This window comes from Theropithecus gelada, chromosome 14 (assembly GCF_003255815.1).
Source record: "Theropithecus gelada isolate Dixy chromosome 14, Tgel_1.0, whole genome shotgun sequence".
In the NCBI taxonomy this organism is placed as follows: Eukaryota; Metazoa; Chordata; class Mammalia; order Primates; family Cercopithecidae; genus Theropithecus; species Theropithecus gelada.
In genome coordinates, this window is record NC_037682.1 from 13,589,587 (window position 1) to 13,727,371 (window position 137,785).

Below are 137,785 nucleotides of genomic sequence, written 5' to 3' on the forward strand. Positions count from 1 at the left end.
GAGGCTGAGGTTTCTGATTATGTCTAAGTAGGAATTGCTAGGGGAGAAAGGAATCATTATAGCATTTTCTTTGTGTTCTTTAAGGTCTGGAAAGAAAATGTAAACCTAAGGAGATAAGCTCCTGAGTAGAAGAAGGGGTCAGAGAAATGAGCCAGCTTCATAATGAATTTTTCTATTAACATGCTAGCCAGATTTTGATGCCTTTCTGGTCAGTAGGATAAGGAATTAAGAAGAAAGCAGCTGAGAAACAGAAGAGAGTTTTTGGCCATGTAATTGTGCTGAGAAAACATGGTTCAGGACTGCAAGAAGGAAGTCACTTGAAGACATACCATGTCTCAGTTGAAAACCTTGGAAGGTTATATGCTATAATTAGAAGATAAATTAGAAGTACATGAACCAACTGCCATTCAGCCTTGGTTCTGGTTTATCAATCTTGAGGAGAGAAGAGTGAGCTCAGTCTGGAAGAACTAAGCATCAGCTAATATAGCTGTACTTTTTGATACATATTTTTGAGCACTTAATAAAAAATTACTAGACATGTTAAAAGACATGGCCATATTTAAAAGAAACACTAGAGAAACAAAAATAATAGAAACAGTGTCGCAAGTGATCCAGTTCATAGACTTAAAACTGATAAGGACTTTAAAATAACTCCTATTTATATGTTCAAGAACATAGAAAAAATGGATAAAATAGATGAACAGATAGAAAGTTTCATAGAAGAATTAGAAACTAAAAATGGAATCAAATGGAAGTTCTAGAATTAAAAAATACATTCACTGAAATGGAGAACTCTATAATTGAGTTTAACAGCATATTAGACACAATAGCAAACAGCATTAATGACCTGGAGCAAAGGGAAAGAGAAAATGTTGAAGTAAAGAGAAGAAGAATAAAAGAAAAAGGAGAAAAGTGTGGGAGATATATAATATACAGTGAAAATATCTAACATACATATAATTGGAATCCTGGAGGTTGAGGGAATAGAAAGGCAATTTTGAAAAAGCAGTATTTGAAGAGAAAATGGGTGACAATATTCATAAATTGATGAAAACTATCAACCCAGTCAACCCATGTAGATACATGTATTTGGCAAATTCCAAATGAGATAAATATAAAGCAAACCGTATTGAAGTACATCATAGTAAATCTTTTAAAAACTAAAAGAGAAAATTGTAAAAGTAGTCTGAGAAGCTAAGACAAACAGAAACTTCACAATGGCAACGAGGTAAGCCAGAACACAATAGAATGACATCAGTAAAGTGCTGAAGTAAAACAAAATAATTGCCAACCTAGAATGCTACATACAGCTAAAGAATCTTTCAAAACAAAGACAATATAAGGTGGTTTTCAAACTACCAAAAGCTAAGAGAATTTATTGCCAGGATTTTTGTGCAAAAACAAGTTGAAGGGAATATCTCAGCCATAGAGAAAGTATTGCCAACTTGTAATGCTGAAATACAGAAATAAATGAAGAGAAACAAAATATAGATATGTGAATAAATACTATGTGTCACTTTGTTTTGCTGAGTTCACAGAGAACTTGGATCCTATCTTATTCTCAACCAAGACTTTCTGTTTAGCCCTCTCTGATTCTTCCCACCCAATGCCTTCTTAGTCTAAACATTTGTTCCTTCTGCCATATTCCCTAAGCAATGATTAAGTGTTTGAATTCTTAACCTAAGGTTACTTGATTCAAAGCTCAGCTCCATCCCTTACAAAATCTAGATCTATTAATTAATATACATCTAGGGATAGTTGCATATGCTCTTGGTATCTCAGTTTCCTTATCTATAAAATATGTATATAATATTATCAACCTGATAGGATTTGCTGTGCTGTGAGCTATTGTGCAAAAACTTTGTAAGGCATCTGGTGCTTAGAAGCCATCCAATAAATCTTAACATTATTATTCTAATCATATTTTTCTCTCCTACTGTTTCAGTGTATCTATATACATTTGTTCTGTCATACTTGATATCTTAATTTGAAATGAATACTGTATTTTATTTAAATTTCCATATCTGACTTTCTGGTTTGCTTCATGCATCCTGTATTATTTTGGTGTTTTATAAAATTAGCAAATAATTCTGTTGTAGTATACCCATTTAAAAATATCATAAAGTATTGTGAAGCAATATTTTTACATTTTAGTACTTTGGACAGACTTGCACTGCTTAAGAAACAATGACATGTGCTCCATACCGATATCGTTGTTTCTGACAAATTAAATTTTTTTTTTTCCTCAAATGAGGAGGGTGAAGACCACCTGGTGACCATCAAACAGGTCATCTGAGACAAAAAATTCCTTATTTGAGTAATTTAGAAGTAATTAGATTTCCCTGTTATCTAAAGTCAGCACCTAGTTCCAGGCCTCTTTTCAACTTAAAATTTATAAGTCACTGGAATTTCTGTATATCTCTGGAACGCATGCATGTCTAAACTCATGCTACCCTTCCTGACATTAAGACACCAAAATGTCTACAAATGTAATCATGTAACATGCATATTACCCTTAAGCTCCCGCTTTAAGGTCCATAAATATCCCTAAGGAAAAATCCACTGTGGCCTGCTCAGTCCTCACCTGCTGAGATGCCCCGCTGCACTCTTCTGCAGCGTTCTTTCATTCTGATAAAACTTTATTTTTAAAAACCTATACTATTGTTGCTAAATTTTTCTAACCAACCCATGAGCTGACCACTTTCTGAGGCCAGGGCTCTGACGCCTAACACAGCATGAAATTGTTTTAATCATTTTGACTTACCAACCTTGGGGAAGGTTTCCTCTCTGCTGCTATTGCAAAACTTCCTGATATAACATACTGAGAACAAAAAGAGGCATACATAAGAATAGTTTCCTTATCATACAAGACATTCTCAGAACTTTAATATCATGAAGCCCATGCAAAGAGCAGTTGAAGTTGAAGAAGAATTTGGCTGAAATACCAAAATTCCTGTTGTAGTTCTGTGGTAGCCCCTGGAAAAATCACCCAGCTATAAATCCAATGGTTCTTTAGTATATAGAGAATCATTACTGGATTACTGTGATGCTTGTATTTGGCATAAAATACAGGGATATTTTAAACATGATTTTATAGCTTGGAGGGTAAATAAAAACTTACGTGTTTTTATTTAATAACTTCTTACTGAATATATGAGTTTTATTGCTAGAAAATATATGTTGTTAAAATTTGGTGAGTTCATATTCACAGATGTTCAATATAATGTTATTGAAAAATATTTTACTAACCAGAAACAGCATTGAAAATAGTTCATCTGCAGTTTAAGTTTTGAAATGCAAGTGTCATGTATTAGCTTCCAGATGTAGCTTATAGTGAATATTCTATTGTTTTTCTGGCACTGATTGGAAGGACAATAGTTTTCAGTGCATCAATAATTGATTTTTTTTCCATTGGTGTAAACTGCATGTGTGTATGCAGTTTTTTAATGACATTATATGATTATCTAATCTGTAACAAGTGGAGCAGAGAATGTTCCTTTCTCAGAAAATGGGGCCTCTGAAAAATCACAGTAAATAGTGTTAGAGACAGATAAACAAATGAACAACATATAGAGAAGAGATTTTCATGTCATATTAAAATATGAAGTAAATAAAACAGAATGATATGATAAAGGCTATGCTGAGGGTGAAATTCAAGAGGTTTTTCAAAAAGGTTTCTCAGAAAAGGTGACATTTAAACTGTGATTTGCATGACAGTAAGACTTGAGGGTGCAGCATCTTAAGGTGAGAAAACAGCTACTACAAAGGACCTAAGCCTCTGTGCTAGAGTATCTGCCTCTGGGAAGCCTCCCTCCTTTCTTCCAGTTGTGGTGACCATCTGCGTCAAGCATCTATGATCTGTGTTTCTATAATAACACTCAAATATGTTGAAAAAATTATACATACATTTGTTTGCCTCTTTATATCCTTAGTTCAAAATGGAATTTAGATGACTTGCATAAGTACATACACTAGGTTTAAAAATTTGTGAATAGAAGTAATTAATATGTAAAGACACTAGGGATGATCACTGGCTGAGGTTGGGGGTAATTTTAACCAGTGAAATTGTACTGTGGGTCCCTGAATAATGAATAAGGCTAGATAAAACTAATCTTCACTTTTGACTCTGTGATGACTGGTGGCTTCCTTACTGCATGGTCACCTAATAATAATATGACATATAAATGTATTTAACCCATGTGTGACTTATCCACACTGGGTAACCAATGCTCTCAATGTACTAGATTCCCATCATAACTTGGAGGCCAGACCCAGTTAATCACTGTCAGAATGAAAACACACACTGCATTTGCTCTACCAGCTACTGCCATATTGTTATTATTCTTTATGCAGGAAAATTCAGTGAAGAGTTATCTAAACTTACTATCTTGTCTTCCAATTATTTCTTAAGCCCACTCCAATCAGGTTTTCAATTCTACCTTGCCAATGAACCTCTTTTTGTCAAGATCATTCATTACCTCAATGTTATAAAATCTAATGACAATTTTAGATCTTGTCTTATCTAACTTGGCCTAATCTGTAGTCTTCAAGAGTTAATTGCTCCTTTTTTCTTGACTCTGCTTTCCTCAGTTGACTTCCAATGTAGCATACTCTCTTATTTTTCTCTTTTTCAATTGTCTTTGCCCTTCCCTCCTCTTCAATCTGAATTCCTGATGCTGTAGGTACACCAGGTCTCAAGCCTTGGTCTTTTACTCTATCCCATCTACACAATTGAGATCCCTTCTTAATAATTTATTGTTTTCTTACAGTACTAAATACCATCAATATGACAATAATCTCACACTTATATTTCTCTCTCAAACTCCAGACTCAACTACAGATAGGTACTTGACATCTCTACCTGGTATCTAAAAAAGATTTCAAACCCAATGTGTCCCAAATTGAACACCCAAAATTCTACCCTCTTCAAACCACCTCTACTCATAGTCTTACTCATTTTAGTCAATGTCAAATCCATTCTTCTAATTACTTGAGGAAATATTTTGGAGTCTTCTTTATTTCTTTTTCCCCTTTCACATCTCACATACAATCCATTAGGAAGTTTTATGGTCTCTATTGTCAAAGTATATCCTAAACAAACTACTTTTTGTTTTGCTACCTCCCTGGTTTGAGCCACTATCATCTCTTATGGATAACTGTAATCAGATTTTAGGAGGTCTCCTTGCTTTGACCTTTGCTCCATTATAATTTCTTAATGATCTTTAAACTTAATTCAGATCATGTCATTCCTCTGTTCAGCATGCTGCAATGACTGTCAATGATATTCATCCATGCAATGATCACAGATCCTTAGATTATCATGTCTTCTGTCATACAGCTGACCTCCTTTTCTACCAATTTTCCCTTAGCTGAATTTGCTCCATCCAAACTCGCCTCTTCTTTAGTAAACACTCTAGGCTTGTTCTTAGCCTAAGACCTGTTCTCCTTCTTACTCTTCCTTCAGATATCCAGTGGCTTATTACTTCACTCCTTCAAGTCTTAGCTCTAATGTTTTCTTTTCAATGAGGCTTGGACATTCTATAAAAATTGTAACCTGCCAGGCGTGGTGGCTCACACCTGTAATCCCAGCACTTTGGGAGGCTGAGGCAGGTGGATCACTTGAGACCAGGAGTTTGAGACCAACCTGGCCACCATGATGAAGCCCCATCTCTACTAAAAATATAAAAATTAGCTGGGCCTAGTGGTGGACACCTGTAATCCCAGCTACTTGGGAGGCTGAGGCAGGAGAATCACTTGAACCTGGGAGGTGGAGTTTGCAGTGAGTTGAGATCAGGCCACTGCACTCCAGACTGGATGACAGAGCAAGACTCCGTCTCAAAAAAAAAAAAAAAAAAAAAAATTGTAACCTGCACTAACCTCATGTTTCTTTACCCTCCTCTATATTTTATTGTTTTCCCACAGTACTTTTAAATATTTATGATGTATAACATGATGTTTTGATATATGTATATTTTGTGAAATGATTACCATAATCAAACCAACATATACATCAACATAGTATTTTTTTGGGGGGGGTGAGAACATTTAAGATCTACTCTCTTAGCATTTTTCAGGTATATAATACCTTATTAACTGTAGTCATAATGGTGTACAATAGATGTCCAGAGCTTATTCTTCCTGTTAACTGAAACTTCTTACTTTTTGACCAATATGTCCCCTAAGTGCCAGACCCTGACAACCACCATTCTACTTTATGCTTTTATGAATGTGACTTTTTAAGATTCCATATATAAGTCAGACCATACAATGATATAGTTTCGCTGTGTCCCCACCCGAATCTCATCTTGAATTGTAGTTCCCATGATCCCCATATATGATAGGTAATGGAACAATGGGGCAGTTACCCTCATGCTGTTCTCATGATAGTGAGTTCTCCCAAGATCTGATGGTTTTATAAGGGACATCCCCCTTTGCTCAGCACTCACTTCTCTCACCTGCTGCCATGTAAGATGTGCCAGTTTTGCCTTCTGTCATAGTTGTAAGTTTCCTGTGGCCTCCTTAGCCATGAGGAACTCTGTCAATTAAACCTCTTTTCTCTATAAATTACTCAGTTTTTGGTATTGTACTAGTTCATTTTCTTGCTGCTGATAAAGACATACCTGAGACTGGGCAATTTACAAAAATTTACAAATTGTGCTACTATAAACATGCATATTCAAGTACCTTTTATGTATAATGACTTATTTTCTTCTGGGTAGATACCCAGTAGTGGGATTTCTGGATCAAATGGTAGATCACTTTTAGTTCTTTAAGGAATCTCCACACTGTTTTCCATAGTGGTTGTACTATTTTATATTCCCACCAACAGTGTAAAAGTGCTCCCTTTTCACCACATCCAGGCCACCATCTATTATTTTTTTATTATGGTCATTCTTACAGGAGTGAGGTGGTATCACATTGTGGTTTTGATTTGCGTTTCCCTGATAATATTGAGCATTTTTCCATATGCTTGTTGGCCATTTGTGTATCTTCTTTTGAGAATTGTCTATTCATGTCCTTAGCCTACTTTTTGATGGGACTGTTTGTTTTTTTCTTGCTGATTTGTTTGTGTTATTTGTAGATTCTAGATATTAGTCCTTCATTGGATATATAGATTGTGAAGATTTTCTCCCACTCTGTATGTTGTCTGTTAACTCTGCTGATTATTTCTTTTGGTGTGCAGAAACTTTTTAGTTTAATTAAGTCCCATCTAGTTTTCTTTGTTTTGGTTGCATTTGCTTTGGGGTTCTTGGTCATGAAGTCTTTGCCCAAGCCAGTGTCTAGAAGGGTTTTACGATGTTATTTTCTAGAATCTTTAGGGTTTCTGTCTTATATTTTGAGTCTTTGATTCATCTTGAGTTGATTTTTGTAGGAGATGAGAGACAAAGATCCAGTTTAATTCTTCTACACGTGGCTTGCCAATTATCCCAGCATTTGTTGAATATGGTGTCCTTTCCCCACTTTATGTTTTTGTTTGCTTCGTGGAAGATCAACTGGCTATAAGTATTTAGGTTTATTTCTGGGTTCTCTGTTCTGCTCAATCAGTCTATGTGCCTATTTTTATACTAGTACTGTGCTGTTTTGTACCAGTACTATGCTGTTTTGGTAACTATGGCCTTACGGTTTAGTTTGAAGTTGGGTAATGTGATGCCTCCAGATTTGTTCTTTTTGTTTGGTCTTGCATTGGCTATGCAGGTTCTTTTTGGTTCCATACAAATTTTAGGATTGTTTTTCCTAGTTCTGTGAAGAATGATTGTGGTACTTTGATGGTAATTGCTTTGAATTTTTAGATTACTTTTGGCAGTATGAACGTTTTTCCCAATATTGATTCTACTTATCCCTGAGCATGGGATGTGTTTCCATTTGTCTGTGTCATCTACGATTTCTTTCAGCAGTGTTTTGTAGTATTCCTGTAGAGGCCTTTCACCTCCTTGGTTAGGTACATTCCTAAGCGTTTTGTTTTTATTTTTTGCAGCTATTGTAAAAGGGGTGGAGTTTTTGATTTGATTCTCAGCTTGGTAACTGTTGGTGTATAGCAGAGCTACTCATTTGTGTACATTAATTTTATATCATGAAACTTTGCTGAATTCATTTACCAGTTCTAGGAGCTTTTTGGAAGAGTCTTTAGAGTTCTCTAGGTATACATTCATGTCATCAGCAAACAGCAACAGTTTGACTTCCTCTTTACTGATTTGGATGCCCTTTATTTCTCTCTCTTGTCTGATTGCTCTGGCTAGGACTTCCAGTACTATATTGAATACAAGTAGTAAAAGTGGGCATGCCTGTCTTGTTCCAGTTCTCAGGGGGAAGAATTTCGAGTTTTACACTTTCAGTGTAATGTTGACTGTGGTTTTGTTGTAGATAGCTTTATTACCTTTATATCCCTTCTATGCCAATTTTGCTGAGGGTTTTAATCATAAACAGATGCGGAATTTTGTCAAATTCTTCTTATGAATCTATTGAGATTATTATGTGACTTTTGTTTTTAATTCTGTTTATGTGATGTATTCCATTTATTGACTTGTGCATGTTAAACTATCCCTGCCTCCCTGATATAAAACCCACTTGATTATGGTGGATTATCTTTTTGATATGCTGTTGGATTCTAGTTTGTTAGTATTTTTTGCTAGTATTTTTTTGAGCATTTTTAAATCTATGTTCATTAAGGATATTGGTCTGTAGCTTTCTTTTTTTGTTATATTCTTCTCTGGTTTTGATATTAGGGTGATACTGGCTTAATAAAATAATTTAGGGCGGATTCCTTCTTTCTCTGTCTTTTGGAATAGTGTCAATAGGATTGGTACCAATTCTTCTTTGAATGTCTGCCAGAATTAAGCTGTGAATTCGTCTGGTCCTGGACTTTATTTTGTTGGCAGTTTTTACAAATTATCATTTCCAATCTTGTTGCTTGTTATTGGTATGTTCAAAGATTCTATATCTTCCTGGTTTAATCTAGGAGGGTTCTATGTTTCCAGGAATTTATCCATCTCCTTTAGGTTTTCTAGTTTATGCATGTAAAGGTAGGTGTTCATAGTAGCCTTGACTAATCTTTTACATTTTTGTGGTATCAGTTGTAATTTCTCCCTTTTTGTTTCTAATTGAGCTTATTTGGATCTTCTGTCTTCTTTTGTTGGTTAATTTGGCTAATGTTCTATCAATTTTATTATTCTTTTCAAAGAATCAACTTTTTTATGGTATTTTTTTTTTGTTTCAATTTCATTTAGTTCTGCTCTGATCTTTATTATTTTTTTCTTCTGCTGGGTTTGGGTTTGGATTGTTCTTCTTTCTCTAGTTCCCTGAAGTGTGACCTTAGGTTGTCTATATGTGCTCTTTCAGACTTTTTAATGTAGGTATTTAAGGCTATGAATTTTTTTTTAGCACTGTCTTTGCTGTATTCCAGAGGTTTTGATAGGTTGTGTCACTATTATTGTTCAGTTTAAAGAATTTTTACATTTCAATCTTGATTTCATTGTTGACTCAATGATCATTCAGAAGCAGGTTATTTAACTTCCAGGGATTTGCGTGGCTTTGAGGGTTCCTTTTGGAGTTGATTTCCAGTTTTATTCTACTGTGGTCTGAGAGAGTACTTGATATTATTTCAATTTTCTTTTTCTTTTTTTGAGATGGAGTCTTGCTCTGTCACCCAGGCTGGAGTGCAGTGGCATGATCTCGGCTCACTGCAAGCTCTGCCTCCCAGATTCACACCATTATCCTGCCTCAGCCTCCCAAGTAGCTGGAACTACAGGTGTGCGCCACCGTGCCCGGCTAATTTTTTGTATTTTTAGTAGAGATGGGGTTTCACCGTGTTAGCCAAGATGGTCTTGATCTCCTGACCTTGTGATCTGCCTGCCTCAGCCTCTCAAAGTGCTGGGATTACAGGTGTGAGCCACCGCACCTGGCCTCAATTTTCTTAAATTTATTGAGACTGGTTTAGTGGCCTATCATATGGTCTATCTTGGAGAAAGTTCTGTAAGCTGATGAGTAGAATGCATATTTTGCAATTGTTGGGTAGAATTGCTCTGCAAATATCTGTTAAACCCCTTTGTCCAGGGTATAGTTTAAATCTATCGTTTTTTGTCGACTTTCTGTCTTGATGACCTGTCGAGTGCTGTCAATGGAGTATTGAAGTACCCCACTCCTATTGTGTTGCTGTCTATCTCATTTCTTAGGTCTAGTAGTAATTGTTTTTTAAGTCCATTGTTAGGTGCCTATATATTTAGGATTGTGATATTTTCCCATTGGACTGGTTCTTTTATCATTGTATAATGTCCTTCTTTGTCTTTGTTAACTGCTGTTGCCTTAAAGTCTGTTTTGTCTGCTAAAAGAATAACTACTCCTACTCACTTTTGGTGTCCATTTGCATGGAATATCTTATTGTACCCCTTTACCTTAAGCTTATATGAGTCCTATGTGTCAGATGGGTCTCCTGAACATGACAGAAACTTGGTTGGTGAATTCTTATACATATTGCCATCCTATATCTTTTAAGTGGACCATTTAGACCATTTACATTCAATGTTAGTATTGAGGTGTGAGGTACTATTCCATTCATGTTGCTATTAGTTGCCTGAAAACCTTGTTTTTTTCATTGTGTTACTGTTATGTAGGTCCTGTAAGATTCATGCTTCAAGGAGGTTCTATTTTTGTGATTTTGAAGATTTGTTTCAATATTTAGAGCTCCTCTTAGCTGTTCTTGTAGTGCTGGCTTGGTAGCGGTGAATTCTCTCTGCATTTGTTTGTCTGGAAAAGGCTATATCTTTCCCTCATTTATGAAACTTAGCTTTGCTGGATACAAAATTCTTGGCTAATAATTGTTTTGTTTAAGGAAGCTAAAAATAGGACCCCAATCCCTTCTAGCTGGTAGAGTTTCTGCTGAAAAATCTGCTATCAATCTGATAGGTTTTCCTTTATAGGTTATCTGATGCATTTTCCTCATAGTTCTTAAAATTATTTCCTTTTTCTTGACTTTAGATAACCTGATGACTATGTGCCTAGGCAATGATCTTTTTGCAATGAATTTCTTAGGTGTTCTTTGAGGTTCTTGTACTGGATGTCTAGATCTCTAGCAAGGCTGGGGAAGTTTTCCTTGATTATTCTCTCAAATATGTTTTCCAAACCTTTAGATTTCTCTTCTTCCTTAAGAACACCAATTATTCTTAGGTTTGAAGATTTAACATAGTTCCAAACTTCTTAGAGGCTTTGTTCATTTTTTAAAATTCTTTTTCTTGTCTTTGATTGATTGAGTTAATTTGAAAACCTGTGTTTAAGCTCTGAAGTTCTTTCTTCTGCTTTTTCAATTCTGTTGCAGAGACTTTCCAGTGCATGTTGCATTTCTCTAAGTGTGTCCTTGATTTCCAGAAGTTGTGATTGTTTTTTATTTATGCTCTCCATTTCACTGAAGAAATTTCCTTTCATATTCTGTATCATGTTTTTGACTTCCTTAAGTTGAACTTCACCTTTCTCTGGTGCCTCCTTGATTAGCTTAATAGCTGACCTTCTGAATTATTTTTCTGGCAATTTGGATCTTTCATCTTGGTTTGGATCCATTGTTGGTGAACTGGTATGATCTTCTGGGGATGTTAAAGAACTTTGTTTCGTCATATTACCAGAATTGTTTTTCTGGTTCCTTCTCATTTGGGTAGACTATGTCAGAGGGAAGATCTGGGATTCAAGTGCTGCTGTTCAGATTCTTGTGTCTCACGGGGTGCTCCCTCGATGTGGTTTCCTCTAGATATGGGGCTTCCTAAGAGCCAAACTTTAGTGATTGTTTTTGCTCTTCTGGGTCTAGCCATCCAGCAGAACTACTGGGCTCCAGGCTGGTACTGGGGAGTGTCTGCAAAGAGTCCTGTGATGTGATGTGTCTTCAGGTCCTGCAGCCATGGGTACCAGCACCTGCTCTGGTGGAGGTAGCAGGGGAGTGAAGTGGACTCCGTGAGGGTCCTTGGTTGTGTTTTTGTTTAGTGCGCTGGTTTTGTTTTGGTTGGTCTCCAGCCAGGAGGTGATTCTTTCAAGAGTGTATCAACGGTGGTCTTATAGGGAGGATGCAAACTTGCCCTAGGAACATCTGATAAAGTACTCAGTTTTTTCAGGCAGTGGGCAGGGTCATAGAGCTCCTAAGAGATTATGACCTTTATCTTTGGCTACCATGGCAGGTAGAGAAAGACCATCAGGTGGGAGCAGGCATAAGAGTGTCTGAGTTCAGCCTCTTTTTGGGCAGGGTTTGCTGTGGCTGCTATGTGGGCTGGGGGCATGGTTCCCAGTCTAATGGAGTTATATTCCCAGGGGGATTATGGCTGCCTCTGCTGAGTCATATAGGTCACCAGAGAAGTAGGGGAAAGCTGGGAGTCACAGGCCTCACCTTGCTCCCATGCAGCCCACAGTCCTAAAGGCCAGTCTCACTTGGGAGGGTTTTGATTATTGATTCAATCTTCACTAATATTGTTCTGTTCAGATTTTCTATTTCTTCAAGAATCAGTGTTGGTAGGTTATATGTTTCTAATCTTGGTCTATTGATTCCACTGCTGTAAGTGAAGCACTTAGAAGAAAGCCTGGTCTATAGTAGGTATTTAGTAAATTTTTGCTGAGTGAATGAACTAAAATATTTTTGGGAGATAGATATTACTGAGAAGTGTGTGGGAAAATGGAAGGAGGAATATTTTACTCTGTGCTATAAGACATAATATAAATTCCTTAGAAATCTCTGTTGAGTCCGGGTGTGGTGGCTCATGCCTGTAATCCCAGCACTTTGGGAGGCCGAGGCGAGCGGATCACAAGGTCAGGAGTTTGAGACCAGCCTGACCAACATGGTGAAACCCGGTCTGTACTAAAAATAGAAACAATTAGCCAGGTGTGGTGGCATGCGCCTGTAATCCCAGCTACTCGAGAGGCTAGGGAGGAGAATTGCTTGAACCCGGGAAGCAGATGTTGCAGCGAGCTGAGATTGCGCCATTGCACTCCAGCCTGTGCAACAAAGTGAGACTCCATCTCAAAAACAAAAAACAAAAACAAAAAACAAACAAACAAAGGAAATCCCTGTTGAATTCTTTCAAATTTCTCTTGGGCCAGTAATGCCCTGATCTCTCTTCTTCTTTGTGAAACTACTTTTAATAGTTCCTTCTATTGCCCCAGAAATGAAGTTCTGGCTCTCAGATTGCCTATATTATTGGGAAACCTGAGCTTTATAAGTAAGCTGAGCACTCATTAACCACTTACTATTTGTCGTTTGGAGCCTTACCATTCTTTGACCCCCAATGTTTGCTCAACTAAATAAACTCTTTGTATGAAACAATTTTATAAGTAAATTTACCACTTTAAAATATCTTCAAAGATACAAGACTGAATTCTTCGACAGCAAGGATTATACATTTTCACAGATGGCATCTCTAGCACATTGCTTGGCCACAGAAGCAGTCATTAAATATATTGAATGAATAAATAAATGCTCATCAGAAAAATAATTTACTCACAATTAAGAATGACAAAAGTGGAAATCCTGATATCAAGGCTATAGGCAAGTAGCTTGCTGAAAATGAAGCAGATTGATTAAGACATAAATATATCCAGATTTTTCCCAGAGCACAGTGGATCAGACCAATAATTATTTGAGCAGCCTATAAGAAAAGAATGTCAGAATCAATTATATGATACATACGTTTTAAGAGAGTTACAAATTAGGTGATGGAAAGGGAAAGGAGGGAGTATAGCTTCCATGTTTCTGAATCTCAGAAGTCTTTGCTACTATTCTTGTTCAGCCCTCAAAATTATCCAAAAACTGGGGAGAAGCCAAGGTGACAGAAGAAGGTAGCAGCCATAAAAGTGCTTAGAATTGCTACATGTAGTTCACACAGGAATTATGCATGAGGGTTTTTAGTAACTGGTAGATGTATGGTTGCTTTCAGGCAAATGAAGGTGTTCTAGTGGCTTGTTTATGGGCCAGGTCAGCAAAATACATGGATCCAGCTCCTTTCCCTGATGTGTTTTTTTTACCATACCTATCAATCAGTTAATACAAAAATGGTTTTCTTGTGATAGCAATTTTGATTTTTAACACCATGGGGTGGGAGGAACACTTGCAATCAGTCCTGCTGAATCCTAAGATTCTGGCCCCTGTGATCTTAGGCACTTTCTTGAGCCATACAATCTCATAGTTTGGTTTTTGAGCTCACTCAAGTCCCCAATAATTAGGCTGTATTATGAAAAAATACGTAGCATACTAGGTTTGGTTGGGGAAAAAGAGTAGATAGTGGTCCAAAATATCAACTTCCTTGAGATAAATGTAGAGAAAGAGCATCGAGAGCATCGTGCTATGAGATGATCAATGTCCACAAAGCCCTATGATCTAGATTATCTCTTGACTATGACCCCGACCTTGTCATCTCCTTTAGGACCCAGTCTCAGCTTTATTTCAAACTCTTTATAGATATACACAGACAAAGGGAAAATCACAGCAGTAGGATTGCTGGGACTCAGTTTATCAACTCTTTCCCATTGGGTAACTGAGATAGAGGAATTGATGTCTCTTTCCTTAAATATTTGGGATCTGCAACACCAAAATCATTTATCCACTCAAGTAGCACTGAATCTTACCCCCAACATTCTGATTTCTTCTTTCAACACAATGTGAGATGATGGCATGTTATCCAAAATATGGTGTAGACATTAGAAAGGATGAATGGAATCTATCTCTAAAGGCAACATAGAAAAAATAAACATAGTGATTTTAAAAACAGTGATCTCAGATAAGCACTTAAAAGTCATTGAGAAACCTATCATTGTTGTCTTTAATTTTTAAATAATGAAACAGTTCCCTGAAATAGGTATTTAAAAATTAATCAATTGATAAGCTCTCTTGGACATAGCTAACCTCTTGGCAATTCTAATTGTCCTGTTAGATTTTATACAGTTTTACCAATTTTAAATGACACCCTGTGGGTCCTTAGGATTCTAAGATGCAGACATCATAATTTAATATGGCTTGTTTAAGCAAAATAGAACATGAGTGAGCTCACATAATCACTGGGAAGGGCAGGCTTTTCAAACAGTGCCCTGAGACATCTCGCTGATCTAAACTGAGGAGGAAGTGCTCTTGCCATTTCCTGCCCCAGAACTCTGTTGTAGAACTGGCATCATGAGAAAACCTTCCCTGTCTCCTGGGCCATCGTCTGTCCAATTGATGACTACTGTAGGGTCTCTTTTGTTGTTCTCCCCTAAATCAAACTTCAGTGCAAGAATATGTAATTGGCAGAACCTAGATCAAATGCCTGCACTTTGATTTCAAGGGAGGCAAGGGAATATCGTTTTTTGGATTCTATTTTGGCAAAGGTAGCTTTTACAACTTAGTGACCAACAAAAGGTAGGGAAGATGTTTGACACATGGCAGCCATGAATGTTTAAAAGATGGCCGCCATACATTATCTCTATGACTTTGCTATTGTGGACACCATTCTGGGTATGTGGCCAACTCACCTCAGTTTCATGCTTGTCATCTGTAGGAATTATTCCCTTATTGTACTAACTGGAAGAGAGGTGGGGAGTCTGTCTCAGGTTGGATCCATCAGTGTCACTTTCCCAGGAATTGTGTATTTAGAACTTAGATATTATAATGTTAGTCTGGGTTTGCCTCTAGATAAGATTATATAAACTCTTGAAATGAAGAACATTAATGTGTTCTACCATATGAGCTGAGAAGACATCCAGAAAAATCGAAAATAAAAAATAGACCAAGAGAACTACTGGAGTTCCTAATAACTTTCAATTTCCTAGTTATAGTCCTTTTCTGAAACTGAGATGTCTTCCTGCCCTTGGAAAATACATGTGTCTTTGTTTTGCTTAAGCTAGCAAGAGCTGTTTTCTGTTACTCGCAGCCAAAGTATTTTTAAATTATTGCTTTGTCTTTCTTATAACTCTTGCCCTACAGCTTTGAGAATTTACTCTTTAGATTTTACAATATCTGATGGATCTTCGTTCTTTACCTAGTTTAGATTTTTTCTCAATATTTTGCCAATAGCCAACTCTGAAGTCTAAGATCTTGGTTTCAAAATCTTTGCTTACGTTATTTTTCTTTCTGATTTACATCAACCATTAATTCTTAAGGATCAGTTACCAAATAGATGTACCAATGACACATGAAACTGAGAAAATGGAGCATAGTATTGTGAAACAAGCGGATATAGACTTGAGTTCAAATCTTGTCTAGATTGACTGCTAATTGTATAATTGGTACAACTACTTTTAGACTAATAACAGTTGTCTATATTAATTACTAATGTTAAGTTCTACATAATATTTCAGAGAATTAGTTTTCTATTCCCACAGAGTTGTTTTGGGAAGCAAATAATAGGAACTGGCACAAAGTCAAATGCCAATAATGCTTTTTTCCTGTTTCCCTTCAACCTCTCTCCAGTTACTTGTATCAGATTCCTGATTCCCCTATAGTTTTGGACACTGCTTTTGGTTTCTTTTCCAGATTGTATTAGAAACAACCTCACTGGTTATTTGTGAGTGGCAAGCCACCCAGGTGCCGAGGCAAGAGACTGAAGGCACAAGCTGTTTCAGTATAATAAACAAAATACTTAAAATAAGAATAGTTGTATTAGACATAGAATATAGATATGATTATCTATGAATATTCCTAATCATTAGTTTATAGCATTATTCTTTATTCTAATATCGTAATAATATTTGTTCTACAATTATAACCTAGGGAAAACCAGGCTATACAGTGACGGGAGCTGAAGGCACACGGTGAGAAGTGACCAGCAGTGTGAGCCCTCTGTCATGTCCGAATAGGGCCACTAGAGGGCTCCCTGGTCTAGCGGTAATGCCAGTGCCTGGGCAGGCACCCATTACTTAGCAGACCTTGGTCTAGAGGTAGCGCCAGTGCCTCTGAAAGCACCCGTTACTTAGCAGACCAGGAAAGGGAGTCTCCCTTTCCCGGGGGGAGTTAGAGAAGACTCTGCTCCGCCACCTCTTGTGGAAGGCCCGCCCGCATCGTCAGTCAGGCCCGCCCGCAGCCATGCGGAGGCCTAACCGTCTCCCTGTGATGCTGTGCTTTAGCCGTCACGCTCCTGGTCCACTTTCATGTTCCGCCCTGTACACCTGGCTCCGCCTTCTAGATAGCAGTAGCAGAATTAGTGTAAGTATTAAAGTCTTTGATCTTTCTAAGAAGAGCATAGAAGAAATAATGACGTAAGCTGTGCCCTCTTTCTCTGCCTTGGCTGCCTAAAAGGGAAAGGCCCCCTGTCTGGTGGACACGTGACTCACGTGACCTTGTCAATCACTGGAGATGACTCACACTCCTTACCCTGCCCCTTTTGCCTTGTATACAGTAACTAGCAGCGCGGTCACGCATTCCGGGCCACTACCAATCTCCGCACCTTGGTCGTAGTGGTCCCCGGGGCCCAGCTGTGTTTTCTTCTCTCTGTCTTGTGTCTTTATTTCTACAACCTCTTGTCTCCGCACACGAAGAGAAAAACCCACAGGCCCTGTAGGGCTGGACCCTACTGTTATTTCACACCATTCCTTTGAATTCCCTTGAGTTACAATTTGCTACAAAGTAGCAGAATATGAAACAACTCAATCACCACGGCAAAGCAACCTAAAAGCTTAAATCCAGCCTCTATAACATGACCACAGTGGCATTTCCAAAACAGAAATCACGTGTAGAAATCACTTGTTTAAATCATTCTACCACAAAGATACATGTACTTGTATGTTCATTGCCATATGTGCTATTCACAACGGCAAAGACATGGAATCAACCTAAATACCCATCAAAGCGGACTAGATAAAGAAAATGTGACACATATGCACTGTGGAATACTATATGGCCGTAAAAAAGAACAAAATCATGTCCTTTGCAGCAACATGAATGGAGCTGGAAGTCATTATCCTAAGTAAATTAATGCAGGAACAGAAAACCAAACACTGCATGTTCTTACTTATGTGAGCTAAACATTGAGTACACATGAACATGATGAAGGGAACAGTAGACACTAGGCCCTATGTGATGGTGGATGGCGGGAGGAGGTGAGGATAGGAAATCTACCTATTACGCTGGGGGCGGTGGGTCACTCCTGTAATCCCAGCACTTTGGGTGACCGAGGCAGGCAAATCACGAGGACAGGAGTTCAAGACCAGCTTAACCAACAAGGTGAAACCGTGTCTCCACTAAAAATACAAAAAATTAGTTGGGCATGGTGACAGGCACCTATAATCCCAGCACTTGGGAGGCTGAGGCTGGAGAATCATTTGAACCTGGGAGGCGAAGGTTGTAGTGAGTTGAGATTGCACCACTGCACTCCAGCTGGGATGACATGTCTCGAAAAAAAAAAAAAAAAAAAAGAAAAAAAGAAAAAGAAATCTACCTTTCAAGTACTACAAGTACTATGCTTATTAGCTGGGTAATAAAATTATCTGTACACTAAACCCCTATGACATGCAGTTTATCCATGTAACAAACCTGGACATGTACCCCTTGAACTTAAAACAAAAGTTGGAAAGGAAAAAAAAAATCTTTCAATGACTCCTCGTTCTCTTCAGGTCACAGTACACATTTCTTTGTGTGGCACATTGGAGCCAGGTATATTTGGCCTACACTTCTTTTTCCCACACAGCACTCCATCCATTCCTGACTGCTGACATTTCCACTACTGTGTGATATTTAAGCACCTTATGGTTTTTAAGTGCCTTCCCATATACATCATCGCTGCTGCTAAATCTCACAGTGTCATAGTATCTGGCTCTAGCAATGAGTTTGCACATTGTTGGAATACAATAATTGTTGGGAGAATCCTTTCTACCCGTTTTGGGTATCTTGTGCCTTGAGTTTTGCACTAGAGATTATATAAACAGAAACTCACATTTTGGATGATAAGAAAGGTTGATTTCCAAGAACAGCGATTTAAGAGTTTCCCTGATTGTGTATTCCCTTTCCTGGCTGATGCGTTACCAGGAAATGCATGACGCGTTACCACATTAGGTATAGATGGGTAGATTTGTTTATGCCAGTTGTGCAACATGTTTGGGAAGTTCGGCCTTAGAGCGTAGGTTCTCTGGCATTTATTGAATTAGTTTTGCGCAGCCTTGGAAGGTTACCCCAAAGACACATACTGTCTTTCTCCATAGCAGATGAACCCAAGGAGATAGAACAGACTGGACTGAGACATGTGGCAGGTACTAAAAAGTCTTGAGAAGGCAAACTTCAGTTTCAATGTTAAGGATCACATTGAATTTATACGTGCAGACAATATGAATTTCAGGAGGTGATTCTCAAAAGAGCCACTTTTCACACGAGGACTCTGTGGCCTGCTCCAGAGAAGCAGCAGTGGAATCTCTTATATAATCCTGGTTGAGGGTTCTCCCTCCTAAAGCTTTGTAGGCCGGTCGGGAAAGGGAATACAAAATCAGGGAAACTCTTGAGTCACTGTTCTTGGAAATCCACCATTCCTATCATCCAAAATATGAGTTTCTGTTTATATAATCTCTAGTGCAAAACCCAAGGCACATCTCCTAAGCTAAAAAGGATATAGAAATACGGTAAAAGATGGAAAGTAAGAGTCATTCTTGCCACAACCATGACCCTGGGATCCCCAGTTCACTACACTATCTCCATATTCTCCTCCTGTCAATTAGCCAATTTATTTTTACATGAGAGGATGCTGGGTGTGTCAACCAGGTCACTTACTGAAAACACACATTGGAAGAAAAAATATTGAAAGAACTACGTGAAAAGTGCCACAATGTATTAATTGAGGCTCTTTCCAACTGGAAGTGATTTGGAAAACACTATGACTATGGGGTGGTGGGGAACACCTGACCCTCAGCAGGTGCTAGTTTTATTCCCAGCGCCAGTGAAAATCCAACCAGGGATCCCTCCACTCACGCCTGGGCCCAGAGAGTGTGATCTGGCATTCAGCTTCCTCAATGCGGGGCCTGGCAGCCCCGGGAGCCCGGTGGGTGCTTCCTCGGTGGCGCCCCTCACCTCGCCTCGCGGGGTTCTAACGTCCAAGAGCGCGGCTGTGCGAGAGACCCGCGCGGACACATGAGGCGCGGTGGGGCTCCCGTGGCTCTGCGGAGCCTGCAGGTTCCCAAGACGAGGGTGGGGTAGGGGCTGACCACGATGCCGCCCTCTCCTGGCTGTGTGGGCTTTATCCTCTGTCCTTGGGCCTGGCACGCCCAGGGTGAAGAGGCTGTGCTTGATGTGTCGGCGGGCTGATCACGTGGCGGTCCCACTGCTAACCCCAGACACACCCCCGCTTAGAAGCAGTAACATTGTCAGAAGCTCCTTGCCGCTAAGAATCCTCTGCAAGATGTGGTGGATACAGCACTGCACTTAACTCCTTCGGTCCTCAGCTTATTCTTTGGTAAAGTGGAGATGATACCCGCTCCGGTACCTCATATGCTCATGCTGCAGAACTTTGAAAACCAAAGATGTTTTACAAACATATTCCACTGCGATAAGCAGGGTGCATATATGTCCTTCAAGCTGAACCTGACAGTTTAAGTTGTATTCTCAGTGTTTAACAACTATCCTCAACACATAGTAGGAACAGATGAATGATTGCAAGGTTTTGTCTAACTTATTAAAGTGTTAGCATCGCTGGCTAATTATGAGTAATAGATGACAGTCATGTTTGTTGAACTCTTTTATGTTTGGCGTTTTTATGATAAATTAATTCAGCAAATTTCCACTTGGTGCCAGTATGTGCTAGGCATTGTTCACAAGGCTGGGGATACAGTAGTGAATAAAACAGATGAAATTCTAATAAGAGTAAGGAAGCTAATAATAAATAAGATTCATAAGGAAAATTTATAGCATGTTAAGAATGAGAGCTAAGGAGAATGATAAAGTATGAAAGGGAGGTGGGGTCAATGGAAATGTAAATGAGGGGAGTCAGGAAAGTCCTCATTACAAAAAGCTTGCATACAAATGTTCATAGGAGCATTCCTATATATTCCTAATAGCCAAAAGTGAAAACAACCCAAATCCCTATCAACTAATGAATGAACAAATAATATTTGCTATATCCATATAATGTATTATTTGACAATGAAACACAACAAAGTTCTAGTTTATGCTACAGCATGAGTAAGCCTTGAAATCATTATGGTAAGTGAAAGAAGCAAGTCACAAAAGACATTCATATAAAATAGCCCCAGTAGGCAAATCCACAGAGACAAAAAGTAGACCAGTGGTTTGCTAACACTGAGGTAAGTGGTGGAGAATAAGAATTACTCTTAATGGGTTTGGGTCCAAAATTAGGTGGTGTTATTTACACAACTCTGTGAATATACTAAAAGCCACTAAACTATACACTTTAAATGGGCAAATTTTATAATATTTGAATTATATCTCAATGAAACTGTTATAAAAATGAAAGGCAAGATGTATGTTTTATCTCTTTACTTACGAAATTTTGAAATAATGAACACCCTACAAGGGTGTTTTCTTTTTTTATGGGGGAGGGAGAGATTGGCCTTTTCAATTTTTATGTATTTGCTTTGTTGACCAGTGCGTGATCCATATAGTGTCACTGACTTCCTTTCCCTAGAATATAAGCTCCCTGAAGGCAGGATCTTGTCTCTTTTGTTTAAATCTGTTCCCAGAAGCAAGCATTATGCCTGGTGCAAAGTAGATTGTCAAAAAGTAGTTTATGATGAATGTATGGATGAATGGAGGAGCTACCCTATATTTACATTAACAGCTCATTCTTTCCAGTATCTCAATGGTGATATCCTGCTCTGTGATAAAAAACAAATATCTTTCAGATCTGACATGGCATCCCTATCTAGAGCTATTCTTTGTGTTAAACTAGCTCAGGCTCTAAAGCTGGGACCTTGTTCAAGGATGCATGTGAATGGAGTTAAAGATTGGCGCTGCAATGGCACCTGATCTCCACTTGCAGGGCAGACTTCCTTGGTGCTGGGTTGATCAGTTAGGAGGAAGGAGCCTCAATTTCTAATTGTACTGTTCAGAGGGGACTCATCATCTATTTCATTTTCCCAGAGGAGCTGTTATTGAGCAGTCTGTCCTTTTGAACAGGGTACTCCTGTCTAGTTTGCACAACGGCATCTTATGTGTTAGTAGCCCCTTTTCAGATTATTGGCCCCCAATCTCTACATTTCTTTCAAAATTTCTGGCATCATATCCTTCCTCATTCAGCCTGGATCCCACAGAACCAACTAATTATCTTATTAAACCCCACAAATGCAAGTTTACCACCTTGTAATGCTACCTTTTCTGTGTAGGATATTTTAGGGAAACTCACAATGGCATGGATAGACACCCAACAAAGATGTCATTTGAAAGTCCAGTGTCTTCATCTGTGCTTCTAATTAAATCGTTGAGTATAATTTGGCCAATTTTTCCTCTGATTCCTGGCAACTCTTAATGCAAACAAGGACTTTATTCATTATCACCCCTCACTCCTAAATGACTTCCTTGTCAATATTTTCAAAGGAAAGACAAAGGCTCTCATGTTCTTTCTTATCCTCCTCATATGGAGGAATGGATAAAAAACATTTACATTAAAGCTATTGATTCACTATTTTCTTACTTGATCAGAATTAGGTATCTTTCCTGGGTTCTAAAGTGTAATCTGTTCCTGTGCTACTAATCTCATTTCCTTCAAAGGGCTTATAAACCTTAATCCATCAATTATCTCTTTCTCCCCAGTATATTCAAATATTACTCCCTGCTTCGTATTTCTTCTCAACCCATACATTTATACAAGTCTCTCTCACAGTTGTGGTTTCTAGTTCATGAAGGTAGACCAAACAGATGCTACTTATGCTTCATATGAACTCCAATTCCAAGGAGCACCCCTACAAAAAAAAATTCCATTGCCACACTGAAAAATAAGAAGCAACTCTCTTGGTGAGCCAGAATCTGTGAATTCCGGAGAGACCAAAAGTATGCAGACTAGACTGAAGAAAAAGTACACAATAATAAAGGACCTGCAACAGAAGACAGTTCTAAATGGTGGGAATTTTTGCATTTCATAAACAAATGGCATATACATAAATAACACAGATACTCTAATCTTGAATTTATATCCCCGCAAATTACTTAAGGGGCAAGATAGGGGGACCCAGTTGCCCATTCCTGGGACAGCAAATGTATAAATGTGCTGGGTGCATGGCACAGACTTTTAGGCAGCATTTAAAATCAACTGATAGAGGTACTGATAGCAACATGGATAGATCTTTAAAACTTACTGTTGGGAGGAGCAAAATTTGTGCATGTAATTTATCAGTGTGTATGATCTTCATGGATTCCAAATACATTCCCACAATAGAATGGCATACATTTTTGGGGAGATACTGACAAATAAAATATCCATGTTTTATAAAGTGGAACAATTGCTCATGGAGGGAGGGAAGGGGGAGTGGAGTATGGACATCAAAGAAAATTTTAAAAGTAGGAAGCATCCTTATAGACACAACAAAACATTTCTAAGATAATTTACTTAAAATTTAAGTGTGATAAGCCACAGTGTAAAATTATAGGCAAAAATACATAACGTTTTGGGAGCTGGACTTTCTAGACAAAATAAATCCAGTAGCTATTAATTCATGTAGTCTCAATAACATAAAGATATGGCTAATTGTAATATACCTTCTTCACTATATGTGAGCTATGCCTGTTTTAATAATATCCAGTGAGAAAGAAATAATTAGAAGTAGTATTTAGAGCTAATCAGCAAAGAAGCCTTCACAAGTAATGGGATTATTTGTCATTTATGTGAAGTCTCCTTCTCACCATGAAATAATTTTCTCGAGTTAGCATTTATGACATCATTATCAATTTTAGGTATAGATTCTACTCTAGAAACAAGTGCCCATTCATAGAATTTCTCTTACATGGAAGAATCTCTTAATTCAGGCTGACCATATTCAAACTGAGATAAATTCATGCATAGTTCCCCCACATAGACAAAAATAACCACATTCATCAATTTTAATTTTTATTAACGAAATAGGGGAAAGAGAATACTGAGATGGATTTAATGAAATTACATTTTCCAAGGAGCCTCTTGAACAGAATGAAGTTCTTCATTTGTCACTAAACTTTCGTCCTTGACTGAGCTCACCGATGGTTTCTTTAATATGTAGAAAAAGGATCTCCTTCTGCCATGAACCTGAGGTTAAGTTAGATATCAGTACATTGATCACTAATACACTCTAAAATAAAGAACTATAAAATCTGGGGTAGAATTTTGGAAATAATTCTAATAGAAGTATTCTCATCATTGAGATTTTTATTTTATTTATTTATTTTTTAGAGATGACGTCTCTATCTGTCACCCAGCCTGGAGTGCAGTGGCACTATCATCGCTCACTGTAACCCTGAATTCCTGGGCTCAAGCCCTCCTTCCACCTTCCCCTCCGAACTAGCTATAGGACTGCAGGTATGTGCCACCACTCCTGGGTAATTTTTTCTATTTTATTTTATTTTATTTTATTTGAAATGGGGTCTCACTGTGTTGCCCAGGCTGGTCTCAAAATCCTGAGCTCAAGCAATTCCCCTGCCTTAGCCTCTCAAAGTGCTGGAATTATGGGTGTGAACCACCCCACCAGGCGAGATTTTTAAATTAAACCACGTGCTTTTGATACTTTTTAGTTTCTTTCTTTGTCCTCTCTCCCTTTCTCCCTGGTTTCCATCCTCCCTTCCCTTTTGTTTCTATAGATTGAAAGCCAAAGACAATGCCATATGGCAAGACAGTCCCCAAGACAATGACTCATCATAAAGGACATACTGTTTTCTACTCAAACTTGATTGCATTATTAAGTATAGCATTGAATACCTATCAGTTTAAATTCTATTTGGTTATAGTAGAAATCTATATGTTCTTATATACCCAATCCATGTTTGCTCTCTTTTCACTTTATTCAGAGAAGAATTAAGAATAAGACCTGTGTGTGTGTGTGTGTGTGTGTGTGTGTGTGTGTGTGGGGAGGGGGGGGGTGTTTTTGTTTACTTTGCTTTTAGGTAGAGCCATATTTTTTTGAGATTTTGAGTTTGGATACCTTTAGATGGAACTTCAGCTCCCCATTTTAATACCTTACTTAAAGAAAATTCATTGAAAAGCAATCAGTGATCCAGATAACAGGTTTTCAATACCCTAATTCATCTGGAATTATAGCTAATTCACATGTTTTGAAAAGCAAATGACTTTTGCAGTACAAATGAAGATGTAGCCTCTGAGTGTCAAGAGAAAGTGGGAAATACGAGAAAAGAAATCTATATGATAAATTCCTCTCCCTCCTAATTCATTTTATCAAGTTAATTCAAAATAAAGATTCCTAAACAAAGCTATTTGTAAATTAAGATGGTAAACTTAACAAGGCATCTATATAGAATGATAAGTAAATTGGTGAGGCTGGAGCACAGCGTTTATGGGAGTGAGTGGTAGGAAATGAAGTCAAGAAGGTAGATTGGGCTAATTTATTGCAGAAATGAATGTTGTGCTAGAATATCAGGCTTTCATGTGGTGAGTGCTGTCTGTTTAAACTTTCATTTGGGGAGATGAAGAAACAGAGGACAGAACTGAAGTACATTTAAGGGATCATATAAAAAGGATTATCAGCTAGTTTCAATTTGAGAGTATTTCTCAGCTCCCTGGCCAGGACAGCCAAGTAGATGGTGGTGCTCTTAAATGAAAAAGACAAGGTAATCACTTTGTGGGTGAGATGATTAGTTCAGTTTTAGATGTGTTTTATTTGAGGTGCTTTGGAATCATTTGAAGTTGGCAATATGAGCCTAGAGCTCAGTAGAAAGGTCTAGGGTGGAGATTCAACATTTGGATTATTATCAATTTATAGATGGTATACATCTACCAAGCTGTAGGTATATACGGTGTTGCCTATACAAAAGCTATAGAGGTACAGTTGGAAAAGTCAAGGCACAGAATAGCAACCTGAAGAGATTAAGACCTAGGTAAGAAGGCAGGTCAAAGGGTCAAACAGATGAGATTAGAAAGTGGTAAAATGGGGAGGAAGCTTAAATTTCCTAAACCTTTCTACACATGTGGTCTAGGATATATGGACAACTCATTTTCTTCTTTGTGTTAACTTTGGTCTCCTTCTCAGTTGTTTCTATGATCTCACAGATCCCTAAGCCTCAGCCTGTTGATTGGGTACTGGGGAAAAAGGGTGGGAGTATCTTTCACTGAAGTTCTCTGATTTAATGAGATTGAGGTCAAATGGAGGTTAAGTTTTCCTTTAGACATGAAGTAGTTGGAATGGAGAAAGTAGGAAAATAGCTTTATTGAAAAAAGATTTTTACCATCTTTTTCAACTTCTCCATTACTCCCACATCTTGGTTTCTGAAGACACTAAATTTCTACACTTAGATAGTCGACTTGTTCTCCCAAATTTTGAGAAACAAAGGCTTCAGACTTCAGTAGTCCCATATCCCCGTGCCTGGTAACAACTTTTACAAAGCTTTTTGTTTCCAGGGTAATATCTGTTGAATTAAACAGACCTGAGCCAGAAAATCACATGTCTTCTATCTTATTCTCTCATATGGCGTGGACATAAAAGTATCCTGTAATGCAAAACATTTTTATAAAAGGGAAGATTATTCAGCTGTGGAGGGACCCATGTAAGTGCACGACAGTTAGTGCCGAGTGTTCTCAGTTATCTACAATCAGAGCTTAGTGGTGGCATTATTTAGACTTAATTCATATCAAAACCTTAGTTATTCAAATAGTGTTCATAACAGAAGACAATATCCTCTGATTTACTAAGGGAGAAATGGGATACTTACTGCATCTTTATCTTCCTGTATATTTTGCTTGGAATGCCCAGTGGATGACTATACTTGCGACAGACAACTCCAAGATGGTTAATATGAACAGGTATTCCGAAAGGAGTTTACCAGTTTTCTGTATCCAAAAAGAAAATGTACATTCCTTACAGATCTTTCTATGTGAGTGCTTTAGAATTGATAAAGGTATCTTAAAATTGAAGAAGAAAAACAGAAGAGAAAAATGACCCACCATATCCTGCACCCTCAACAAGAGAATTTTAAATATTTTTTAATCGTAATTACAACTGATAATTATTGAGGATGATGATAAACTGATACATTTCTCCCAAGTGGATGATGAGAATCATTGATTGTGTTTTCTTGTTTATTGTTGTGGATAATGACAGGAAATTTTCACTGAGGCCAATAAATCTCTGGGGAAGATGGAATTGTGACACCCTTGAGGTTTAGTGTTGTAGAACTTATTTAATAGAGAAACATATACAAATCTGCCCTGTTGAAAGGAAAGGATGCTAAAGAGAAACAATGAAAGAAAAGAATGTTTGGACTTGTAACCTGGACTCAACACAAGGGCTTATGTGGCCTGGGGGTAGGAATTTCCTCCTGGGATTGTGCCTCTGTCTATAAGCCCCAATAGATCCATATCCTGACAGGATAGCTGGGTTGGAAACAATAATACAGAATCTGTAATATTGGAAGCCCAAGCCTCTTCAGTACTCAATGCACTTTTATGACAAGGTCACCACGGGGTACTCAGATCAGTGTTAAATAATGACATCATTTAGTAGTGAATGAACCATGGCAGTGGAAATTAAGGGCACGCTGGTGGACTGATGAGATACTCCATGACTCTGTTAACTAAGGGTTTGGAGTCAATATTGAACCTTTGGATCCCAGTGGTTTTGAGTAACTTGAGAGGGTCAACAGGGAGGGGACCTCAGAAGGAAGATTCTGGATTTCCTACTAATATGAATATTGATAGTTTAAGAGATAAATTAGAGAAATGAAAGAGTTAAGATCATAATTAAAGATCAATCCAATAAAATGAGACATTCTTGTTATACAAATATAATCTTAAGCAACATCTTTATGTTTCTATTTATTTAAGATACCACTTTAAGGTATCCATCAGGGTATGTGTCATAAAATATTAACATTCTCTGTAGCAGCAAAATGATTCTTTGATGTGCCACTGAATTGATTTTTGTAAAAGCTCAATTCTGTGGGGTAAGATAATTTAGAATTTAAAACCATTCTGCATTAGAAAAAATGATCTGTAAGTGACTAGCCATGTGACTCTGAGCAAGTAGTTTAAAATTTCTAAACTCATTTCTTTATTGAATCAGAGACATAAATGGTCCCCTAAGGAGGTTTACAGTTGTACTCACGGTAAAATCACTTTCAAAGCTACATAGAAATAAGAAAAATCCAGCAAAATGCAAACTGGTGTATTCTTTGCAACTAGATAATTAACCAAGAGTTTTGGATGTTGAAGTAAGGAGAGTTTACTTAATGAGTTAGGAATTTAAATATAGGCAATATCTAATGGGTTCAATTCAGAAAAGTTGATTTCTAAGTATTGGTAAAAGTCCCCTCTGTTTTGCCCATCATCAAGCCCTGGACAGATGGGATAGAGCAGAAGGACAGAAATCCTAGAGAAGACTTTGGCCCTTACGCTTCAATTTCTATACAACTTGCTTAGCACTGACTTCCACCTTCTTGCCCTCCTAGCCCCTTCTCTATACACCAACAAACGTGTACAGATAAATGCACATATGTCTACAGTTCCACATGAATGGGAACATAGATATACACAGATACTGAAATGCAAATGTGAACACACTTAGACTCCCACAGACCTGCTAAACAACTGACAGACTCCAAGCAGGCAGTGCAAAAATGTCCACATAATCATGAACGATATAGAACTGAGTACTCATGCATTCAAAATTACATACGTGTACAGAGTTCAGCTTTATTCTTTTTATAAACTACAGCCCTGACATTGAACATAAACCCCTGGGTATCACAGGTACATGAATATGCCCGTTCCTTCTTGGAAGACCAAGTCTTGCTATAACAAACTTGATCTTTTAAGGCCTGGGAGAACTGACCTCAGAGATGCAGGAACCTGGAATGAACTGGGCTGCCCATCATAAAAATATCATGGCTATCAGGTGGGTCCAGAATTGAATATAATGCTTAGTCACTCAAAAGGCATCTATTAATATTTATAATACCTTTCATTTGTTTACTTGAGGTTTTGGGTGGTCTTGGGTTTAGAAATATAACTCGTAGTTTGAGTCACGTTTTTAATAGATGCATATACCATGAGGTAAACTAATGGTGAGGGTTACCTCCATGACTTGCATTGTACTTAAGTGCTCTGATCACTTAGTAAATATTTAACAATAATTCTAAAATTGTGACGAGATTCTCACAGACACCTGGTACTTACTTGTGGCCAAAGAGGATTTTTTGAACTTTTACTATATTTTATAAACTCAATTGATAGTAAAAGCAGACCAATCACTGAAATACAGGCACTTAGGATGTTTACTACTAAAGCGTAAGACACCTGCAATAGAGAAAAATAATCATTTGGTCATTGGCAATTATCCATATGCATCATTGACAAGTATATTAAAGTAAAAGATTTTTTTAAAAGTAAAAGGTTTATATAAATGCTGATCTTTTCAGCAGTGTAGGATCATTACAAAGACGGTCAGAAATGCAGATGTGTCAGGATCCCAATAGGAATAAACCATTCTGGAGATGATACAATTTTTGATATAATAAACAAGTTTATTTCTTCACTGACAATTTATTGAATACCTATTCTATACTCTGTAATCTATGCTCTGCATTCGTAGATAAAAAGACAGAAAAGAAATGGTCTCTGCACTCAAGGAATTTTCAGGCTATTGAGGAAGACAAACAAGTGCATGTTAAATGTGAATAGAATGTAAAAAAATTGTTAATAATGTAGGCAAATTCATAGTGCCATACAGTTTCAGAATATCAGAGACCTAACATTTCAGGAGTTCGTTATGGTTCATTTTGGAGTGGAAGAAGGAGAACTGTAGAAAATTTTGTTGGAAAGATTGGTGCTATCTAGCTAGATATTTAGGATTTTATCTTAAAGATGGTAGAGAATGGCATGCATATGTATAACGTTGCTGCATAATTGCACTTTGTCCATGTATAGGATCTGAGAGGTGACATGATACTAAGAAGATCCTTATTGATTATATTTATTTCTTTGTCTACATTTGAATATCTATATCTATATCTATATCTGTATCTGTATCTCTCCTGTACAAACTAGATAATACCATTCTGGATATAGAAATCAGCAAAGATTTCATGACAAAGACACCAAAAGCAATTGCAACAAAAACAAAAATTGAAAAATGGGATCTAATTAAACCAAGCAACTTCTGTGCACAGCAAAAGAAACAATCAACAGAATGAACAGACAACCTACAGAATGAGAGAAAATTTTTGCAAACTATGCATCTGACAAAGGTCTAATATCCAGCATCTGTAAGAAACTTAAACAAATTTACAAAGATAAAACCAAACATCCCCATTAAAAAGCAGACAAAGGACAGGAACAGACATTTTTCAAAAGAAGACATACATGTGGCCAACCAGCATATGATAAAAAACTCAACATCACTGATCATTAGAGAAATGCAAATCAAACACGAGATACCATCTCACACCAGTTAGAATGGCTATTACTAAGAAGTCAAGGCCGGGCGCGGTGGCTCAAGCCTCTAATCCCAGCACTTTGGGAGGCCGAGACGGGTGGATCACGAGGTCAGGAGATCAAGACCATCCGGGCTAACACGGTGAAACCCTGTCTCTACTAAAAATACAAAAAATTAGCCGGGAGTGGTGGCGGGCGCCTGTAGTCCTAGCTACCCGGGAGGCTGAGGCAGGAGAATGGCGTAAACCCGGGAGGCGGAGCTTGCAGTGAGCTGAGATCTGGCCACTGTACTCCAGCCTGGGTGACAGACCGAGACTCCGTCTCAAAAAAAAAAAAAAAAAAAGAAAAGAAGTCAAAAAATGACAGATGCTGATAAGGTTTTAGAGAAAAAGTAACACTTATACACTGTGGGTGGGAGTGTACCTCAGTTCAATTAGTGTGGAAGACAGTGTGGTGATTCCTCAAAGACATAAAAACAAACTACAATTTGACCCAGCAGTCCCATTATTGGAAATATATCCAAGGGAATATAAATCATTCTGTCATAAAGACACATGCATGTAGATGTTCACTGCAGCATGATTCACAATAACAAAGACATGGAATCCACCTAAATGCCCATCAATTGTAGACTGGATAAATAAAATGTGGTACATATACACCATGGAATACTATGCAGCCATAAAAAAAGAGAAGATCATTTTCTTTGCAGGAACATGGAAGGAGCTGGAGGCCATCATCCTTAGCAAACTAATGCAGGAACAGAAAACCAAATACTGCCTGTTCTCACTTGTAAATGGGAGCTAAATGATGAGAACACATGAACACATAGAGGGAAACAACACACTGGAGCCTATTGGAGGGTGAGGGTGAGAGAAGGGAGAGGATGAGAAAAAATAACTAATGGGTACTAGGCTTAATACCTGGGTGACGAAATAATCTGTAAAACAAACCCCCATGACACAGGTTTACCTATATAACAAACCTGCACATGTACCCCGGAACTTAAAATAAAAGTTAAATTTAAAAAGATATGTATATTTCCTTCTATCTAATATGAATTAGGTAATAATTACTAAAGCTTAAACTACTGAATTCTGAAACCAATTTCACTGGATAAAGGATGTGTTTATCGAAGTTGCTGTTGTATGTTGTATAGTGATCTCAACTAATTTATTCTTTTGGAACAAATCTCCCTTAAAGAAAGACAAATGAAAATAAAATGTTTATTATTTCATTTTATAACCTAAACATACAACTGTATTGCTTAGTACATTTTGGTATGTTGACATAATCCAGTCTTTAAAATGAAGTATATTTGGTAAATATTTCATTTTCTCAACTATACAGGCAATAGTTATGTCAAAATAATCTGTTTTTATTTAGAAAAGAGCCATCTTGTTGAGGAAATGCATCAGTAAGGCCCTGTGGAGCAGGTGTTCTTCTCTGGAGCGTGAAGTTTTTCTGGGAAAAACTTATCTGAATAAAACAAGCAGAAACACTTGTTTTGATTCCTGCCCTCCGTTGGGATGGTATTGGACATATTTAAAGTATACAATTTGATAAATCATTAATACAGAAAGATATACAGTAAGTGCACTGTAAGAAGAGAGTGAAAGTATGGAGGAACTGGAATACTTAGCCTGTGGGTGGAAATGTAATATGCTACAACCACTTTGGAAAACAGGTTAGCAGTTTCTTGAAAAGTGAAACATGCATATACCCTACGATTCACGTATTTACTAAAGAGAAATGAAAGCATATGTCTGTACGAAGACTTATATGTAAATGTTCATAGTAGCTTTATTTGTAAAAGCTCAAAACTGGAAACAATGCAAGTTCCATCAATAGGTGAATGGATAAATGAATTGTGATATATCCATAAAATTGAATATAATTTAGAAATAAAAAAGGGATTGATAACTTATATACATGGATGAATCTCAGGATAATTATGCTGAATGAAATAAGTCAAACAAGAAAGCATATATACTGTATTATTCCATGTGTATAAAACTCTAGAGAATGCAAATTAATCTGTAGTGATAACAAGTAGATCAGTAGATGCCTGGGGGAAGGAGGGTTTTGAGGAGGGAAAAGCAAGAGGGATGACAAAGGGGCATGTGAAAACAGTTGGGGGTGACATATGCACTATCTTATTGTATTAATGGCTTACCAAATTGTGTACTTTAAATACATACAGTTTATTGTTTATTGTATGTCAATTATGCCTCAATAAAGCTATTAAAAATTAAGAAAGAAGAGCATGAAGGGGCACTATGTGAGAGCCAGATGCAGTAAAAGAGTGTGAGGCATGGGATAAGCTACCCTCTATGACCCTGCCATCTACTATGAAGTTTTGTTTTGTTTGCTTTTTAATAATTTTGAAAATAGAGACCATATAATCTTTTTTTTTTTTTTTTTTTTTTTTTGGAGACAGAGTCTTACTCTGTCGCCCAGGCTGGAGTGCAGTAGTGGGATCTCGGCTCACTGCAACCTCCACCTCCCAGGTTCAAGCAATTCTCATGCCTCAGCCTATATTTAAATTTTGAATGAATGACCACATATTTTTACAAGGTCATGGTGTCATTTTACACTTCCAATGACAATATGAAGGGCTTATTTTCTCCACATACCTGTTAACATTTGGTGTTAAGTATGCTATTTCTTCTCTTTTGGGCTTCTATTTTCAGGAAATATCTTTCTTCACTCCTTTACTTTCAGTCTATATGTGTCCTTAAAGGTGAAGCGAGTGTCTTGTAGGCAGCAAATAGTTGCATTTTGTTTTCCAGTCCATTTAGTTACTTTATTTTTTTATTGGAGAATGTAGTCAATTTACATTCCAGGTAATTATTAACATATAAGAACTCTTATTGCTGTTTTGTGGTTTATTTTCTTTTTAAACCATCCTTTATTTCTTTCCTCCTCTCTTAACGTTTTTTGTGATTTGATGATTTTCTGTGGTGGTATGATTTGATTCCTTAGTTTTTATATTTTGTGCAACTATTATAAGTTTTTGTATTGTGGTTACCACGAGGCACAAATAAAATATTTTGTAGTTGTACCAGGCTTTGAAAGCTGATAACAACTTAACTTTCAATACAAAATGTCTGCATTTTACTTTTTCCCCTATTTGTTATTTCGATGTCAAAATGTGTATCTTTTGTAGTTTGTATCCCTTAGTTTATTGTAGTTATAGGTGTTTTTCTTCTAACACTTATATTAGAGATAAAATTGCTTTATGTACTACCATTATAGTACTAGAATATTCTGAATATGACTATGTATTATTTATATCACCAAGTTTTATACTTTTATATGTTTTATGTTGTTAATTTGTGTCATTGTTTTTTTGGTTTCAGCTTAAATAGCTCCCTTTCATGATTCCTGTAAGGCAGGTGTAGTGATGATGAGACCCCTTAGCTTTTTTTTTGGTCTGGGAAAGTTTTAATTTTTCCCTTATTTCCTTAGAATAGCTTTGCAAGGGCCGGGCGCAGTGGCTCACGCCTGTAATCCCAGCACTTTGGGAGGCTGAGGCGGGTGGATCACCTGAGATCAGGAGTTTGAGACCAGACTGGCCAACACGGTGAAACCTGTCTCTACTGAAAATACAAAAATTGACCAGGCGTGATGGCAGGTGCCTGTAATCCCAGCTACTCAGGAGGCTGAGGCAGGAAAATCGCTTGAACCCGGGAGGTGGAGGTTGCAGTGAGCCGAGATCACACCATTGCACTCCAGCCTGGGTGACAAGAGCAAGACTTTGTGTCAAGAAAAAATAATAATAAAAAGAATAGCTTTGCAAGGTAAAATATTCTTGGTTGATCTTTTGTTGTTGTTGTTGTTTACAGCACTTTGAGTACATTATTCTACTCTCTCCTGGCCTGCATGATATCTGCTGAGAAGTCTGCTGATAGCTGTATTGGAACCCTCTCGAATATGATATGTTTCTTATCTCTTGCTACTTTGAGAATTCTTTGTCTTTGATTTTTGATAGTTTGAACATGATACGTCTTGGTTAACCCTTCTTTGGGTTTAATTTGATTGAAGACTTCTGAGCTTCCTGTATCTGTATGTTGCCATCTTTTTCCAGATTTGAAACATTTTCAGCCATTATTTTCTTAAATATGCTTGCTCTTCCTTTCTGTCTTTTCCTTCTATAAATTCAATTATGAAAATGTTATTTGAAATGGTCACGGTCAGAGACTATATTCCACAGGTATGTGTAGTCAGAGGATTTCCTCCCTGCCGGGGTCTGGATAGAACCTCTGACTGGACTCTGAAGATTGACGGGGCCTCTGCTCAACTGCTAGCGTCAGGCAGAGCCAGATGCTCTGCTTCATAGATATGCTCATATACTGGCTTGCCTCCCAGCCTGATGCAACCTTATGCAGGTCTCTGAGGCTAGGTTACTGCTTAGCTAATCATGTTGAGCTGGGCCAGAAGGTACACTCTGTAGCAATGTCCAAATGCAGACTTGCTTCTCAGCCTGGGAGAGCCTTATGCAGAGCTCTGATGCTAGGTGTCAAAGCTACATAAAGGCTTAAGCCTGGCAAATCTCTCAACTGTGCTTCCTGCAGAGAGATGCTTTTGGTTAATCTCTCTGGTTGGGTGCCTCTGCTGACTAGAATACAGAGCCGCAGCCAAGATTCACGTGCTGGTTGCTGTGGGCCCCACCTTTCTATTTCTAGCTGACACCACATAGTCTATCCCTGGTGATACTTCCAATGTTCCCCATTTGGCAAGACAGAAGTGGGCCTCTGGCAGAATACCCAAGAATGCTGGGGAAGCTGGATGTCCACCATGGGTTCCCTTTTCATTCCCTTGTAGAAATCCTGGGCCTAAGGAAATTCTTCCTGTGTGGTGGGTGCTATGCCATTGTCATGGAGAGGTGACATAGTCAAAGTGAAAGCATTTCTCTTACCTTTCTAATGTAGCTTCTATTTTCATCACAGTGTGATCTGAGAGCATAAATTGTACAATGTTTATTTTAAAAAAATTGATTAGCAATTAGCATGTATTTTATGACTCAGAGCATGGTCTATCTTAGGGGCTGTTATAAGTGTCCTTGAGAAAAATGTGTTCTTTTATTGTATGAGTATTGCATTGATGTCAATTATATCCAAGTGACTGATGGTGTTGTTGAGTTCAACTCTGTAATACTGATTTTCTGCTTGCAGAATGTCTTTATTGCTTATAGGAGTTAAAATCTTCAACTCTAATAGTGGATCCATATATGTTTCCTTGTAGTTCTATCAGCTGTTGCCTCATGTATTTTATTACTTTTTTGTTGGTCACATACATTGACCCCTTTATCATTATGTAATGCCTCTCTTTATTCCTGATAATTTTCCTTGCCCTGACGTCTGCTCTGTCTGAAGTTAATATAGTTACTCCTACTTTCTTTCAATTAGTGTTAACATGTGATATCTTTTTCCATCCTTTTACTTTCAATCTATATGTGTCTTTATATTTAGAGCAGGTTTCCTCTAGACAACATATTGTTGAATATTGTTTTTTGTTCCACTCTTCAAAAATCTCTGTCTTTTGATAGGTGCATTTAGATCACTAGTGTTTATAGTGATTATTGATAGAGATGGATTAATATCTGTCATATATTTATTACTGGTCTTTATTCATTTCCCTTGTTCTTGCTTGTTTTTTCAGATTATGCTGTTTTTCTACCTTTTTTGGCTTAAATGAACATTTTATGTGATTCTGTTTTCTCTTCTTTATTAGCAAATCAAATATTTAAATAAACTTCTTCAAGTGGTTACCACAGTGTTTTCAATATACATTTACAACTAATCCAACTCTATTTGTCAAATAACCATATACTACTTCACAGATAGTACAAGTATCTTATGTTAACAAAGTAGTTCTAATTCCTTCTTCTCATCTTTTGTATCATTGCTTTCTTTCATTATACCTATTCGTAGGGTGTGATCATTGAATACATTGCTGCTATCATCATTTTGAACAAACTGTTAGATTAAATATAAGAACAATGAAAGTTTTAATTTTTTACCTTCACTTTTTCTTTCTCTATCTTTTTTTATTAAGTTCTAAGTTTGACAAATCATTTCTTTTGGTTCCTGAAAAATTTTAACTTTAACATTTCTTGCAAAGCAGGTTTACTCTAAACAAATTTCTTCAATTTTGCTTGTCTGAACAAATCTTTATTTCTCCTTCACTTCTGAAGAATAATTTCACAGACTGCAGAATTCTAGGTTGGCATTTCTCCAAATACTTTAAAAATTTAACTCCACTCTTTTTACTTGCGTGGTGTATGAGGAGAAGTCCTATGTAATTCTTATCCTTGATCCTCTATAGGTAATTACTTTTTGGCTTCTGATACGGTTTGGATCTGTGTCACTGCCCAAATCTCATGTTGAATTTATAATCTCTCATGTTGGAGGTAGGGCCTGGTGGGAGGTGATTAGATCAAAAGGGTGGATTTCCCCCTCTGTTCTCATGATAGTGAATGAGTTATCATGAGATCCAGTTGTTTAAAAATGCGTGGCACCTCCTCCCACCTTGGTCGTGCTCCTGTCATGTAAGATGTACCTGTTTCCCTTTCACCTTCTGCCATGATTTTAAGTTTCCTGAGGCCTCCCTAGAAGCCAAGCAGATGCTGTCCTGCTTCCTATACAGCCTGAGGAACTGTGAGTCAATTAAATCTCTTTTCTTTATAAATACCCAGTCTCAGGTATTTCTATATAGCAGTGCGAGAACAAACTAATACAACTTCTTTCAAGATTTTTAAAAAAATATTTGATTTTCTGTGGTTTAAGTATAATTTTCCTAAGTGTATATTTTTGGCATTTATTCTGCTTAGTGTCCTTTAAGTTTCTGGATCTGTGGTTTGGTCTGATATTAATTATCAGTCATTATTGCTACAAATATTTCTTCTGCTCCCTCTTGTTCTTCTTTTGGCAGTTCCATTATGCACAAGTTACTTCTTTTGTCTTTACCTCACAGTTCTTGGATTTTTTGTCCTGTTTTTTTTCAGTTTTTTTTTTCCTTTACTTTTTAGTTGTGGATGCTTCTATATTTACTGATCCTTAAACTCACTAATTCTTTCCTCAGACATGTCCAGACTACTAATGAGCCCATCAAAGGCATTATTCATTTCTGTTATAATGTTTTTTATTTCTAGCATTTCCTTTTGATTACATCTTAGAATTTCTGTTTCTCTGATTACATTACTTATCTGTTTTTGCATGTTGCCCACTTTATTCCATTAGATTTCTCAGCATATTAATCATAGTTTTTTGAAGTCACAGTGTAATAAGTTCAACACCTCTGTTACATCTGGTGTTTTTAACTATAGTCATCATGTTGCACCATAAGGTCTTTTGAACTTATTACTCCTATCTAACTAAAATTTTGTAAGCTTTGACCCTTCCATTACAGGATAATATACTCTCTCAGCTTTTGTCTGAGAAAGTCTTCATTCTTAATTTTTGAAGAACAGCTTTCCTGGGTCATTTGTTGACAGTATTTTTCTTTCACCACTTTGATTATATCATCCTATTCTGTCCAGGCCTGTTACATTTGTGCTGAGAAATCTCCTACCAGCCTTGTTGAAACTTTCTTTTTTTTTTTTTTTGAGACGGAGTCTCGCTCTGTCTCCCTGGCTGGAGGGCAGTGGCGCGATTTCGGCTCACTGCAAGCTCCGCCTCCTGGGTTCCCGCCATTCTCCTGCCTCAGCCTCCTGAGTAGCTGGGACTACAGGCGTTCGCAACCGTGCCCGGCTAATTTTTTGTATTTTTAGTAGACATGGGGTTTCACCGTGTTAGCCAGGATGATCTCGATCTCCTGACCTTGTGATCCGCCCGCCTCGGCCTCCCAAAGTGCTGGGATTACAGGCGTCACCCACCGGGCCTGGCGGAAACTTTCTTATATATTAGTTACTTCTTTTTTCTTATTGTTTTCAGGAGCCTCTCTTTGTCTTTGATTTTTGACAGTTTGATTATATCTTGGTGTAATCTTGCTTGGATTTGATCTAATTGGAGACCTTTGGTCCTTCCTGTACCTGGATATTTATATCTTTTCCCAGATTTAGAAAGCTTTCTTATGTTATTTTAATAATCTTCCTATAGCCATTTGTCTTTGTCGTCGTCTTCTTGAACTCCTATATTTTGAATATTTCCTCTTTTGATCTTGTCCCACAAATCCTATAGACTTTTTTGTCCTTTTCATTTTTTTCTCCTATGACTGTATATATTCAAATGCCTTGTCTTCTTTGTCTTCAGTGTCTTCTGCTTGATGAATTCTGTTGTTGCTTCTCTCTATTGCATTTTAACTTCATTCATTTATTTTTCAGCTTCAGAATTTCTGTTTAATTTTCAAAAATAATTTTATTCACTCTTAAATTTCTCATTTTGGTCAGTTTTTGTTTTCCTGATTTTATAAAATTATCTGCATTTTCTTGAAGTTCCTTGAGCCTTTCAATGACAATTACTTTAATTATTGATGATGAAGTTCATATATTTCCATTTCTTTGGGGTCAGCTACCGGGAGCATGTTGTCTTGTTTTGGTGGTATGTCTTCTTGTTTTTTCATCTTTTTTTACCTTATGTTGATATCTGTCCATTTGAAGTAGGAGCCTTATTCCAGTTTTTTCATACTAGTTTTGTCTAGAAAAGATTTTCATCGGATTCAGAGATTCTGGGCAGAACATCTGGTATGGTTGGCTTGTTGCAGGAGTCCTCAGGCAAGCTGGCCTGATACCAGGTTAGCAGGTAGGTGGGCCTGAATCCTGGTTCTGTGGAGTTGTGCCTGCAGCCCTGATCTACCATGGTGGACTTGTTGATTGGCATATGGGTATGGGCCAGGAGCCTGTATCCATGGGGGCCAGCCTGAAGCCTGAGTCTACAAGAGCTGAGCTGATACTAGTGTGAACCTTGAGCCTGAGTCTTTAAGGGTCACTCAGATGTTGTGATGGGCCTGGCACCTGCGACCACTGACATGGGTCTGCATTCTGAGTCCATGGGGCTGGTCTGGTGCTGGGGCAAGTCTAAACCAAGTCTGTAGGGGTCAGTCTGGGTCCTGAGTCCATGGGCATTGGAATGGGTCTGCAAGGGTGGTCATGGTGCCTCAGTCCATGTGGCTCATTTTGGCAATGGGGTCCACTGGGGTGGGCCTGGACCTTGGGTCTGCTGGAGCAGGCCTAGACCCTGGGTCCTCTGGAGACTTGGGCTATAGGAACTGGCCTGCAGCTTAGGGTTGGCCTGGTGCTAGGGCAGGTGTAGAGTCTGGGTCCGTAGGACTAGTCTGTAGTCTAGGATGGTTTGAGTTGAACTTGTGCCTGGCATCACTGGAGATGGCCTTATTTCTTGTTGTGTATATTTTCAGTCATGTTTTAAAGTGATTTCTATGGGAATTCCAATTAGCGTGTTAATTTTTAAAAATCTATAATTTCTATCTCTTTATTGATATTCTGTATTTGGTGACATATCACTTTCATGCTTTCTTTTAATTCTTTAAACAATTTTTTTTTTTTGGTTCTCTGACCATACTTAAAAGATCTAATTTAAAGTCTTTGAGTAATAAGTACCAAATTTTGGCCCACACAGTAATATTTTTCTGTTGGTTGCTTTTTTGGCTATTTTTGCTTTTTTTTTGCTTTTGTTTTTCTTATTTCTTCTTGTTAAATTTCCTGGATTAATTCTGTAAATATTTTATTCCCTCAATGTGGCCCATGGTTATCTGCTTCCTGGGAGCCATTCCTGGCCCAGTGTAATTTAATGTCAGTCCATAATCCTTTGCCAAGGAGAGTATGTATGATAATATATGCTTAAAATTTCAGTTAGTTTATAAGACAGCTTCAGCTTTCACTTCTTCCTTGCTTAGGGCCTCATAGTCAGCCAGAGGTAAATGAGTGGTGGGCCTTTCTTCTTTCTTAGTTGTTTCCTGGGCATGCATATAGCTTTCCATATTTGTGAGGGACTTTAGATCTCCAAGAATATGTCAGAGCTTTTCAAAGCTCCTTATGATTATCTAGTTATTCGGGATTGTCTTTTAAATTTCTGACCAAGCCCTTATTTACCTGCATTCATAGCCTTACTAAGCTGTGCTATTGTTAGCAGATTGATGGTGTTTACGCCATCTAGTGGTAGGACTTTGTTTTCACTGAGCTGAAATCTATACAAAAAATAGCCAAAACATCCTGGGAACAGAGGTGCAATTTCAGACAAAATATTGACTGTGCTCAGATGATGGCACTTTTAATAGAGCATCACAAGATGTTGGTCCTCTCAGCTGGGTGCTCTACTGCTGGATTTTCATACATACTCTGCCAATGAGCTTGAAGGGAGAGGGGATAGAAATTAGCCTCAAATTAAAACATTATAGATCTCTCTATTTTTCTGAGGTTTACTAGTATCTCTTAGATAATTTTCTGTTTTAGCTGTGGCTTTGATTAATTTCCAAAGCTCTGAAATCATTACTTTTGGTTGTTTTGCCAGTGCTTTCCCTGCTTTTGTTAAAGAACGATTTCATGGAGTTCTCAGTTTGCCATTCCAGAAGTCAATCTTCTAGCATTTACATACATAATTATTCTAATTTCTTATTCTTTCACCTCACTTCATATCAATACAAAATGCAATATTCACTAAAGGAAATCAACATGATCCAGACTCTTTAAAACACCACATACACAGTAGCCCCCATACAATTAAAAGTTCCTAGACATGTGAAGAAAGAAGCAAGAGAAAAAGAAGGTAATAACAGAAACTGGGTCATTTCAAGATAGCTATATTTATGTCTTCATTGAATTTTAATTTGCACTAAATGATTTATCATGTAGAAATTTAGCTTCTTGATTAACTTCATACATCTGAGTTATTTTTATAACTGATGAAATATAACAATGCCTTCAGTAACTGGCATGTATTCTTTTTGTTTGAAAATGCAATGGAAACTTACATTTCTTATAGTTTAAAAATCTATTCTTCAATTATATGTAGGTTTCTAGTGACACACAGACAATGCTGCCTACCCACTGACTTTCCTTCTTTTGGCAAATAAAACTCTAGAGCTGCTATAAGCATTCTGACTTACCAAGAATGGTGAACGTCTCTTTTCTAACAATACTGTAAAGGCTCCCGAGAAGATAAACTGGAAACAAAGATTACATTTATTAATACCCAGTCATTACGCTTATGTATAAACTTAAAAAGTAAGAGAATTCCGGAATGTTTTAACATAAAGAATATGGGACCATTGAGAAAATCATTCAGGATATAATTCAAGGGTTTTTTTTTTTTTTTTTATTTGTGGAGATGGGAGAAAGCCATGAAATCTCTGGCTACTAATTTAATATATGTATTGGAAATAGAATCTAAGGGCATTCTGAAGTGACTTTATGGAAAAAGGAGTATCAATGTTTCCTTAGTTTTTGTCAATTATAATTTATTAAAGCCAATATGTGAATTACAGGAAAATGCACACAATTAATGAATTTACTACTGGGAAATGTTGTATCTTGGTGACTTCATATGAAAATACTTTTAATATAATGCTTATATATTTTATTAATAGAAAATATCATTCATAAAATATTGGTGCTTCAGTTTACATACTTAAATAGAAGAATTATACAATGTCTTCCATGAGAAGCTTGTTTTGAGATCTTCCATCATTTCGTGACACTTGTTAGAAAGATGGCAATTATGGTGTATCAAAAATTTATTTTACTCACAGATGCAACATTTATGAACTTATAAAACTTTCCACAGCATTAAGAAATGAACAGGTCAGTTAGTAGTATGGGAGAGGGATGTTCTTTTCCCAGAAAAATCTGGAAACTCATATGTCAATGCTAAATAGAATTTTGAAGTAAGGAGGATCTGAAGTTGAGTTCTTTGCTCTTTGCTTTCTCTGTGACTCAGGAAAATTACTTAACCTATAACTTAGTTTTGCTTTTTTCATTGGTAAAATGAGGATAATCTGTTACACTGAGTTATTGTGGTAGTGTCGTAATAGTTACATATAATGTTTCGATTTTTTTTCCAAGATGGCAGATTAGGGGGCTTTTAGCATACTTTAGCAACTTGGAAATAAAAGAATAGTGAATAAAGATCAACTCTGTGGGCTTTAATTCAAAAAGGAAAACAGAAACTCACGGGTGTTGTTAAGGACACCCAGATCCTGGAGAGGAGAGCGTGGGCGAACAGTCCCCGTGATGATGTCTGGCTGATAGAAGTGAGTGAAGTCCCACTGTGTGAGAGAAGCAGAGAGCCTCCCTCTGTGACTCATCTTTCCACGGGAAATCCAAGGAACCCAGGTTGAGGGGGAGCATTTTATTTCTCCCAAGCCCTGGAGCTAACTTAGGGAGAAGCTTGGAGACACTGAGAGGGAAAAGCGCTGGGAAAAGCTGCAGACATTTTCCCAAACCCAGGACCAATAGCAGGACATCATTTTTAATCTGGGTGCATACAAAGTCATTCATTCTATGGTGAGCCTGCAGCATGGCCACGTAAGGATTATGGTCTTGGGCCAGAGATTGGAGTTCTTGCCCTGGTGTGGGCTAAGAGCCTCCACAGCTAGAATTGTGGAAAGTGTCTCAGCAGTGAGCACTGGAATTGTGCTCTCCTGTGTTGCAGGCCTGAGGTGGGAGCAGAGCTGCTACAGTTGTGGATCTCATTCTTTTGTATGGTTGAATAGTACTCCATTGTGTATATGTACCACATTTTCTTTATTCATCTGTTTATGTACACTTACGTTGCTTCCAAATCTTAGCTACTGTAAACAGTGCTGCAATAAATGTAGGAGTGCAGATATTTCTTCGATACACTGATTTCCCTTCCTTTGGGTATATATGTAGCAGTGGGACTGCTGGATCATATAGTAGCTGAATTTTTAGTTATCTGAGGAACCTCCAAACTATTCTGCATAGTGGGTGTATTAATTTACATTCCCAGGAACAGTGTACAAAAGTTCCCTTTCCTCCACATCATCACCAGCATTTGTTAGTGCCTGTCTTTTGGATATAAGCCATTTTAACTGGGGTGAGATGATATCTCATTGTAGTTTTGATTTGCATTTCTCTGAAGATCAGTGATGTTGAGCACCTTTTCATATGCCTGTTTGTCATGTGTATGTCTTCTTTCAAGAAATGTCTACTGAAATCTTTTGCCCATTTTTTAATCGGATGACTAGATTTTTTCCTTATAGAGTTTTTTGAGCTCCTTATATATTCTGGCTATGAATCCCTTGTCAGATGGGTAGTTTGCAAACATTTTCTCCCATTCTGCGGATTGTCTCTTCACTTTGTTGATTGTGTCCTTGCTGTGCAGAAGCTTTCAAACTTGATGTGATCCCATTTGTCCATGTTTGCTCTGATTGCCTGTGCTTCTGGGGTATTGCTCAAGAAATTTTTGCCTGAACCAATGTCCTGGAGATTTTCCTCATGTTTTCTTGTAGTAGTTTCATAGTTTGAGGTCTTAGATTTGTCTTTAATCCATTTTGATTTGATTTTTGTGTATGGTGAGAGATATTCATTCTTCTGCATATGGATATTCAGTTTTCCCATCACCATTTGTTGAAGAGACTGTCTTTTCCCCAGTATATGTTCTTGGTACCTTTGTTGAATATGTGTTCACTCTAGGTGTATGGATTTGTTTCCAGGTTCCCTAGTTAATTTCTAGGTATTTAATTTTATGTGTGGCTGTTGTAAATGAGATTAATCTTTTTATTTCTTTTTCAGATTGTTCACAGTTGGCATATAGAAATGCTACTGATTTTTGTATGTTGATATTGCATCCTGCAACTTTACTGAGTTTATCAGTTTTAATAGTTTTCTAGTGGAGTCTTTAGGTTTTTCCAAATATAAGACAATATCATGTGCAAACAAGAATAATTTGACTTTTTCCTTTTCAATTTGGATGCCCTTCATAGCTTTTTCTCATCTGATTGCTCTAGCTAGGACTTCCAGTACTATGTTAAATAACAGTGGTGGCAGTAGGCATCCTTGTTGTGTTCCAGATCTTAGAGGAAAGGCTTTCCATTTTCCCCCATTCAGTATGATACTAGCTGTGGGTCTGTCATAAGTGACTTTTATTATATTGATGTATGTTTCTTATATCCTCAGTTTTTTGAGGGTTTTTAACATGAAGAGATGTTGAGTTTTATCATATGACTTTTCAGCATCATTTGAAGTGATCTTATGGTTTTTATTTTTCATTTTGTTGATATAATGTACTACATTGATTTACTTGGGTATGTTGATTCATCCTTGCATCCCAGGGGTAAATCCCACTTGGTCACGATGAATGATCTTTCTGATGCATAGTTGAATTTGGTTTGCTATTATTTTGTTGAGGATTTTTGCATCAATATTCATCAGATTGACCTGTAGTTTTCTTTTTTTCTTTTTTTTGATGGGTCCTTGTCTGGTTTTGGTATTAGGGTTTTACTAGCCTTGTAGAATGACTTTGGAAGTATTCCCTTCTCCTCTATTTTTTTTTGAAACAGTTTGAGTAGAATTGACACTAGTTCTTTAAATGTTTGGTAGAATTCATCAGTTAAGCTATCAGGTCCCAGGTTTTTTTTTACTGAGAGACTTTTTACTATAGCTTTGACCTCATTACTTGTTATTGGTCTGTTCAGGTTTTGGCTTTCTTTATGGTTCAATCTTGGTAGGTTGTATGTATCTTGGAATTTGTTCATTTTGTCTAGATTTTCCAATTTATTGGCATATAGTTGCTCATAGTAGCCACTAATGATCTTTTGAATTTCTGCAACATCAGTTGTAATGTGTCTTTTTTAATTCCAGATTTTATTTATTCGAATCTTCTCTCTTTTTTTCCTGGTTAGTCTGGCTAAACATTTGTCAAATTTGTTTAACTTTGCAAAATATCAACTACCTGTTTCACTGATTTCTTTTTCCCCCCGAGACAGAGTCTCACTCTGTCGCCCAGGCTGGAGTGCAGTACTGCGATCTCAGCTCACTGCAAGCTCTGCCTCCTGGGTTCACACCATTCTCCTGCCTCAGCCTCCCGAGTAGCTGGGACTACAGGCGCCCACCTCACCATGCCCGGCTAATCTTTTGTATTTTTAGTACAGACAGGGTTTCACTGTATTAGCCAGGATGGTCTCGATCTCCTGACCTCGTGATCTGCCCGCCTCAGCCTCCAAAAGTACTGGGATTACAGGTGTGAGCCACTGTCCCCGGCCTGCCCTTACAGTTTCTATCATGAGATGATGCAGCATGAAGGTCCTCACAAGATGCCAGCATCTTGATATTAGAGTTCTCAGCCCCAAGAACTGTGAGAAATACATTTGTTTTCTTTTATAAATTACTTAGCCTGTGATGTTCTATCACAGCAACACAAAATGGACTAAGACAGAACCCATATTTTTGGCACCTCTGAATTGAATTAAGGCCCTATTTTTCTTATCTGAATCACGTAGTAGCCTCTTCTAACTTCCCTAACAGTCTCAAATCTAATCTCTTATTACTCATAGAGCAATGGTATTAAAACAAACCTAATCATAGCACTATCCTGAGTCAGAGTATTGTCTAGGGCTGTCCAATAGAAATATAATGCAAGCAACACATGTAATTGTAAGTTTTCAAGTGCCATATTAAGAAAACTAAAAAGAAATATATATAACTTATTTTAATAATATTTTCTGTAACTTCACATATCCAAAATTATTTCAACATAGAATCAATATAAAATAATTATATATTTTACATTTTAAGATGTATATTAAGTTTTGAAATCTTATATGTATTTTATCTTTACAGCACTTCTCAGTGCAGTTTAATTGCATTTTCCAGGTTCAGTAGGTACATGTGACTATTGTATTGGACAGTGCAGCTCTAGTCCTTAGTTATCTCCTCTTTTCTATGTTTATTCATTTCCTTGGTGATCTCATCTAGTCTCATTACTAGATGCCAATGACTCTTCATTCTACTTTTTAAAGATTTCTTTCTTAAGCTTCTTTTTTGTCATTACATTAAAAAAAAATTTATATAGGTTTTTGGGAACAGGTCATATTTGGTTACATGAGTAAATTCTTTAGTGGTGATTTGTAAGATTTTGGTGTACCCATCTCCTTAGCAGTATACACTGAACCCAATTTGTAGTCTTTTATCCCTCACCCCCTCCCACCCTTTCCCCCGAGTCCCCAAAGTCCACTGTATTGTTCTTATGCCTTTGCAGCCTCATAGTTTAGCTCCCACTTATGAGTGAGATCATACAATGTATGGTTTTCCATTCCTGAGTTACTTCACTTAAATTAATAGTCTCCAGTTCCATCCAGGTTGTTGTGAATGCCATTCATTTGTTGCTTTTTATGGCTGAGTAGTAGTCCATTGTATATGTATACCACAGCTTCTTTATCTATTCATAGATTGATGGACATTTGGGCTGGTTCCATATTTTTGCAATTGCAACTTGTGCTGCTATAAATATGTGGGTGCAAGTATCTTCTTTGTGTGACTTTTTTTCCTCTGAATAGATACCCAGCAGTGAGATTGCTGGGTCAAATGGTAGTTCTACTTTTAATTCTTTAAGAACTCTCCACACTGTTTCCATAAGAGTTGTATTAGTTTACATTCCCCCACCAGCAGAGAAGTGTTCCCTTTTCACTGCATCCATGGCAACATCTATTTTCAAAAAAAAATTTTTGATTATGGCTATTCTTGCAGGAGTAAGGTGGTATCACATTGTGGTTTTGATTTGCATTTCCCTGATCATTAGTGATGTTGAGCATTTTTTCATATGTTTATTGGCCATTTGTATATCTTCTTTTGAGAATTATCTATTCATGTCCTTAGCCCACTTTTTGATGGGACTGTTTGATTTTTTCTTGCTAATTTGTTTGAGTTCCTTGTAAATTCTGGATATTAGTCCTGTGTCAGATGTGTAGATTGTGAAGATTTTCTCCCACTCTGTGGGTTGTTTGTTTACTCTGCTGACTGTTCTTTTTGCTGTACAGAAGCTCTTTAGTTTAATTAAGTCCCACCTATTTATTTTTGTTTTTGTTGCATTTGCTTTTGGGTTCTCAGTCATGAAGTCTTTGGCCAAGTCAATGTCTAGAAGGGTTCTTCCGATGTTAATTTTTTTTTTTTTTTTTTTTTTTTTAGATTTAAGTCCTTGATCCATGTTGAGTTGATTTTTGAATAAGGTAAGAGATGAGGGTCCAGTTTCATTCTCCTATATGTGACTTGCCAATTATCTCAGCACCATTTGTTAAATAGGGTGTCCTTTCCCCACTTTATGTTTTTGTTTGCTTTGTCAAAGATACGCCAACTGTAAGTATTTGGCTTTATTTCTGGGTTCTCTATTCTGTTCCATTGGTCTATGTGCCTATTTTTATACCAGTGCCATGCTGTTTGGGTGACTATGGCTTTATAGTATAGTTTGAAGTTGGGTAATATGATGCCTCCGGATTTGTTGTTTTTGCTTAATGTTGCTTTAGCTATGTGGGCTTTTTTTTTTTTTTTCTTTTTTTGGTTCCATATGAACTGTAGGATTGGTTTTTTCCAGTTCTGTGAGGAATGATGGTAATATTTCGATGGGAATTGTGCTGAATTTGTAGATTGCTTTGGCAGTATGGTCATTTTCACAATACTGATTCTACCCATCCATTAGCATGGGATGTGTTTCTATTTGTTTCTGTCATCTATAATTTCTTTTAGCAGTGTTTTGTAGTTTTCCTTGCAGAGGTCTTTCAACTCCTTGATTAGGTATACTCTTAAATATTTTATTTTATTTTTGCAGCTATTGTAAAAGGGGTTGAGTTCTTGATTTGTTTCTCAGCTTGGTCGCTGTTGGTGTATAGCAGAGCTACTGATTTGTGTACATTAATTTTATATCCTGAAACTTTGCTGAATTCATTTACCAGTTCTAAGAGTTTTTTGGATGAGTCATTAGGGGTTTCTAGATATACAACTGTATCATTAGGAAAAAGCAAGAGTTTGACTTCCTCTTTATTGATTTGCATGTCTTTTATTTCTTTCTCTTGTCTGACTGCTCTGGCTAGGACTTCCAGCACTATGTTGACTAAAAGTGGTGAGAGTGAGCATCCTTGCCTTGTTCCAGTTCTCAGAGGGAAAGCTTTCAACTTTTCCCCATTCAGTATTATGTTGGCTGTAGATTTGTTATAGATGACTTTTATTACATTGAGGTATGTCCCTTGTATGCTGATTTTGCTGAGGGTTTTAATCATAAAATGATGCTGGATTTTGTCAAATGCTTTTTCTGCATCTATTGAGATGATCATGGGACTTTTTTTTTTGAGACAGAGTCTCGCTCTGTTGCCCAGGCTGGAGTGCAGTGGCTGGATCTCAGCTCACTGCAAGCTCCACTTCCTGGGTTTATGCCATTCTCCTGCCTCAGCCTCCCGAGTAGCTGGGACTAGAGGTGCCCACCACCTCGCCCAGCTAGTTTTTTGTATTTTTTAGTAGAGACGGGGTTTCACCATGTTCACCAGGATGGTCTCAATCTCCTGACCTCATGATCCACCTGTCTCGGCCTCCCAAAGTGCTGGGATTACAGGCTTGAGCCACTGCACCCAGCCGATCATGTGATTTTTGTTTTTAATTCTGTTTATGTGGTGTATCACATTTATTGACTTGAGTATGTTAAAACACCCCTGCATCCCTGGTGTGAAACCCACTCGACCATGGTGGATTATTTTTTTGATATGCTGTGGAATTCAGTTAGCTAGTATTTTGTTAAGGATTTTTGCATTTATGTTCATCAGGGATATTGGTCTATAGTTTTCTTTTTTTGTTATGTCCTTTTCCTGGTTTTGGTATTGGGGTGATACTGGTCTCATAGAATGATTTAGGGAGGATTCCCTCTTTCTCTATTTTCTGGAGTTGTGTCAGTAGGATTGGTACCAATTCTTCTTTGAAGGTCTGATAGAATTCTGCTGTGAATCCATCTCGTCCTGGGCTTTTTTTTTTTTTGTTGTTAGCAATTTTTTATTACCATTTTAAGCTCACTGCTTTTTTTTTTTTTTTTTGGTATGTTCAGAGCTTCTATATCTTCCTGGTTTAATCTAGGAGGGTAGTAAATTTCCAGAAATTTTTCCATCTCCTCTAGGTTTTCTAATTTATGTACACAAGATGTTGATAGTAGCCTTGAGTTATCTTTTGTATTTCTGTGGTTTCAGTTGTAATATCTCCCATTTCATTTCTAATTGAGCTTATTTGGATTGTCTCTCTTTTCTTGGTTACTCTTGCTAATGTTCTATCAATTGTATTTACTTATTCAAAGAGCCAGCTTTTTGTTTCATTTATCTTTTGTATTGCCTTTCCCCCCCAATTTCATTTAGTTCTGCTTTAATCTTTGTTATTTCTTTTCTTCTGTTGGGTTTGTGTTTGGTTTGTTCTTGTTTCTCTAGTTCCTTGAGGTGTGACCTTAGATTGTCTATTTTTGCTCTTTCAGACTTTTTGATGTAGGCATGTAAACTTTTTCTTAGTACTGCCTTTGCTGTATCCCAGAGGTTTTGATAGGTTGTGTCACTATTATTGAGTTCAAATAATTTTGTAATTTCCATTGTGATTTCATTGTTGACCCAATGATCATTCAGGAGCAGGTTATTTAATTTCCATGTATTTGCTTGGTTTTAAAGGTCCCTTTTGGAGTTGATTTCCAATTTTATTCCACTGTGATCTGAGAGAGTACTTGATATTATTTCAATTTTCCTAAATTTATTGAGACTTGTTTTGTGGCCTATCACTTGGTCTATCTTGGAGAAAGTTCCATGTGCTGATGAATATAATGTATATTCTGCAGTTGTCAGGTAGAATTGTTTTGTAAATATCTGTTAAGTCAATTTGTTCCAGGGTATAGTTTAAATCCGTATTTCTTTGTCGATTTTCTGTCTTGATGAACTGTCTAGTGCTGCCAGTGGAGTACTGAAGTCCCCCCTATTATTGTGTTGCGATCTCATTTCTTAGGTCTAGTAGTAATTGTTTTATAAATTTGGGAGCTCCAGTGTTAGGTGCATATATATTTAGGACTGATATTTTCTTGTTGGACAAGGCCTTTTATTATTATATAAAGTCTCTCTTTGTCTTTTTTAACTGCTGTTCCTTTAAAGTTTGTTTTGTCTCATACAGGGATAGTTACTCCTGCTAGCTTTTGGTGTCCATTTGCATGGAATATCTTTTTCTACCCCTTTCCCTTAAGTTTATGTGATTCCTTGTGTGTTAGGTGAGTCTCTTGAAGTCAGCAGATACTTGGTTGGTGAATTCTTGTCCTTTCTGCAGTTCTGTATCTTTTATTCTAATTCTGTCTTCTGAACTCTACATTCCATATCCAACAGGTTACTTGACATCTCCAGTTGAATATTAAATAAATATTTCAAACTCAATATTGTCAAAGCAAACTCATCATCTTCCTCTAAAAACCAGTTCTGTACAGTCTCACCTGTATCACTTGATGTCAAGTCATTCCTTCTATTAGCTTGAACAAAAACCCTGGCATTATCTTTAACTTCTTTCACACTCCATACCCAATCCATCAAGATATTAAGTTGGCTCTACCTCAACATATATCTATATTACTTTCACCACCTTCACTACTAACAACTTTGAGTCTCACCTGGACTTTTGAAGTAGCTTTCTAAAAAGTCTATTTGGACCCCTTCATTCTCTTTTCAACACAGAAACCAAAGTGATTCTTTTAAAACCTAAACCAGATTATTTAACTTCTGTTTATGAAACACTATAATAACTCCAATTCACTTACAGTAAAAGCTAAAATGTTTACAATGGCTTACATAGCCCTATATTGTCATGCACCTCATTATTTTTTCTAGCTTGTTTTCTACTACTATTGTGGTTGCTCACTCTGTTCCAGAAATGTTCCAGAAATACTGACTACATTTTTCTAGGAACTCTTCATCGAAGACTTCATTCTGACTCTTTTCTCCCCAAAATGTTCTCTCCCAACATATCTTTGTGGTCAAAACCATCACTTTTTTAAGTCCTTGCTCAAATGTCACTATGGTAGTTTGAACTGTTGGTCACAATTTTTTACTTTTAGGTAATAATAATATATTTTCATACTCTTGCCATGATCTCATGGTGCTTGGATTATGCTTCCCTGCTCTTTAATTTAGGACTTGATCATTTTATTTGTTTTAGCTGGGATTTTAACAAACATGACCCAAGCCAAAGCTTGAAATGGTCTTGTGTGATTAGGATTGTCCTCTTGTGTTCTCACTTTTCATTGTGAGAAGAATATGACTCTAGTAGCCCCTAGTCTAAAAGCAATAAGATACATATGGAGTGGATCTGGACCTGTCCTGTAGCTTGAAACCAGGCCAAGAGCAGCTGAATCTCTGCCAAGTCTGCATGAGTAAAAAATAAATGCTTGTAATTGTATGCCACTGGGTTTTTGGTGGTTTATTACATAACAATAGATGAGTAATAGAGTCACTTTTTCAATGAGCCCTACCTCAACCACCCAATTTTAGGTGATAACCTATATCCCTTTGCCACTTTCCCAAAAATTCCAGTCCCCCTTAGCCTACTCTTTTTCTTTTTGCTTCTATAGCCTTATCATCTTCTAATATACTATGCCATGCTAAAATAAAAGCTCTATAAGAACTTGGATCTTTGTTTTGTTTGCTAATGTATCTCAGGCACCTAAAACAGTGCCTGACACATCATGGTACTCAATAAGTACCGGCTGAGTGATCAAACTCCAAATGTGATATTATAATAAGCTTCACTCAGGATTTTGTGGGAAACATGGCACATCAACCACCATAATATCCTTCTTCATGATATCCCCTTTAAAGACAATGGCACATCACTCATCATACTATCAGACACAATAAAATTCAATTTTAAAATCTCTGTTCAATTTTACCAAATACTTCTTGAATACAACACAAAGATTTTATGTTTCTTTCCCTACACAAATTGTATATATCCCACTATTTCCTCAGCAGTTATGCTCTCTCATTTTTTATTTGTCCCACTGGCAAAATAAATACCATATGGGCAGTTGAATAGTCACCAACAATTTTCTGTTTTCCCAAAATGCCCCTTGTGCATCTTATCATTTTTCTTCATATCCTAGAAGAATGTAAAGGTAGCCTTTTAACAAAAGACTCTTATTATTAAAGAATATCATTGATAAGAATCTAAGTTTTTTCATATTGGTATATTATTTTCAACTAGATAAAATGAGTTCCTTGAGAATAGAGATTGTGCATTTTTAGTTTCAGTCTCTGGCGTACTGCTTGACTGATACACAGTCTTTAAATGTAATGAATAACAATCAGAAATTTGATTATTTACTCACAAGCCAGGATGACCAAAATGGGTATGCTGTTAGTAATGCAATAGGAGTATATGTGGCTCCAAATGCAAAACTTTGTGTGAAAAACAAATACATCCAGAGCAGTCCCAGGCAATCAAGAAGTATACCAGTAATTATTTGTATGGCCTGGAAGAAAATAACACTATCATTAATTATTATTTTAGTTCAACCTTTGAAAGGAATATACATCAAGAAAAAGCCAAGGTGAAGATGGAAGGTGATGACCTAACAGAATTTTAAATTTCTCAACATTCAAATCAGATAAGGAGACTTTATTATTTCAGAGCAGTTTGTAGATATAATGACTATGTACATATCCAATAAAATTATTCTAGGAGTCTGTTTATCTGATCGGTTCAGGAGATTACATAGCATTAGTCTTGGAGTCCAGAAGAATTGATCTCTTTTGAGAGTCATCAGTCCCTGTGTGGTCAACAATCCTTGACCTGTATGGTCAAGAATTCTTGACCCAGGTCAACAATATTATCCTGCATATACAACTCTTATGTTCTACAGGCAACTAGACTTGGTATTTCTGACCTTCCCTAGATTCCTCTTATCTTACCAAAGCTGGGTTTTGAACTTTGGTTCCTTTTGTTCTTCCCACCTCCAAAACATCTATAACTGATAGTCATGAGTCCTTCACAAGAGGGTCCTTTTGAAAGGATAGTGAGCCTTTGGGATCCTTGGTTTTCTGTCACTCTTCCAAGGGGCTATTTCCTGATGTGGAGGTCTCAGATAATTCGTACCCACTGAAGTTATAGGTCAGCTATGACAGTTTCTCAGCCGTAGGAGGACAATTCTAAGTTGTATGAAGAGCCCTCTAACGTATCACTGTAGGGCCTTTCAGTTGGTTTTCAGGTAGATATTTCTCAGGGGTGCTTTTTTTCTGCCACAGCTGAATGAACCAACATTCTGACTCTCCCTACCTACACCCCCAGGTAAGCACAGGGGTTAAGTTTCAAAAAGCTGAAGGAGCAGGATTGGAGTTCATAACTTAGCATCTTTTGCCATACTGCCACCATAGTTTCACAATGTCTGGGGATTCCTGACATATTTTTCTTACAGATTTTCTTAAAACATGGACACCTCTACTTGAAGTTTGCAATGAGCTTCTGTTCTGGTGTGTGATTCTGGGGAGAGCCAAGAAGTGGCTAATTAATGAAAATACTATTTTCACTTGCAGATTAATGCCTAGGCAACACAAAACTGCATTTAGAGGTACTTCAGGCAGGCTGTGGCAGGAAGCAAGGGGAAATTGGAATGGACAGGACTTTTCCCACTGACTGACATGCTGTGCACATTTCATCTCCTTGCTTGGCATGGAACACAATGACTTTCTCTGAAGTCTGAGTTTAGTGAAGGATGTGGAATTAAAAAAAAACCTTTATTTTTAAGTAATTATAAATTTGTAGGAATCTTCAAAACTATGGACAGGTCCTTGTGTCCTGAGTCCAGATTCTCAGAATGATTATATCTTACATAACTATATGACAATATCAAAATTAGGAAATTAACCTCGATACAGTGTGTGTGTATAGTTATGTGTCATTTTAGCACATAAGCATATTTGCATAATCACAACCATAATCAGGATACAGAACTATTCTATCACCATGAGGATATCCCTCGTGCTGTATCTTTATTGTCCCAACAATGCTAAACTTCTGGTAGTCACTAATTTGTTTTTCATATCCTCAGTATTATCATTTTGATAGTGTCAAATAAATGGAATAATTCAGTATGTTCCTTTTGTGATTGGCTTTTTTGTTGTTGTCCAGCAAAATACCTTTGAGATTCATCAAGTTGTTATGTGTAACAATGTAGTTCACTCCTTTTTAATTTCTGAGTAGTAGTCTATGATATGAACAACTAGAGTTTAATCACCTCTTGAGGGGGTATTTTGACAGTTTCCAGTTTGGGAGCTATTACAAATAAAGATGCTATGAACAGTCATATGTAAATTCTGCAGACATCAGTTTTCAGTTGTCCAAGATAAATACCCTGGAGCTCACTTGCTAAATTTAATGGTAAGTGTATGTTTAGTACTTAAATAAGATGTCAAACTATTTTTGAGAGTGATTATATCATTTTCATATTCTCACTGGCAGTGTAAGAGAGATCCAGTTTCCCTGCATCATCTCCAGCATTTGGTATTGTCACAATTTCTTATTTTAGTTGTTCTAATAGGTTTGTAGTGATCTCTCATTATGGTCTTAATTTGCATTTCTCTCATGGCTAATGATGTTGAGCATATTTCTATATGCTTATGCCATCTGTATATCTTCTTCAGTGAAATGTCTTTTCATGTCTTTTGCTGGTTTTAAAGTTGGATCATTTGTGTTTTTTCTGCGGTTGAGTCTTAAGGTTTTAAGAAGGATATTCTTAGATATAAATCCTTTGTCAGAGATGTGGTTAGCAAGCATTTTCTCCTACTCTGTAGCTTGTCATTTCATCTTCCTAACAAGGGTATTTCACAAAACAAAACTTAATTTTGGTGAAGTAAAATTTATTGATTTGTGTCTTTTATGGATGGATCATGTTTTTAAGGTCATGTTAAAGAGCTCTAGAGTCCTAGGTACTAAATATTTTCTCCTATGCTTTCTTCTAAAAGTGTTATAGTTTTATATTTTATATTTAAATATAGTATTCATTTTGAGTTAATTTTTGTATAAGGTAAGAGACTTTAGTTTGAGGTTCTTTTATTTTTTGCCAGTGGTTATCCTGTTAGTCCAACACAATTTTTAGAGATGACTATACTTCCTCCATTGAATTACTTTTATAAAAAGTCAGTCAACCATAACTGTATGAGTCTACTTATGGATAGTGTGTTCTGTTCCATTTATCTGTGTATCTGTTACTACACCAATACCACACAGTCTTAATATCTGTAGTTACATGTCTTAAAATCAGGTAGTATGATTCCTTTCACTTTATTCTTCTTTAAAAAGTTTTAGCTATTCTAGCTTCTCAACCTTTCCATAGAAATTTTTGATAATCTTATTTAAATCTACAAAAAATATTTCCAGGATTTTGATAGGAATTGTGCTAAATCTATATGTCAATTTTGGGACAATTAATATTTTTACTATGTTGAGATTTTCAGTCACAACAATAAATGTCTTTTCATTTACGTAACCTACTTGGAATTCTTTTATTTTATTTTATTTATTTATTTTTTGGAGATGAAGTTTTGCTCTTGTCAACCAGGTTGGAATTCAGTGGCATGATCTCAGCTCACTGCAACCTTTGCCTCCCAGGTTCAAGCAATCCTCCTGCCTCAGCCTCCTGAGTAGCTGGGATTACAGGCATGTGCCACGGCACCCGGCTAATTTTTGTATTTTTAGTAGAGACGGGGTTTTACCATGTTGGTCACGTTTGTCTTGAACTCCTGACCTCAGGTGATCCACCCGCCTCAGCCTCTATTAGTATTAGATAATTTTCAAAATATGAGTCCTGTACATATTTTGCTAACTTTATACCTAAGTATTTGTTTGGCTGATATTAAATAGTATTGTGTTTTAAATTTTGTTGTCCATATGTTCATTGCTATTATATAAAAATATAATCAATTTTGTATGTTGATCATTAATCTTGTATCCTGTGACCTTACTGAACTCACTTATTAGTTCCAGGAGTCTTTTTTTTTTTTTTTAATTGCATGGGATTTTCTACATAGATCATCATGTCATCTGCAAACAGGGATATTTTCATTTTTTCCTTTACAATCTGTATGCTTTTTAATTTTCTTTTTTATCTTATTGATCTGTGCTAAGACTTCTAGTACTGTGCTAGTAAGCATGGTGAGACATGATATCTTTGCACTGTTACCAATCTTAGGTGAAAATAATTCAATTTTTAAACATGAAATATAATGTTAGCTGTAAGTTTTTTTGTGGGTGTTCTTTATCAGGTTGTGGAAGTTCCCTTACATTTCTATTATTCTAAGAGCTTTCTAAAATATCATGAACAGGTGTTAAATTTTGTCAAATGTGGTTTGTTTTGCATCAACTGACATGATCATGTGATTTTTCCTCTTTAGCCTATTAATATGATGGGTTACATCGATTGCTCTTTGAGTACTAAACCAGCTTTGTATATCTGGAATAAGCTTCACTTAGTCATGGTGGAAAAGTATTTTTAAATATTGTTGAATTATATTTGCTAATACTTCATAAATGATTTTTGGGTCTATATTCTGAAGGATATGGATCTATAGTTTTCTTCTTTTGTACTATCTTTATTTGTTTTTGGTATCAGAATAATATTGGCCTCTTCAAATAAGTTGGGAAATGTTTCATTCTCTTCTGTTTTTTTGAAATACATTGAAAATAACTGGTGTTGAATATTCTAAGAACATCTGGTAGAATTCTTCAGTGAAATCAGGCCTGGCCTGGAGATTTCCTTTTCAGGAGTTTTGAAATTACAAATTTAATTTTTCTAACAATTATAGGGCCATTAAAATGATCTATTTCATATTGAGCTGTAGTTTGTGCTTTTTGGGAAAATTTGTTCATTTTATCAAAATTGTTAAATTTGTGTCTATAGTTACTGATAGCAGTCTCTTAATATTATTTTGAGATGTAAATTATCTGTAGTAATATACTCTATTTTATTTCTGAGTTTGATAATTTTTGTCTTCTTTTTCTTGATTAGTCTTGCTAGATGTTTGTTGATTTTGATGATCTTTTATAAGAATCAACTATTTGTTGTACTGATTTTCTCTACTTTTTAAATTTAAATTTTATTGATTTATTTTCTTATCTTTATTATTTTCTCCTGATTTCTTTGGGTTTATTTTGGTCTTCTTTTTTCTAGTTTTTTTTTTAGGTGAGAGTTTAGAGTATTTATTTGACAATTTTCTTGTTTTCTGTAAGCATTTAGTGTTATACATTTTGATATCATGTATTTTCATTATAATTTAATTGAATTTTATAAATTTTTCATTGAAATGTCCTCTTTAAAGCATTAATCATTTAGAAGTGTCTTAATTTTCAAGTTTGGAGCTTTTTTGTTATCTTTCTCTTACTTGGTTTCTAGTATGATTCTATTTTGGTGAAAGAACACATTCCATATGATTTCAATTCTTTTAAATATTTCAAAGTTTGTTTTATGACCCAAAATATAGTTTATTTGGTTAATGGTCCATGGACACTTAAAAAGAATGTGTATTCTTAAGAGCAAAGACATGGAATCAACCTAAATGCTCATCAACGGTAGACTAGATAAAGAAAATGTGGTACATATACACTAAGCCATAAAAAAGAATGAAATCATGTCCTTTGCTGCAACATGAATAGAGCTGGAGGCCATTATCCTAAGCAAACTAACACATGAACAGAAAACTAAATACTGCATGTTCTGACTTATAAGTGGGAGCTAAATGTCCAGCACACATGAACACAAAGAAGGTAACAACAGACATCAGGACCTGCTTGAGGGTAGAAGTTTGGAACTGGGTGAGGATTGAAAAACTACCCATGAGGTACTATGCTTATGACTTGGGTGATTAAATAATCTGTACAATAAGCCCCCATAATAACAATTTACTATATAACAAACCCACCCATATACCCCTGAACCTAAAAGTAAAAAAATAAAAAGAAAAAAAAAAAAGAAAAAAAAAGAGTATATGTTCTGATGTTAGATATTCTATAAATATTAATTACATTTTACTGGTTGATGGTGGTGTTGAGTTCTTTAATATATTTGTTTTTCTTGCTTAGTTATATCAATCAAATTTTTATTTTTAAAATTTATTTTATTTTTTAGTGATATAATATTTGTACATATTTGTGAGGTACATGTAATATTTTGCTACATTTATTGAATGTGTAATGATCAAGCCAGGGTATTTAGGATATTTCTATATGTTGCAAATGTTTCAAGTTCCTCTCTCCTAGGTATTTTGAATTGCTTTGGCTATTTGAAAACTTTTTTGATTCCATACAAATTTTAGGATTCTTTTTTCTATTTCTATAAAAAATGACGTTGGTATTTGGATTTGGAATACATTGAAATTGTAGATTTCTTTGGTTAGTATCGTCATTTTTCCAATCCATGAGCATGGGATGTCTTTCTGTTTGTTTGTGCCCTCTTCAATTTCTTTTATCAGTCTTCTGTAGTTTTACTTATAGTTTTCCTTTCACCTTCTTGGTTAAATTTATTCCTAGGTATTTTAAGTTTTGAAATTGCAGGCTTCAAAACATTAGTAGGTATATCTCAACTGGGGACCCAGTTTGAGGTATATGAAATAAAAAAGAAAACCCAGGAAACTCACTAACATATCATTCTCTGGGTTCAAAGCTCCCTAAATCTTATTCTTCCTTATCTGTACTTCTCAGGATCTTCTTGTATTTATCCAAAGTTTTAGATATAGTTAGTGGTAAGAATAGGGAGAAATGGCTGTTGGTATGTCTTAAAGCATGAAATAAAACCAAAGCTCTGTGTCTTCTTAAGATAACAGTAGATCTCATTAGAAAGACAGTAATATAGACAATAACAAATTTATTTATTCTCAAATATATTTCAACTAATTATTTCCCAATATCAAGACCAGATAAATGGATAAGGGGGTTAGGAATCCACATCTTTAATATCATACCTTGAAAATGAGCAGAGAAAATATTGGGTTCATTGCTTGTTTTATGTAAGGCTCTTAGTATAATTCTGGCAAAGGATCAGGCAGATCTTAAATAAGTGGGAGTAATAATATACTTGTGATGTTGGGAATTTTCCTGAACCAAACTTTAATCCTGCTTGTTCAATCCTAATCTGGTTCCATCATCCAAAAATGAGTGGATAATGCAAAATCATCCAGCAATATGGGTGAATACCTGCCATATTTGATGAAGTTGACTGGGAAAAGAGTCATGTGTTTTGGGGGTAATCTTGAAAGCACAGTGCTATTGTGACCACTGTCCATAAAGCTTTATGGTCTGCAGCTTCTCCTGAATGTAGTTTCCACAATTTGATCATCTCATTTAGAACCATGTCATCAGCTTAGCTTGAAATAATTTATAGATGCCAAAAAGAGATTTCTTCACCCATTTCCAGAGTCAGGGTTTTCTGAGAGCATGAGTGGGTTTAGACGTTGTTGGGTCATTTACATGTTGCTGATAAATTCATAATTTCTGCTTTATTTAATGTGAGCCTGATAAATAGCTTATGTGTTGAGACTGAATGTGGAAAAATGCAGATGCTACATAACAATTTCAGGACACTTCTATTAACATTCCTCCATTTGAGGAGTTCATAATAGAGGTGGTTACAGTCTCTTCCCTTTTATATTTAGAAATCGCAACACTATAATCATTTATTCACTCAAGTGGCATTTAGTTCTTACCCCCAACATTCTTGTTTCCTCTCTTATCCACAGACAAGTTCGTGGCATTTTTCACTAAGATACAATAGAGAAATGAAAGAATAAATGTGTTCCTTTTCTGTAGGAAAATATGAAAACAAATTAATGTTAATTTTTTTGGGGGTAAGAAACTTAAACTTTAGAGGGAAATCCAACCTACAGCTGCCTATTTTTCATGACTTTGTTGTTCCCTGAGAGCTTTTTGCATGAAACCACCAAGATTACCATCTTGAGAAATCCATTAGTTACCTCTCACATTGTTCGTTCACTTACAAACCTTAAATTAGGCTTTAGTAAATAGAATATGTTGACTGTCCCAATAACATCAATCCCTCTAGAAATTACCCATATCCCCACATCTTACAGGGTCAGAAACATTGGGCTTTTGGTTGCCATGGTTTATTCTCTTACTCATTGTTTCCCTCTAAATTAAAGCCTGGTTCAGGGGTACCTGACTGGAAGAACCCATGTCATATACTTCCACCAGATGCAGGGGAGGCTGGAAAATAGAGTGATAAGTTATATTATTGAAAGGTGGGCTTCGTAAGTTAGGAACCAATAAAAATATAGAGAGGGTGTTCAATAGATAAGAAAATTACAACTCACAGATAGCTATCATTAGATTGTATATAACCTGTGTTATTCTCCCTAGCATCCATATTTAGTATCCATAATTATTATTTCATCCTAGCTGATTGGGTCAAAGGTAAACATCTAAAGCAAGGTGAGTTCATGATATTCTCTTTCCAAGATTGTTCAGGCTGGTCTCTTGTTGAGAAGATGTAAAAATTTAGTAGCAGTGGCATTGCCATGCTCTTCTCTAATGGACAAAATTGTAGAGAAAGTAAGTTTTGAGAGTGAGAGGATAGAGAAGACACCCAGAGAAAAGCAGAGATGGAAGAACAGAACTTCCCAAGATTATGATGGCTTTCCATTTTCTAGTTCCAATTTCTTTCAGAAACCTGGCTGATTTCTGGTCCTTATATTATGTAAAATACCTGTTCATATATTATAACAAATATATCTTAATTTTGCTAAAACTAATAAGAGATAGCTTTTGTTTCTTGCAACATTTTTTAAAATTGCTTTGTCTTGGCCGGGCGCGGTGGCTCACGCCTGTAATCCCAGCACTTTGGGAGGCCGAGGCGGGCGGATCACAAGGTCAGGAGATCGAGACCACGGTGAAACCCCGTCTCTACTAAAAATACAAAAAATTAGCCGGGCGCGGTTGTGGGCGCCTGTAGTCCCAGCTACTCGGGAGGCTGAGGCAGGAGAATGGCGTGAACCCGGGAGGCGGAGCTTGCAGTGAGCTGAGATCCGGCCACTGCACTCCAGCCTGGGCGACAGAGCGAGACTCTGTCTCAAAAAAAAAAAAAAGAAAAAGAAAAAATTGCTTTGTCTTGTAAATTTTCTCATGTGGTTTTGACAGTCTCCCCAATCTCCAAGGGAAGACTGTCAAAGTCTAAGATCTTGTCTTTACATTTTTCGTTTATAAACGTTTCCTTTCACTTATATAAACCATGAACTCTTAAGGCTTAAATTGCCTTTGAGATGGCCCATTAAGCTTGAAATTGAAAGCTATAGTGGAAAGAGTCAAACTTGAGTTCGTATCTTACCAGTCGTGAGTTCAAATCTTACCTTACGTGACCTTGTTCACATCATTTACTCTTTCAAAGTCTGTTTCCTCAGCGCCAAAAACAAAACAAAACAAAACAAAACAAAAAACACCCTCCCTCCTGTAGCACTGTATTGGGGAGCAAAAAAAAGACACTTACAAAATTGAAACTCGAACAAGAGGAACTTATGGTCCACAGCAGACCTTGTCCTACACTGACTTGATCACAAGGCCAGAGGGGTGTGATCCTGCAGGGGTGCCCTTAGTTATGGAGCTTCCGGCTTCAGAGTTGCGGAGGCAGCACCTCCCTAGTCGGAGATGTTTCCTGGGTGGTGACCCTCATCTCTTCTCGCGAGATTCCAACGCAGCGGTTACGGTCTAGAGCGGCAGCCAGGGGACTCCACGTGGAGACCTGCGCCGACACAGGCACCCTGGGGGCCTGGAAACTGTTCTGAGCCTGTTCTCCCTCAGGACTGCAGTGAGAGATGAGGCGTGGGGTGGGATCTGACACAGACGAATGCTTTCCTGTCCATGTTAGCGTCATACTCGCTGCGCCTGACTCCAGCCGCAGGCCGATTCTCTGGATGCCTCCACAGAGACGTTATCAAGCAAATGTCCTCTTCATCACTTCTGTAATAGGTTAGTATTAACAAGTCTTTTTACTTTTAATCCTCACAAGGTCTAGAGGGAAGGGTACTAATCAATAAACCTGGGACCTGGTCCTTAACTCTCCCTTTTATTTGGTAGTTGCCTGTTTGAGCAAAATATTGATCTTCCCTATTCTTTACGTTGTTTTTCTGTATAGTTAAGGTGTGCATTTTGGGGTAAAGTAAATTATAAAATAGAGAGACCACAGATTTCAATGTGCCCTTAATCCTGTGCCTGGTGATGACCTGCCAAATGTCAGGCAAACAGTCAAAACACAAATAAACAAGTAACAACAACAACAACAACAAACCCAAAAACCAAAACCAAAATGTACAGTCACTGCAGACTTTTTCAGCTTCCTATGAAAACTCTTCAGAGATAATATTTTATGCCCAGTGAGACTCTGTGCTTAATTCAAGTTGCTGAATATAGATAAAATACCTTTCCATAGCCTGAAAATAAAACGTGTAATATGTGATATGATCTATAATTATTATGTACATGCATTTTATATATCAGGAAGTTTATGAAAGAGAAAAAACACCCATCATAGCATGATGATTTTATGAATTATTAGTATCTTTGTCAGTTGATATTATTTATAGACCCTCTATATTATACGCAATTTAAACTTAAAAAATGTGTCACAAAGTGCTTGGTGTATCAGAACTGAAAATCCTTTTTTTTTTTTTTTTTTTTTTGAGACGAAGTCTCACTCTGTCACCCAGGCTGGAGAGCAGTGGCATGATCTCAGCTCACTACAACCTCTGCCTCCCGGTTTCAACCGATTCTCCTGCCTCAGCCTCCTAAGTAGCTGGGATTACAGGCACATGCCACCATACTTGGCTAATTTTTGTATTTTTAGTAGAGACAGGGTTTCACCATGTTGGTCAGGCTGGTCTTGAACTCCTGACCTTGTGATCCGCCTGCCTCGGCCTCCCAAAGTGCTGGAATTTCAGACATGAGCCACCACACCTTGCCCTGATCATACCTTTCAGCAGAGTGAGCTGTTTGCCATTTCTCTGTGTAACTGAATATTGAACGTTATTTTGGAGTACATCTTTTTGAATTCTTTCCTGACCACATGTGGAGCTATACAAAGTTAGGGAGATTAGCACCTCAAGTAAAAAAGGGAAAAATGTTTCTGGAGGAATTGGAGGCTTGAGAAAAGATGCTTTTCCTAGTTCTTGTTGGTATATAGAGGTGATTTTTGAAGTTAAAAGTGAGATCATTTGTATAGAGGGCTATTTTTGAATAAAGTTACTAGAAACATTCTAAACTTTTTTTTGTTCAGTTATGGACTAATTTCTGTTATACCTAGGAATATATACCTAGGAATGTGATTGCTGAGTCATAGGGCATACTTTTAATTGGCTATAGTTGATTCTGCTAAACAGCTTCCTAAAAATATCAATTTATGCTTCCCTTATACACAATATGAGACTTGCACATATCGCTAATACCTGACGTTTTTAGTTTTTGTAATTTTATATTTTAGCATATTTGTAGTAGAGTTGTATTCAGGGTTTTTCATTTCCTTTAATGGTAATAATGTTGAGCACATTCTTATATGCCTATTGGATACTTGGTGATCCTCATTTAAGAAGTACCTATTCACATTTTATACCCAATTTTATATTAGTCTATTTCTTAATACTTAGTAGGATTTCTTTATATAGGAAAACATGCAGCTTCTAGAGTCTAATAAACAGGCATGATTGGGAGGCAAAAACAGATTTTGAGAGACATTCATCCACTTTTAATTCCTGGGGTTCCATGACGAGAACTGATTTCTTCCCAAAACAGGGTGAGTGGTGCCTTCACTGTTTTTCCCAAGGAGTCCAGTGACTCCAGGAGTTATCTTAAGGCCTCTCATGTGTGTATTGAGTGGCAAGACAAAATAGAGAAAAATAATTTAGGCAACTGAGAACAAAACCGTTTTCCAGAAAAACAAGATCCAAGAAAAGAAAAACATAAAGGCCTTTTTAAATATACCTATAACTTGGATATCCACTTTTAATTAAGTTGACTGCTGTTTAATGCTCATTTACCATTGCAAAAATCTTGATGTGAGTCTTTTTCCAGGAATATGTATTCAAATTATCTTCTGTCATTCATTTGAAGATGTCTGTTGATGATAAGTTTCAAATTTTAATGTAATCTAATTTATTAATGTTATTTTTCTAGGTAATCTTTAGTGTGTCCTGTTAAAAAGTTTTTTTCCTATCCAAAGTTAATATAAGACATACTTCTATGTTATATTCTAAATGCTTTATTGTTCTGTTTACATTTTGAGCCATCTGAAATTGATTTTGTATGGTATAAGGTAGAGGTCAAAATCTTTGTGGTTTTTTTTCTGGTTTCTATATTCTATTTCAGTTTCTGTCTCATTCTTCTGTATGAGGATATTCAGATTTCCCATTTATTATGCAAGTTACATCATTTATTGAAGAGACTATCCTTCCCTCACTGCATATTCTTGCACCTTTGTGGAAGATTAGTTGACTGTGTATGTGTGGATTTATTTGTGGGTTTTCTATTATATAATATTACATGTTATGTATGTTTCATAAATCCTATAAGCTTTATTTCTCTTTATTCTTTTTTTCTCCTCGGTAATGAAAAAAAAAAAGCTTAAAAAAGTAATCTTCTACTTCATAGATGGGTTTGATGAGTTTTGCTGTTGATGCTCTCTATTGAATTTTTTTTTTCAGCTTTTAAGTTCTGGGTTACATGTGCAGGTTTGTAGGTTTTTGTGTTTTGTTTTTTGAGATGGAGTCTCGCTCTCTAGCCAGGCTGGAGTGCAGTGGCGTGATCTCGGCTCACTGCAACTCTGCTTCCCGGGTTCAAGCAGTTCTCCTGCCTCAGCATCCTGAGTACCACGGGTGTGTGCCACCATGCCCAGCTAATTTTTTGTATTTTTAGTACAGACGGGGTTTCACCATGTTGGCCAGGATGGTCTCAATCTCCTGACCTCGTGATCTGCCCACCCCAGCCTCCCAAAATGCTGGGATTAGAGACATGAGCCACCATGCCTGGCCTGTAGGTTTGTTTTAGAGGTAAACATGTGCCATGGTGGTTTGCTGCACAGATCAACCCATCCCCTAGGTATTAAGTCCAAGATCCATTAGCTATTCTTCCTGATGCTCTCCCACCCCACCCATGACATTTTTCATGCAGTGCGTGTTGTTCCCCTCAGTGTGTCCATATGTTCTCCTTGTTCAGCTCCTACTTATAAGTGAGAACATGCAGTGTTTGGTTTTCTGTTTCTGTGTTAGTTCACTGAGGTTAATGGCTTCCAGCACCATCCATGTCCCTACAAAGGACATGACCTCCTTCCTTCTTATGATTGCATAGTATTCCATGATGTATATGACCATATTTTCATTACTGAATCTATCATTGATGGGCATTTGGGTTGATTCCATGTTTTTGCCATTGAGAATAGTGCTACAATGAACGTAAGTGTGCATATATCTTTATAATAGAATGATTTATATTCCTTTGGGTATATACCCAGTAATGGAATCCAGCGGCAGCCCATCAAAAAGATTATCCACCGTGATCAAGTTGACTTCATCCCTGGGATGCAGGGTTGGTTCGACATATGCAAATCAATAAATGTAATTCATCACATAAATAGAACTAAAGACAAGAACCACATGATTATCTCAATAGATGCTGAAGAGGCCTTTGATAAAATTCAACATCCATTCATGTTAAAAAATCTCAACAAACTAGGTATTGAAGGAACATGCCTCAAAATAATAAGAGCCATATATGACAGACTCACAGCCAATATCATACTGAATGGGCGAAAGCTGGAAGCATTCCCTTTGAAAACCAGCACAAGACAAGGATGGCCTTTCTCATCACTACTATTCAACCTAGTATTGGGAGTTCTGGCCAGGGCAATCAGGCAAGAGAAAGAAAAAAAGGGTATATTCAAATAGGGAGGGAAGAAGTCAAATTATCTTTATTTGCAGATGACATGATCCTATATCTAGAAAACTCCATCCTCTCAGCTCAAAAGCTTCCTCAGCTGATAAGCAATTTCAGCAAAGTCTCAGGATACAAAATCAGTGAGAAAAAATTGCTAGCATTCCTATACACCAACATGGACAGAGAGTCAAATCATGAATGAACTTCCATTTGCAATTGCTACAAAGAGAATAAAATACCTAGGAATACAACTAAAAAAGGAAGTGAAGAATGTCTTCAAGGGGAGCTACAAACTACTGCTCAAGAAAGTTAGAGAGGACACAAAGAAATGAAAAAAACATTCGATTCTCGTGGATAGGAAGAATCAATATTGTGAAAACGATCATACTGCTCAAAGTTATTTATAGATTCAATGCTATTTCAGTTAAACTACCATTGACATTCTTCACAGGATTAGAAAAAAAAACTATTTTAAAATTTTTGCTAAGCCAAAAGAACACAACTGGAGACATAATGGTACCTGCTTTCAAACTATATTACAAGGCTACAGTAGCCAAAAGAGTATGGTACTGGTACAAAAACAGAGACGTAGAGCAATGGACAAAAATAGAGAACTCAGAAATAAGACCACACACCTACAACCACCTGATCTTCAACAAACCTGACAAAAACAAGCAATGGAGAAAAGATTCCCTCTTTAATAAATGGTGCTAGGAGAACTGCTTAGCTATATGTGGAAAATTAAAACTGGACCCCTTCCTTACACCTTATAGAAAAATTAACTCAAGGTGAATTAAAGGCATAATGTAAAATCCAAAGCTGTAAAGGCCCTAGAAGAGACTCTAGGCAATACCATTCAGGACATAGGCAAGTGCAAAAATTGTATGATGAAAATGCCAAAAGCAATTTCAACGAAAGCAAAAATTGACAAAAAGGACCTAATTAAACTAAAGAACTTCTGCACAGCAAAAGAAACTATCATTAGGCCAGGCATGGTGGCTCATGCCTGTAATCCCAGCTCTTTGGGAGGCTGAGGCAGGTGGATCATGAGGTCAGGAGTTCAAAACCAGCCTGGCCAAGATGGTGAGACCCCGTCTTTACTAAAAATACAAAAATTAGCTGGATGTGGTGGGGTAGTGGGCATCTGTAATCCCAGCTACTTGGGTGGCTGAGGCAGAGAATTGCTTGAATCTGAGAGGCAGAGGTTGTGGTTAGCTGAGATCGCACCACTGAACTACACTACAGCCTGGGTGACAGAGTGAGACTCTGTCTCAAAAAAAAAAAAAAAAAAGAAAAGAAAAACTATCATCAGAACGAACAGACAACCTACAGAATGGGAGAAAATTTTTACAATCTACCCATCTGACAAAGGTCTAGTATTCAGAGTCTACCATGAACTTAAATTTATAAGAAGAAAAACAAACAGGCAATCCCATTAAAAACTGGGCAAAGGACAAGAACAGACAATTCTCAAAATAAGACGTTCATGTGGCCAACAAACATATGAAAAAAGCTCAACTTCACTGATCATTAGAGAAATGCAAGCCAAACCACAGGGAGATACCATCTCATGCCAGTTAGAATGGCGATTATTAAAAAATCAAGAAACAACAGATGCTGGAGAGGATGCAGAGAAAAGGAATGCTTTTACCCTTTTGGTGGGAGTATAAATTAGTTCAACTATTGTGGAGGACAGTGTGGCAAATCCTCAAAGATATAGAAGCAGAAATACCATTTGACTCAGCAATTACATTACTGAGTCTATTGCATTTTTCACTTCATTTATTATATTTTTCAGCTCCAAAATTTGTTGTTTTAAAATAATTTTAATCTCTCTGTTAAGTGTATCCGTTTGATCATTTATTATTTTCCTTATTTCATTGAGTTGTTTATCTGTATTTTCTTGAAGTTTGCTGAGCTTTCTTAAAGCAATTATTTTAAATGGTCTGTGAAGCAGTTTGTATATCTTTATTTCTTTGGGGTCAGCTACTGGGAGACTGTTATTTTGGTAGTATGTTTCCTTAGTTGTTCATGTTCCTTACTGCCTTATATTGATTTCTCTGCATTTGTGGAGCAGTCACCTATACTAGAATTTACAGGCTATTTTTTTGTGTATAAACACCTTTTCCTGTGGGTAAAAAGGAGGTGCAAGAGTGTTTTCTAGGTGGGATGCAGCAGAAGTTCTGGCATTACTAAGGGGCACAGCTGTGCAGTCTCTTTGCAGCTTTGTCAGCTCGGTTTGGTATTGACAAAGATTATATGGATCCTCAGCATTCAACAGTGTGGATGTTTGTTGCAGTAGTGTGAGTTTTTGGGGTTTATGGTGGTTGTAGCTGTTAGGGTCTTCTTGATCCTGATGTTGTAGTGATGGAAGTTCTCTTGACACTGGATCCTACTTGCAAGCCCAAATGGCATTGGCACTGACGTCTGCTGAGTGGTACCTGTGGAGTGGCCATAGAAATGAAGCCTGAAGTGTTGGGATTCACTCAGGATGGTGGCAGAAATATTAAAGGGAAATATTAGGAAAAGTTATAAGAAATAGTCACAAACCTGTTGGAAGGCCGAAAGGTTACATAGCTTGTAATAATTGAACGGGCTCAAGGCAGCTGGTTCTTACCTGAGAGCATTAGGTCATAGGGTAAATACTAGGGACAACAGAGGCTTCCCCAGTTAAGTCTGTTTACCCTACCTCCATTAACTAACTTTTGAGCCAGATGACCCTCTTGAGGGGAGGTCGACCAGGAATATTGCCCCCTAATGGTGTTTACTTTAGATCGCAGTACCTGAGCTTTAATCATTCCTAGAACTACTCTCTTAACCATGTTAACTATCCACAGGTGTGTTGACTCAGAGCTTTTGTTGTTTATTGTATACTAAATAAATGCCTGGAGTGTGAACTGCTCAGGGCTGGCCACAGCGACAAACCCTTCTTGGTGTGCAGGCGGTTGGATGCTCAGCAGGACTGGCAAAATAGACTATCTGTGTACATCAGTGTAGATTTTATTCATCCGTTGTTTGGGTCAGGGTCTGTGGGTGGACCCCCCATAGCTAATGCTCTCCAGTGAGGAGCAATATCTCACTGAAGCACTGGTACTTGTGGGGAGGGTCTATGAATCCTGAATCTGAGGTGGTACTGGCATTGGTGGCTTGGGCACTGGCACCCTTTCACTGACCCCTCATGCTTCCCGGGTGAGGTGATGCCCCACCCTGCTTTGGCTCACACTCTGTGGGCTGCACCCATTGTCCAACAAGTCCCAATGAGATGAACACAGTACCTCAGTTGGAAATGCAGAAATCACCTGTCTTCTGCATCGCTCCTGCTAGGAGCTGTAGACTGGAGCTGTTCCTATTCAGCCATCTTGGAGCAATCTTGGGATTGCTTTCTTGATTTATTTTTTGGATTGATTGCTGTTTGCATGTAGAAACACTATTGATTTTCATGTGTGTTGATTTTATATCCTGCAAATTTACTGAATTCATTTATCAGTCCTGTGAGTTTTTTCATGGAGTATTTACATTTTTCTAAATATAGGATCATGTCATCTGGAAAAAAAGATAATTTGACTTCTTCCTTTCCAATCTGGGTGCCCTTTATTTCTTTCTCTTGCCTAATTGCTCTGGCTAGCAATTCCAGTATTATGTTGAATACAAGTGGTGAAAGTGGGCATCCTTGCCTTGTTACAGATCTCAGTGGGAAGGCTTTCAGTTTTTCTTTGTTTAATATGATATTAGCTGTGGGCTTGTCATATATGGCCTTTATCATGTGCATGTATGTTCCTTTTATACCAGTTTGTTGAGGGTTTTTATCATGAAGGGATGTAGAATTTTATTGAATGCTTTTTCAGACTGTATTGAAATGATTATATAGTTTTTGTCCTTTATTGTTGATACGATTTACCACATTTACTGATTTGTACATGTTGAACCATTTTTGCATCTCTAGGTTGAATTCCAATAGATCTTGATAAATAATGTCTCTTAGTATGTTGTTCAGATTGCTAGTATTTTGTTGAGGATTTTTGCATCTATGTTCATTAGGGATATTGGCCTGTAGTTTTTGTTGTGTTCTTGTTTGGTTTTGGTATCAGAGTAATTCCAGTCTTACAAATGAGTTGAGTACTATTCTCTCCTCTTTACTTTTTTGAAATAGTTTGAGTAGAGTTGATATTAGTTCTTCTTCCAATGTTTGGTAGACTTTAACAGTCAATCTGTCAGATCCTGGACTTTTCTTTGATGGGAGACTGCTTATAACTGCTTTGATCTTGTTACTCATTATTGGTATGTTCAGATTTTCTATTTCTTCATAGTTCAATCTTGGTAGGTTGTATGTGTCCAGAAATTTATCCATTTCTTCTAGATTATCCAAGTTAGTGGCACATAGTTGTTCATAATAGTCTCTAATGATCCTTTGTATTTCTTTGGTTTCAGTTGTAATGTTTCCTTTTTCTTCTCCAATTTTATTCATTTGGGGCTTCTCTTTTTATTCTCCTTTTTATTCTAACTAAAGGTTTGCCAATTTTGTTTTATCTTTTCAAAATTCAACTTTTCATTTTGCTGATCTTTTGTATTGTTTTTTGGTCTCAATTTCACTTATTTCTGCTCTGATCTTTTAGAAATGTCTTTCTTTCTACTAATTTCATGGTGGTTTATTCTTGCTTTTATAGTTCCTTGAGGTGCACTGTTAGGTTGCTTATTTGAAATTTATTTAATATAGCTATTTATTAGTATAAACTTCCCTCTTAGTACACTTTTTCTGCATCCCATAGATTCTGGTGCTTTTTGTTTCCATTTTCATTTGTTTCAAAAATATTTAAAATTCCTTCTTAATTTCTTCCTTGACCCATTGGTTGTTTGAGGATATATTGTTTAATTTTCATGTATTTGTACAGTTTCCCAAGTTCCACTTGTTCTTGATTTCTAGTTTTATTCCATTGTGGTCGGAAAAGATACCTGATACAATTTTTACTTTTTTGAATTTGTTGAGACTTATTTTGTGGCTAAAATATGGTCTATCCTGGAGGTTATTCCATTTGCCGATGAGAAGAATATGTGTTCTGCAGCAGTGGGGCAAAGTGTTCCCTAAATGTCTGTTAGGTCCAATTCATGTGTAGTTTAACTACAATATTTCTTTGTTGATTTTCTGCATGGATGATCTGTCTACTGCCAAAAATGTGATGTTGAAGTCCCTTACTATTATTGTATTACAGTATATCTCTCATTTCAAATCTATTAATATTCGCTGATATTTTTGGGTGCTCTGGTGTTGGGTGCATACATATTTACTATTGTTATCTCCTATTGTTGAAGTGACACCTTTATCATTATACAATGGCCTTTTTGCCTTTTTGTATAATTTTTGACTTAAAGTCTATTTTATATTATCTAAGCACAGCTACTCCTGTTCATGTTTGGTTTCCATTTGCGTGGGATATCTTTTTCCATCCTTCACTTTCAATCTGTGTGTGTCTTTATAAGTGAAGTAAATTTCTTGTATGCAGCATATAGTTAGGTTCTGTTTTTAATTCATGCAGCCACTGTATGTCTTTTAATTGGATAATTTAATTTACTTAGTAACAGTGTTATTATTGACAGGTAAGGCCTTACTACTGCCATTTTGCTACTTATTTTATAGTTGTTGTGTAACTTTTCTCTTCCTTTCTTACTGTTTTCCTTTGTGCGTAAGTGGTTTTCTCTGGTAGCATGTTTTAATTCATTGTTTTTAATTTTTAGGATATCGATTATAGTTTTTTACTCTGCGGTTTCCATTATGCTTATATAAAGCATCTTATAGCTATAGCAAGTTGTTTAAAACTAACACCAACTGAACTGATTGCACATAACACAAAGAAAAAACAACCCTGTATACATTAACTTCCTTCTCTCCCCACATTTTGAATTTTTGAAGTCACAGTTTACTTAATAAAAAATGTTGCCTATTTAAAATAGTTGTATTTTATATCTTCAGGATTTCTGTTTTATTTTAATTATTTCAATCTCTCTTAAAATTTCTTGATAAATATTGCCTATTTAATATAGGCAATATTTTTATTTTTAGTAGTTTAAAATGTTCTTATTTTTAATAGTTTTGGCTTTTAGTCTTCTTACTGAAGATATAAATCGTTTAAACACCACAGTTACAATATCAATTTAACAATCACCTTAGCATTCTATTCTTTGGGTTTGAAGAACTTCCATAAGCACTTCTTGTTGGACAGGTGTAGTAACAATATATTTCCTCAGCTTTCATTTGTCAGTTAAAGCTTTTTCTTTCTTCTTCATTTCTGAGGGATAGCTTTGTTGGGTACAATGTTCTTGTTTGGCATTTTCTTTAGCACTCTGGATATATTGTTTTACTCCCTCCTGGCCTGTAAAATTCCTGCTGAGAAGTCTGCTGCTGCCATGTGTATTGGATCTCCCTTATATTTTGTTTCTTTTCTCTTGCTGCTTTTTGAATCCTCTCTTTGTCTTTTGCCTTTTAGTGTTTATGTCTTGGGGTGTTCTTACTTGTGTTAAATCTGATTGATGACCTTTAACCTTTCTGTGCCTGGATATTTATATCTTTCTTCAGGTTTGGAAAGTTCATGTTATTATTTATTTGAATGAGCTTCCCATCCCTTTGTCTTTTTCAATTCCCTCTTTGACTCCAATAACCTGAATATGCTGTCTTTTAATGTTGTCTCATAGGTCCTGTAAGCTTCTTTATTATTTTTCATTCTTTTTTCTCCTCTGACTGTATATTTTCAAATAATCTGTCTTTGAGCTCGCTGCTTATTCTGTTTGATCACTTTTGCTGTGTATGCTCACTATTGAATTTTTCATTTCATTCGTTGTATTTTATACCTTCAGGATTTCTGTTTGAATTATTTCAATCTCTCTTAAAATTTCTATGATAAATTTCTAAATGGATTCTCTGTGTTTACTTAAAGTTCATTGGGCTTCTCTACAGCAGCTTTTTTGAATTCTTTGTCTGAGAGAACACATCTCCATCATTTTAGGGTTGGTCTCTGGTGCCTTATTTTCTCCATTTGTTGAGGTCATATTTCCCTGAATGTTCTTGATGCTTGTGGAAGTGTAACAATATCCATGCATTCAGGGATTAGGTATTTATTTCATTCTTCACAGACTGGCTTTGTTTGTGCCTGTCCTTTAGAGGGATTTCCAGGGATTCTAAGCTGACTTACTGTTGTTTTACCAGAGCCTGTGACCACTGCAGCTATCTCAGCATTATAAGACACCCTAAGCCCAGGCTTACTGTGAACCTCTTGAAGACTTCAAGGTTGACATAGCTTTTTGATCCAAATGGACCTGGGAAAGACTCAAGAAGGGTACTGGGATTGTGTGAAAATGCTGAATGACTGACCCAGTGACCCAGATAGGCGTACCGCCTAGCAAGTCTCTGTACAGGTAGGCTGTGTCCCCAAGTGCAGCAAGAGTAGCTAGAGTTGAGACTGGGCCCTTTTGGGAACTGCTGTGAGAAGGAGGCTAGTGGGCCCATGTCAGTTCAGATAAGCATGCATCATCCAGCAGATTCCTGCACAAGTGGGCTAGTTTCTTGACTGCTGCAGGAAGGGCCAGAGCTGAGATTGGCCCCCTTCAAGATCTGCTGTGAAACAGAGGGTGGGGTGCTGGTATAGCTACCTGACTGTACCAGGAGGGTTTTGAGCTGAAATTGGGCCCCCTTGGGATTTTCAGTGAGACAGAGGATGAGGAGGTCAATGTCAGTGTAGAGGGGTGCATGCCACCCAGCAAGTTCCTGCACAGATAGGATAGTTCCTCAACTGCAGTGAAAGGGTCCAGAGCTGAGATTGGGGCCCCTCAGGATCTGCGGTGGGATAAAGGTTATAGAGCTCAGTCTTGTTGGCTCAGAGGGCACATGTCTCCCAGGAGGACCTTGCAAAAATGGGATGGTTCCTTGACTGCAGCAGAAGGGACTGGAACTGAGACTGGGCTCCCTTGGGGTCTCCTTTGTGATGTAGGATGGAATACTCATCTTGTTGGCCCAGACAAGTACTCATTTCCCAGCAGATTCTCAGCACAGATGGGATAGTTTCTCATTGCAGTGAGAGGCACTGGAGCTGAGAGTGGACCCCCTTGGGATCTGCTGTGGGACAGAAGTTGGCAAACCCATCATGGAGGCTCAGAATTCTGGGTTACAAGAGATGAGTGAGTCTCACTTTGGGGTTCTTGTGTAAGTAGCTCTGAGCTGGGACCTCAGCTAAGGAAGGCTGAAGCAGAGCCACAGTGCACCTTTCAGGGTCACTGCCAAGATCGATGTCAGCAGGCAGACAAGCCTTTCCACCACGGCACTGGTGTGCATGATTCCTTCTGGAACCCTTGGTAGATGGTTTTGGTTGTAGGCTCAAAGCCAAATGAGGCTTTAAACAAACCCCTTTGAGGGCTAGGATATTACCGGGCTTGAATCTACAAGCAATCTTGGCAAATCAGCCACTTGGGTGTTGGTCTGCACTCTAAAAATGACTCTCCTGGATCTTGGGCTCCACTGGGATTTGACAAACTCCTACCTGAATCCTGAGGCTCCTGCAGAGAGACTTTTGACTTGGAAAATGGGTGCAGAATTGTTATTGTTCTGGGAGATATGAGTAGGTTATTTTCTAGTCTGCTATCATGGTAACATCAACCCTCAATATTTTTAAGTACCATCAAAATCGATCAGTTTATAACTGATCTTTCCTCTGTTTCCAGATTTGTATTTTCAACTACTTAATTGACATCTCTACTTTGATGTTCTATAGTTACCTCAAACTCAACTTATCCTAATAGAATTTGTCATTTTATCCAATTCTGTTATGTCTTATATGCTTTATATCACTGTAGGTTTTATCTAATCCAGAAACTAGGGGATTATTTTAGATTTCTTCACACCTCATGTTTAATCAGCCAGTAAGGCTAAAAGTTACCACGTTTCATTGCTTCTCTGAATCACTACAATAATACTTCATTTTTCCCTCCCACAATCCAGTTGCTTTAATCAAATTTATACTTTCTATCGCATTTTCCCATATTTCATACTTCTTTTCAATGAATCCAAGCCTGTAATTTTCCTATTGAAATACTTTCCAATGGCCCCCCACTGTCTGCAAAATTTAGTTCAATACTTTAGTATTAACTTTTTGGTGATTTGACTTCTTTATTATCTGACCTCCCCCAATCTCTCCAGCTTTCAGTCTTGACTTCCTCCTCCCTGTCATTAGATTTTAATATATTTATTTTAGCTGTGATCTCTCCCACATTTCTAATAAGCTAAAATTTTCTATTCAAAATGTCTTCCTACCTTTCTGCTTGGTAAACTACTAATCCCCTGCTGAGGGGTCTTTCATAAAACTTTATTCCTCTTATTTCACATCTGAAGGATTATTTCTTCTGTCTTATTTCTACTTTTTTATACTCTTAATTTATATGTCATACATAGTCTTAATTTGGTAGCTGTTTGTTTCCTCCCCTAAAATAAAGTCTTCTTGTCATCAGGTCCCTTATTAATTGCTGATACTCCAGAGCTTAATATATTATTCATTGGCATACAGTAGACAATCTGAAAAAAAAATGAGCTAAGCGCGGAAATTCTTAGAATCAAGTAACCTCAGTTTACAGCGTTAGATAGCAATCAGTGAAACATCTTTCTGAAGTAATGTTCCATATTAGAAGAGAGGGTGAACTGAATTCAGAACAGATTTCTAGAAAATTCTCCTTATTGTGGAAAAACAGTCTGTCTGCTTTGAAAAGCAGTTGAACAGATGATCCAAACAATGATAAGAAGAAAGAACCAAGGGGAAAGAAAGATAAGAAAGATAGCAGATATGTTCAGGGCAGAAAGGAACTGTAAATAAGGAGAAGAGAAGTCAAAGAACAGTGAAGGAAATATGAATTAGAGGCCTTTTGATTCATACTTTGTTAAAGTAGAAGCAGTTAAAGTAGAAGAACTCAGACTGTAAAATGTGCTTTCTACTTGTACGGACATAAGTATTTAAAGTTTCCCTGTGAATTATATGGCATCATGGCCAAAGTCTTTATAGCCTTCACTCTAGAGATAATAATGAATCTTTTTGACAGTCTCTTACAAAAGCTCTATTATGGAGAGTTGAAAGCTATTCAGAGTACCTAGATAACAAATTCATTCTGTAATAATCTCTTTTAAATGCAGGTTGCCAGGTGGAGGTTGCTAGAGGGAGGGTGCTAAGTGAAAATACTATATAAACTGCATGCTTTTAATAAGTGGTTATGGTTCTCCTATCCAGGCTGCTGCCACTGGACTGTGTAAGTTCCCTCAATAAATCCTATGTTTCATTCAAAAAAAAAAAAAAAATAAAAAAAATAAATAAATAAATAAATAGGGAAAAGCTTTCCCCTTGCAGCCTAGAAAAATATGAGCAGAGACATTTTTGAATACTGAGGAGAAAAATTCACCTTGTTTGTATTTTATTTTGCACAAAGTCTGTAGGCTCGTAACTGCTTTGTTATACAGGGATATCATTAGGACCCACATCAGGCATCAGCAACAGCAAAATTCTCACATTTCTAGGGTTGTTAAAAAGTGTTCTCAGCTTCCTCAACAACAGATGTAAGATCACTTTGTCTTCGAAACTGGAAAAAAAAGCAACCTCTTACAAATCATATCATGTTTCTTAAAATTATACAACTAATAAATAGGTCTTTTTCTTTAAAAATACAGGCAATACTGATATTTATAGAGAAAAATCTTAAAGTATCGTATTTCTGTCCCATTCCTATTTCAACCTTCTTTCTTCCTTTCTTTCCCTCCCTCTCTCTCACTTTCTTTCTTTCTTTCTTTCTCTCTCTCTCTCTCTTTCTTTCCTTGCTTTTTTTTTTTTTTTCCCCAAGGTCTTGCTCTGTCGCCCAGGCTGGAGTGCAGTGGTGCGATCTCTGCTCATTGCAACCGCCTCTCTCTCAGGCTCAGACTCAAGCAATTCTCATGCCCCAGCTACCCGAGTAGTTACGATTACAGGCCTGTGCCACCCTGCCTAATTTTTTTTCTGTTTTTAGTAGAGATGGGGTTTCACCATGTTGACCAAGCTGGTCTTGAACTCCTGGCCTCAAGTGATCCTCCTGCCTCAGCCTCCCAAAGTGTTAGGATTACAGGTGTGAGCCACCATGCCCAGCCTTCAACCTACTTTCTTAATTTCTGTTGGATCACTTGTATCTTTTGGTATACCTTCAAACTTTTATAATAAAAGTAACCATAGTCTTCTTGAACATAAATCTTAATAGATGCCAGCACCCTATCCTCTCATGACATTTCTCACCTATTTCCTATTCCTTTCCTTCAAGGTAATGGTCATTTTGACTTTTAGATAAGGTCATCAATCCTGTCAATTTTTTTTTCTAGTTTCATCAACTAAGCTTGCATCCCTAAATGCTATAAGTTAGCTTTAGTTTTACCTGGTTTCAAAGTTCATATGAATGGAGATTTTAAAACTATGCATTCTTTTGAGTTTTCACACTCAACATTTTATTTGTGAGATCTATCCATGTTGTTAAGTGCTGGTATAGTTCCTTTTAATCAGCATGTCAAATTTCAATAAAGTAATACACCTCAACTTATTCACCACTCACCCACCTGTGTTGTTTCCACTTTGGGGACACTATGAATAATACTGCTCTCTATATATTCCTGGAAGTTTATCTGAATGCATAAGGGCAAACCTTTCTGTTGGTTATATACCAAAGACTGAGATTACTGATCACAGGGTATGCACAGTTTAATTTTTAGTAGGTAATGCCCAAAAGGTTTTAAAAATTGTTGCAATAACTTATATTTCAACCAGGAGTGTGAGAGATATTTCTTTTATCCATAATCTTTGCTATCTGTTGGCATCATCAATATTTTGAAATTCAGTCATTCCAGTAGGTATTTTAAAACATCTCATTGTCATTTTTTAAATGTTATTACAATGAACAGATTGATATCTGACATTTTGTTATTTGTTTTATATGTGTCTCATGTGTTTTATTTTCCTTTTTTTTTTTTGTTTTTGGTGAGATAGGGTTTTGCTCTGTCACCCAGGCTGGGGTACAGTGACATGAATACGGCTCATGGAAGCTTTGACCTCCTGGGTTCAAATGATCCTTCCACCTCAGCCGTTCAAGCAGCTGGGACCACAGGCATGTAGCACCATGCCTGGCTAATGTTTTTATTTTTATTTTTTTTGTAGAGACGAGGTCTCGTCGTGTTGCCCAGGTTAGTCTTAAACTCCTAGGCTCAAATGGTCCTCCTGAGTTGGCCTCCCAAAATGCTGGGAATATGGCTGTTAACCAACCAAGCCTGGCCATTGTGTTCTTTATTTTTTTAAAATTAAACATACTTTGTGTATGTTAATTCCCTTATTTTTAAGCTGTTATATTTTTAGCTTTCTTAATCACTAAATAAGTACCCTAATTTATCACAGACTACTTCAGATGAATGCTAATTCAATTCCAGTAAAATACAGCAACTTTATTCCCATATAACTCATTCCCTTTCCTTTTCTTTGAGCTATTATTGTCATATATTCTATCTATATATATTATATAACTACCAATATGGTGTTATAATTACTGCTTTTATGATCTTATCTTTTAAAATTTAAGATAAAAATGGAGAAACTATCTATTGAAGAAGGGTTAGCAAGCTATGATACATGGACCAAATCTAGCCCACTGCCCATTTTTGTAAATAAAGTTTTGCTGGAACAAGCCATATCCATTCCTGTATGTATTGTCTATGAATACTTTCATGCTAAAAAGTGGAGCTCAGTAGTTATGACAGATGGAATTAATGTTACTAATAACACGACCTTAAATTAAGGTAATCATCCTGGATTACCTGGGTGAGCCCAATGAGATTAATGCAACTGTCTTTTAAATCAGTTAACAGAAAAAAGCACAAAAGATGTATTTATACATCTTTTGTTAATTCATAACCACCTACATAATTATTTTTACTGGTACTTTTTTATTTATTCATGTGCATTTGAGTTTCATCTGATGTCACTTCTTTTCAGTCTAAAGAACTTCCTTTAGTGTTTCTCATGAGGAATTTCTGCTAGCAACACGTTATTCATCTGTGTGTGTCTCTATTTCACCTTCATTTTTGAGTAGTTTTAAAGGATAAAGAATTCCTGCCTGGTTTACCTCATGTACTTTAATATCCCATCCATTGTTTTGGATGAGAACCCAGCTTTTTTTTTTTTTTTTTTTTTTTTTTTTTTTTTTTTTTTTTTTTGAGACGGAGTCTCGCTCTGTCGCCCGGGCTGGAGTGCAGTGGCCGGATCTCAGCTCACTGCAAGCTCCGCCTCCCGGGTTTACGCCATTCTCCTGCCTCAGCCTCCCAAGTAACTGGGACTACAGGCGCCCGCCATCTCGCCCGGCTAGTTTTTTGTATTTTTTAGTAGAGACGGGGTTTCACCGTGTTCGCCAGGATGGTCTCGATCTTCTGACCTCGTGATCCACCCGTCTCGGCCTCCCAAAGTGCTGGGATTACAGGCTTGAGCCACCGCGCCCGGCCGAGAACCCAGCTCTTAATATTATTGTGGTTCCCTTGTATATGAAGAGTCTTTTTTTTTCCCCGCCCCCTCCGCTGCTTTCAAGATTTTCCTTTTTATCAGTTTGACATGGAGGTGTCTAGGAGTGGATCTCTTTGTGTTTATTTTACTTGAAGATCCTTGAGCTTTTTGGATGTATTGAATATTTTCCATGAAATGAGGGGAATTTGGGGCCATTATTTCTTTAATTTGTTTCTGGTACTCCCCATTTTTATGGGACTCCCACTATACGTGAGATGGTATCTCAGAGGATTTTGAGGTTCTGTTCAGTTTTCTTCATTTTCTTTTTTTTCCTGTTCTTTGGACTGGGCAATATCTGTTTTGCTATCTTTATATCTGTTTATTTTGTCTTTTGTCAGCTCACCTCTGCTCTTGAGTTCCTCTAGTGGGTTTTTCATTTCAATTCTTGTATTTTTAAACTCTAGAACCTCCATTGGGTTTTTTATAATTTCTGTCCCTTTTATTGACTTTTATTTGATGAATCATTGTTGCCATCTTATAATTCTTCAAACATATTTACTAATTTTTGAAGCCTTTTTTGTTAAGTCCAACATTTATCCTTTCCTTGCTCCAAGACACTATGTCTGTTAAGTGTTGTTTTGAACTCTATGGTTAACTATTTCCTATTATTTGCATATTTTTGTTGTTGAAAACTGGACATTTTAGATAATATAGCAATTTTAGATTCTGATTGCCTCATTTCCCAGGAGTGGTGGTTATTGCTAACCACCAGTATCTTGGAATACTAGAAGTCCTAACTCCCAATACCTTGGAATATGACTGTATTTGGAGATAGGGTCTTTTAAGTGGCAGTGAAGTTATAATAAGGTAATTAGAATAAGCCCTAATGCAATATGACTGGTATGCTTAGAGGAGACTAGGACACAGACACATAAAGGGAGAAGACCATGTGAAGACACAGGAAGAAGACAGCCAAGTGAAAGCCAAGGAGAGAGGCCTCAGAAGAAATTAACCCCGCCAACACCTTAATCTTGAACTTCTAGCCTCTAGAATTGTAAGAAAATAAATTTGTTGTTTAAGCCACAGTTTGTGGTGCTTTGTTATAGAAGCTCTAGGAAAGTATTAGACACCTTGAGCCAGTAGGACTTCTACCCTTTCCTAATGAATCAGTGTAGCTTGAGCAGTATATTCAAAGTTGAGGCTGCCCCAGCTTTTACTTTATTTTTGCAAGGCCTCTTGTTCAACCAAGGGCTCACTACGACCTTCTCCAGTCTCATTAGTATGTGTATAGCTTTGCACATATTTATATTCTTCCAGACTGCAGGGGAAAAGTAGGAAGTTATCAAGGTCCACTGTGGCTGTCCTGTTCTTCAGATTTCTCTGTTGAGTTTCTGGTAGGTTGCTAGTAAATTTTTTGCCCCAACAAGTATTGTGATCATGGTCAGGCTAGGAATGACATTGGCCTTACCTGCTTGTTTGCCACTGGGATTATGGTTGTTTTAATAACCCTCTTGGTCATGGAACTTTCTGAGCTCTGTTCCAAATAAAACTAGTCATCTCAAGCAGTGAGGCTGCTGGGTCTAACAGTCTGACCCACCAAGATAAACTTCTGCATAATGGAATCTGAGGGTGGGGTGGCATATTAGTCTGTTTTCACACTGTTATAACAAACTTGTCAAGACTGGGTAATTTATAAAGGAAAGAAGTTTAATTGACTCACAGTTCCATATGGCTGGGGAGGTCTCAGGAAACCTACAATCATGGCATAAGGCAAAGGGAAGGCAAGGACCTTTTTCACATGGCAGCAGGAGAAAGAAGAGTGAGTGAATGAGGAACTAGCTAAACACTCATAAAACTATCAGATCTCATGAGAACCCACTCACTCTCATGAGAATAGCATGGGGAAAACTGCCTCCATGATCTAATTTCCTCCCACCAGGTTCCTCCCTCAACACCTGGGGATTGCAATTCAAGATGAGATTTGGGTGGGGACACAAAGCCTAACCATATCAGGTGGGAAGAGTGGGAACAGTCCCATACTAACATGCCACAGACATCCACTGTTCTTACTGAGGTCGAGTAGATTTTCTTAAATAAATACTTTGCAAGTTCTTGTATGCTTGGTCAACTTCCTGAATCTTTAGAAGGTTGTTTATTGATAATTTTGTTCAGTTTTATAATTTCATTTTTGGGGAGAGTTACCATGTCCCCAATCAGCCATTCTGGAAATGCAACTCATTCTCTCTCTTCAGAAATCCTTTTACCATATAGTCTTATAGTTGTTTCTATATTTCAATCAGTTGTTGATCACAGTAGTTTTCCTTGACCATCCTACGTAAAATAGTCTTGCCTTATCTCCTTACTTTGCTTTATTTTACTTCATAACATTTTTCAGTTCTTGACATTTTATATTTTTATGTGTTTGTTTATTGCCTATCTCCCCCAATGGAATGCAGACTCCCTAATGGAAAGGACACTGTTTTGTTGATCATTGCATCCTTAGTGCCTATGACAATGCTTAGCAAATAGCATGCTCTCCATAAATATTTGAGAAAGAATGAATGAATGTTAGATATGTAGTCTTTTAAGCTTGTGAGAAAATAATCATTCTCATAAACTTTTGTGAGTTGTTATAGCATTTTGGGATGTTGTTACACTTGATTCTGCAATTACATTTCTAGGAATCAACCACCTAAAGAAATAGTGGTCTTGTGTGCAAAAATATTTATACTTAAGTGTTCACAGCATCATTGTTTATAATTTAGAAAAAACTGGAAACTAAGCTACATATGCAGTAATGAGGGAATGTTGAATACTAAGAAAAACAATCAAGGTAATAAAAGGCGTTATTTAGATATGTTTTGTAATGGAAATATATTTCTAATCATTGCAAAAAATGCATATGACAAAACAATGTGAATATAATACATATAATTAGTAAAAAAGAAAATGTGTGTGTATTGGTCTTTTTTTTGTATAGAATTGGATGTGTGGATATCATGAGAACTATATTAAGGAAACAATCACTTTTTACTCTATATGCTTTTTACTTTTAAATTTAGCCTCATGTAATTACTTTTATAATTTTATGTTTTCTATTTATAAAATAATATTAATAAAAAATAAAGGCAATATCACACATTCCGTTCATATTAGTTCTAAATATTTTTCATCATCTCCTCATTTGTATTTGTATTCATCTCCTCATAGAGTGTAGTTACTAGAAATCAACATCTTTTGATTTGCCAGAGAGTGGGTAAACACTTACCAAATTGGAACAGCTACATATTGAGTATGTAAGTGCAACAGAAAATTCCAAAGGGTAGAAGAACAGTAAAATACGTGATACTTCCCTCCCAAGTTTCTATAACCAAAAAACAGGGAGAAATCTTATGTTATTATCTTTAGTGAGGGCCAACATGATCATGGAAGGAGCTACTGGTATGAGAGTCAAAAAAAAAAAAAAAAAAAAAGAAGAAGGAAAATAAGAACAGATAAACCTTTCACCATTTGAGTTCCTTAGACATTTCTACTCCTTTGCCCTCTGCTACACTTTCCCTAGCTTTCGGTTCCTCAGTTCAGCATCTGTGGTTTCTGTATTTGATCTCCATTGCTTAGCATTCTTGTCTCACTCTGACAGCTTTTACAGAATCGCTGGCACAGCTCTCTATCTAAACTCTTCAGTTACTAAGATTTGACTCTTCTGTCTCTAATGATAAGATGACCACCAACAGATTTATCAAGCAATCCTTTTCTATTAAAACAGCTATTATTAATGACAACCCTTTGTAAATTTACATACATGGTGATAAAACTCTCACATACATATTGCTCTAATATCATTTAAAATGAGTAATAAATTCAAAAAGAGTTCAAAGAACATTTAACTTGGAAGCATAAGGTGATTGTGACTGCTGGGATCAATCTGGGATAAACAGATTCCCTTCTGTTGCTATCAGAAAGGTATTTTCAACCACAAATCTGATTGGTTAGTTATATGAATAATATTGGTGCTCATCCTGAAAATGTGGGTTTTGTGCTGGCTGTGGAAAGACAAGAATGATACTCAGATCTAGAAAGAATGACATCATAATTATCTCCCCTTCAATTCCTTCTCTAACTCTTCCTCCTCCTTCTTTGTTGGGTTTATTTAACATCTTTTATATTCAACAAACTATCTGGTAGTAGGAATTAGATGATAGGAATGCAATGACACATAAAAACTTCCTGATTTCTTAGAGTTTATAATGAAGTAGAAGAGACAGAAAGATAATATAAGGTACCATATAAAATGGATAAAAACTTGCTCAGTCATTATAGGGGACAGGAGGGACAGGAGGTTCACTCCAAGCTATTACTCTCTGGGAAGGCTTCATAAAGTGGTAGGAACTTTGAAATAAGGGTAGGACTGAGAAAAACGAAGAGAGGAAGCAGCATTCTAGGCAACTTTAAATTTTTATTTGCTTGTGTCCTTGTAACCTATCTTGTTTCAGAAAGAGTTTAATAGCATAAATTAAAAATGTGACAAAATAATTAAAAAATTCAGACATAAAATAGAACCAACAGTAAAGTTAAAATATATATCAGAACAACCTATGGTTTTTAATGTGAGAACAAAACTGAATGTAAGCAATATAACGTTTTGAGAATTATAGTGTTCATTCATATATGGTATAAACAGGAAGATAAGGAAAAGATGTAGAAGGTTTGAAATACCAAGGTAAATAATTTTGATTTAATTTTGTTGGCAGAAATCCACAGTCATAATCATAACATTTTATCTAGAAAGTACTTGGGACTTCTTAGCTGACAAGACTGTGAAAAGTCATTTTGCCCATATTCCTTATTTTTTTATTTTTTTATTTAATTTTTTTTGAGACTGAGTATTGCTCTATCACCCAGGCTGGAGTGCAGTGGCGCGATCTCAGCTCACTGCAACCTCTGCCTCCCGGGTTCAAGCGATTCTCGTGCCTCAGCCTCCTAAGTAGCTGGGATTACAGGTGCCCTCTGCTATGCCCAGCTAACTTTTGTATTTTTAGTAGAAACGGGGTTTCACCTTGTTGTCCAGGCTGGTCTCAAACATCTGATCTGAAGTGATCCACCTGCCTTGGCCTTCCAAAGTGCTGGGATTACAGGCGTGAGCCACCTCGCCTGGCCTCATATTCCTTAATTTATATGAGAGTTCTATTCTAAAACTCCCTCCCTGACTGAAAGCAGCAAAAGGTCAGCCAGATCAGCTCAAATGTGAAAACAACCTAGGAAACACACACACACACACACACACAGAGAGAAAGAGAATGAATGAGTCATGAGTCCCTGGCAGATGATGTAAACTGTAAGCTTCTGGACCCAGCTTAAGTCAGTAAGTGACCCTTTTTGCCTTAAATCAAGTTGGATTTTATTTCCTGTTACTTAAAACCAAGATAACCCTAATTAATACATACTTAAGAATAAGCAATATTTGGTAATTATAAAGACAGTAGAAAGAGAGATGAGGTATTATGTCAAGGTTTTGTGTGTAGGAGATTGAAACGAGGGAGTCTTGCAGTGTATACCTTTGAGGAGGTAAGTAATTTCCATTTTCTATCTGTTGAGTTTGATACGATAGTGATAGCAGCATAGCCAAGTAGAAAAGTCAAGCTAGCTTTTAAAACAACAGGCCAGGAGTTTGGAAGAAAGAACAGAGCAGTTAACTGGCAGGCATTTTCTTCATTTTACACAAAAGAAAACTTAGAAACAGGTAAGTTAAGAAACTTTTCCATGGGTTTACACACAGTGAGTACTGAGGATAGTATTTAAATAAGTGCAATCTGATTCTGGAATCTATAGTATTAACCATTTTGCTACATGAGGAGTATATTTCAGATTCATGCACTTTTCTGATGCTGCCTGGGAACACTGATAACTTGATGAGTTTGTAGATTTAGCCAAGACCCTTGCTTATGTTAGAAAAGTTGGCATGTAAAAGTCCTGTAAAATGTTGGCGGCCTTAACAAGTGTAAGTACATAATTCTATAATGGCCCTAGAAAAAGATGGTGGTTTCGAGATACAAGTCTAATATACAAGTTCATTTTGTGTAACTAATCACAGCAAACTTGTGCTGAAACTTGTGATTTTGAGAGACTGTAAAACTGGTCGTTATTACTGAGTTCAGATCAGATAAATACAGACTACAATGGTTTCTCACACTGACTGCAAAAGGCAATCCTTGGCAATTATGCCATATTAAACTGATAATTAAAAGTTTATGAATAAGAATGGTGACATATAACTTGAAACAATTATGCACTTAATAACTTAAGTCCTCCTTCCTTATTATCTGCCCTCAAAATTAGAACTAAAGATTTGTAGATTGAATGTTCAGGGCAACCGGACAATTTTCTTACAATTTATAGGGAAAATCTGGTCCATGTTTGTTTACATAATCACTCATTACAGATAATATATTTTGGAGAATTACTGCATTTTTCTCTTATTATCTCACTGTCCTCCAGGGTTTTGTTCTCCAGGTTTGAGTTCTTTCCTCTGACGTCCCCCTTAATAACATGTCACAGGTATGGAGAGAAAGTATGTAGGGGAGGAGGAGGAAGTTTATCCTTCACTTGCAAGGACGCTTCTACTCATTACTGAAATTGTTATTTGTTTTGTTCTGTTGGTCAAACAAGGTGTTTCACTCCAATTTGTCCTTATGTTAAATGTGATATTTTGTATTAGCTTTGCTAAGGTCTTTTGCTGCACTAATATTCTATGATTCTGAATTTAAAGCCAATATAATTAAAATAAACCTATTGTGTTATCAGTAAAGATCTTCACAGTTACTGGAGAACTAAATGGAAACAAGTTACGTTTATTTATATTTAGCATTTTTGGCCTTAAAGCAAAATTCGTGTAAGATGCAAAGATAGGCTATGTATGAAAGCTCTATGTTAAGCCAGAAATTGCTAGATGTCTACAATTGGAACCGTATGTGTCAGTAGCAGAATTCTTTTGTTTATTTGCAAAATGGTTCTATGGTCCCAGATTATACTTTTCTTGTATTAAGAGAATCATTAAGTGACTCTGTGCCTGATACATAGACACTTGCCACTGAAGTTTTCAAATTTTTACTCACTTTAATTCAGCAAGTCAAGAATTCAAACATTCTCTTTATATTTACTAAAACTCATAGCCTAGAATTTTTGATTTAAAAATTTCAATCAAGAACTCACTACTAAATCAAAGAATTTTATGAGGACCAATAAAAGCCTCATCTTACCTCCTAAGATTTCAAAATTATTAAAAAGAATAATTTAAAAATTAATATGTTCCCATAGAATTGGTCACTTACTGCTTGTCCATAATTCCTGTATGATGGAGAATTGAAATGAGACAACTCTATTATTGTTAGAGTTACTGCAGTAATTGTAGTTATTATGCAGAAGATGTTCATGATTAAAGTACATATAATCTGAAAAGGAGACAGAAGGTAAATTTATTATATTCAGAATAAACATTTTGGTGTAATCATTTGCGTGGCTGAAAAAAGTCATCTAGTTAAAACTTTGATCTAGTTTCTGAAGTCTTAGAAGTATTAAGTCTTAAGAAAACATTTTTCTAATTTATATAAAGCCCAGTTAATCTGGAGGAAACATTGACACCATCAGTCCATTAATCATTATTCTTCCATTTAGGTTAAAAAGTATTGTATTTTTCAATGTTATAAGTCATTTGGAAGAAAGCATATAAGATATGATTTGGACAAAAGTGGTTCCACTGTAAGAAAAAAAAGAAAATGGAAAATGACTGCTTGTGGAAATAGGAGTCAGCTGATAAAATTTTAATCCTGGGTTTTCATTACCTACGGAAATCTATCAATATCTTCAGACATCAGATTTTATCTGTAAAATTATGAGGGCAGACTAATTTCTAAGGTATGTTTAGCTCTCAGATTCTAAAGTGTTCTTCCCAGTATCTATCCACCTATACCATGCATGGATCTTTAATCTGGACCAATTTCCTACTTCATTACAAGATACAATCTTGTTCCCAAATTGGATAGTTCAGAAAATGAAGTTTTACAGTAGTATAATGTCTATATCTAAAGGCATTAGGTTCTATTACATTTTTTAATTATAAAGTTTATACAATGTTAAAAGGTAGAACATCAAACAAAATAAAAACTATATATACATTTAGAAACCTATACATAATCATGATTTAACCAATACAGTGTATTTGTCTACATTAAATTAGGTTCTTCTAGATTCATTCCTAATTTCTTCATTTATTTTACAGGTAGCGTAGATTCCTTCATTATTTAGACATTATATTTTCATTAAAACTTAATATTTAGCTTTGTGATAAATAATTTCTAGAGATACCACAAACATTTCAACTTACTGCAGATCGAGTCGGATACCTTGTTACTCCTATTATGAAGACTCCTGCAATGATAAACTGGATATAAAAACATATTTATAAATACTCATTGATAGTGCTTACCAATTTAGAATGTACTTTTAACAACTCTCTTCTAAGTCAATTATTTTAAGAATGCTAATAGTAACAAAATACACAGAAGTTTTAGTAGATGGGTCAGGACAAATTTAGTAGTAATACACTGAAAGGTAATAGTAGAGTCAGTCATAACAGAAACATATAGGGGACAGTAGGCAGATTCACATTGTGATAATATGCCAGACAGCCTAAGCAGTCCTGAACTGGGAACCAAGATTGCTTTTATGTGTATGAGATACATCATATATAAGTCATTTGATTATTGCTTTTAATGTTATCCTTCCTAATGAGATGATGCCACTAATTATGATTAATATGTACATATCCAAATATGGAAAAAGTGGTTCAAGAATCTATTCCACATTGTGATGGTACAAAATATGCAGTCTCTTATGAGATTTGTAGTCCTTATTAAGGTAATGGCAGAAATTCATGCCTTTGCCTTTGTTTTTTAAAACGGAAGTTCCATTATTTCCTGTCAGGAAGTCTATCTACTTCCAAGAAGTATAAAACTATGCCATATTGTTTGAAGATGGGTTGCACAATTTCCTCAAAGTATTCCTTGTCTTATTTGTTTTAGTGATAAAACACTAAAGAGCCAAGTCAAAGGCTATTTTTGTCATGCTATACACTATATGTAGGAAGCCCAAACCTGAAGCTTACAAACTTCCCATGGATAATTTTAAATCTGTATGTTCAGCACTTCATTCCACAACAAAAGCTGAGATTTCTAAGGAGGTACACAGTGAAGGTAAGAACTAGCTCAGAATTTAAGGTGAAAATATCTTGTGAATTTTGAATTAGAGTGCTCTCTAATGAGATTATCTTTAGATTACCATGTGTTTTACAAAATGCCTTTCAAAGGCATTTTAGGCTTAAGTGAGAAGTTTAGTATTAAATTACATTTAGTTGAAATTTTAGATAAGTTATCCTAGGAGTTAAATATACTATTTTTATAATGTGAGTGGCTAAACAGTAAGGAAAATGCATCATTTATTTGGATTTTATTGGAAAATCCACAGTTTTTCTCCTATTTTTTCCCAAGGCAGTGCTTTGACACATGTGACCCAGTGCATCATTTATCATTTATCACCTATGAACCAGTGCATTATTTGTGAGCCATGCATCCTTTATGAACCATGTATCATTTATCTGGATTTTGTGTGAAAATTCAGTATTTTTCTCCTATTTTTCAAGGCAATCCGTTGACACTTATGAGCTAGTGTATGTATAAAAGTGGGAGACCTCCTAGAGATCATTGTTTCTTCTAGTGATCACTCGCTGTCTCAATGGGCAGCCATATTGTATCCTACAGCCCTCATTCCATCTGTTTGAAGTGTGGGTTAAGTGGTTTCCTTGCTCATTATTGCTATCCAACCATTCTTTCTCCTCCACCTTTCAGTTACATGTCAGATTCTATAACTCACTATTCTTCATGGTTGAAGTAATCTATTGACCCCTTAGCCACTCTTCTTTCAGAATGAATTGACATTTTGACACGCTGATTCTCTCTCCAGCATCACTTAATATTTGGTGATATTTTTACACACACATACACACATACATATATGTGTATATATACATATCTATCTATCTATCTGATCTTTTGATATGGTTTGGCTCTGTGTCCCCACCCAAATCTTATGTTGTAGCTTCCATAATTCCCATGTGTTGTGGGCGGGACCCAGTGGGAGACAATTGAATCATGGGAGTAGGTCCTTCCCATGCTGTTCTTGCCATAGTGAATAAGTCTTATGAGATCTGATAGTTTTAAAAATGGCGGTTTCCCTGCACAAGCCCTCTCTATTTGCCTGCTGCCATCCACATAAGATGTGACTTGCTCCTCCTTGCCTTCTGCCACAATTGTGGGGCCTTCCCAGCCATGAGAAACTGTTAAGTTCAACAAACCTTTATCTTTTGTAAATTGCCCAGTCTCAGGTATGTCTTTATCAGCAGTGTGAAAATGGACAAATACAGTAAATTGGTACCAGGAGTGGGGTGCTGCTGAAAAGGTACCCGAAAATGTGGAAGTGACTTTGGAACTGGGTAACAGGCAGATGTTGGAACAGTTTGGAGGACTTAGAAGAAGACAGGAAAATGTGGGAAAGTTCGTAACTCCCTAGAGACTTACCAAATGGCTTTAACCAAAATGCTGATAATGATATGAAAAATGAAATCAAGGCTGAGGCTCAGATGGAAGATGAGGAACTTGTTGGGAATTAGAGCAAAGGTGACTCTTGTTATGTTTTAGCAAAGAGACTGGTGGCATTTTTCCCTAGAGATTTGTGGAACTTTGAACCTTGAGAGATGATTTAGGGTATCTGGTAGAAGAAATTTCTAAGCAGCAAAGCATTCAAGAGGTGACTTGGGTGCTGTTAAAGGCATTCAGTTTTATAAGGGAAGCAGAGCATAAAAGTTCAAAAAATTTGCAGCCTGACAATGTGATAGAAAAGAAAAACCCAATTTCTGAGGAGAAATTAAGCTAGCTGCAGAAATTTGCATAAGTAATAAGGAACTGAGTGTTAATTCTCAAGACAATGGGGAAAATGTCTCCAGGGCATATCCAAGGTCTTCATGGAAGCCCCTCCCATCACATGCCCTGAAGCCTAGGAAGAAAAAGTGGTTTTATGGGCCAAGCCTAGGGCCCCCGTGCTGTGTGCAGCCTAGGGACTTCGTGCCCTGCATCCCAGCTGCTTCATCTGTGGCTGAAAGGTGCCAATGTAGAGCTTGGGCCATGGCTTCAGAGGGTGCAAGCCCCAAGCCTGGGCAGTCCATGTGGTGTTGAGCCTGTGGTACACAGAAGTCAAGAATTGAGGTTTTGGAACCTCTGCCTAGATTCCAGATGCTATATGGAACTGCCTAGATGCCCAGGCAGAAGTTTGCTGCAGGGGCAGGGCCCTCATGGAGAACCTCTGCCAGGGCAGTGCAGAAGGGAAATGCAGGGTTGGAGCTGCCACACAGAGTCCCTACTGAGGCACTGCCTAGTGGAGCTGTGAGAAGAAGGTCACCATCCTCCAGACCCCAGAATGGTAGATCCTCTGATAGCTTGCACTGTGTGCCTGGAAAAGCTGCAGACAATGTCAGCCTGTGACAACAGCCAGAAGCAGGGCTACACCCTGCAAAGCCACAGGGGTAGAGCAGCCCAAGGCCATGGGAGCCCACCTCTTGCATCAGCATAACCTGTATGTGAGACATGGAGTCAAAGGAGATCATTTTTGAACTTTAAGATTTGACTGCCCCACTGGATTTTAGACTTGGATGGGGCCTATAGCCTTTGTTTCAACCAATTTCTCCCATTTGGAACAGCTGTATTTACTCAAGCCTGTACCCCCATTGTATCTAGGAAGTAACGAACTTGCTATTGATTTTACAGGCTCATAGGTGGAGGGGACCTTGCCTTGTCTCAGATGAGGCTTTGGACTGTGGACTTTTGAGTTAATGCTGAAATGAGTTAAGGCTCTGGGGGACAGTTGGGAAGGCATGATTGGTTTTGAAATGTGAAGACATGAAATTTAGCAGGGGCCAGGGGCAGAAAAACTCCCATTTTTTAAAACCATTAGATCTTGTGAGACTTATTCACTATCATGAGAAGAGCACAGGAATGACTTGCCCCCCCTCCCCCCCGCCATGATTCAGTTGTCTTCCACCAGGTCCCTCCCACAACACTTGGGAATTTTGGGAGCTATAAGATGAGATTTGGGTGGGGATGCACAGCCAAACCATATCATCTTTCTAGTACCTTGGGCTTGTGATTCTTGTTCTGTCCTCCAATCCCTGACTTCAAACTATCTTAGTCACTCACTCCCATAATCATTCTCTTGTCTTGGCTGTACCTTTCAAATCTTAATTTCAAGTATTCTACCTGATCACCACCTGCTATGTTTCTAGCTCATGCCCTCTAGTACTAAAATTTTAACAACCCTTTGACCCCACCTGGGTCCATAATCTGAGAACTTCAACTCTCTGTTAAATTCTTCTTTCCATCACTAACTTAAATTTCATGGCCAACCATTACAAACACTGCCCTATATCCACTTGCAAATGTTTTACACCTTTCTTGTTTTATTATAGTGGCACAACTAAACAAAAATCCTGATTGTTTTTATCCTATTGCATGCTTGCACTCATGCAGCTGACCATGGCCTGAGAAAGGCATACAACCCATATTCATATCCTGTTCCTAAACCTCAAGTGTGTCCTTAATGCTATATGAAAATAAAGCCACCTCTCTCCATAATCTGTGCACTCTCACTTTTCCTCGATGATTATTTCATATTCTCTCGCCTTTCCTCAGACAACCAAACCACTTCCCCATCCTCAGTCTCAGCTCATCATCTTGCTTAATTCATTGAGCTATTTGAAGTTACTGGGGAAAAAAAAAAACTTCCACAGGCTTCCAACATCCTATCAAAGAAAATTCTCCTTTCGCTCGCTTTCTCTGCCTTTCCCTCCTGTTTTTGTACTTTGAAACCATTTATAATTAGGTTGGATAATTCTTTATTGTGAGGAGCTGTCCTGTGAATCACAGGCTATTTAGCAGCATCTTTTGCCCCTGCCCACCTGATGTACACCTCCAGCTGTGAAAATCCAAAATATCTCCAGATATTATAAAATGTTCTCAGGGGCAAATCGCCTCTAGTTGAGAACCACTGCCCTAGATAAACTTTCTATGCTCCTAGCTATTTGTGCATCAAAATCCATCACCTCTTGCCTACACAAATACTTGATTCCAATACCCACCCCCATTTACTCATATCATCAATTTTCTTTCTTTTGGTTCAGTCCTCTCAACAAAGGATATGATGCTGTTTCTTTCAGCTCACAGAAACTAATAAGCAAACCCTCTCTGGAGCCAAATTTCCCCAGCTATCACCCCATTTCTTTATACCACATTAAAGTCCTTAAAGAAGCTGTCTGTTTGCTGTCTGTAATTCCTCTCTTCCTATTTTTTTTCTTACATCAACTCCAACCAGGTTTTTGCTTCGTAATTCCACTGAAACTACTTGTAAAATTTACTAGTGCACAGATCATACTGCCTTCCATATTGCTAAATCCAATGGTCAATTCGTAGTCCTCATTTTATTTGACAAAACAACAAAATATAATATAGTTGATCCTTCCTCATTTCTTCTAACTATTTCTTCACTTGGCTTCCAGGATGCTATACTCTCTAGGTTTTCCCCTACCTAATGGCTATCTAGAAACCACAGAAAAGTGTCAGTAATGAAAAATTTAGAAAATGAGTACTGACTCATTGGGTGAGGAGACTGAAGTGAAGATAATAAACATGCAAGTTAATCATGCTAATGGATATTATAGTTGAGATTCTTTGCCTTTCACATATCTAGGGACGAACTGCCCTGTGGCTGTCATTGTGTACTCCTGTTTCCATATCTCTTGAAACAGCACTTGTAAATTAAAGGTACTCAATATATATTTGTTGAAAAAAGGAATCTAACTTTGAATAAATTATCAACATGGGATTTAGTTACAACATAATTCTCCTGAAAACCTTGTTCAGAAACTGTTCCCTACCTTCTATTATTGGCATGAATATTATTTATTGTATGATTAAAGCAATATATATGTATTCTACTCACAAAAATTCCCCACAAAGTACATCCTGTTTTGTAAGTTATAGGTTCATATATTCCAAAGGATCCTTTAATTTGCCCCTTATACAAAACCAATAGGAAGTACCACATGAAAACATGAAAGATGCCAATCATAATCTGGATAGCCTGTGAGAAGAGAATGCTGTTAGTACCTAAATAATGTAATTTAAAACACAATTCCAATAAGTGTTAACTATAAGAAGCATTTAACACCTTTACAAATACAAAAGTAAAACAGCAATGCACTTAATAATGTATTTCCTGGATTGGTTATCCCAGAAAAAAGGATCAATCAGGAAGGACTGAGATATACCAAATAGGAATCAGTCATACTGAAAACAACAGGCTGTTCAATAATAGTAGCTCTGGTCAATTCTCCTGTAAGTTAACAGTTTGATTCTATCACTGGCTAGTCTCCCTACCTATCAAGTAATGGTATGAGAGGAGAATATTGGGATTACTTCAGAGAAAATGTGGTTACTAATCTACTATAATGCAGGAAGCCATAAATCCAACATTTTCTTGTACATTAGTAATTTATTAAAGATGAATCACTTTTTGACTTTTATAAAGGTTTGATTTATCTTTTCCTTCAAGGAGTACTTGGTATGATTTTTTTTCACAAGTATGCTGGAGTGAGGCATAATCCAACACAACAATACAGAAAATATCCAGAATGGACTTGCTTGAACTCTGTTTTCCCATTGGAGAGGGGAAGGAGTTTGAATAGGGGAGAATTATTACTCAACTCTAATTTGTAAGAAGATAATTATAAGCCCAGCAAATTTATTTCTGGATTTATATGTGAACTGATATTTCATATATTTAATCACATTTTTTTACTACTCTTTAAAAATGACAGAGGACACATAAATTTTGTTTTCATATAAACTTTAACAGAAAGCTATTCAATGTTTTAAGAGTTCCAGCTCTTTGCAAAGCAGGCAGTCTATGAAATATGTAAATGCAATTGGCTAACTTTAAAAAATACATTTTGGAGAAGTTTTTTTTTTTTAAGGAAAGGTCTCTTTTTTGGTAATGATCATGCATTTTTATAGATTTAGAATTTAAGGTTTCTCCTTGCATCAAATTTTCAAGAATGGTAATATTTCCAGAAATTCTTTGGATTTGTTTGGAGAAATATCCCCCACTAGGCTGCAAAATCTCATAGGGTCTGGAGTTTGTTTTTCTTCTTGCTTTATCACCAGCCTCTAATATGGTGACCAGAATAGAGAAGGCATCCAGCAAATACCTCTTATATAAGCATACTGGTGTCAAGAATCATGATTCCATGTGACTTTCGTAACTGTTAAAAAAGTAAGTGGGCTTGAAAAATACTCTTTTTAAATGATTGACTATTGTTTTATATAAGACTATGAAATATCTAATTAGCCAAAGCTTGTTAAGAACTGCCAGTGTGTGGAGAAGGACGAGATCGGTTTTCTTATTTAAAAATGATTCTTAATCTAGAGCCAATATGAGTTCCAGGAGGTCAGACCCGCCTACCCCCCGCCCCCAGGAAAAAAAAAATGCAAAGGATTGTGACATGTACATAATTCTGGGAAGAAGATTTAGAGGTTTCATTCCATGCCAAAATGGTCTGTGACCCCAAAGAAGTTAAGAACCTCTGCTGCACAGTCGAATAGGTGACTTAGATAATTGATCCATGCAACGTTCAAATTCAGAAGAAAAGTTCACATGAGTGGAAAAGTTTTCTCCCCTTTGGATGTGAAAAAGCATGATACTCATAATTCCTTGGTGTTTATTAAGAAAGCTAAACTATCACTTCACATGTTTATAACTTAATAGAAGAGACAAATTTATAATCATCCTATTGCATAGATGTAAGTACAGTACTCTCTTTTTTCCTTTTAAACCTTACTTGGATTTCTCTGTTATCCTGTGTGTGCTGGTTTAGTCTGTATACTTACATCTCAGCACATGAAAGAACATGAGATCAGTCAAAATTTGTAGAAGACAATCAACATTTGAAAAACATAAACTTTTACCCTTTTGATTTAACCAAGTCTGTCCCTCTTCAGATCCAATATATCCTTTAAAAAAATGAAAGAGTTCATAATCTTAAATTTAGTTAGTCAAAGTGAAATCTTACCCCTAAAACGAGAGAATTTGCTGTAGAGATTTTTGAATGAACACATGCCATACTGCCAGCATTTCCTCTAGATGGTTTTCTCTCTAACCTTTGGTGATATCTTTAGCAAACTTCTACAAAACAATACAAGGCACATATACATGATTTTCTTAGAAGAAAATACATGAGTTTGATCCTTTCCTTATTGTTCAGCCACCACCTCCCCAAATTCAGAAGCAATAGCCTTCTTCTTTCTAGGCCTTAATATCAGAGGCATCAACTTTCATCCACCTGTTCTGAATAACAGCCTTCATAACTGAAAAGTCTCTCTCTGTGACTAAAACATATCGGCATTTTACAGATATGATCTCTGAGTAGTAAATAGTGCCTACTGTTTACAGAGTAAACAGTAACAGAAATGATAAGGTATAAAGGATATCTAGGGAATAGTATTAGAGAATTTTCAGTAAAACTTTCAACAATTTATTTGCAATTCGTAATCAATTCAATGCAATCCATAGTGCCATGTTTGCATTTTCAAAACTAAATTCTTGTAATCATCAAATTCATCAAAAAGTGGGCTTGTGATTATTTTTTCTGACACATACCTGCTACTCAGTTATTTCTATATGAAAAGAATCTTTTATTCTATCAGACAACTTACTGAAGTTGCTCCCACAATGTTAATGTTAATGCATTTCCTGGTCTTTTTTTTCCCCTGTTATTCCTGCTTTTCTCTCTGTTGTTCAGATCATCTCCACATTTATATTAAGATAAAACCTGGCTATTAATTATATCCCCTTGTGGATGGTATTTATTTTTAGATCTGGAATTCTACATCTGCTAGTATGTCATGCTTATATAGGTCAATAGCTTGAGTCATGCCACCTCACTAACATGATCTTAAAATCTGAGACTTGATCTTTTCAGAAAGGAGGGAATTTGACCAAGTGACTTCTCATTCTCTGTACTTGTAAAATCTCATGACTTAATTATTTTAATAGGTCTTTGTTTTCTAAAATTGTTTTCTCAATGTCTCTTAATGCTATAAAGTGTAGAGACAGAAAAAACTAGTTAAGAATACAAGTTAGTAATAGCAACAGAGAGAAAACAATATGTTACTAACTGAAGTAAGCTTTATACATTCAAACACAATCTTTGAGAAATAAAGTATTTAGAAGCATAGACAATCAAAATTAATCACTTTGCTATGATTAAATAAAAAACCATAAAATTACAGAATCCATATAGAATAATAAGGAACAGCATATCTACATTGCTATTATTTGTCACTTTACAGAAAACAAGAAAATAAAAATAGGCCCTTTTATGTATACAATTGGCCCTCTGTTTCATCTGATTCAACCAATAGTGGATCAAAAATATTCAAAAAACATGCCAGTAAAAATACAAATGTAACCGTTAATGTGGTGTAACAACTATTTACATAGCATTTGCACTGTATTAGATATAAGTAATCTAGAGATGATTTAAAGTATAGGCGATTTGCATGTTACATGCAGATCCTACTCCCCTTTGTATTAGGGACTCGAGCACCCTTTGATGTTGGTATCTGCCCAGCAGATACGGAGGGATGACTGTATAGAAAATTCTTTTCACTTTCGTAGTTAACAGTGGAAGCACCATGAAGTGACTTGGGGAGCAGAATATCTGGCATCTCTGTAATCTCCATCAGACCCCTACTCAAACCACCCTAGGTTTGGTATTCCTAAAAAATGCCAATCAGAAAAAGAAAGTGGGGGTGTTCAAAATTCTCAGGTTAATTGATGGAAGGAAGAAACTAAGAAATACTACAACATATTCCTGCAATAAGTGATGGTTGGAATTCTTTTCTTTTTTTAAAATCAGTCTGTGTTTGAGTACTTTAAACCCAGTTAAGCATCCCATTATTTGTAAAAACAAATGAATAAAAGGAATCATTTATTTGTTTTTATTTTTTGGTGATCCTGTCACTAATCCAAAAGCAGCTGAGGAATGAGTACCCTAACCCTTACTCCCAACCCCATTCTTATCCCCTGAACTTGCTTTATATAGAAATTCTGAAATAGTCGCAGAAAGCTCTTATCTAGAAAACACTTCTCTATCTTTAGCATCTTTAGCAGGGATGCAACCCCTTGGCGCCTTCAGAATTAAGTCCAAATTCTTTAGCAGGGCACCTAAAGCCCTTCATGAACAGCTCCCCGCCCAGCTTGTTAACCTCATCCTGACCACTTCTCTGTTTCCTCACGAACAGCTCCCGCAGTAACCTTGTTTGGGAAGCCTACTCTGTCTCACAAGCCTGTTAGATGCCCCACTCCTTGTTCCCCCAACATTCTGAGCATAATTCCTACCACAGTGTGTTCTTTCGATTTTCAGGACTGGCTCCTAAGTCAATGGGAGCTCCCAGAAGTCAAGGAATTAATTTCTGTATGACCAAGGACAGTCCTGGGCTAGAACCCAGAGACTCAATACTGGATCAAATCAAGAATGGGGCGCGGGGTAGGGGTCGGGGTGCGTTAAGATCCAGATTCTGATGGAGGGAGGGAGATGATAAGAGAACAGGGAAGCTGTGGGGAGAGGAGCACCGTAATCAGCCTCCGAGTCCCTTTTGGCTTTTGACACGAAATCACTCCAGCAAAGCGACATCACTACCCTGCATTTTACTTATTCAAGGTTCCAAGAAGTTTCGGGGGGCGCTCGTCCAGGACCCAGACCAGGTTCTCACGCCAGCATCCGGGCCTACATGAAGAGGAAGATCCTGGTTGGCAACGCGCTCAGTGTCAGGTCCCCAGATCTCGCTGAGCTACCATCACAGGGATAGCCTGGAGCCCAGCACCCAGCCAACCCTCAGGCTCCTCAGGGAGTGAAGGTCTCCAATGGCAACGGTGTGCTCCTCCTGCGCCTGCGCACCCACTCGGGAACGGCAGGGGCGGAGGGAGTGTGTGTGCGCAGACTCACTAGGCCCCTGGCAGCCACGTGGTCAGACAACCGGTCAACTACATTTTGGTGTCTCTAGGAATGGTTTCTGCAAACCTCTGTTCTGAGATTGCCCATATTGGTGCATTTCTTATACACACACCTGCTGCACAGTGACCAGGATCACCGGGAAAAAGTCCGCCCTTCACCTTTTCTGTTTTCAAAGAAAAATTTTGACCACAAGTGCACTTTGAAGGTGCACTTTCGAGTGAAGTGGCGGAATCAATGGCTCACTTTTTTTTAATTTAAACATAAATAACCGAAGAAGGAAATTAGTGACGAGAGCAATACTTACCAAGACACCGGAAGGACTTTTTGATCCACTTGCTGAGGTGGGTTTCCCCTTTGGGTAATACATGGTGCCAGTTTTCTATCTGAAGTGTAGACAGTAGTTAACACAGTGTTTATGAAGAGGTCCTTTAGATGAGGAGTACAGACCATCCTCTTAGGCAGCTATCATGACTTATTGAGGCGTTTAAAGTACCTGGAGAACAGCTACTCAATGCCATTTCTCATTTATTCATGGAAAAATTAAATTGACATTGTGGAAAAGTTAAAATTCCAGCTTGTAATGTAAATTTTTAGTCAATGATAGCCAGTGCGTAAAACATGCAGAAAACAAGACAGATTTTTCTTTCATAAAGAAATTTACTATGCTTTCAACATCTTTATTTGCAAAAGCTAAATCATGAGTGTGTCTGAAAGCCATCGAGATCTTTTATTGCCTGAAAAATTAACTGTAAGCTGAGAAACTTTATTTTTAGTCTCACAGCTAGCTTCCTTACATTGAGACTCCAAAGTCCCCTCAAATCAAAGAAAAAAAAAAACCAGGCTCTTTTAAAGTCTTTACATTTTGTATTGGTCAGTATGTCGTTGAAGGTAATAGTTTTATTCTTAAGTAATATACCACTTGATTTTCTGGCATTATTATTTTTTTGTGAGTTTCTTCTCTATGAGCAGAGAGGGCTCTGATAATATTAAGCATTCTCTTTGCTGTAGAAAGAGGAACTGTGTCTTCAAGCCCAGGGTTATGGATTTTTTAGAATCCATAGTAGAAAGAGCCAGTTCTGATGAGATGGACCCCCGTTGTAACTTGCTGCCGTTATTTGTGAGAGAAGTGATATATTTCTTCATTTAAGATTTGGCCAATAGTCTCTGGAAATTATCATGGATTTGATCAGTGTTTTGGACTGGGAACAAAATGTGCATTCAGTGTAAACATAGGCAAAAATAGAAGAATGAGCCAAACTATGAGACGGGCATGGTTCCTCGGCACATCTTATTTTTTCTGCTACTATCACAGATCAGTAAAAGCAACATTGGTCTTCTCAGTACCTATAAACTGGATTTGGAAATTCAGAATTCACTTTAATTTTTTATCTTTTGGTTGTTAAAAACTGTATTCTTCAGCAATGAAGAGGCAATCAATCAGTCATGGTTTGACATCCAATATGACTTTTATTTCTCCATGTGTATCATGTTGTTAATTTCTCTTGAATTGGTTCCCAATATACAAAAGACATTAGTGAAAATGTGCTGGAACCACAATACCTATATAATGTTAAAACCATTGTTGGGGATTATTACAAGGACCCTGTTGGCTGTGAGCCCTGATAAAATAACTTGTCCAGATTTCTTTGAGGAATTTTATTTATTTATACTCTAGAGAAAACACTAGGTTGTTCTAGTCAAGTAAAATGGAAATCTATGCAAACTGAGGAAACTAAACAATTGAATTCATTGTAGAAATGCAATATCCATACATATGTATATTTATGTAAAGTGTAATCTATATGTATATAGATATATATATATGCAGGTACACATACATGTATATAGTAGATTTCAGTTTTCATATGTTTACTATATCACTTATATAATATTCTTTAGTAAAATGCTAATTAATGGCTTAAACTTATCTTGCTTTTTTTCCTTGCATTTGCTTTGTTGAGGCAATATGTTAAGTGCCTTATATTGCTTATTTTGATTAAACTTCACCACATGCCAGTGATGTACATACCATTGTTATGTTCATTTTAACAGATGAGTATGCTAAGGTTTGGCAAAGTAAAGAGTCGCACAGCTTATAAATGTTCGAGTTGAGATTCTAACTCCAGCAGTGTAAGTCTAGCTCCAGAATCTGTAGCCCATCCTCCTACCCACTTTTCTTGCTCTAAGCCTCCTTCAGAAAGAGCTCTGTGTTGTAACTGTCAGGGAACTGCATAAAGAATATTGTTGAAGAAATCATAAGGTCTAGGGATAGTTTCCAGCTCCAGTTCTGGCTGTGTGTACTCCCCTCCTCTACTCTTTGAATTCATTTCTCATCTGTAAAATTAGGGTCTTGAAGTACACATTGTAGCATTGTATGAATATATGAAATGACATTTGGCCTAAAAGTCCATACCATATCCTTAAGCGTTGCCAAATACTTGGGAGACTAGGAGGAGTTGTGAAATATAAAGTGAAATTGTGCATGAGACTTAAGCGAAATAGAGACCCCTGGGATGTGTTTGTGGATAAAGAGATTGAATGAAGCCCGTTGAGCACTGCTAGTAGTGCTAGAATTTAGTAACAGTGATTTGTTTTTAAGAGTGAAACCAGGGAACTGAGGGAGAGGAGGAGAGCTCGGCGAAAAGAGAGAACAGTTACAAATTATAAATTTGCTTGGTTTGTTTTAAATGCAAAATGAAGAGAAAAAGGCAGAAATCAGCAAGTTTTAGGAAAATCCTGATATCCAAGGCCTCTCCAGCCTGTGGGAATTAGCAGGACATATTAGCCTTATGGCCCATTTGGCCTGGTTTCCACCCTCATGCGTTGAAGAATGACCCCAGTTATCTGCAAATCCCCATTTCCAGAGCATTTCTGGGAGTCCCCAGAATTTTCACATTTATTCTCCAACAGGCCTCGGCTGAGCTGTTGCTGAGTGCATGGGACAGCCACTTTCCAGATACATTGTAGTCTTCTCCCGCCTTGCTGCAGCTTCTCTGGGAGAAGGCTGCCTTACCACAGGTGCTGTCTCCCAGGGCTCCCAAAGCACCAGAGCCCTGGAGGTATTCAAACAGCCTAATATGTTCTTCAGTCTTCCTTACAGAGGAGGAGCCTGGGTATAGTCCATGCACAAATGTGGAGCACAGCCCTTTCTCCATGGGGATTAGACCTGGTCACCTAGGTGAGGCGGGCAACTGGACTCTGATCTTTCAGCTCGAGCATCAGATACCTGCACACAAAATTTCGGTGGCATATTTTCCTTGATGCAAATCACCACTGCAAATGGATGCCTAGGGACTCTGCACCCCACCCCCAGTTGTCCAAACTCAGGGTAGGTTTAGCCAGCATGTGCTCTGTGGGAAAAGGGGACAATTGTGATGGATTATTAGAGGGTTGTGACAAATGCAAACATGTTCTGGGAAAGAGAGCTTTCAGAAATGTTGTTTGGGCCCGGCATGAATCAATGACACATGTTTATCTAAGATACATTTATAGATTCTTGAAAGATCATTCTTGAGTCCATGTGTTTCATGATGAATAATCGACCTTCTCTAAAGCCTTAGAATCTAGAATTAGAAGACATCCTAGAGCCCTAGAGATCTAATAATGATCTGTGCTCTTCTGAGGAAGGAAGAGACTAAATATAGAAAGTACTTGAGATGTGTGTGTAATGTGTATGTGTGTGTGTAGCTTAAGTTATATTTCATAGGCAAAGTCTTTGTATGCAAATCCAGCATTAATTGTGCATGAAGAAAGCATGTGTTCACTGACATGTAGATAAATCTTACTCCATTTCATTTTATATTACCCTACATGAAAAAAATATGTAAAGCCTAAATTTTATGGAATAGCAAAGTTTTCATCACCAAGTTGTAGTGTAATACTTCTTTTTAAGCAAATGAATGAAAAAAATGAACATTTAAAAAAGATTTTCCAGAATGAAAATACCATAAGGGCTTTAAATAATACCACAGCAGGCACGTGACCTCTATGTTGCAATATAGTATTTCTATTCCCAGTCACCTTCTAGGGTCTCAGATCACAGGCCCAGCTGGAGAAATTTGTTCGTAGTATAAATTTGCTAAAACCCCCTCAAACATACCCTCGGTATAGCTTGGTAATCCTCTGTTTCTCTGATCAGTTTATTCTCCATTTCCATGACTTTTCTCACATTGAAAAAACATGTACATAAGTGGAGCCACGCAGTTCAAACTCATGTTGTTTAAGTGTCAACTGTATTTTTATACCACTAAATCTCCTCTCTCCTATCAGCGAATAAGGCAATTTCTTCCAAATTTATTACAGGCTTACTGTAGAGAAACATTTCTGGTTGTTTTGGCATTACAAATGTCTGATTCTATCCAAGACCATAAGAATAGTGAGAATAATGGTTAGGGCAACTGTGCGGACCTGGGAGTCATGCTGCCTGGATTCAAATCCATGCTTCACCATTTGCTAGCTACATATCTTAGGACAAGATTTTTAACCTGTCTGCCAAAGTTTTTTCATCTGAATAGGATCCTAATAGTAGTATCTGCCTCACAGGTGGTTGTTGTGAGCATTGAAACAGTGCTTGGAATGTGAGTGGTACAAAGAATGGGCTAAATATATGCTGTTATTATTACTATTATTAAAGCAAATTGAAAAATAGAATATATTTGATAGAAATTTAAAAAATGAACTTTGCTGGAAATGCTTCTGTTCCCTAAAGTAAGTTACTTTTATATTTGCTTATTTTACATGTATAGATATGCAATATACCATCCTCCCCACATTTTGGGGGCGCCTTTTATTTTCCAGACCCTCAGACCGTGAAATCTATGTCTTCACTTTTGCTGAGCTGTTGAGCTTCATGGTGAAGGACACAGCATTTCTAATCACCCAAGTTTCTGAATAGCTGGGACCCAGGCAGGTCAAGCACGTTGAAATTATGTGACTCTCACCTGACATAATATACCTGCTTTCCCAGATGCAAAAATTCTATTCTTCTCATCTGCCTCTTCCCTGATTTTGATTTATCTGCCTAGTCTTTTTGTATTTATTTGTCTCCTCTTCTTTAATAATATTAAGATTTCAAAAAGGAACAATATTTTGCTATTTTCAAACCATATTTATATAACATTATCTCATTTTATTGTCACAACAGTTCCTGGAGAAAAGGCAGATTTCTCCATTTATGATCAATCTGTCTTTTTTCTTTATTGTTGCTTTTATTATTACTATTATTCCTTCCTTATCCAGTTTAGATTCCACAGTCCATCATTTAAATAGTATTTTTTACAGTGTCCTAAGCTTTCTTGCCCTTCTGCTATTTTGTCATCTCCTCTAGCAAAACCTTAACCCTGGATAAAATCAAATAGAGAGTTTCCTGGATCCATAGTTTGCCTGGATCTAGCAGCAGGACCTTGCAGGAGCAATTTGTTCGTACTCTGAATTTGTTACCACATCCTCAGATGTGCCCTCCATACAGCTTGGCAATCCTATTTCTCTGACCACTTTGTTCTCCAGTTCCATGACTTTTCCCATGTTACCATTCTGCTCAGTATTCTGACTCTACCTATGCCCCTACCTTGGGCATGACGTCACTACTGCTTTGACAGGGATGACATGAGCCATCACATCAGATCCTCACTGCCACTATTGCAAATCTGTGGATATCTGTGATAATGATACCTTTCTATTTTGTAGAGAAACTGCCCTTCTTCATGACTTAGGTGATGTTATCCATCCGTGCTTTTGATTTCTTGAAACTTACACTGTCTTTCATCCCTTCTTTCTTACCTTGATTGTTCTAATTGGCTTATAAATGTGCCCACAATTCAAAAACAAAAAGCCAAACTCAAATGAAAACCCCTCAATGCAGCAACCCTGTCCTACTGTTGTCCCATTGCAGGTTAGTTTAACGTACATGAAAATACTCTGTAAATAGCAAAATTTTGTAGATATTCAGGAGGCAAGATGTTTGATGATATTAGTGTATAGAATAATGTGACCTCCAACAAGGGCAATTGGACATTTGCTTTCTGAACAAAAAGACGAGGAGGAGATGAGTTAGGGAACTCCAGTGACTGGACACCTAGAAAAATCATCATCAAAGAAGGTTTATCAATCTTCTTGGAGTATAGGTCAGATCTACTGCTCTACAACCAGTATCAAATCAAAATCAATTTTTTAAACATACTGAAAAAGGCTTTTGTTTCTAATGACATTTTATTAAGGAAAAAGTAATATGAACAGAAACATTTCTAACTTTAAGAGAGTGCGGAATCATTTTTCAGTCCTCCAATCCTTCACCTTTGCCAGCATGTAGTAGTGGTAATGTAGGAAGAGATAGTGAAGGGAGATACAGCCGTCATTAGCGACCAACCTGAAAACAAATCTCAAACACAGTTTTTAAAGACTAGAAATCATTGTGGGCAATAAAAGACATCTTCTTAAGAACTTTTTGCAAGCAATTTTTCCCCATGAGATTAGACTGATCCCCCTTTTTCTTTTAATGTCTAGGGACATTAGTTAGAGTAGTTGTTGCATCTGGGAGGCGCTGAAGAAGACGCTGGTGTCACAGGGTTGTTTTCATACATATTTGGAATAACCAGGACAGGCTGGAAAAAATGAATAAAAACCAGCAATAAGGTTACTACAATCCTATGCAATTTCTCCTGGTACCATCAGAGTGAAGGACAGAGAGCATTCTGGTAAGCCCATAGTAGGATTTAGCAGACACAAGTCTGTATTTCTCCAGGGCATCTTCAGATTATTTTACAAAGAAGAGACACAACTCACCATGTTGGTCGTGGTGTTTGCTTGGTTGGCAAAATAAGCTGTGACACTAGCTATGCAGACCTCCAAGAGGGAGAAGATCATCAGCATGGCTGAAATGCCTTTTCCAGAAAGCTGAAATCATAAATAGATAGTGAATTTTTGGCTAATCAGGAGGGCCTCACATGGGCTTCAAAAATTATTGACTCATCAAATGTGCTATTGCTTATACTCAACTTGCTCCATGCTTATTCTTCCAGTATCATTGAATACCTGTTCCAGAGGAGTGTGAAGTTATTTTGGATTTCCTTTAAAATGCCAGAAGTCTTTCCTTTTGGTAAGTAGGCTATTTTGTTTAGAAATATTAGAAAGAAGGTAGTTTTTTTTTCCTTTGTGATGGCCTCATTGTTTTTTTTTTATAAAAATGTTAAAAAAGTCAAGCAATACAGAAACCAATGGATCATTCAAAATGCCACTGCTTAGAAATAACCAAAACTAATGTTTGATGACTGTTATCCTAGGGCTCTGTGTACAGGGAAAAAGCAGAAGAATGGATGTGTGGAAAGATGCCATGAGAGAGGAAAAAACAGAGACCAAGAGAGAGGAGCATCATTCTATAAGAACGGAATCATGTTATTTCGATTTTAAGTAAAAGTGTTAAGCTCACTTGAACTCTATACAGGCCTTCTACTTGATCAGATACAGTGCAGGTGAATTTTCCTTCATTCACACTTCTGTTTATTTGGGTCCCATTTGTCTTCCTTGCTTCCATTACAACATGAGCCCTAGCTGTTGTTTCATATCCATGTTTCTAAATGTGAACATATAGCTGTTGCAGGGAGAGATATAGCTTAGCTGGCCCTGAGCACAGTTCTTGCTAGTGAACATGAGCTTTGCTTTTTCTGTCTTCTGAGAGCCTGCTAAATGCTTAGTACGGAGGCCTGCTCCTTGACTGGAGGTTTATTCCTGTGCATTTCTGCTCATTCCCTGCTGGTAGCAGGGTACCATGCAGGGTATGGGAAGGTGTTGCCCTTTCTTCTGTCTCCTGAGGTCCTGGGTACTACCCATGGTCTTGTACCATACAGGATTTGCTTTATCCTTTCGCAGAATTGACTACTCTCCACCCCAGCCTTCTCAGCTACAGACTCAAGAGTGTTAGTGAGACTTCTCAGTAATTTTTTTGGCTTCCCTTCTTTCCTTAGTTTTGTTTCTAGGGAAACAAGAGCGAGATCTAAAAGCTGTGCTTTTTTTCAGCTACTTTGAGTAGCATCAGAATGATTCTTTTCTCTACTTGTATGCCAGTTTGAAAGCTGTTTTTTTGAATAATTTTTGTTCTTTTGTTTGGTATTTTGGAGGATGAATTTTGTTCTTGCTTCACTCTGCCTTATTTACCAAGAAGCTTTCTCATCTTTTTTTGCCTCCTGATATGGTTTGACTCTGTGTCCCCACCCAAATCTCATCTTGTAGCTCCCATAATTCCCACTTGTTGTGGGAGGAACCTGGTGGGAGATGATTGAATTATGAGGGCGAGTCTTTCCCATGCTATTCTTGTGGTAGTGAATGGGTCTCATGAGATCCGATGGTTTTAAAAAACAGGAGTTTCCCTGCACAAGCTCTATTTTTTTTTTGCCTGCCCCTATTCATATAAGACATGATTTGCTCCTCCTTGCCTTCTGCCATGATTGTGAGGCCTCCCCAGCCGTATGGAACTCTAAGCTCATTAAACCCCTTTTTTTCCCCCCAGTCTTTGGTATTTCTTTATCAGCAGTGTGAAAACAACTGAATATACCTTCTTATATAAGCTTTTCCTTACGCTGCAAACAGTGTTGTCCTTTGCAAGCACAAAAGTGATCATTCAAATTCCCGGCCTAAAACTCTTCTACGTTTTTAACAAAGAAGGATTGTCTCAGAACTTGGTGGAAAAGGAGTGTGCCAGCAATTCAAACTATTGACACGTCAAAGAACATACTCTAGGGGACAGGCATCTGATGGGAGTGCTTAGACAACTTTCAGATTATACCAATGGTTGGAGTCAGGATTTCAGAACCCTTTAGTTGAGAAGCAGATGTCTTCATAAGCCTGCCACTCTGAGATCGAGTGGAACAGAATTAATTACACAGTACTGAGTGAACTGATAAGGGAAATGTTATTGTGTTTATTTGTTCAAAATACTGTGATATTGTCTTAATGTTATTATGTTCTAGATATATAAGGAAGTCATTCTGTGTCTTTCTTAAGATATATATATCCCACAGTAATTTAATAAACTCTGCTTTTTGTAAACTGAAAAGCAAAAGCAAAACCAACCCCAACATAAAATAAAACAAAACCTATAAAACCACTCTTCTGTGGTTTTCCATTGCTCACAGAATGAAAACCAAACTTCTTAACGTGGCCATTGAGGTAGAATGACAGCTTCCAGTCCAACCTCCTTTTATACCGTGTTCCTCCATTCCTTATAGATGGTAAGCATGCCTGCCCTGGGGCCACCCATTTCCTCCTAAGGTCAGAGTCCATGCTTGGCTGTATAAGGCTAATGAATGTGTAATTCTGTTTTGAGCACATTCAGAGGCATGTGCTTCATTTTGCAATTGCTTCATTCCTTGGGTTTCTCTGTAAAAATCGGATGTTCTCATCCCTGTCATTTACCTCTTACTTCATACTTTACTCTGAAGTTTAACCAAAAACACTCAATAGCTTGACTACCTTATTTATATAGAATTTCAAATGTTGGGAAAATAATTTTTGGACAATTTTAGAAACCCTTCCCCACTGTTCATGTGATTGACAGTGAGATGGGCCAATAAAGGATGTCCTTTAAGCCTCCGTCTATCTGTAGAGGTAACCCTCTCACTTTATTCTATAGTCCTAGAGATCATATGACTAGGGGTGGGGCTAGAATAGAAAAAAGATTTTCCATTAGAGCTGGTATATGGTATTAAGAGATAAAACATAGACCCACTTTACAGGACTGAAAAGAGAGCAAGCACATGGTGGATTATGGGATACTTACCACGGCCCAATAGTCTTGGTTAGGTATCCCATTGATGCACATATCCACCACCAGCAGAATCACTCCAATGAAGGCAAAGATAGAACTAACAATGTTCATTCCCAGGCTGCCTTTCACCTAGTGGAGATGGCAGGCAAAAATCAATTATATACAGGATCACTGAAGTTAAATGAAATAAGAATCAATCAAATTTCATGGTTCTTAATTTTCGAACTTTCAAAACAATTTTCAAGTTGAAATTATTCTGTTTTCTGCCCTACTGGGTAATTACCATAAACATTATTCTCTATGCAGCCTAGATGTAGGGTACTTGTAAAAAGCTGTAGAAAAATGTAAATCATATAAAGCAGGCACTCATCTATTGTTTTTACTAAAAGCCTCATGCACAATAACAACTATATTTTCTTTATAAAAAATGAAAAAACTTCTAATGAGCATTTTTCTGTGGCAGACACGGTGTTAAATTATTTAAATTATCTCACTTAACTCTTACAGCTTTTGTATGAGGTGGTATGATAGCATCTGATTTTATAGATGGCAAGGTATTTAGACACAACATGTTTGCTGAAAAATTTAGGAATTAATGAAAACCCTAAGTCTCTCTAGGGACTAAATATGCACCCCCAAATTTAGAAGGAGAAACTCTTCAAACATTTGTGGGCAGAGGTGTACGAGTGACTACAAATCTTTCCCCAGTTTCTACAATAGGATTTTAACATGCAGAAGAATAATTGTGAAAGCAAGTCTGCAGCTGACTTGCTAGGGGTGGCATAATTGAGTTCTTTAGAATGTGCTTGTACTGCAGCATGCCTTAGAGCCTCCTGAAGGTCTCTGAAAGCTCTTAGAAAAATTGTCTTAGGTAAGTGTCAGTGGCTGTCTCCTCTAAGAGGATGGAATCTATGCTTGGACAATCTCAATTAGAGGGAAGGATCCTTAAAGGATGCAGAGAAAGGGTGCTTTATTTTGTTTTTGTACTACAACAGGAGTGGTTAATCAAAATTAGGCTTATTTTACTTTGATTTAATTATTTTATTCTTGTTTTGTCTGGAAGAGCATGAACTACACAATCCTGTGTTCCTCTTTCCCCATTCTTCCCTCTTGTGCTGGATTACATATAATTTTGACACCACCTCTGCTCTAGTTGACTCTAATTCTTGGTAAATCACTTTCTTTTTCCTGGTTCAATAGTAGACCGGGAAATTGCAATAGGTGGGGCGCTGTGACCAACAGAACTCAAGGTCCCATCTTACTGATCATTTTTATAAACTCTTCTTACGGAACAGGCTAGATTCATTTAATGGCAATTTAAAGAATTGTAAAACACACACCCAATCTTGAGTAAGAGTAGGAAAGACGCAAAAATATGAAAATAAAAATACAAGACAGAGCTGAGAAGTGGCAAATTAACAGTAGAGACTTGGTAACTGATGTGGCTAGTAGGTATTCCCTGGCTCCTGGGTTCTCCTTTGGACTTCCCATAATAGAGTGTGACCTGACTGAACCAGGGAGCTTTCAGGTTAAAGCTTAAACAACCCTGATCTTTACTGCTTCTCACCCTTGTCAGTTCCAGAGTCAGGATGTGGAACTCTGCCATTTCTTAGTGGCAGGCTGTGTGGACCACTCTCCTACCCCAGCGCTCAGACCATGAGGCAACCAATAGATTTTTTTTGGGAAAGGTTCTCTCTTTTGCATTTCCCAAATCCAGCTTTTCAATTTTCCTCCCCAATATGTTAAGCTAATTTAAAGGGGTTCAAGAAGCAGAAACAGTCTAACTTACCAGACAAGAGGAAAGCTCCTTGGATGCTGACACAGAGAGAGAGCCAGAGATAATGAACTGTGGAAATGGACAAATTTAGTTGAGAAATGGGTTAACTGGTTGTGCTTGGGAGTTTCTCTTTATACAAAAGGTTGGTCTATTTATGTTCATCTAGCTTCCTTCTCAAAATTTTCTCTTGCACTTCTGAATTTTCTGGGTAACTCTCAGGCATATATGTCCTTGACTTCTTTTTTATTGTTTTCTCCTTAATTTCTGGCCTATAAGGAACTCATAATGTCTAAGCATTCCTTGTTCTGAGGCTTATGCTCCATCCCTTCTCATAATCAATTGCGTTTTTTTAATTTAAAAAAATTTTTTTAGAGGTTGGGTCTCACTATATTCCTCAGGCTGGCCTCAATCTCTTGAACTCAAGCAATTCCCCGGCCTCAGCCTCCCAAGTAGCTGGGACTACAATCACACACCACTATGCGTGACTTACTTGCATATTTTTAATCATGTTTCCAATCACCTTTTCTTTTTCTCTCTCTCTCTCCACCCAATACATACATTTCCATCTCAAATGTAGTAGGAAACCAAAACTTTGGCTTGCTGGTTACATGATTACATTTTAAAGAATGGAATAAGCTCCTATTTAAAATGGTGAACAAGTTCCCGATTTTTTTATGCTCATTCAGAGCTGTTAATTTTTCTAAATTCTCCAGCCCTCAGATGTAGGGCTTTATCAAGAAATGAATTGTGAATTGGCTGGAGATATCAATACTTTATAAACCAAGAAGGAGTGGTGTTCTAGCAATCTACTCACAGAAAGGCCACCCCAGAACGGGTATCCACCAATAACAGCAGTAGAGGCAAAACCGAGTACTCCTCTATAAGAGAATAATGTTAAACACAAAATAATTCCAAAACCAAGGTGCATCAATCCAACCATGATCTGGATTACCTGAAAAAAGAAAACAACCATTTTAAAATTACTTCTTCACTTTCAGACGTGTGAAACGTTACTGTCATTGCTGCCCCTGCTTATTGATTGTCAATTTTGCTGAGATCCATGGTTGTCATTCAGTCATGCATCTGAAGCAGGAGGTGGGCCATGAAGATTCTGACATACACTAGAATAACTGGAGTGCAGGGCCCTTAGTGAAGTGCCTTGTTTTGAGGTATTTGGGGAGACTTATTGGGGTGGCCCAAGAAGAATTCTTCAGAAAGTACAGCTGCTTAGTCATGCGTTAGTATCTCTGAAGGCCTCTAAAAGACTATTAGAAAAAACAATACTTTAACTGTGATGTCAGTAGTTGCTTTTTCAGATGAATTAGTTCTCTGCTTGGGTCATCCCAGTTACGGGTAAAGGGACTGGTGAAGATAAAACCATTTATAAGGCATGAATTATGTGCTTAGTGATGTTCTGAACACTTTACATTTATTGTTTCATGTAGTCCTCCCACAATTGGATTGAGTCCCAGAGACATAAAGACATGTGAGACCTTGTATCCAAGGTCACACAATTCCTGAGGGGCAGATCTGGGAATTTACTGCAGCACATTGACTGCTGAGCCTGTCTGAACTATTCAGTACTGTCTTCCCCCATGCTCAGCTCTGCTCTACCTCTTCCATGAAGTCGTCTTGATTACACTAAATTAATCTTTTTTCTTTCTTTCTAAATTTCTCTTGCATCTCATGACGTAAAACACACCTTGTTATTTTATTTTGTATTCATTGATATTGTTCTCTTTTAAAAAGTTGCAGGTGTGCAATCATTTTCTTACCATTCTTCTTACCAATCATGTGTTACTAAAAGTAAGGTATGCATCTTTTAGCTCCTTGTACCTCTTATTGAACCTTCCTTCATTGTAAATAAAGATAGATTTCTGAGGAATAACCATTTCTAGATTGGTCCAAAAGTTGACTGTAGATTTGTCATTTATTTTTCCCCATGTTTACACCTTATCTATCCAGGAAGACTACAAATACAAAGGCTGCTGTATTTATTCAATAAAAAGCTACTGAACACAAGTAAATTGAATTAAAATTTAAAAACCCAGTTTTATAAACAATGCTAAAAGTTTCTTGAGACTTTGATAAAAACCGTGAACGTTTCTCCCTAAAAAATTATTCTTGCACCTCCATACACACACATACCATACTTTTGCATATAGTTTCAGAGGCATGATGGGCCTCCTTTAGCCTATCTCACTTAAAGAACTCTTGTATTAGACTTTATATTTGGTTTTTACAACTCTTCTTTAGAGCAGCAATTTAGCCATCTGGCCACAAACTTCCCATCCTCATCCTTGCTGTCACCTTGGTGAGGGACAGTTAGATCTGGATTTGTACTGGCCCTCATTTCTCCTCCTACAGCCCTGGCTGTACCATTTACTGATCAAAATTGCCTATAGGACAGACTTAAAAATTTGGACATACAATTTGTCTGCATTTGTGGACACAGAAGCACTTTAAGGTCTGAGTTGACTGGTACAGGTGTGCCACGTCCTGCCACCTGTGGCCCCTGCACTGTCGTGATGCCTGGAGCCTGCTGATGGTATAGAAATAATAATCTTCAGAGAGAAGAAGTAGCTTCTGCCAACTGGAGCTTTAAACAAAACTTCACAGTCTTTTAAAGTATTTTTATCACGCGCCTTTTTGGTGCCAGGCAGCGTGCTTCAGTGGTTCGTCATCCACTCAGTCAAAGCCAAAGCCTTCTGCTCTGCAGGCCTCACCAGCTGTGGCCTCTACCACTCCTCTGCCCTCCTGACAACTGCTCCCTCCCTCCCTCATTCTGTTCTATTTTATTGGCCTCCTCCCTGTTCTTCAAATCCATCATAGATATTTTCATCTAAAGACTTTTACACTGGTTGTTTTCACTTTCCCTGATATCTGCAGGGCTCACTCCTAACTTCAGGTTTTTGCTCAAATGTCATGTTCTAAGGAAAGCCCATTCTGACCGCCTTGAAATTGCTGCCTCCTCACTGTCTGGTACTTTTTAGCCCTTTTACACTTCTTTGTTTTGTCCATATCATTCGACACCTTCTAATACACTAAGTACTTTACTTCCTTCTTATGTGTACAGTCTGATTTCCCCCACTAGGGCAAAAGTTCTGTAAAGGCAGAGATTGCACCTGCTTTGTACTCGGTGATATATTCCAAGCACCTATGTGGGGTTGGCTGTATGGGGGGTTTGTCCCATTGGCTTATTAGAAGTGGGGAATTTCCTCTATCTGGGAGGAGGAGGATCAGAAGGGCCACCTCCACAGCTTAGTAAATAGGCTGCTGCAAGAGAACTTAGGCTCATTTTTACTTCCCTAAAACATCACAACTTGAAATAGGTAGTAAGATGACTAGAAGATTTTCTGGCACATAATGAGCATTCATTTACGGAATGCTCCAGCAGAGAATTTCGAGCTATTCACAGGGAGAGACTTAATATAATTTGGTGGAATTGTACTAGCGGGATGAATGACGTATTTGGAAAGCACAGCGAAGGGAGTAACAATTCTACCTAGGCAGGTGGAATTTTCTTACAAATAGGGCATTTTTGTTTTTACAGTGCCTACAGAAACAAGGTGGTCAGTTCAGAGTCTCCTTTGTAGAAGTAAGGTGACAGTTATGCTGTAGCATCTCTAAGGATATTGGCGAGAGAGGCACAGCAGATGGAATGTCGAATGTCCCCCAATTCTTTCACACTCAGCCTTTCCCAGACTGCCCATTTGTAGTTTCCTTTTCTGGAGGCAGCCATCAATGTTCATTTTTATGTAAATTCACCTTTATGCAAATACCTGACTTGTAACCAATCCGGAGACGGGATTGAGATTGTCCAAAAAGTCCTTTGAAGAAATGAGATCAAGCTAGATGTAGTAGAGTTTCCGTCATATCAATATTACCAAATCCTCCAGCTAGGGAGGCTCCTCTGTCTCCTGTTATATTTTTGCTTGATCTAAAATAAAATGAACTCAAGGAAAAGTCTATAGGCAGACTAAATATTTCTGTCTAAAAGGGATAGTTTCAGAATAACATTCAAAACTTTTTAGCAATTGGATGATATTCTCTTCTCCTATAACTTATAAGAAGACCTTGCAAATGTGAATTTAAAATTCTAGTAGTAAATAGACTTACCCCTAGTACCTTTGCTTCTTCTTTAAAGTTTATTACTGCTCTTCCCACGCTTGGATTTATCATTTGTGTATTTCCTTGACCTGGTTGACTGACAGCAGAGGTTCCTGGAGATGTGATGAAGTAGGGCTGAGCACTCTGAGCACCCTGAGCTTGGTTTTCTAAGTTGATTGAACCCGGAGGCTGTTGAGATCCAGGAGCCGTAAAGCTGCTTGGTGGGTAGTAAGGGTTGGGTGTGGTTTCATATACTCCAGCATGGCTTGTTGGCTTGGATGACACCATGATGTCCTAAGTATCACAAAACATACCAAAGTGATACGTTTATCCAGAAAAGAAACTAAAGAAAATCTTACCAAATATCAAATGTCAATTATCTATGCAAATGGAGAGAGCAAGTGACAGATAATGGTCCATAACATCTGATAGAAACATGATTCTCATAAATCCCCAACCCCCAGGCCAAGGACTGGTACCCGTCCGTGGTCTGTTGGAAATCTGGCCACACTACATGAGGTAAGCAGCGGGCAAGCATTACTGCCTGTGCTCTGCCTCCTATCAGATCAGCACGGCATTGGATTCTCATAGCAGCGTGAACCCTGCTGTGAACTGCACATGCTGGGGATCTAGGTTGCATGCTCCTTATGAGACTCTAATGCCTGATGATCTGAGGTGGAACAGTTTCATCCCGAACCCATCTCTCATTAGAGAGATGCTATGCTGCTGACTGTGAAGATGGAGGAAGGCGTCCATGAACCAAGGAATGTGGGTCACCTCTAGAAGCTGGATGAAACAAGGAAACAGATTCTTCCTAGAGTCTCCAGGAAGGAACCTGACTCTGCTGACACCTTGACCTTAGTCTAGTGAGCTGGTATGGGACTTCTGACCTACACAACTGTCAGATAAAATAATATATTGTTTTAGGCCACTATGTTTGTGGTAGTTTGTTATATCAAGAAATAGAAAACTAATACAGGGGCCAAGTAATACAATACTTGTATGGCAAAGAGGGCAGTCCAAGATTAAAATTATTTGCCAGTAATTGGGAAACTAGATAGTTCACATATGCCCATTTAAGACGATTCTCCTGTTCTTTAGGAAAAATGCTCTTACTCATTTCTGTCCTCCTGAAAGCTTAGAGCATCTCAGGCCCCATGTAGCCAAGGGAAATTTTGTTGGAAATAAGCCGATACAACTGGATATGGACAACAATGACTATTAATTCTTGAAAAAAAATTATGACACTTAAAAAATTTGTCATTAGCCTTAGATTCCTTTTTTTGAGGTCTTCTCAAATAATTTTTCATGTACTTATGAGTATCAAGAAAGTTACAGTGATGAATGTCTCATTCTTGGTATGAAGTATGAATACTATGAATAACCTATTGGTACAGTGTTTCACTGGTATCTAACAGGGACACATATTCAGACCCTGTGCTCATGGAATCCAGAAATTTTAGGGTAGGAAAGACCCTTTCCATTTATCCTGTCTCATTCCCCTTCATTTACAGATGAGAAATTGAAGCTGAGTCAAGTTAAGTGACATGCTCAAGGTTACATAGAAAACGTGTGGCAGAGTTAGGACTTGAAAATGGGATTCTTGGCTGTTGGTTCAGAATCCCCCTCCACCCCCAGTCATCCATACAGCATCACTCTGGACATTTGCAGCTTGTTTTCCAGGCCAGCCTTGGTGACAGGGTATTGACTCTGCTCCTGCAACTGCCCAACAACAAAACTTCTGTCTTTGATGCCATGGAGAGGAGTTTATAAACCAGATTAACTTCTTAGTGACTGAGTAATTAAGTTAGTAAGGATTCTCTTTAGCAAGCTTTAGGTGAGGTGTGTAGAGAGCTAACCTTTATTAAAGACTTATTGTAGGCACAGTAGGGTCTGTATAGTGTCATGTTTAGGAAGATGAACTTGGGATCTAACCTCAACTTTGTGTCTTTGGCAAATTTGTTAACCTCTCGTTGCCTTTGTTTTCTGTCTGTAAAATAGAGCTAAAAAGACTACCTTCCTTAGAGAGTCAGTTTGAGTATTAAAGAGTTAGTCTCTGCAAAGTATGTAGGACTGTGCCTATTCCAACCACAGGGGTTGGCCCTGTTATCGCTATGTTAAGTGCATGAGATACATTATCTCTGTACCCTTTACAGAACCTCATGAGGTAGGTACTCTACTAATATCCCCATTTCACAATGAGAGGATTTAATCCAGAACCTGCACTCATAACCCTTACTCTCCGATGCTAGATGCAACTGAAAATGGTTGAAAACTCAATGAAAAGGGAGAAAACACCTTTCTGAAATATCTGATGACAAAGGGATTTTTTTTTTTTTTTTTCCAAAATGGAAACACATCCAGCATTTTAGGAGGCCGAGGCGGGTGGATCACGAGGTCAGGAGATCGAGACCATCCTGGCTAACTGTGAAACTCCATCTCTACTAAAAATCCATAAATAAATAAATAAATAAATAAAATTAGCCAGGCCTGGTGGCGGTTGCCTGTAGTTCAAGCTACTCGGGAGGCTGAGGCAGGAGAATGGCATGAACCCTGGAGGTGGAGCTTACAGTGAGCCAAGATAGTGCCACCGCACTCCAGCCTGGGCGACAGAGCGAGACTCCGTCTAAAAAAAAAAAAAAAAGAAAAAAAAAAGGAAACACATTTTAGCCCACAAGGGTTTATTTTAAACAAGGAAAAAGAAACAAGTCCATAGCTGTGACTCTTAGAGTAACACCACGTAACTCCCAGTAGCATTTGAGAATGTGAGGTTATACATACTATGGATCTGGTTTCTATGGCCAAATATTGCTCAAGCCCTCTTTTCCAATCTTCAGTCTGCTACTTCACTAAGTCTGGGGCTTTAAACAAGTTTCTTAATGAAATCCCTGTTAGTTCCTATGTCTCAACTGTAAAATGACAGAAGGTACCTAAAGAGGCTAGTCTAAAGATCAAGTTATCCTAATTTATGCAAAACTGTTGGAATAGTGCCTGGCACATGGCAAGAGCTCAAAAAGGAAACTGTTGTTTTATTACTAGGTCCCAAGGTATTCTATCTTGTTTAAGGCAGTGGATGTGGCCATAAGGAAATTTTATACAAGGAATTGAACAGGGTCAATGTCAAGAGCAAGGAAATAGGAGATGGGTACTCAGAGTACAGTAATTAGCCAGAACAAGAATTTTTTTGAGGTTTTAAAAAGCATACAGTTAAAGAATTGTCCACGTTTCTGCATGTATATGATTTCATTACATTCTCCTTTGCTGTTGATCATTGCTTTTTTTTGTCTCGAGAAATTTTATGAGGAAAACTCAATACTTTTCATTTATTTATCCACAGTTTCTCCTTTCATATGTGCTATTTAGTTTCTGGACTAAGATCTATAAGTTTCATATAGAACCCAGATTATCATGGCTAGGCCTATACTTATTAGGACTAGTCTCCGAATATATTTTTACTGGGTCAAGTTCTGGTTTTATGAAAAGAATTAAAGACAGAGCCAGCCAGTTCTGATTCTTTAATCATTCAATTGAAATGAAGACAATTCTGTAAATGATATATGAGAAGGGAAACTAATAAATAGACTCCTTTTATGGATTCCACCTATTGTCTTAGTAGGATTGTTCTCTTGACAAGTAATAAAATATTTACCACTATTTGTCCTTTTTTAAAAATAAAAATTAGAACAACCGCAATTTTTAAGAACAAGAAACACATAAAAATATTGGAACTCTGGTGAGATCAAAAGTATAAGACTAAAGCAATTAGAGAAAACCTCACCAGTTTGCTCTGTGATTATATTATTTCAAATAAAATAGGAAAAAATTTTACTTTTTTATAGTTTCTTTCTACCTCATTTTCATGCTAACTTCACTTTTGACAGAGTGAAGATGATTATTATTTTCAAGAGTACTTTATAGCATAAAGCAAAACATGAAACTGAATCATTTCCGCAAAATCACCCAGTACATCCACAGATATACACTTTTATCACCTTTCCCAAAATGCTAACCTGGTGAAAATGAATGTTTTTTCCCCACCTATTTTAATTTTAATTGTTTTCTTGTCAGAAAGAAGCACCTTAATTAAAATGTGTTACAAAACCAAGGGCTCCAGTATTTCTTCTGTGTTCTGTGTTGTCCTGTGGTAGCCACACAATCATGAAGCACCCAGTGGGGCATGGCCTCGTCCTTTTTGGTCTATGTTCATGGAATGGCATACAGTTAAACTACTATTCACTATTCACCTTTCTTGGCATTAGTTTTTTATTTATTTGTTTGTTTGTTTGTTTGTTTGTTTGGACAGAGTTTCACTCTTGTCACCCAGGCTGGAGTGTAATGGAGTGATCTCAGCTCACTGCAACCTCCGCCTCCCAGGTTCATGTGATTCTGTCTCAGCCTCCTGAGTAGCTGGGATTACAGGCACCTGCCACTACGCCCAGCTAATTTTTGTATTTTTAGTGGAGATGGGGTTTCACCATGTTGGCCAGGTTGGTCTCGAACTCCTGACCTCAGGTGATCCTCCTGCCTCGGCCTCCCAAAGTGTTGGGATTACAGGTGTGAGCCACCATGCCCGGCCAGCATTAGCCTTTTTTTTCTTTTTGGAGTCCGTTTTATCTCTTGTATGGCAACCAACTTACTTTTTCATTCTTCTTCTGTTTCGTTTCTTTCTTGTTTCATTCATGGTTTTATTTTCCCTCATTTTTCAACTGGCCTCAACATAGAGTCAAGAACTTGTCTTCATCCCTCCAATCTAGAGAATAGAACCCACACAGGTAGACCAGTCCCACTTTGTGCCCATTGATTTGGAGGAGAGATAAGCAAGGATGTTTCAATGGACTTACTTTGTTCTTTTGGCACCTCGGTTTCCTCTTTCTCTGCTCCAACCTGTGTGCCAGTATCAGGTATTTACCTGGATTTTATAGGCAGCTTTTACTTCCGTGCTTCAAACCAATTTGTCTTGTATCTTTTTGTAGTTCCAAAGTCCTTTTATGGTTGTTTCTTTTTCACCTTAAGTGATGTAGATGCAATTGTAAAGTTTGGAATATGCTGTGCTTTCATGTCTTCCTCTAATTTTTACCGGGAAGCCTATTCTGACCCTCCCAAACACTTTAGTATTTACTTTCTCCAGCTTTCTGATACTTAATCATTGCAATATCATACTGCATTTTAATGCCTTTTAAATTAGATGGACAAAATTGGAAAATGCAGATAATAAAAAAGGAGAGAAAAAGCACTCAATCTCACCACGCAGACGTAATTGATGATAGTATTTGCATTTTGATTTGTAAACTTTTTAGGCACATATATGTATTTTATACATATATAATTTAGTAAAATCAAGTTAGGATCATAATGTATGTATACTTTATAACCTGCTTTTTAACTTAATGTCCTATAAATAGCTTTTCATGTCAATAAACATATTTATTGTAATTCTTTTTTTTTTTTTTGGAGACGGAGTCTCGCTCTGTCGCCCAGGCTGGAGTGCAGTGGTGCGATCCCGGCTCACTACAACCTCTGCCTCCTGGCTTCAAGCAATTCTCCTGCCTCAGCCTCCCGAGTAGCTGGGACTACAGGCATGTGTCACCACGTTGGGCTAATTTTTGTATTTTTAGTAGAGATGGGGTTTCACCATGTTAGCCAGGATTGTCTTGATCTCCTGACCTCGTGATCTGCCCACCTCGGCCTCCCAAAGTGCTGGGATTACAGGGGTGAGCCACCGCGCCCGGACTGTTTATTGTAATTCTTAATAGTGACATGCTGTTTTATTTTTTGGAAGTGTCCTATCACATTCCAGTTACTTATTTTATGTTGTATCTCAGGTACAAATGAGTACCTTGAGACCAGAGATCCTTGGGGCAGGGGCTGATATCTATCCCCACCTCCAACTCCATGTATGGCAGTGTCTCACACATGGCTCATTAAATATATGTTAAAAGAGTTAGTGGCATGATTGCAGATTCTTTTTTCTTTTTTCTTTCTTTTTTTGTGTATTATTGAGGGTTTTCTTTCTCTTGTGGGTTTACATTTTTATATATTTTTCTAAAATAGAAAAAAGATGCTGAAGATTTATTAATGTTATGAACTTAAGAAAATGACGTTTTCGTGGCCGGGCGCGGTGGCTCAAGCCTGTAATCCCAGCACTTTGGGAGGCCGAGACGGGCGGATCACGAGGTCAGGAGATCGAGACCATCCTGGCTAACCCGGTAAAACCCCGTCTCTACTAAAAATACAAAAAACTAGCCGGGCGAGGTGGCGGGCGCCTGTAGTCCCAGCTACTCAGGAGGCTGAGGCAGGAGAATGGTGTAAACCCGGGAGGCGGAGCTTGCAGTGAGCTGAGATCCGGCCACTGCACTCCAGCCTGGGCGACAGAGCGAGACTCTGTCTCAAAAAAAGAACAAAACAAAACAAAAGAAAATGACATTTTCAGGCGATAATATTGCTGAAAGGCTTGAAGGTAATTGAAGGAGAAAGAACTCAGCATTGTTTTTGAAAGCCCACAGAATTATGATTACTGTCTGGAAAGGTATAACATGATTAACCTTAATAATGTTATCCGGGCAGCAGGAAGAGAAAGTTGAAAATAAATCATGTCAGGCCAGGCACAGTGACTCAGGCCTGTAATCCCAGCACTTCGGGAGGCCAAGGCAGGTGGATCACTTGAGGTCAGGAATTGGAGACCAGCCTGGCCAACATGGTGAAACCCTGTCTCTACTAACATACAAAAATTAGCTGAGCGTGGTGGCACACGCCTGTAATCCCAGCTACTTGGGAGGCTGAGGCAGGAGAATCACTGGAACCTGGGAGGCGGATGTTAGAGTGAGCCGAGATTGCACTACAGCACTCCAGCCTGGGTGACAGAGCAAGACTCCCTCTTAAAAAAAAAAAAAAAAAAAAAAGAGTGTCTTTTAAACCTAGAATCCCCTTCCTTCTCCTGTTGGCCTTTCAGACCCACCTCATGCAATAAATCTTGGTAAGACTTCTGCACTGTTCTCTTCTATAATCATGTGGTTAGTGCCATTAACAGTGTGATTCTTCCATGTTGTATTCTGATTTGTGATTTCTTCAAACATGCTCTAACTTCTAAGGGCAGGAGTTACAGCACCATTTTATCATCTCTTTTGTATCCCTAGCTTAGGAAAATGCTCGTAAAACTGAATGCTTTACAAACTGTCTGTGGAGAAAGGCCATTTTTTCCATTAAAAATTTCAATTTATTGTGGACCAACACATTTGTAAAATACAATAAAAATAAACAACTAGGAAAATAAAATAGACAACAATTCAAGCCCAGCATTTCCATGAGAATCTGTAGGCATAAAATTGTTTTAATAAATGTAACCTCAACATGGGAAAACAGAAAAAAATTACAAATCTGACAACGACCCACAACTGTTATAATCACTATGACACATAGCTTTTGGCTCTTCCAAAATTGTAGCTAAACAAAAATTACAAAGGAAATAATGATTTCCTGCATTAAAATTCCATAATACACACTTGGAATAAACATTGTATACATTACTATGTAAATTTCCACTATTTAAATAAACTTACTTCTTGCTTATTAATTTGTTTAATCTAACTTGGATTGATGGCAGTGCTACTTGCAGAGGATAATGCATTTTTAAACTGTTTCTATGTTTTGTTTTAACAATACCCCTAGTAGAGAAATCAGTCTCACAGAGGTATGTTGATAGAAACAGAAGAAATTTTGGAATAATTTCAGAAGCACATAATTTTTGTTTGTTTGTGTTTTTGAGACAGAGTCTCACTTTGTCACCCAAGCTGGAGTGCAGTGGCATGATCTTGGCTCAGTGCAACCTCTGCCTCCTGGGTTCAAGTGATTCTCATACCTCAGCCTCCTAAGTAGCTGGAATCACAAGTGTGTGCCACCAGGCCCAGCTAATTTTTGTATTTTTAGTAGAGGTGGGGTTTCACCATGTTGGCCAGGCTGGTCTCGAACTTCTGACCTCAAGTGATCCACCCACCTTGGCCTCCCGAAGTGCTGGGATTACAGGCGTGAGCCACAGCACCTGGCCGGAAACACAGAATATTTATTTAAAATTCTTATGTATAACAAAACAAGTGATATCATATTTTCAAAATACATATTCAATCCATCGGTGGTCACTGCCAACAATTTATCCTATCTATAATTTTTTTCCTTTTGATCAAAAAATGGATTTTGAATAATGCGATATATTTTTTTCTGTGTCTGGCTGATTTCACCTGTTGATCCATTTGTCTGTTCTTTCACCAATACCACACTGTCTTCATTACTGTAGCTTTACTGTAAGTCTTGAAGGTGGGTAGTGTCAGTCCTCCAACTTGGTTCTTCTGATACCATTTTTGCTACAAATTTTCAAATACACAGATATAGAGAACAAAATGTTGGTTAGCAGGAGTGGCTGGGGGAGGAAATGGGAGATGTAGATGAGAGGATACAAAGTAGCAGATATGTAGGAGGAACAAGTCTAGAGATCTAAAGTACACTATGAGGACGATAAGTAATAAAATTGTAACTTGTAACGCATGTGGGATTTGGGATTTGTGCGAAATGCGTAGATTTTGCTTCTCTTGCCACAAAAACAAAAACCAAAAAATGAGTAACTAAGTGAGATGATGGGTTTGTTAATTTGCTTCATTACAGAGGCTTTTTGCTGTCTATATGTCTCTCATAACATCATATTGTGTATTTACATATATACAATAAAATTTATTTATGAAAAAGAAAAAAATGCATTCTAGAAAGACTAATTTTCAATTTTTGGACCTCTTCTGAATTTTATATTCCATTAAAAGGAATATTTTATATATTCCTTTAATATAAATATAAATATTTATATTAAATATTTTTATTATGATATTTTATATCAAATATATAATATATATTCCTTTAATGTAAATTCCTTTAATATATTCCTAAAATTCCATTAAAAGGAATATAAAATTCATACAGTGATTGGTAATAACTTATGGCAGATGTGGAATACCAGAATAAACAACCACTTTCTTGCTAGTTGTTAAATGCTCCTTTTCTAAGCTTTTAATGTTTGTTTTTGCCCTTTAATCTTACCTGCCACTGTAAAACATGTTGCAGTTTTTCTTTGCAAAGAGGTATTATAATCATTAAATTATTAAAGATATACAAATAAGTGATTGTGGTCATAGGCACATCTTTGAAAAGTTGAGATCAAACATGCTTCTTGTCTTGATGAAACACAAACAGTTCACTACCTATTTCAAATATTTTCAGCAGAGCTTTCCCAGTGGAATGAATAATCGGTTATAAAGAATGTTTAAATTTTCTCAATTTTTAAATATATTTTCTTGAGTTAGAGTTGACAAACCAACCTTAGCATATTACATGTTGTAATGTGGTCCTGTAGAGCATGACCAGTATGAAGCTCACACCACTTACAACTTGTTGTATAAGCTGCGTGCATAATGGTCTATACCCTGTTCAATGAGACGGAAGTCACTACATGCTACTACATACTACTCTCCATACTCAGTCTCAGCCAAAAGGCCAAGAAGCGATGCATGCTTTATTCTCATTTTCTGTATTTATGTTTTCATGAAATGGCAAGGAAGGAAGGAAGGGAGGGAGGGAGGGAAGGAAAGGAAGGAAGGAAAAGGAAGGAAGGAAGAGATTCCAGCATTGGTCTGTGGTTGACGGTTTGGGTAACACCAACCTGTCAACCGTTATGACTCCATGTTTGCCAGACAGGCTCTATCTGGCAGCTAGAGGTACAAGGAGTCAGGTTTAGTCTTCTGGGAAGGGGAATGGTGAGAGCTAGGTCACTCAGGCTGAAAGGGTCAGTAAAGGAACCGAGGCCCAGTGGTATAAACAGGGTCAGAATAAAGATAGAAAGAGGAGAGTTAGCATGCTTAGGGCTCCTAGAAAATGTGTACAAATAAATTCTAAACCTCAGTCACTGGTGGGTAAAGAATGGTAGTATATTCAGTATCAGGTTAGGATTGATTTAGACATAATATCATGTGCCATTTAATGGATACTGTTTGGCTTTGCATAAACTTTATTTAATTCTTCCAACAATGCCATAATAGATTTAACTGCCGTCTTACACACCGGAAACTAAGTCATAGCATGGTGAGCAATATGATTCAGGTCATGTAGTTAGAAAGTGGTAGAGTCTGTCCAGGTGTGTCTGAGTCCAAACTCTTTACTTTTTCTACTAAAGCAGGGCACCTTCAGTGACTGGGAGCCTGACTGAGTCTCTAGGTAAACTTGAGTCAATCAGGAAGAGTGGAGTGAGAGGGAGGCAGAGTGCGCTCATGAATTAATGCCTGGGACTTCCACAGCATGGCTCTTCACAAGGCTTGAAACTCCACATTTGTGCAGCATCTGAGCTTCAGTAGTGGCCTCAAGTGGCAAGTGTGGTACGGTACAGAGGAACAATTGTGACATGATGGTGATGGATTTTACCAGCAGGTGTCCTCCATGGTTAATCTTTGCTTAAAAAAAAATTCTTGCTTGTTTTGAACAGTTATTCTTTTATTCTCCTTTTTCTGATATAACAAGAAGTTGACTCAGAACCTTGGAAGGGCAAGAAAACATATCTCTCTGCTTCTCCCCTAACACTGTGCAACCTCAGAAAATGACAAGTGGTTGGAAATCTTACAATAATACTTGTACCGTATGCCCACTTGGGTCAAGTATTTTGAATCTAGAGAAAGTATTTATCCACTAAAGACCTTGAATTTCACTAATTAGGGATTACTTGGTTCTGTGACTCTGATTTAAATTAGAAAGCTATAAAAGAACAGAGCACATTTTGAAATTCACCAAATACTTACTGAGGGCTAGCTCTGTGCCAGGCACTATTCTAGGCTCTAATAAGTGAATATGGTACAAAATGCTTATCACATTCCTAGCTTCTGTATCTTTTTTTTAAAAAAATTTATTATTATTATTATTATTATTATTATTATACTTTAAGTTCTAGGATACATGTGCATAACATGCAGGTTTGTTACATATGTATACTTGTGCCATGTTGGTGTGCTGCACCCATCAACTTGTCAGCCCCCTTCTGTATCCTTTAGGTACTCTGCTTAGTACTATTCTACCTGCAAGTTTCAACTGGGTGTACAAGCCAGATTTTGTGAGAATAGACTGCTATCATCAGAGTCTTCCAAGTTCATGGATGAACCAAAGATCTGGCATAAATTTAGGGTGGAAGGGTAAAGGCTACAGACATTGTTAGATTCTTATATCTTGTTCATGTTAGGGTTTAGGGTGTCTCTAAAATATTAATGTCTTTAATTTCACAGGTGAGAATCCATTTCTAATAATGCTATGTCATAAGCTACTTTTATTTTAAAAAACTGGACATGTATTATTCTGATTAGAAAAGGATCTGATATCAATACCACTGATTGCCTCTGAAGAATGGATTTGGTGACTAGAGTGTCAGTTAATCATCACCATTCCCAATTAAAGTGGAAGCAACATAGGTTTCTACTATAGCTTAATGCAACTGAAAAGCAATCAATACTGCACCATCTACATTGAAGTATGTGAACTGCAGATATTGTAACACTAGTCCTTACCCTCAGATATTCAGATTCAATGGACCTCAAACGGGATCCAGAATTCTGCTTTTTAACATTCGTGACCAATTGAAGGAAGACCTCCCTCTGTGTTTTCAGAATCACTGGATTATTCTGGTAGAAGAACTATAGGAAGCTAGAAGAAAATGAAAGGTTGTAGCTAAGCCAACTACATACCCATTCAACGGGCTACTCAAAAACAAAAAGTAATAAACTATTGATACAGGAACTGAAGTATCTGAAGGGCATTGTGTTAAGTGAAAAGAAGGTGACCTGAAAAGATTACATTCTCTATGAGTCCATCTATAGAATATTCTTAAGATGACAGAGTATATGATGATGAACAGACCAGTGGTTGCCAGGGATTAGGCATGGGGTTGGACTGTAAAGGGGTGACACAAGGGAGTTTCTTTTTGGTGATGGAAACGATCTACATCCTCAAGTGTTTGGGAATGGTGGAGCTGTTCTAAAATCCAATTATGGTGGTGGTTACATAAACCTCTACATTTGATGAATAAACTATATATACACACGCAAAGCATAGTGAGTGCGTTCAGAAACTAGTGACATTCAAATAAGTTCTGAGGTTCAGTTAGTGGGGTTATATAAATGTCAGTTTCCTGGTTTAGGCAGTTATACTATGGTTATATCCAAGGTGCACACGAGGGAAGCTGGCAGATACCTAGGAGCTCCTTGTAGTATTTTAGCAACTTGTATGTGAATGTAAAATTATTTCAAAATAAAAAGTAAAAAAAAAAAAAAGAAATCAACAATAACAAGCCTATGTTGAAGTGCCAATGTAGTAAGGATTAAAGATAGTGTCTAAAAAGACAAATGGGGAAGGTAAAACCCATGGAGGTTAAGAATATGATAGAATCTACAGACACCCTAGGTTCAGAAGCCTGTTCTCTGTCTTCCTACTTGTGACCTCAGGCAAATTAGTTAACCTCTCTGTGCTTTAGTCAACTTGTCTTTGAATTTGAGAAATAACAGTATCTATGCCAAAGGGTTATTGTGAAGCTGAAGTGAGATATGTGTACAGAACACTTTTATTAATGTTTGATACATAGGAGGACTCCAAAACATGTCATTGTTTTGTCATCTCTATGGAGAAAGAATCATCAAGACTTAGGTTAAAGTCAATGTGGGGACCAGAGGCAAGTGCAGGATCCTGGAGGAGAGGACAGAATCGTCACAGGTAGACTTGGTGCAGGTAGCTGTTTGGAGAAGGAGAGTCGCCTTTTGTGTGGAATACACAAATGGGCTCACCTGTTGGCTTTTGGGGACAGGGTATTAGCAACTTATAGAAAAGAGAATTAACTAAAAATAGTGAACTGCAGTACCTCCTCCTTCTCAACACATTTGAACCAAGAGAATAAAAACTGAAGTGCTTAGAGCTGATCTCTCAAATATTGACAAATGAAAAATTGGATATATTCATGGTGTACAACACGCTGTTTTGATATATGCACACCTTGTGGAATGATTACATCCAGCTAATTAACACATCCATCACCACACATACTTACCATTTGAAGGAAAGTCAAGTTGTGTAGAAGATAAGGCACATATTTACTTTTATTCTAATTTGAGTGCTTTACAGAGGTGGTGCTGCTAATGGAAATTGTGTTGATGATTTCACTAAGTTCTTAAAGAACAAAGTCTAACATAGTTACTCAAAGAGAATTGAATGAGCAGGGACTGGGGATGCTGAGGTGAGTAAAAATGGTTATTACCTTCAAGAAACTTATTTCCTAATGACAGAGTCAGACCCAGTGAAATACACAGTTATTATGAAATCCAATCAGGCCATGAGAGAAAGATTTACAGTGGTTGGTGAGGAAAGGCTTTGCAAAAGAAGTCATCCTTGAACCTGCCTTTGAGCAAGTCTTTCTCTGAGTTGGGAGGGTCTGTGGGGTCTCTGGGGCTAAGAAGCAACCTTTGGTTTAAAAGTAGCAGCATGATAATTTAATTTTGGCCAATACAGGGGGCTAACTGTGGTCTCGTCATACTCACTCATAGACTCTTCCTCAGATCTGGAAATTCCCATGCATTGGTAAGGGTGAGAGTCCTGATCCCTTATTTAATGGTCCCCTTTCATGGTATCCCCTGGAGTTGAGAGGATAGGGTGAAGAAATGGAGTTCCTCCATCCTCATATTAGGGAACAGAGGGGAGGGTGTTTGGGGAACGCAGGACTGGCCAGCCCTGATCTCCATCATCAGATGCACATCCTGTTCACTTCCTCTTCCCGTCATGAGTTTCTGCTTTCTGGAGTAAAAGGTAAAGGAGATGCAGTCTGGGCCTCGCCTCTTGGCGGCCAAGTTTGCTCCTGCCTGATCCTTCTCTGATTTTACTGGAAACCTCCAAACACACCTTAGCTTTTGCATTATGAATGGAAGGTCCTGTTGGTGGGTACTGTCATAAAATGTTTTTGTTTTTCAGAAAGCAAAGCAAAAGATCTGTAAACAGTGATGTTTGCCAAGTGTTAGAAGGTAGAATATTTCAGAATGAAGTGCCATCATCTAAGTGTGAAGAACATAGAGCTAAAAAAGAAGCTGCCTCTTAGAGATGTTCTATTCTGGGCCTCTGCTTTTCATCTGAGAGAATATTCAAATCTAAACTATTTTATTAATATTATTCTTTAAATATCTCTGCGGGAATTTCCATCAAAAGTCAGTCATATATCTGAGTAGTTCATTGAATCTATTATGTAATTGTTGTTAAGAAGTGCCATTATTTTATATAACACCAAGAAAGAAAATTCAGCCATTTAACCTATGACACTGTGAGATCTCAAAGATGTTAAACAGTGGAAAAAGTAAAGAATTAATGTAATATGTTATGTCTTTAGATAGAAGATAGAGAGATTTTCCTTTTTAGTCCTAAGACAGTAGGAGAAATAATGAAAATTTTATAACTAGGCTGAAGTTTGAATTCCATTTCCTCTATTGTGTGACCTTGGGAAGTGACATTTCTTTAAACTCTATTTCTTCCTCTATAAAATGGGTTTATACCCATCTTTGTTGGGTTGAGGTGAGGAATAAATGATTTACTGGATGTAATGCTTCTACCCTAATCCCTGTCCCATGGTGTACATTTAAAAGAAAATTAGTTTTCCTTCTCCTTACTTTAAAGCAATATAGTTCTCGTATTAATTTAAGTCAAGTTCCTCCTGTTTCAGTCCTCTAAAGCATAGGCATAGTTCTAAATTGAGATGTCTCATAAAGAGGAGTCTTAGTAGAAGAGCATTGCTCTTTCTTGCCATCTCTGTGTCCTTACTTTGTCCTCCTTTCTTTCTTGCTGGTTGAAATGTAGACTTCAATGATTAATTCCCTGTATTGCTTTGCACATAGACACAAACATTCTATGCTTATTGAACAGTCAGATATGATCACCAAAAGAAGCAATTCTCATTTTCACCTATTGTGGAAAGTGCCTTCTTCCTAGATAATGCTACAGAATGTTGTTAAATATTGCCTCTCCAATTTTTCTAAGATTTTAATCATACCCTCTTTAACTCATTGGATCTCTTCTGTCACCAACTGCCTTGTTTATTAAATTATCTCCTCAAAAGGATTCTTTCAATTCATTTTTTTCAGTTTAAAACTTTTGGGCATCAAAGGATACTATAAATAAAATGCAAATACAACCCACAGAAGGGAAGAAATATTTGCAAATCATATATCTGATAAGGGTTTAGTATTTAGAATGCAGAAAGAAAGCTTGCAACTCAACAATAAAAAGATAATCCAATTAAAATTTGGCAAAGGATTTGCATACATATTTCTCCAAAGAAAATACATACATGGCCAATCAGTATGTGCATGACAGGCATCTGAAAATATGTTCAATGTCATTAGACACTAGCGAAATGCAAATCACCACAATAAGATACTACTTCACATTCACAAAGATGGCTATCATCAAAAAGAAAGTAACAAGTGTTGGTGGGGATTTAAGAGAATTAGAGTCCTTATAATTTGCTGGTGGGGACATAAAATGGTGTAGTTACTTTGAAAAACTGTTTTGCAATTCCTCAAAAAGCTAAGTATAAAGTTGCCATATGACCTAGCAAGTCGACTACTAGGTATATACCCAAGAGAACTGAAAATATATGCTCACACAGAAACTTATGTACAAATGTTCATAGCCATAATAACCAAACAGTGGGAACAACTCAAATGTCTATTAACTGATGAATGGATAAAGAAAATGTGGTATATGCATACACTGAAACATTGTTCATTCATCAAAAATAATGAAGTACATGCCACGACATGGATGAACCTTGAAAACATCATGTTAAGTACAAAAATCCAGATAGAAAAGGCCATATATATGTGTTACTCCATTTGCATGAAATGTCCAGAATAGACAAATTCATAGAAATGGAAAGTAGATTAGTGGTTGCCAGACTGGGAGAAGGAGAAAATGGAGAGTGACTGCTAATGAGTCTAGGTTTCATTTGGGGGTGCTGAAAATATTCTAGCATTATATAGTGGTGATGGTTGTACAACTTCCTAATATATTTTAAAACAAAGAGGCAATTTCTCAAATTTTATGAATACCTAATAGTTGTACATGTTTATGGCATACATATGATATTTTAATACAAGCATACAATGTGTAATGGTTAAATCTGGGTAATTAGGATATCCATCATCTTAAATAGTTATCATTTCTTTATGTTGGGAATGTTCCAAATCTACTCTTCCAACTATTTTATAATATACAGTAAATTATTAGCTCTAGTCACCCTATTGAACACTAGCACTTACTTCTTCTATATAACTATATTTTTGTACCCACTGACCAGCTCCTCTTTATCCCTCCCTCCTCACTACCCTTCCCAGCCTCTGTTAACCACCATTCTATTCACTACCTCCATGAGATCATTTTTTTTAGCTCCCCCATATTGGTGAGAACATGTGACATTTGTCTTTCTGTGTATGGCTTATTCCATTTAACATAATGTCTTCCAGTTCCATCCATATTGTAGCAAATGGCATGATTTCATTAATTTTGATGGTGGAATAATATTCCTATATATACTATATATATCCCATTTTCTTTATCCATTCATCTGTTCATGGACACTTGAGTTGATACTATATCTTGGTTATTGTGAATAGTGCCACAATAAACATGACAGTGCAGGTCTCTCTTCAATTTTCTGATTTCCTTTCTTTTGGATATATACCTAGCAGTCAAATTGCTGGATTAAAGCTTTTGGCAACAAAGAAGATAATCAATAAAATAAAAGAAAGAGACGTACAGCATGGGAGAAAGTATTTGCAAACCATTCAACTGACAGAGGATTAATTAACAGAATGTATAAGGAACCCAAACAACTCAATAAACAACTCAATACAAAAAAAATCTGATTTAAAAATAGGCAAAATAGACATTTCTCAAAAGAAGGCATACAAATGGCAACAGGCATATGAAAAAATTTTCAACATCACTAGTCATCAGAGAAATGCAAATCAAAACTATAATGAGATATCATCTCACCCCAGTTAAAATAGCTGTTATCAAAGAAAGAAACTAAATGCTGGAGAGGATGTGGAGAGCAGGAAACACTTGCTCACTGTTGGCGGAAATGTAAATGGGTACAGCCACCATGGAAAACAGTATGGGAGCTTCTTCAAAAATCTCTTTAAAAAATTAAAAGAGTAAATTTTATGGTGTGTGAAACAAATCTGAATACAAATAATTTTACAAGATAACCAGTGATGTAAGTCAGCCCACAAGAGCTAAATAATAGTATAATGTCCTAGTACATAGGACAAAATAATTGCTCAATAATATAGCACAGGCGGAAGCTCAATAAATTTGGAGTATTAGAAGAAAACCTCTTGGAATAAGAAGGATTTGAGATGAATCTTAGAGAATAGGCAGAAATTAGTACGAGAGAAAAAAGAGAAGAATATTCCATGTAGGGGAACAATATCTAAACAGGATGAAAACAGAAACATTCTGTTTGTGTTCAGGAGCAATAATTGAATAACCAGACTGGACTGTGGCTAAATTGGGGTGTAATGAGAAGGCAGTAGAGAAAAGTTAAAACAATACCATGCAGGATCTTAAATGTCCATGGCATCTGGACTTTAATTGGTAAGCACTGGAAAATCATTCAAGGTGTCTAAGTAGGTATGTAACAATTCCAATTAATCGTTTATAAAATAAGTGAAACAGCAGGCGCAAATGAGAAACTAGACCTAAATTGAAGACCAGAAAGAAGAGGAGAGTTGGATTTTAGAGACATTTTAGAGTAGACAAAACTTAAAGTGCATGAGGAACTTCATTAGATACAAAAAGTGAAAAAAGGAGAAATCAAATACATCTCTCGGCTGTGAGTATGGAGAATGGGGTGGATGCAAAGGGAGATAGACAGGAAGCTGAAAAGGAGGTGTATGGGAATTGGACCACGGGCTCAGATTGGACCAGCTCTATAGTTTTACATTGCAGATAGGAGATCATTCTGAAATAATTTGTAAATACCCAGACATACAGGCTTGGAAATTAGATGAGTAAACAGGATTGAAAATGCAATTACATGAATTAGTGACCTAAAATTGATAGACTGAGTTATGGGAATGGATGAGAGTTTTGCGGGGAAGGTGACGCTTTGTAAGGAATGTGCACATTTGGTTGTCAGAAAAAATGAAACTAGTGAAGATGAAATTGTGTATGTCTAAGAAAGTAGGATAGAGAGTTAAGAGTGTCCCATCTTGGAAGCTAAGGAAGGGCATGTGTCTCAAAAGGCAAGGAAGCAACAGGGAAGTGTTGTTAAAAACAGATTGCACAGAATGAGAATTGAATAGAATCCACTGGTTTCAACAATTAAGAAGTCATTGGCAGCATTTGGGGGAAACAATTTTAGAGAAGTGTTAGAGAGAAAAGACACCATAATTCACTGAAAAATGAACGCCATATGAAAGCATTCAAACTTGAAAGCAGACTGTTTTTGAGATGTTTGGTTGTAAAGGAGAGGAGAGAGAGAATTCAGTGGTCTGCAGGAGCATCTAGGCAAGCAACTACCTCAGGATGGTGGGAGGTCTAAAGCCTACAGGTACAGCTAGATTAAAAGGGTTACATTCATTCAGCAAATTCAACAAATTCAGCTTTCCATGTGCTTGGTACTAAGTGCTGTGTCTATAGGAGTAAACAACGTAGACAAGAGTTCCTGCCTTGGTGAAGTGTACAGAATTTAGATGCATTAGTCTCCATCTCACTAGTGAGCAGTCAAGAGGATGGTACAGTTTAGACACTTCTGTTCACTTAGAGCTAAGGTTCAGTCATGTCACTTATAATAACTCCTTGACAATTGGGTGTTGTAAAATGTTCTTCAAAGCAATTCTTGCTCATCTTTGATGGAAACAACTGCAACAGCCAATATGATAGCAACAAATCTGTGAGGTGCAGCATCAATGACAAGAGCGATATTGCTCCATGAACCAGGTGAGATCAAGGAAAAGAGAAGTCCCCAGCCCTAAAGCATCAGAAAGCTCTCATTGCGTAAATAGCTCTGGCACCATTTTTCATCGTCTTCTACAGTGACAGAGTTGCCCAGAGATTTATCCACAACTTTCTGTACTTTTATCTTTATAGGAAATGAAACTTGTTGAAGTCACACTTTTGCGTTTTGCAGGAAACAGCTGCAGTGAATCAGAGTTGATGACAGGAGCAAGGCATCACGAGATGACAGAAAACTTTAAGACATTACATGAGACACACAATTTTTCTTCTTTTAAATAAACTTGAATTAGGTGTTTGTCAAAAAAAAAAAACAAAAAAACCTAAGAACCATCTAGGATATACTATTTTGCAGGTCTTGTGTTTGCCAATGCGGAACTGAGAGATTCTCTTAAAGACTTTTTCTTTCCTGAGTTCTCTTGAAAATGTTTAATTACGAAAATTCTGAGAAAGACAAATTCAAAAACAGGCTCTCATTGAACGGGACAAAATGAAGTACAGTTCAGCAGAATTGAGTTTTCTGCAGGCGTTTCGCATTCTAACCTAGGATGCATGCTATTTTTTAAATCACTAATTTTCAAGGCAGCTGTACTGCTAAAAGAAAAACTTCAACCAAATTAAATGTAAAGGAGTTTAATTGAGCAATGAACCATGCGCGAATTGGGCCACCTCCTCGAGCCAGAGGCTCAGAGACTCCAGCACAGTCACGTGATGGAAGAAGATTTATGAACAGAAAAAGAAAGGTGATGTACGGGAAAAGAAAAGTGACGTACAGAAAATGGAAATAAGGTAGAGAAACAGCTGGATTGGTTATAGGTTGGCGTTTACCTTATTTGATCACTGTTCGAACAGTTGACTACATTTGATTGATCAAAACTTAGTGGCCGGCACAAGTGTAGGTGACCGTCTGTTTACATCTCCACTTGTTATAGTTCATGATGTAAAGAAAAACCTTTAGGCCAACCTTAAAATATGTAAGGAGGCGGGCTGGGCACGGTGGCTCATGCCTGTAATCCCAGCACTTTGGGAGGCTGAGGTAGGCGGATCACAAGGTCAGGAGACTGAGACTATCGTGGCTGACATGCTGAAACCCCGTCTCTATTAAAAATACAAAAAATTAGCTGGGTGTGGTGGTGGGTGCCTGTAGTCCCAGCTATTCGGGAGGCTAGGCAAGAGAATGGCCTGAACCCGGGAGGCGGAGCTTGCAGTGAGCCAAGGTCGTGCCACTGCACTCTAGCCTGGGTGACAGAGCGAGACTCTGTCTCAACAACAACAACAACAAAAAAAACGTAAGGAGGCAGCTTTAGGGTAGACTTGATTTAATTGGAATTATCTGGGGACTTTTTAAAAATCGCAATGCCTAATGCTAGCCCAGAGATTCTAATAATTACATCTGGGCTCAGTTTAGGCAGCAGGGCTTTGGAAAACTCTCACTTCATGCTAATGTGCATCCATTTGGTAACCCCTATTCTAAATTCCTTCTGGGGAGTCCAAAGTATACCAAACCTCAAAACCCAAACAGTGTGGAGTAAAGTTGTGTTCTTCTTTCTTTCCTTTACTTCCTTTCTTTGTCTTTTTCTCTTCCTTACTATTTTTCCTTGTTTTTTTTTTTTTGAGAACAAAGTTATCTATTTTCTCATTGGTTGCTTGTGCCTCTGGTGTCATATTTAAGAACTCATTGCCTTTTCAAGGTAACAAAATGTGTACCTATGTTTTCTCCTAAGAGGTTTATAGTGTTACCTCCTACATTTAGGCCTCCATTTTAATTTTTGTGTATGGTGTGAGGTAGATGTCCAATTTTATTCTTTTGCATATGGCTCTCCAGTTGTCCCACCACAGTTTGTTGAAAAGATTGTTCTTTTCCCATTGAGTTTTCTTGGACCTTTATTGGTTATCTTTTAATACATATGCTTATATCATTCTCAATTAGGCACTAAGATTTTTGAGATCAGGGAGCTTCTCCTATCTTTATCCGTACCCCTCCATACTTAACAAAATGCTTTACCCATAACAGGTACCTGATTAATTTCTCTTTCTCCAGCCCTAAGAGGAGACAACTTATTTATTCTTGCTCAGCATTTTGCACTGCTGAGTAGGCGGGGGTCAATAGAGGATAATTGTAACTTTGCCACCACATGATTCTGTCATGTTCATTTGTTACTTGGTACTTTTTAGCTCAGAACACACAACCAAGTATTCCATAAAAGGAAACTCACTGAAGTATCGAAGACTTAACCTATGAAAATTTCAGATTTGAACCCCTCCATCAGTGTTTTATGTTATACACCAAGAATTTAAAACAGGGGGCGGAGCAAGATGGCCGAATAGGAACAGCTCCAGTCTCCAACTCCCAGCGCGAGCGACACAGAAGACCGGTGATTTCTGCATTTTCAACCGAGGTACTAGGTTCATCTCACTGGGGAGTGCCGGACGATCGGTGCTGGTCAGCTGCTGCAGCCCGACCAGCGAGAGCTGAAGCAGGGCGAGGCATTGCCTCACCTGGGAAGCGCAAGGGGGAAGGGAATCCCTTTTCCTAGCCAGGGGAACTGAGACACACAACACCTGGAAAATCGGGTAACTCCCACCCCAATACTGCGCTTTAAGCAAACAGGCACACCAGGAGATCATATCCCACACCTGGCCAGGAGGGTCCCACACCCACGGAGCCTCCCTCATTGCTAGCACAGCAGTCTGCGATCTACCAGCAACACAGCAGCGAGGCTGGGGGAGGGGCGCCCGCCATTGCTGAGGCTTAAGTAGGTAAACAAACCTGCTGGGAAGCTCGAACTGGGTGGAGCTCACAGCAGCTCAAGGGAACCTGCCTGTCTCTGTAGACTCCACCTCTGGGGACAGGGCACAGTAAACAATAACAAACGCAGCAGAAACCTCTGCAGACGCAAACGACTCTGTCTGACAGCTTTGAAGAGAGCAGTGGATCTCCCAACACGGAGGTTGAGATCTGAGAAGGGACAGACTCCCTGCTCAAGTGGGTCCCTGACCCCTGAGTAGCCTAACTGGGAGACATCCCCCACTAGGGGCAGTCTGACACCCCACACCTCACAGGGTGGAGTACACCCCTGAGAGGAAGCTTCCAAAGCAAGAATCAGACAGGTACACTCGCTGTTCAGAAATATTCTATCTTCTGCAGCCTCTGCTGCTGATACCCAGGCAAACAGGGTCTGGAGTGGACCTCAAGCAATCTCCAACAGACCTACAGCTGAGGGTCCTGACTGTTAGAAGGAAAACTATCAAACAGGAAGGACACCTACACCAAAACCCCATCAGTACATCACCATCATCAAAGACCAGAGGCAGATAAAACCACAAAGATGGGGGAAAAGCAGGGCAGAAAAGCTGGAAATTCAAAAAATAAGAGCGCATCTCCCCCGGCAAAGGAGCGCAGCTCATCGCCAGCAACGGATCAAAGCTGGACGGAGAATGACTTTGACGAGATGAGAGAAGAAGGCTTCAGTCCATCAAATTTCTCAGAGCTAAAGGAGGAATTATGTACCCAGCGCAAAGAAACTAAAAATCTTGAAAAAAAGTGGAAGAATTGATGGCTAGAGTAATTAATGCAGAGAAGGTCATAAACGAAATGAAAGAGATGAAAACCATGACATGAGAAATACGTGACAAATGCACAAGCTTCAGTAACCGACTCGATCAACTGGAAGAAAGAGTATCAGCGATTGAGGATCAAATGAATGAAATGAAGCGAGAAGAGAAACCAAAAGAAAAAAGAAGAAAAAGAAATGAACAAAGCCTGCAAGAAGTATGGGATTATGTAAAAAGACCAAATCTACGTCTGATTGGGGTGCCTGAAAGTGAGGGGGAAAATGGAACCAAGTTGGAAAACACTCTTCAGGATATCATCCAGGAGAACTTCCCCAACCTAGCAGGGCAGGCCAACATTCAAATCCAGGAAATACAGAGAACGCCACAAAGATACTCCTCGAGAAGAGCAACTCCAAGACACATAATTGCCAGATTCACCAAAGTTGAAATGAAGGAAAAAATCTTAAGGGCAGCCAGAG

At 37.5% G+C, this 137,785-nt stretch overlaps 3 protein-coding genes across 6 annotated transcripts; all 3 read right to left on the bottom strand.

Moving 5' to 3' along the window:
• Positions 1-26,848: 26,848 nt before the first annotated feature.
• On the bottom strand, positions 26,849-60,185 carry LOC112605804 (membrane-spanning 4-domains subfamily A member 5-like). The gene is made up of 5 exons (XM_025355699.1): positions 60,138-60,185; positions 52,775-52,918; positions 41,553-41,609; positions 29,221-29,351; positions 26,849-26,888 (listed from the first exon to the last, which is right to left on the bottom strand). The coding sequence occupies exons 1-5, from the start codon at positions 60,183-60,185 to the stop codon at positions 26,849-26,851; spliced, it is 420 nt and encodes a 139-aa protein (XP_025211484.1).
• A 16,580-nt stretch (positions 60,186-76,765) lies between these two features.
• Positions 76,766-98,923, bottom strand: MS4A13 (membrane spanning 4-domains A13). Of its 3 annotated transcripts, XM_025357799.1 has the most exons (7): positions 98,734-98,923; positions 96,103-96,215; positions 93,975-94,115; positions 88,258-88,314; positions 87,206-87,325; positions 83,146-83,241; positions 76,766-76,959 (listed from the first exon to the last, which is right to left on the bottom strand). In XM_025357799.1, exons 2-7 carry the CDS (start codon positions 96,151-96,153, stop codon positions 76,903-76,905), a joined length of 522 nt encoding a protein of 173 aa, XP_025213584.1. In that variant the 5' UTR covers positions 96,154-96,215; positions 98,734-98,923; the 3' UTR covers positions 76,766-76,902. The 3 variants fall into 3 exon arrangements, with proteins under 3 accessions (XP_025213584.1, XP_025213585.1, XP_025213586.1); XM_025357800.1 differs by lacking the exon at positions 87,206-87,325; XM_025357801.1 differs by lacking the exons at positions 87,206-87,325; positions 88,258-88,314.
• A 6,313-nt stretch (positions 98,924-105,236) lies between these two features.
• On the bottom strand, positions 105,237-119,578 carry MS4A12 (membrane spanning 4-domains A12). 2 transcript variants are annotated; one of them, XM_025357600.1, is made up of 7 exons: positions 119,534-119,578; positions 114,702-114,986; positions 111,397-111,534; positions 110,595-110,651; positions 108,818-108,934; positions 105,829-105,939; positions 105,237-105,647 (listed from the first exon to the last, which is right to left on the bottom strand). In XM_025357600.1, the coding sequence occupies exons 2-7, from the start codon at positions 114,978-114,980 to the stop codon at positions 105,555-105,557; spliced, it is 795 nt and encodes a 264-aa protein (XP_025213385.1). In that variant the 5' UTR covers positions 114,981-114,986; positions 119,534-119,578; the 3' UTR covers positions 105,237-105,554. The 2 variants fall into 2 exon arrangements, with proteins under 2 accessions (XP_025213385.1, XP_025213386.1); XM_025357601.1 differs by lacking the exon at positions 111,397-111,534 and having other exon boundaries at positions 119,534-119,576.
• Positions 119,579-137,785: the final 18,207 nt, after the last annotated feature.

Excerpts from the sequence above, each read along its gene's own strand:
- LOC112605804 (XM_025355699.1), bottom strand. The coding sequence starts at position 60,185 with ATGCCACGAACTTGTCTGTGGATAAGAGAGGAAACAAGAATGTTGGGG. Across the intron at positions 41,610-52,774 it reads CATTTTGGTCATCCTGGCTT|TTTATCTTCTCGGGAGCCTT; the intron begins GTGAGTAAATAA and ends CTTTGTTTCCAG. Across the intron at positions 26,889-29,220 it reads TGGCCACAAGTAAGTACCAG|AAAACTGGTAAACTCCTTTC; the intron begins GTGTCTGTGAGA and ends TTTTGGATACAG.
- MS4A13 (XM_025357799.1), bottom strand. The coding sequence starts at position 96,153 with ATGGCATGTGTTCATTCAAAAATCTCTACAGCAAATTCTCTCGTTTTA. Across the intron at positions 88,315-93,974 it reads GTACTTTGTGGGGAATTTTT|TTTATCATTGCAGGAGTCTT; the intron begins GTGAGTAGAATA and ends TTTTATATCCAG. Across the intron at positions 87,326-88,257 it reads GGTATCCGACTCGATCTGCA|ATTATATGTACTTTAATCAT; the intron begins GTAAGTTGAAAT and ends TCTCCTTTTCAG.
- MS4A12 (XM_025357600.1), bottom strand. The coding sequence starts at position 114,980 with ATGGTGTCATCCAAGCCAACAAGCCATGCTGGAGTATATGAAACCACA. Across the intron at positions 105,940-108,817 it reads ACCAAGACTATTGGGCCGTG|CTTTCTGGAAAAGGCATTTC; the intron begins GTAAGTATCCCA and ends TTATGATTTCAG. Across the intron at positions 105,648-105,828 it reads CAAACACCACGACCAACATG|CCTGTCCTGGTTATTCCAAA; the intron begins GTGAGTTGTGTC and ends CATTTTTTCCAG.